General features: G+C 42.7%; 3 protein-coding genes across 9 annotated transcripts in view; 2 read left to right on the top strand and 1 right to left on the bottom strand.

Moving 5' to 3' along the window:
* The first annotated feature begins 38,163 nt into the window (after positions 1–38,163).
* On the top strand, positions 38,164–42,669 carry LOC307037153 (uncharacterized protein). The gene is made up of 6 exons (XM_079677933.1): positions 38,164–38,268; positions 39,193–39,252; positions 39,990–40,137; positions 40,320–40,475; positions 40,679–40,761; positions 41,316–42,669. Exons 3-6 carry the CDS (start codon positions 40,110–40,112, stop codon positions 41,496–41,498), a joined length of 450 nt encoding a protein of 149 aa, XP_079534059.1. The 5' UTR covers positions 38,164–38,268; positions 39,193–39,252; positions 39,990–40,109; the 3' UTR covers positions 41,499–42,669.
* A 1,260-nt stretch (positions 42,670–43,929) lies between these two features.
* On the top strand, positions 43,930–135,224 carry LOC307035346 (ephrin type-B receptor 2-like). Its single transcript, XM_079674536.1, has 9 exons — positions 43,930–44,153; positions 105,462–105,526; positions 106,643–107,327; positions 114,070–114,225; positions 114,528–114,863; positions 115,409–115,533; positions 115,726–115,888; positions 116,007–116,115; positions 132,052–135,224. The coding sequence occupies exons 1-9, from the start codon at positions 44,054–44,056 to the stop codon at positions 132,266–132,268; spliced, it is 1,956 nt and encodes a 651-aa protein (XP_079530662.1). The 5' UTR covers positions 43,930–44,053; the 3' UTR covers positions 132,269–135,224.
* A 5,608-nt stretch (positions 135,225–140,832) lies between these two features.
* LOC307035347 (zinc finger protein 862-like) overlaps positions 140,833–144,179 on the bottom strand; it is an 8,878-nt gene continuing 5,531 nt past the window's right edge. For 3 of the 7 annotated variants that reach the window (XM_079674540.1, XM_079674541.1, XM_079674537.1), the window contains exons 4-11: positions 143,719–144,155; positions 143,466–143,641; positions 143,191–143,360; positions 142,842–143,080; positions 142,503–142,754; positions 142,220–142,415; positions 141,913–142,143; positions 140,834–141,796 (exon numbers count right to left, since the gene is read on the bottom strand). In XM_079674540.1, coding sequence (XP_079530666.1) covers positions 142,623–142,754; positions 142,842–143,080; positions 143,191–143,360; positions 143,466–143,641; positions 143,719–144,155 — 1,154 coding nt within the window. In that variant the 3' untranslated portion in view covers positions 140,834–141,796; positions 141,913–142,143; positions 142,220–142,415; positions 142,503–142,622. Of the gene's footprint in view, positions 141,797–141,912; positions 142,144–142,176; positions 142,416–142,502; positions 142,755–142,841; positions 143,081–143,190; positions 143,361–143,465; positions 143,642–143,718; positions 144,156–144,179 lie in introns of those variants that run through there. The other 4 variants (XM_079674539.1, XM_079674542.1, XM_079674543.1 and 1 more) reach the window with 4 other exon arrangements.

Below are 144,179 nucleotides of genomic sequence, written 5' to 3'. Positions count from 1 at the left end.
GCCTGAAGAAAAAGAGAGTGAACCCCGGGAAAACACAGTGTTTCATACTAAAAACACAGGAGGGGGTGTGTGCGGGCTTTCCCCCCGAGGTCATCTTATTGGCAGAGACCAACACATGGCCTGTCGTACCCAATCAGTGCGACACAGCAGAAGAAACCCCGTTCACATCTTGTAGCCAGCCCCCACCCCTTTTATGGCCCTTTGTCCCTGGGTCCATCTTCCCCCCTTCAGGTTACCACACACAAGTTAAAAGTATGTTTTAAGATATAGTTGTTATAGTTGGCTAAATATACGTAATACATGTTAATTACTTTCATATCAATAATAACGAGGAACACGTTACCTATGCTCTTAAGCAGTATTAGTGATGCTTTTCAAATAGTCAAACTTCACACCGGCCCAATACAGAGAACACACTCATTTGTCTTACAGCCTTTCCATTTGTTTGAGCTATTGTTCACCTCTTTACTTCAAATAAAAGGTTTCACATTGTATATTTCCAGCTTCCTTTACACATACTGTTATTATTAATACAAAGTAACCAACCACACACCTCTTATTGAAAACAAGTCGATTCCCCTGACAATTGATATGCTGAAACTCCTCGGAATGCGCTCCCTCCCCCACCTCTCTCGTCCCTGTCATAAAAACTGCTTCCATTTCATATAGAGTAATAAAAGATGTTTAAGCTAATTTCTCCACAATGTTTGTAGCCATTTAGTACCCACACATGAAAGAATAAGAACAGAGGTATAGTTGACCAGTAATCATGTAGCACTTATATTTACTTCAATGAAAACACATACACATCTGCTACAAGATTGTGTCACGCACACCCTTCTTTTACGAGGAAAACATTCCAGCGTCCTGGCACTATTCCCAAATAAGGGTGTCCCCTTCTCACCTCTCTCTCCATACACAAGGACTTCACCTCAATATATTGGGGGAGGGAAAAGATACTTTGTCCTTTCTAATTTAACACACATGAATATATATAAGGTGGCATTAAAAGGAATATACCAGATTTAACTTTCCTGCCATACCACGTTACTTTAATACTTCAAATAATTCAAATAATCCTTCAATTTCCCCCTTTTGGTCTCGCATTAACGAGACCAACACACATAAGACATTTGAAAGAAAACTACTGTCCTTCTTTAATACTGTGTCTGTCCCTCTTTGGCCTTTGGGAACAGAAAACAACCTCCAATGACAGTTAAGAAAGACCAAACTATGTTAAAAAATTGTGTCCTTGTTTGCCGAATCATCATACTCGTTCTCTCCCTCCGCATATGCCAACAAGGGCATTTGGTACAGTGGGGGAGGAGCAGCTTTTCCTTCAATGGTGGAAATGATAAGTTTGACACACAAGGAGCGGATGCACGGCACACAACAACAACCACATGTTATTAAAATGGCCACAAAAGTAGCTACAGAAATAAAGAGAGACATTATTAAACCTTTCCATTGACCAAACATGTTAGCAAACCACTCCTCTAAGAAATGTTGTACCCCGGATTGTTCATGCATAGTTTTAGATAGGGTGCGAAGGCCTTCCAAAGCCCTTGTGACGGAACCGTCTGGAGCCGTGTTATTGGGAATAAATGTGCAGCACATCTCCCCAAACATTACACAAACTCCACCCTTCTCTGCAAGAAGCATATCCAACGCCATCCTATTTTGCACAGCCATAAGGGATGTTGGACCCAATTGTTCAGCCAGGCCCTCTACCGCGTCCCTAGTGAGATTGGCCAATCGGAGTATGTTGTAATGTACATAGTTGATCCTTTCTACATTTTTGATAGGGGTCACAGGGAAGAAGGCAGAGATAATTGGCAAACTTTCAAACCCTGCAGCTATTTGATCAGCTAGTTTGTACTCGTTAGGGACCCCTCGTGGGATTCCGATGGAATCGATGTAAGTGGGAGAGTCGACAGACAAATCGAAGGAGCCCGGGGCGTGGCGTTTGGACAGCGCGTGTCTCCTACGTCGAGTGATTAGGTTGGTATTAAGTGTGTCTTTAGGGTCCGTGAGCCCCAGTTTTTTGCCTAATAACATTAGGGGTGCCTGGAGGCGCACCATAGCACACAATCCTACAGATAGTTCGGGAATACGGGTGAACAGGCGGTGACCCCCACAATAATAGTAGAGCCCAGCTCTGGCCCAATGTCCTATATTAGTGCTAGACAGGGTGAGGTTACACCAATCCGGAGAGACATTTCCTAGGTCAAAACGTGGGGATTTCTGAACCATGGAAAAACATGTGTACCCACCGGCGCCTTTGTCAGGCGTAAATGGGCCTGTCCTAGTGTCATTATCAATTGGAGGGAAAACTTTGGCTAGGGTGGTACAGTTAGGAGGGCTGGCCATCCTAGTCAGTTGTAACATACAGTTGTACCCCCAGGTATCTGTGGGAAACAGGGGCGCAGGGTCAGTGGCTAATTGCGGGCGGGCCGTAGCACAGGCTAGACAATCCCCGGCCATTTGTTCTTGGGCTGTTTGGGCAACCCATTTTAACCATAGGTTGTCATCTGTGTATCCTGTGGCCATTTGGATGACGTCTAGAGGTTGAAGTTGGCTATAATCCCCCGTGCATTTATCCGTACATGTAATTTTAGACAGGTATTTAATATTAGATGCTGCCCGAGGAAGGTTTCGTTCCACCTTAGGTTTAACTTTAATTTCGAAGAGGCCTTGTGGCGAACCCCCCCCTGCATGTACCGCGAGGACATAAAGTCCAGCGTCGGAGAGCACTACATTTCTTATCGTTATGCGTACGGGATTACAAAACCTGACAACGCATGGGACGTTTGGGTTTCTCCTAATCACTTCCATTCTATGTTTGAGGGATCTAACGATTTCCGCCGATCGGTAAGGTGGCATGTATCCCCAGTCATCAGGACCCGAATTTGCTAGGACACCGGACCAGGACTCGCAGGTGCACCCGTATGTGTATTTGACGGACACAGCAGGGTCGCCTTTGGTCCTGTATGTACTGCCTCTGTAAATGTAAGGAGCACCTTTAACCGTATCTGTGACGGTTTTGTTACATACCGTGGGGGCTAAGCAGACATATTTGGCTAGATAGGAATAGGTACGGTCGAGGCTTCTGCAGGGGGCAATTTTGCAAAAGTCGAGTTGTATTATTCCATCACTACCTGCATGGAGAGTGAAGGTTTGTCTAGGAGACATTGGGGTAACTACTGTCTCATAATGGCTCCGTTTGACTCTAGTTACGGATTCATTTGGCGGAGGAGTGGAGTCTGGGTGGTCAATGGAATCACATAAGATTAAAATAATGGTAACAATCACAGTAGAAACCAGGGCTAATCCTGCCAACCATTTCCAGTTACCATACATAGTTATACTGTGAGCTCCAACCCTTCTAGTGTCAGTATACGTCTATTCTAACCCCCAAGTTATTAAAAAATGCTGTGAACCACTGGGTCACTCAACCATGATTTTAAAGGTTACAATGTACATACAGCAGGGCGAACAAGTAGGTTATTACTCCTAACACTAGTAGTGACCAACAGGTTATCAGGAAATTCAGGGCTCCTTCAGACATTTTCTATTGTTCTCTGAGAGGTTTTGGTCCCTGTGTCAGTATCACATGAGGTAAAAAGAAAGACAAATCCCTTATATATAGATTTTTTAGAAAACAACTCCCTAAATTTGGGTTTATAAATGGAGTCTTCTTATAGGTTAATAAATGACTTTAACCTGTGGATTAAGATACCACTTCCCTCAAAAATGAGTTATTAAAAGAACTTTACACTGTGGGTTAAGATACCACTTCCCTCAAAAAATGGGTTATTAAAAGAACTTTAAACTGTGGGTTAAGATACCACTTCCCTCAAAAAATGGGTTATTAAATGAGGTGCTATGTGTAGCTTATAGCAACCTGATCAGAGGGGAGCAGGTTCCTCTGTCTTCCCGTGAAGTCCTGTGTCTTCGTGCTCCGGCCCGCTGATGGCGACTTCTGGACTGTCGGTTGTAGGGATGTCCTTGTTGTCCTTCTCCTCCAGTCCGCTGATGCCTGCTTCCAAGTCGTCTGCTGTAGGGATGTCCGCGAGGTCCTTCTCCTCCAGTCCGCTGATGCCTGCTTCCAAGTCGTCTGCTGTAGGGATGTCCGCGTTGATGATAGCCAGGTCCGTCCGGATGTCGTCGAGGGTCCTTCCAGGTGATTTCCCCGCTGCACACTGGCTCCAGTGGTACCAGATGTCCCCCTTTCCTTCTAGGCGGACAGCATGGGATGTCCGCTGGGTCACTCTGTAGGGGCCGGTGAACCTGGGGTTGAGCCACTTGGGCCGGATGACCTTCAGCCAGACGAACTCCGCTGTGTTGGCCTCGTGTTTTTCGGGTCCCCCTTTGGCATCAGCAACCTGTGTGGAAAATCCTGACACCAATCCCTTAAGCTGCTGGAAATAAGGTTTCGGACTCAGGACCTCTACTTCCTTTCCTACACTCAAGGCTCCTGGGCCAGGAAACTGATGGCCATGTGTCAGCTCAAATGGGGAGAAGCCTGTCCCTTTGTTTATAGAGCTCCTAATTGACATGAGAGCCAGAGGCAAGGCCTCTAACCATTTCATGCCTGTCTCCTCACATGCTTTGCTGAGTTTCTGTTTGATGTTCTGGTTCATCCTTTCTACCTTTCCCTGAGATTGGGGGTGATAGACAGCTCCAAAACTGTGTCTTAGTCCTAAAGACTGTTCTACTGTGCGTAGGTCGTGGTTCTTGAAATGGCTGCCATTGTCTGACCTCACTTTCCTACGAAACCCATGTAGTGGAATGTAATGAGTGACTAAGAACTTGATCACTGAGTCTGCATCTTCTCTCCTGCATGGCATAGCTTCTGGCCAACCTGTGTATGCATCGACTACAACTAGTAAGTATCTGAACCCTCTTACTTTGTCAATCATGTCAGTGTAGTCAATTATGATTTCTTCTCCTGCCATCTTAGGTAAAGGAAACTTTCCCTGGTGCGGTTTTACAGTGGCTCTGATGTTATGGGTTAAGCAAATTACACATTCCTCTAGGTAATTAGCTATCATGTCAGGTAGGTAAGGGTGCCACCAGTGAGTCAGGTGTCTGTTCATTTGAGTTTTGCCGCAATGTGTTGGGCCGTGTGCTTCTTTAAGAATTGATCTTATCCATCCTGGGGGTATCACTGGTCTCCCATCTGGGGAGTACCATATCCCGTCTTTGTTGGTAGCTCCTCTGTCTAACCATACTGTCTTGTCTTGAGGAGACCCTGTTGCTTGAGCTTCTTTAAGAGTATCATCTGTTACTGCGGGCAGTAAGTCAGCAGATTTTAAGACCAGCATTTGAAACTGGGGCAAATACCCTGCTTTGGCTTTAGCTGCCTTGTCTGCTGCATTGTTACCCCAAGCCAAATAGTTGTCCACCGTGCTGTGATCTTTACATTTAAGTAAAGCTAGTTTGTTGGGTAACATTACTGCTTCTGCAAGCCTTTTGATCTGTTTCTCGTGTTTGATGGGAGTATTGGTGGATGTTACAAATCCTGCTCGCATCCATTGGCGCATCTCCACATGTATGACACCATGAACATATGCTGAATCTGTATAGATGTTTACATCTTTTCCCTTTGATAGCTCTAATGCTGCAATGACTCCCATTACTTCTGCCAACTGTGCTGAGACTTTCCCTGTTACTTCTCCTGTTGATCTTTCTTCAAACTTTCCCTCAGCTTTTTGACTCACGACTGCGTAGGCCGCTTGGAGCCCTTTGGTGGGGTGTCTAAAACAACAGCCGTCTGTGAACAGGTTTTCTGCATGTGGCATAGGCTCGTCTCTGAGATCTATTCTTAGCTTCACATCCTGGATGATTCTTTCCTCACACCTATGGGGTTCTCCGCTGCCAATGGTGTCTGCGCTGTTAACTCCTTCATGTGTGTAGGTGATGTGTGCTTGCGTCAGAGTTTTCTCTAACCTGGTCTGTCTTGTGGAAGTCATTGTGAATGCACTTGAGTTCACAAAAGAGACAATGCTATGTGTTGTCAGTACTGTCAAAGGGTGTCTCATCACAATGTGTGAAATTTTGTTTAAGATACGTGCTGTACCTACTGCATGTCTTGTGCATGGAGGTTCCCTGTTCTCCACTCTGTCCAGTGTGACACTAATGTACATCAGTATTGACCTACATCCCCCCTTTTTCTGAAATAGAACACCATTTACTGTGTTCTCATTTTCAGAAACATCAAGGAAAAATGGCAATGCATAGGATGCAGAGGCGAGAGAGGTGACCTGGGACATGGATTGTTTGAGAGAAATGAACGCAGCTTCTGCAGCTTGTGTCCAGTCCAGTGTGACAGTGAGATTGCGCATGCCTTTCTCATTGATCAGTGTCCTCAGTACAGCTGTTCTTGGGTTATACTCTGGGATATAGTGTCTGCTGTAGCCTGTGAGACCCAGAAAAGATAACATGTCTTTGACTGTCCTGGGTTTTGGGTGATGCAATATAACCTCCTGATGTGTTGCTGACATGCCCGTACCTGCTGGAGAGATAACTCTGCCCAAAAATGTCACCTCTTTACGGGTGCATTGTAGCTTTTTCTTGGAGACCTTGAACCCTGTTGCATGGAGGCGAACCAGTAGGTTCCTGGTGGCCTCTAAACAAGAGGCTGCGGAGGGTGCTGCAATGAGAAGGTCATCTACATACTGGATCAACACCACCCCCTCTGGTAATGAAACGCCATCTAGCTGTTCCCTGAGTATTTTGTTAAATATTCCTGGAGACAGACTGAAGCCTTGGGGCAGTCTCGTGTACTGTAGTTTCTCCCCTCCCATTGTAAATGAAAAAATAGGCCTCATCTTCTCCGCCAGGGGTATGCAGAAGAAAGCGTTGGCCAGATCAATACAGGTGAACCAGGTATGTTCAGGTGTGATATTACAAATAGCCGTGTATGGGTTAGGCACTGGTACCAGAGCTGTAGTTGTAATAGCATTAATGGTCCTTAAATCATGAGCCATTCTGTACTCCCCGCTAGGTTTTGATACCGGGAGTATTGGAGTGTTCCACTCGCTTTGTGAGGGTTCCAACACCCCTGCTCTCTTCAGACCCTCAACTGCCTTGCTGATTCCCCCTTTGGCCTGTGGTTTAACAGGGTACTGTGGTTGATATACAGGCATAGTGCTACTCACTTCAAATGTTATTGGTGCAGCCTTTGAGCAGAAACCTACGTCATGAGAGTCAGATGCCCACAGGTCAGGTGGGAGGTCACGCAACATGTCTTCAGTAAATGAATGGTCAGTCTTTTCTCTACCGTGATGTCTCTCCACTTCGTGTCTCTCCATGAAGATGCATTCTTGTGTGCAGATTTTTAGAGCATAAGCCTTGTGTGAGGGAGAGTATGTGAGTGCTGCTATTTGTGTTGGTTCCCAATCCTCGACTTCTAGCAGTGTCTTTACCATAGGACCAAGTTCCCTGGCTTCATAGCCCCTCCTGATAGCTAATGAAATGTGTGGTGTGGCCTCAGCTGACATACGGTACCAATAGAGTTGCTCATCAGTGAGTTCAACAGATGCAGCCACCCCCGCTTGACCCATAAATAAATTGGTTGTGGCTACGTCCCAGATGGACATAGCCACCTCTGCGTCATACGCATATGCATAACTTTGGTCGTCCATTCTATCATAATTCAGCGTCAGATGGGGAGGATCTGGAGGGGAACCATAAGGCCTGAGGAGGTTAATCCACGGCTTCCATTGTTGAAAAATGGAAAATAGTCCTGGTGTGTTGTCTTGGGGCCGGTCGAGCAACCCCCAGTATATAGTGGCCTGCTGAGTTGCTTCTGCTGCAGTGGATTGGGCCAACATCATTTGAGAAGCTGACTTTATGGTTGACAGTGAACAATTGAGGCGAGTGCCATTTGGGAATGATATTATTAGTCCGTCGGGGGAACAGAGGATCGAGGCGTTAGCTTTGATAAGAACATCCCGCCCCATGAGGTTAGCCGGACTTTGGGGTGCCAAAATGTACTGATGAAGAAATAGCTGGCCCGCTATTTTGGTGGGTAATGGCGTAGTGAGCGGCACCTGCTCTATTTCTCCCGAAAACCCTATGACTGAGACCGCATTACTGGACTTGGATGTGTTAAAAACGGGGGAGTTGATAGTTGAATATCGAGCTCCTGAATCAACAAGGAACGGTAATTTTGCGTGTTTTACAGTCATGTCCATGTAAGGGTCCGCCAGGCCCGTACATTCAGGGTTCCCTGGGCGACCTCATTGTGGTGGGTAATAGTCTTGTTCGTACTGGACAAACTGGCCATAGGGAGCAGCCATCAGATTTGGTGCAACGTGACCCTGGCCTTGGTGTTGGGCCTGTGGGGCTGCCTCATGGGGTTTCTGGACATACTGCATATCTGCTCTGTTCCCTTGTCCATGCCCTCTCTGTCCCCCTTGTCCCCGCCCTTCCTGTGGAGGGGTTCCCGTCGGGCACATCTTGTACCAGTGGCCGGTCTGTCCACAGATGAAACACCCCCTCTGTTGATATTGGTACATTCCTGGAGCTGTTTGAAACCCTCCTCTACCCCTAGGCCTGCCTCTGAACCCGCCCCTCTGTTGCTGAAAACCATTATTGTAGCCGTATTGGGGCTGGTTATAGAATGGACCTTGGTTGGGAAAACCCCCATTTGGGTTTTGCGGGCCCGGTGCCTGGTCTGCCGGCGCCACAGGATGAACAATCAGCTGTTTGGCACTTTTCTTCTCATTTTGAACTGTTTTACGGGCTATTTCTAGCTGAGCACGGAGTAGTTGCACTCTTAACTCTTCTTCCTCAGTTTTATTCTTTGTAAGTTGTTTGTTAAATTTTCCTACATGATGGCCCAGATGACGCTCCCATGTCTGCGTGTTTAGTAGATCAACTTCTGGGTTGTCCTCCATAAGAGCTTTAATCTCGGCAGGTACTGCTGCTAATATTGCTTTACGGAACATCTGCATATGTTGGTCACTATTTTCTGGACTACAGTCAGTAGCTACTATGTATTGTTGGCGTGACCTGAGCAACATGGTTGCTGCGGCCTCCCCAGGTGTGAACGTGAAAGATAGTGAGCCGTAACCTCCTCCCGTCTGTGGGAAATGTGCTCTCATTGCCAAGCTCAGCAAGCTGTGTATGTTGTTGGAAGAGATAGGCTGGTTATCGTTCATTGTTACTGTTCCTGATCTTTCCTCAACTCTCTTTACGTCATGGCTGGAAGTCTGTTGTGCTAATATCCTCCTGAAATCACCAAGGCAGATTGTTTGTCCTACTGACATATCAGCAAACTTTCTCATCCAATGTCTCCCTCCCTCAGTAGGTAGCGGCATTTTGTCAACCAGTGCATGCACATCTCCTAGTGAGAAAGGGTGGTAAGCGGTATTCCCATTGGGGAGTGCCACCAAAGGAGCCTGTAATACTGGACCCATAAAGGGAAGATGTGTGGGGTCTTCTGAGGTGTGTTGGGATCTCAAACTCATACGGGGAAGTGCAAGGACCTGTGTAGCAGTCAGTTCAGAGATTGTTCCTGTCATATTTATGTACTTAACCTTGCTCTTGCACACCCTGCCGTTGACATCTCCCTGTTTTGCTCCAGAGGAACACTCACCCCTCTCATCCCCCGATGCCCCTCCCTTGCTGGTGTAGTAATGGCCTGTTTGTGCCTGCCGTTCTTGGAACGGCAGGTCCCTCAAACTGCCCTCGCCCTCGGAAGAACTTTCACTGTACCCTTCCCCACCTGCTTGTTGTTGGCCACCGCCCTCCTGCTCTTTATTCATGCTGTCCTGGAGTACTTGTTCTATTTCTTCCTTCTCTCTTCTCAATGATTCTTCCGCTTCCTGACAATAGACCCCCTCCCTATCCTGATGGTCCGAACCACCATAAGCTCTTTCCCTGTCCTCATATTTTTCTACAATGGCGATCAATTCTTCCGGTGTGGGGCTGCTCTCGCCCTTTTTAATGGAGGTCTTCCTTAAAGGAGTTAGCGAAACATTACCCACTATTTTAAAGTTACCCCCCCTTACACCTGCTTTTTCTTGGGCTGACTCAGAGCCCACTCTTTCCAGTGGCATTTGTAGACTATACCTGGGGGGTGCGTTCGGGACAGGGGAAGGGTAAGGAGGCGGTTGTGTAGATACACTGGATAAATCCGGATAAATCAGGGGGGATTGAATTGAGACATCCTGATCCCCTACATTTCCTGTCTGAGACCCCTCTCCTGAACTAGCCGTTCTTGCAGTGCACCCGTTATTTACAGCACTGCTGAGATTTCGTCTCCTCCTGTCTGAGGCCGAGGTGTCCTTTTGAGTCATATCCCTATAAAATGCGATACGTTCTGCAACATATTGATGTATGTCGTCATCTGTGGGTGGTGGTGTCAGCACGCATGCGTCCCTACTGTCCTGGGGGAACAGGAGAGTGCCAACGTCACTAGAGCGTTGAAACTCCCGCCCCTGTGTTTGGGCTGCTACCATGACTGGGGGATTGTTGACTGGGGGGCGAACCACAATCATCCCCTTCCTGACAATTGCTGCGTTGTGGCAAATCCTCCTTAATTTATCAACCGCCTCTTTCTCTTCCTTTAGTTTCTGACGGGGCAAAAAATCCGGGCTTCTGCTCGTTTAGGTTACCCAGTTTCTTTACCAGCTGTCGCTCATACTGATTCAGAGCTGAGCCTAAATTTCCTAGAGTGTCATCCCCTCCCACTCTATCTTCTTTTATCATTTTATCATGGAGGAACCTAAGGTCGGCACAAGCCTTCTTCTTGTCTCCCTGTTTTGTTCCACTTAGAATCAATCCCTCAATCTGTCCCCATTGTTCTCGGAAACTCCCGGGAATTGGGACGTCTAAATCACTTTTGTTGAACTGCCCTTCCATATTGACTTCGCGTGTATTTATCTGACTAGGTTAATATGTGTTCACTAGTAATTTGTGATATACAGGACAATGCTCGTCGTCACTCCTAATGTAGTTATTGTATTTATTTAGCTTCCCTGCCTTTGTCTAGACGTGTAAATAGTTGGAGTGTACAAACACCTGTATTTGAACTCCACGTTGAGGGATAAATGTAATAACAGAAAAGTACCAATAAAGCGCTTCTATAGGAGCAGCGGACTGGCTTATTGAAAGCCAGTTGAGTAGCACTCGAAATGTTTTGGCACCTATAAACCCTGATCGTGATTTAATGATCCTGTCTTCTTTGATTGTATGTTCCTGGTGAAACGCAGTTATTGTGAGTTGTTTTGGATTAAAGCGTCTTCCAGGTGTAATGCAATATTGCAAGAGATACTACAAAATACGTCCAGCAGATGGAGCCAACAAACTATACCATTAAGCAATACTCGAACCGCTAGTCTGTCCTTTCTGTGCCACACCCTGTTTGCCACCAGATGGCGGCACCCGACCAGGAATGAGCTCCACCTCACTGAGGGGAGAAATGATTTTGGAAGCAGCAGGCTCAAACTTTGCCTCTTTATCTGACCAGTAAATATTCACAGAAAAATTCCCCGTACAGTCTATTCAGCCTTTATTGTCCGATGTTTATTTCAACAAGTTTAGCAAGCCTCTCAGCGCGCTTCAACACCGTCTTTCAACGATGTGACGCTGACATGGAGGAGTCCCCAGGCTTCACAGAACTCTTTATCGTGACGTTTGGCTTCATAGATTCAACTCTCACAGAACAAAGGATTAATGAGGTCCGGTCACTCCAAAATTGGTTTTTGAAGGTTGCGTTACTCTCCTTTGGATCACTTATAACATAAATAACTAGTCCCCCGCCCCGTCGAGCTGTGGATTCGTTATTTTGAGTCAGTCTTATATGGAGACTTAATACAACCTACTGACTACTCTAGACAGTTTAACTGTGGGGACTCAATACCGCCACTTCCAAGCCCGGGACTTCAATACCCTTCTGGCCTGTCGGAACTTGATATCCGATTTTAACTGTGGGGACTCTTATACCTCCACTTCCAAGCCAGGGACTTTAATACCCTTCTGGCCTGTCGGAACTTGATATCCGATTTTAACTACTAAAACACGCATTTGCATTGTTACTATAAAAAACACTGTAAACTTCGTCTGACAACCCTAAAATTTGGAATATGGTCAAATCACAGATTTCGAATTAAACTGGCATCTTTTTACCTGTTATTGTCAGAGCTCTGTTGTTAGTTGTCAGAAGAAGCCGAGATGTTTAGCCCTGGACTATTCCGTCCGCTTGCTGCTGGTGGTCTCTTCCCCGAAAACACCCGACTCAGAAACGTCGGGTCACCATTTGTTGGAGATTTGGAGGATGTTGAAAACCAACCTCGTCTCCGCGTGTCGTTTGATAAGCTGGGTGAATTCGGGAGAAGGAAAGGATTAAGAAACACCAGAATACAAGTTAAACAATAATCTTGCTTTAATGATATACAGTAACAACCCAAAATACACATACAAACACAAAGACAAAGGAAGTACTTCCTGCTCTACTCCTGTCCTACCCTCCTGGTCAGCCTGAAGAAAAAGAGAGTGAACCCCGGGAAAACACAGTGTTTCATACTAAAAACACAGGAGGGGGTGTGTGCGGGCTTTCCCCCCGAGGTCATCTTATTGGCAGAGACCAAGACATGGCCTGTCGTACCCAATCAGTGCGACACAGCAGAAGAAACCCCGTTCACATCTTGTAGCCAGCCCCCACCCCTTTTATGGCCCTTTGTCCCTGGGTCCATCTTCCCCCCTTCAGGTTACCACACACAAGTTAAAAGTATGTTTTAAGATATAGTTGTTATAGTTGGCTAAATATACGTAATACATGTTAATTACTTTCATATCAATAATAACGAGGAACACGTTACCTATGCTCTTAAGCAGTATTAGTGATGCTTTTCAAATAGTCAAACTTCACACCGGCCCAATACAGAGAACACACTCATTTGTCTTACAGCCTTTCCATTTGTTTGAGCTATTGTTCACCTCTTTACTTCAAATAAAAGGTTTCACATTGTATATTTCCAGCTTCCTTTACACATACTGTTATTATTAATACAAAGTAACCAACCACACACCTCTTATTGAAAACAAGTCGATTCCCCTGACAATTGATATGCTGAAACTCCTCGGAATGCGCTCCCTCCCCCACCTCTCTCGTCCCTGTCATAAAAACTGCTTCCATTTCATATAGAGTAATAAAAGATGTTTAAGCTAATTTCTCCACAATGTTTGTAGCCATTTAGTACCCACACATGAAAGAATAAGAACAGAGGTATAGTTGACCAGTAATCATGTAGCACTTATATTTACTTCAATGAAAACACATACACATCTGCTACAAGATTGTGTCACGCACACCCTTCTTTTACGAGGAAAACATTCCAGCGTCCTGGCACTATTCCCAAATAAGGGTGTCCCCTTCTCACCTCTCTCTCCATACACAAGGACTTCACCTCAATATATTGGGGGAGGGAAAAGATACTTTGTCCTTTCTAATTTAACACACATGAATATATATAAGGTGGCATTAAAAGGAATATACCAGATTTAACTTTCCTGCCATACCACGTTACTTTAATACTTCAAATAATTCAAATAATCCTTCAACAGACAGACAGACAGACAGACAGACAGACATGCAACAGCTGCTGTATGAGACAAACAGAGATAGAGAGACAGATTGTAAGATTGAGATGGATAGATGAAGAAATAGATAATGAATGATAGAAAAAGATAGAGACAATAACTATAAGATAGACAGGTAGATAGACAGAGAGATAGGTTGAGTTTGGCTCTTATAAGTGCCGTTGGTTTTATGATGGTGTAGATCAGTGTATGGATTTGTGGTGTGGGTACGGGAGCTGCAGGAGAGAACAGAAAAAGTGAATTATGTAGTGAAACTAGCTTTTTTAAATGCACATTGTGACGGTTTAACTACTTTAGACAGACTGAGTTCATTTACGTGTTTCCTGTTTCATACGCGTAACAAGCACATGGACGTGGACTATGCCCCTCCCCCCAAACATATATTAAAATGTCGGCCAGTGTTAGTACTGTCATGTGTAAAACAAAAGCGATTAAGATAACGTATAACTCACACTTTAACATCGACGTATGTAGCCGTAATTAAGACAAATATTTTTCACACACCACTTATGAGGTGATATCAATGTAGCTAAACTAGTTTAAGCTTATGTTGAACGTGAGCTAGCTAGCTAGCTGCCCGCAATAATAATTTCACATTAATGTTGCTTTGCTGATTATGGCGAAAGCATTTCTCAGACTTAGAACGGTTCAGTATGTATGATGAACCATGCGAGTAAAGGCTTAAAAAAAAGCCCCAATTATTAAATCTAAGCAAAACATGTATCAGACTTTAGTGACCCAACTTACTTTGTCAGAGGATGGATCGCAATGCCGGTCGCAGCGTCTTTGGCCAATAGGTGGTGCTCTGAATGATGTAATTTCCTGTACCGATTATACAATACAATATGAATACATTTCCTATATTTTGAGACGATAACTCTTAAATAACCTAAGTAGCCTACAGACAAAAACAAAAAAGTATATATTGCCTTATAAAATGCAGAAAAGTTTAAACATCTAACATGATATTAATAAATAAAAAATAATGATATCTTAAACCAAAATAAATAAAATGGAAAATTAACAGACAACAACAATTTAACATAAATAAAACAAGGATTAAAACAAGGATACATTTGACTCAATGTTGTGTAAAGTACCCGTTATGGTTAAAAAAAAATTTTTTTAATTGTATTTTTTGAAAATAATACAGCTTCCAGACACGAAGAGGAGACAAGAACAATTCTTCCACTTGAAATGCGTTTGAACTGTGTCAGAGAGATGTTTAATCGGTTCATTTTAATTGGTTAATAATTGGTGTTTAATACTGGCAACTTCTAATTGTTGGGGGGGGGGCGGCGTTCGATCCAGTTTCGATTCCGTAACCTTGGCGCACTGCCACTCCAACATCCAATACCGACTTGAAGTTTAATCACGGGGACTGTAGTCCTAAACGATAGCTGGGGATTATGGGTTGTGTAGTGTCTTCGGCCATCCTAAACTCGATGATGCTCGAAATGTCCCTTATTGGCCTACGTCTGTTTCCAGTTATTTTTATTTTGAAATTCAGTTCCTGAAGGATGGCAAAAAAGCCCGAGATTATAGAATTAAACAAATAAATAAAAACAAGGATAATTGTGTGTTATTGTTGACTAAATAACAGTGTGTTATTTTGAAAAGAATAACAAATTAGAAGGAAAAATGAGCCCCATTTATTTTCCTCACAGACAGCAACAAAAGTCCGAAATGATACGATTTTAAATAAAAGCAATAATCGTGGCTTGATATTGAGTAAAAACATGTTTTTATGAACCACACAGCTTCCGGTCTTCCTATAACACGTAATGCCGTGAGACTACCAACAGAAATACATTGCTTTTAAAATGGTGCTGTGCAACACGAAAAAAAAGGGGAAAGACTACCAATAGAAATACATTGCTTTTAAAATCGTGTTGTGCAACACGAAAAAAAGGGGAAAATCGTGTTGGTGAACACGAATAAATAGATTAAAAATCGTGTTGGTGAACACGAAATGCCGTGAGACTGGGTTGGGTATTTTCACTCCACTACATTTATTTTGGTTACTTTGCAGATGCTGATTAATGATGTGAAATATAAACAACCCTTAAATCAGACTTTAGTTACACCTGAGTAAAATTCAGGGAAAGGTGATTGTCAGGTGCCAACAATCAGGAGAGATATTTGATAGTTGGTGCTTGAGAAGACTAAACATTTATCTGCAGATCTCTATAAAGTATATTCATTACTCGTTATTATCTACTTATAGTTCATTAAAAACTGTATATAATTGCTATTTTGCACATCCCTTTCAAGATTTCAAGATTTTCTAAGGTTTATTGACATATCATATTCACAACTACGGTTTAGTTATGCAATGAATGAAAAACCTGGGTCGCAGGTCCCTCAACAGTGCATTATCAATATGTGTGTATACCTCCACCATTAAACTGTCATATTCTGCACATTTCTTATTCTATCTACATACATAAGAGCATCATTAATGTGTATAATATCAGTTAAAATAAGTGCTTCAACATAGTTAACATTGCAGGAAAGCAATATATTAGACGTTAAGTACTTTGTCAGGCTTAATATTTATCTGTAGATAGATACCCCCAAAGCTCATAGGCGGATTTTGCGGGGGGGCAGGGGGGGCAATGCCCCCCCTGGTGGCTGAAATATGTTATAGCATTACTAAGTCTAAAACTGTTCCAATACAAATATTTTGTATATATAAATATTTTAATAGATGTAATAAAATGATTGTTACAATACAAATCTGAATAATATCATGTTTGTTTGAAATAATTTCATTTTTGAGCAGTCGCATGTTGTGACCATAGACTGTATATATAAAGGGTTGTGACGCGTGTGTGTGTGTGTGACGTGTGAGGTTAAGGACAAAAGTTCCCTCCCTTTTTTTTTGTATCCAAGTGATTCAGCTATTGTATTAGCAGTAATGGATATTCGGCGATTTTTAAAACGTCCTATTTCGTCTTCAGCTTCAACAACAGAAGAGCCACCGACTGAGCCTAACTTTACCAACCAGCAGCCGTCACAATGTCAAGTGGCAGACACGCAAACGAGCAGCTCTGCATTAGCTAATGTTAGCCCCACAGCGGAGAGCTCTGGATTAGCAGGACCAGCTAACATTAACCCCACAGCAGGGAGACCACCGGCACCGGGGCCGTCAGTGGGTCATGATGATCTTGGGGAAAAGCACAGCTGTCCCAAGCAGCCTACTTTATCCGATTTCCCCTCAAAAATGTTTGGGAAAACGAAACGATCATTTTCCACGTACTATTACAAGAACTATCCCTGGCTGGAATATTCAGTACGAATTGATGCCGTCTTCTGTTTTTCATGCCGCCACTTCCAGACTGACAGCGGTGTGGAGGATTCCTTTAGAAAGGGCCTGAGTGACTGGAAAAAACTAAGCAGCAAACTGGAGAAACATGCACAATCCCAGCCCCATCTGAACTGCATGGTTAAATGGGATAACTATAAAGTGACTGCATCTTCTGGATCTATTGCAGCGAAACTTTCCCGAAGCCACAAAGATTCTGTTGAGAAGAACAGATCTTATTTGTGCAAAATTGTTGATATTGTGAGGCTGTTGTCCAAACTCGGATTGCCTTTTCGTGGGCATCGGGAGGGAAGCGAGTCAGAGTCGCGTGGAAATTTTCTTGAGGTTTGTGGATTTTTCTCCAAGTATGATTCTGCTTTTAAAAACATGCAGTCCAACTATTTCAATGCTACTAGCCCGGATTTCCAGAACGAAGTCATTGACATATGCGCTAACTTAGTTCGTGCAGAAATTGAAGAGAAAGTGCAGGATACTGGATTTTTTTCTATAATTGCAGATGAGGCCAGGTCTTGCAAAACGGAACAATTATCAGTATGTATCAGATATGCAGAGCAGCTTGAAATCAAGGAGCGTTTTTTGTGTTTTATTGATTGCTCAGCATCTCGCAACGCGGCTGGGATTGTGGAAGCAATAAACAAAGGACTTGAGATGTGTGGACTGAAACATATCCCTGTTGTTGCCCAGAGTTACGATGGTGCCTCCGTCATGTCTGGTCACGTTTCTGGTGTGCAGCAGCGCATCAAAGAGACCCACCCATACGCAATGTACGTGCACTGCATGGCACACAAACTAAATCTGGTGCTTATGGAGTGTTGTGCTGTCAACCGCAGCGTGAAAACATTCCTGAACGTCATTGACAAACTCTACTCTGTATTTGCAGAGCCGTCAAACCATCATCGATTCATTGAAATGCAGAAATCACTGAATCTGAAACAAACTGAAATAATACAGCCAAGTGAGACAAGATGGGCGTACAAGTGGCGATCTGTGAATTCCGTTAAAACTCACTACTCTGCAATTATAGGGTGCCTGAGAGAAATGAGTGACGAGGGAGACAAGTGGTCTGTGGAGGCCAGTGGCCTTTATGCCCACATGACCAGAATGTCTTTCATTACATGTGTTATTGTATTGGAAGACATACTGCGTGTGATTCATGTTACGCACAAGGCCCTACAGTCCTCCAGCTGCACACTCTCCGAAGCTGCAGCGCTTGCCGACAACCTGAAGGCGCACTTCAAATCTCAGAGACAAGCAGATACGTGGAGCAATATGTGGGGATCAGTGAAACAGTTCTGCCGGGACAACAACGTGCCAGTACCTGGGGATGCAGATGTTGAGTGTCAGACTCCGGGTCCCCTTGCACCCAAAAGAAAACGGGTTACAAAACCCCCGACCTCCCTCGACAGTTTCCTGGTTACAACTACTTTGGGCCAAAGAGAAACTGATGAAAGTGGCGCACAAATGTCACAGAGTGATATAGCTGGATATCAGCAGCACCTCTATCTCCCTGTGCTGGACACCCTCATCAACGAACTAGACAGACGATTCACGGGAGAGTCCATAGAGCTGGCACGAGCATGTGGAGCAGTGTTTAAATGTCAGAAAAAAGGAATTGAACCTCTCGTACAAAAATACGCACAGCTGCTCAAAATTCACCCTCTCCTTCTTGGAGCAGAGATGGACCTTGTTAAAGCCTCTGCTGTCGCACCTGTTGCACTTGAGCATCTCCGAAAGACTGTTAAAAAGGAGAGCTATCCAAATCTATACAAGATGCTCCAGTTGGCACTGACTCTGCCTATCGGATCTGCCACCTCTGAGAGAAGTTTTTCTGCAATGAGGAGAATTCGGAACTGGCTGCGGTCAACGATGGGAGGAACAAGATTTTCCTCACTTGCGGTTCTTCACATTGAGGACGACATAACCGCACAGCTGTCACCTGAGGGGATAGTGGACGTATATGCGGAACGTAAAAAACGGCGTCTACTTCTGAACTAAGGTAGGACACCAAGGGATATAGTAGTTATCAAATAAGTATAAGATAAGCACAGTTTTGATACGTTTTTTACAGTTATGTAATGCACTGTTGTTGGGGGGAGTGACCGCCCCTTCCATATGAGTGTGTGTGTACGGCGGGCATGAGGCGTGCATGACGGGACGAGTTGTGTTCGTATGTGGAAAAGTCATACTCAGTGCGGTGAGCACGAAATAGTTGGGACTGTGTACTGAGTGACGTCAGTAAAAAAGGTTTGCCCCCCCAAGCGCAAATGTCAAACTCCGCCTATGCCAAAGCTCTTTTCTTATTTGAAAGAAGACAATCAGTAATATCTTTAAAAACTCATTTTCTATCAGCTGTGCACCGTTATGGTGTAAATATCTACCAATCGAATCAAATATAAAAGTCAGACGAATTACTATTGATACTGCAAGGAGACATATTTTGTGAAAAGAAATGTAAGATGTTGTTTAATTGTTGATATATTTATGATCCAGTATTTTGAGGCTCTAAGCCCCATTTATTTTCCTCACAGACAGCAAAAGAAGTCCGACATTATACGATTTAAAATAGAAACTGTTGAGCATATTTGTATAATAACAAAGTCATGTTTCAGTTAATGTGTATGACATAATCAGAATGTGCCTGAAACGTGGTGATGCTAATAAGCATGCGCAGATACAATAAACGGTTTGTACTCCAGGCCAAACTCTGAGCGATGTGGTCATGTGTTTTTTCTGCCCATTAGCATACTTACAAGCTACTTTGGTTGACTGCAAACGTGGAGACTTCTGCTGAATATAATGTCTCACGCAACAGGTTATGGGCCCATTCAAGAAGGCCAAGGGTGGTTTAAGTTGTTATTCAACGGTGGCAAGAAAGACTTTGAGTTATGGGAGACGAGGTTTTTGGCGCACATGGAACTGCACGGCCTCAGTGAAGTTATCCTGGAAGAGCCAACGATAGACTACAACGACGAACAAGTACTTGAAGAAGACGCAACAAAGAATGCAGAAGCATATGCTGAATTAGTGCAGTGTCTAGATAATAAGACTTTATCACTCATAATGAGAGACGCAAAACGAGATGGAAGAAAAGCGTTGGCAATACTCCGAGAGCACTATGCAGGAAAGGACAAACCACGAGTTGTGAGCCTGTACTGTGAACTCTCTTCTCTCCACAAAGCAAGCAACGAGACTGTTACTGATTATATTATTCGAGCGGAGACTATGTTCACGTCTTTGAGAAGGGCCGAAGAAAATATCAGTGATGGGTTGCAGATTGCCATGGTAGTGAAGGTGTTACCGGACTCATTCAACCCGTTTGTCGTGCACGTCACTCAAACCAACGACCGTCTATCGTTCGATGAGTTCAAAGCTAAACTGCGGAGCTATGAGAGGACTGACAAATATAGGACGAGTGACATGAATGCGGACGAGGACGGCGTTATGAGGACTAGCGGGGCGAGGACACGAGGACGTGGAAGAGGGAAGAAGCCGACACTGAATGCTACACATGCAGAAAGATGGGGCATATGGCTAGGACATGCCCTAACGAGATCCAAGCGAGGCGAGAGGAGCGACGGTGGGACATGCCACACCGAGGCCGAGGCAGAGGGCTGGGCCCTGATCAGGTGAAGAAGGTAGACGGAGACACGGAGGATGATACCGGTGCATCATTCTTTTTCGAAATAACTGACTGTCAAAATCAAGTAGGAAATAAGAAAGGTCTTATGGTTGACTGTGGTGCCACGACAAAGATGATAAATGACCCGGCAAAGTTTAAGACAATCGATAAGAGCTTTAGACCCGAGGACCATGTGATAGAGCTGGCAGATGGAACGAAAAAGACCGGGATAGCGAAGATGAGAGGAGAAGCCGAAGTTGTTCTGCTCGACAGCGAGGGACGTTAAGTGAAAACGAGGCTCAAACGAGCGCTTTCCATCCCATCTTTTCCACAGGATATTTTCTCTGTGAAAGCAGCGACAGCCAGCGGAGCTGAGGTCCGCTTCAAGGACGGTGATGATTGGCTGATTCACCAAAATGGTACGAAGTTTAAAATTGATGTGTATGGTAGGCTATATTACCTTAGCACAGTAGAGGATGAAAATACTGATGATGTTTGTAATGGTTGTCATGACATCCAGACATGGCATAGAATACTTGGTCATTGCAATTTTGAGGATGTGTCTAAACTTGAGAAAGTGGTTAAAGGTATGTCGATCAAAGGGAAACATGACATGTGTAACCATAACTGTGAAATACGTACGCAGGGAAAATGTACTCAAAGCAGAAACAGGCAGGCAGATGCAAAGGCTAAGACAGTACTAGAGCTAATATATACAGACCTATGTGGCCCAATAGAACCAGCAGATAAAGACGGGTACAGATATGCAATAGCATTTACTGATGATTATAGTGGGATGATTTTTCCCTACTTTATCAAAGTAAAGAGTGATACAGCAAAAGCTACTGAAAAATTCATAGCGGATACTGCTCCATATGGACACATTAAGTACATAAGATCTGACAACGGTACTGAATTCACAGGGCATGAGTTTCAAACTTTACCTAGGACGAAAGGGATAAGGCGAGACAAGTGCCCCATACTCACCTCATCAGAACGGTACTGCTGAGAGAGGGTGGAGGACCTTATTTGAGATGTCACGATGCATGCTATTAGAGAGTAACCTCCCAAAGCAGTTATGGACATATGCTGTACAAACAGCAGCACAGATACATAACAGGTGTTACTGTAAGCGTCTAGAGCAGACACCATACCGTGTTTTTACTGGCAAAACACCCAACTTGTCCAACAAGAAAATATTTGGCTCTGAATGCTACGTGTATAAGCAGGATAAAAAGAAGCTAGATTCTAGATGTGCAAAGGGTATTTTTGTAGAATACGACAAATATAGCCCAGCATTCCAAGTATTTTATCCTGAGACAGGGAAAGTCCTAAAACATAGGCTGGTAAAATGTATCACAAAGAGTAGCGCAGATAGTCAGACTCAGACAAATCATAATATGGATGATGACACTTATGGAGAAACTATTCCCACAACACCAGCAGGGACAAAAATGGTGAACCAGAATCAGAGAGAGCCTAATGTGGGTGTACAGTCCTATAGTGAGGAGAATATTGAGGCTAGTCAGATCCAGACAGATGGTACTCAAAGAGAACAGGGAGAGAGTGCACAACGCTATCCCACTAGAGAAAGACACGCTCCAGAATATTTAATGGAGTATCAGTGTAAGGCTGATTGTAATGATGAAGGTGAAAATGTAGATTATTTCTACAGGGTTGCTTGTGACGTACCCAAAACATACATGCAGGCTGTAGGCTCTAAGAAATCCAAAAAGTGGGCTGATGCAATTGTGACCGGAGGTCTTCTCCCTCTGTGCCGCTGCTTGGCACCGGGCCAGCGCACCAATTGTGCGCACCGGCTATTTAAGCTGAGGTGCCAAACTGGGTCCCTCCCATTTCCGCTTCTCCTGTGGTGGCTGCAGCTTGGCGTAGTAACGCAAATTGTTTGGCGGGGCAGCATTCAAGTCCTACTCTCTACCGGACAGTTAAAGCACGGTGCAGTCTGTCATTTATTCATGGTCACAAGCTACACACTGCTGACACTTTCTCATCTTAGCACAGCTGACGTCCAGGGCGTTAGGGGAGGCATTGCTCTGCCAGAGGCTCCGTGATAGCGGCGTTGCACACTGTTGGTGAGTGCCGTTGTCTGCTCTTTTTAAATCTGCTGCTCCTGCCTTATTAATTCTTTATGTCACAGCGGGATTTGGCCGTGGGATTTGCGGGTCTCATTCCCTCCCTTGTCGGCTCTGTGGCCGCGCCTGGCTGCACAGGGTGGTACGTATGAGCCCTGAAGGATTATTTGAATTATTTGAAGTATTAAAGTAACGTGTTATGGCAGGAAAGTTAAATCTGGTATATTCATTTTATTGTCACCTTATATATATTCATGTGTGTTACATTTGAAGGGACAAAATATATTTTCCCTCCCCAATATATTGAGGTGAAGTCTTTGTGTTAAGAGAGGGATGCAAGCAGGGGACATCCTAATTTGGGGATAGCTCCAACACTCTGGAATGTTTCCCTCATAAAAGAAGAGGGTGCGTTACACATGCTTAGGGCAAATGTGTGTGTTTTCATTGCAGTAAATATATGTGCTGCATGATTACTGTTCAACTATACCTCTGTTTTTATTCTTTCATGAGTGGGTACTAAATGGCTACAAACATTGTGGAGAAATTAGCTTAAACATGTTTTATTACTCTATATGAAATGGAAGCAGCTTTTATGATAGGGACGAGAGAGCATTTTCAGCATGTCAATTATCAGGGAAATCTACTTGTTTTCAATAGATGTGTGTGGTTAATTACTTTGTATTAATAATAACAGTATGTGTAAAGGAAGCTGGAAATATGCAATGTGAAACCTTTTATTTGAAGTAAAGATGTGAACAATAGCTCAAACAAATGGAAAGGCGGTAGGACAAATGAGTGTGTTCTCTATATTAGGCCTGTGTGAAGTTTGACTATTTGAAAAGCATCTCTAATACTGCTTAAGAGCATAGGTAATGTGTTCCTCGTTATTATTGATATGAAAGTGATTTACATGTATTACGTATATTTAGCCAACTATAACAACTATATCTTAAAACATACTTTTAACTTGTGTGTGGTAACCTGAAGGGGGGAGGATGGACTCAGGGACAAAGGGCCATAAAAGGGGATGTGTGTGTGCTGGCTGCAAGATGTGAAATAAGATAAGGAAACTTGTTGTTTAGAGCAGGTTCGTACCAGACACCAAAAGGTTTCTGGTCTTCGTCAAACTGAAAGAGACTTTTTGTTTCCGGGTTTCTTCTGCTGTGTCGCACTGATTGGGTACGACAGGCCATGTGTTGGTCTCTCCCAATAAGATGACCTCTGGGGGAAAGCACGTACACACCTCCTCCTGTGTTTTAGTATGAAAGCCTGTGTTTTCCTTTGGTTCGCGCTCTTGTTTTTGACCGGCCGTTCCTGAGACCTGTCTCACACGTGGTAGAACCTGAGCCCGGAGTACTCTGCAGAGTGCTTCGTGATTCCTTTGTATTTGTATTGTTACCTTGTATCATTAAAACAAGATTATTGTTTCACTTGCATTCTGGTGTTTCTTAATCCCTTCCTTTTTACGAATTTACCCAGCTTATCAAACGACAAGCGGAGACGAGGTTGGTTTTAAACATCCTCCAAATCTCCAACAAGTGGTGACCCGACGTGTCTGAGTGGGGTGTTTTCGGGGAAGAGACCACCAGCAGCAAGCGGACGGAATAGTCCAGGGCTAAACATCTCGGCCTCTTCTGACAACTAAAAACAGAGCTCTGTACAATAGGCTACCAGGTGAGCAGACACGATTTAATTTGAAACCTGTGATTTGACCATATTCCACATTTTAGGGTTGTCAGACGAAGTTTACAGTGTTTTTTATAGTAACAATGCAAATGCGTGTTTTAGTTGTAAAATAGGATATTGAGTTCCTGCAGGCCAGAAGGGTATTGAAGTCCCGGGCTTGAAAAGTGGAGGTATTGATTCCCCACAGTTAAATCGGATATTGAGTTCTGACAGGCCAGAAGGGTATTGAAGTCCCGGGCTTGAAAAGTGGAGGTATTGATTCCCCACAGTTAAATCGGATATTGAGTTCCGACAGGCCAGAAGGGTATTGAAGTCCCGGGCTTGAAAAGTGGAGGTATTGATTCCCCACAGTTAAATCGGATATTGAGTTCCGACAGGCCAGAAGGGTATTGAAGTCCCGGGCTTGAAAAGTGGAGGTATTGAGTCCCCACAGTTAAAATCGGATATTGAGTTCCGACAGGCCAGAAGGGTATTGAAGTCCCGGGCTTGAAAAGTGGAGGTATAAGAGTCCCCACAGTTAAAATCGGATATTGAGTTCCGACAGGCCAGAAGGGTATTAAAGTCCCTGGCTTGAAAAGTGGAGGTATTGAGTCCCCACAGTTAGACTGTCTGGAGTAGTCAGTTGGTAGTATTAAGTCTCCATATCAGACTGACTCAAAATAACGAATCCACAGCTCGACGGGGCTGGAGATGAGTTATTTATGTTATAAGTGATCCAAAGGAGAGTAACGCAAACTTCAAAAACAAATTTTGAAGTGACCGGACCTCATTAATCCTTTGTTCTGTGGGGTTGAATCTATAAAGCCAAACGTCACGATAAAGAGTTCTGTAAGCCTGGGTTACGGCTCCATGTCAGCGTCACATCGTTGAAAGACGGTGTTGAAGCGCGCTGAGAGGCTTGCTAAACTTGTTGAAATAAACATCGGACAATAAAAGCTGAATAGACTGTACGGGGAATTTTTTCTGTGAATATTTACTGGTAACAAGGACAGTAAGTCAGATCAATAGATATGAAGTCTGTGAATATTTACTGGTAACAAAGACAGTAAGTCAGATCAATAGATACGAAGTCATAATGAAGGGAGAATTTTAACGAGAGGAGCGTGAGTTAAGAGCTTACGAGGACAGTGGGTTCAAGCAGAAAAATTGAATAAAAGGATAGCAGAAGTGTTAATTGTTGAAAGAAGCCCCCCTTTTCCAAAGGAGGCTGAGAGCTACAGCAGGGGAAAGAGAAGGGGGTGTCAGTATTTGTCTGTGAGAGTTCCCCCCACCCTTTTTCCTCTCGAGAGCAGCAGCAGCAGCCCGGAGTGTGTCTGCTTGCTTTTGTCTCTAGTGATCTGAAGTTCGACTGAAATACATTGAAAATTAACAGATCAATGTGTGATTTGTGTGATATATTGAAATAAATAAACAATGATTTGCTGTTATTTAAATATTGTCTTTGAGAACTGATTGATACCGTTGCATTGCGTTGTGAATTTCATGGTATTTGTCTTAACTATAATGTACACACATGCATGTGGTTTCTTTGTCCCAGTTCATTTTAAAGTCAGCCGCCTCATGGCTAAATCTATTTGACCCCATGAGGTCAAGAGTCATTCTGTTAGACCACCATCTTGTGAAAGACAAATCATTGTTCTTTAGTCACATTTTGAATTAGAAAAGAGTTCATTTTGCTAGATCAATTTATCTATAAATGTTGTAGTGGGAGTTTTGTGTTTGCTAAAATGTTTAGGAACAACAACACCAGGAGATGAGTAAACTCAAGAATCCGTGGAGTGTAAATACATTGAGAAAAACACATTTTTATACTCTAACTTTTTGCACATCATAGACAAGGAATTTAGACAATATAAATAAATATTCACCAAAAGTAATAAGTAAAATGAAAAGTAGACATAGGCCTACACTTGAGTCAAATTATATTACTGTGATCTGATCAGTGTGCTCTGCAGGTTTACTATTGTTCTAAGTAACAGTGGGATTTAAAATATTGGAGAAAGTATGGAGATGTTCTTTCGTAGTGTGTGAAATATGTGATGCTTGAAACAGGTATTTCAATTTATGGAAGAAAATGGTTTCCTGAAAGAGTCAGGCTGGGTATATATGTAACAATGGATGAAACAATTTATAGAGGGAGTTTTTGTAATATCATTAGTAGACATTAATGGTGTTGTTTAGATGGCATTTAGCAACTAAGACAGATAGTATGATTAGAAAGAGACAGAGTGGAAAGGGTTGGATTGATTTAATCTCAGTGTGCTAGATTTCTTATGGATAATGCGTCCCGGGACCTGGACTCGCCCTCTGAGTTAGAAAGGCTACGACCCCGACCCTCCAAGCAGACAAAAGACCTAACCCAACAGGAGGCTCCTCCTTCTCCATCAAACAGACAGAGAACCAGAGCTGAACCGTCTCCACCTGAGGCATCCAGAACCAAACCGCTTGCTGACATACAGAAATACTCTCATCAGTCCCTCAGACAGGGCATGAAGCTGAGCCACGAGATTTGGCACAGGAGCAGAGTGGGGGACATGAGAGCAGAATCCGCCCTCCATGAAGCAGCAGAGAGACTGTAAAGGAGGAGATGAAATGCAATGCAGTGCAAAGAACAGTGGCATGATGTGGGCTGCCGATGTGACTGGGCCAACGGCTGTCTAAAACAGTTAAAGCGGATGGATTCAAGAGCTGATGGACTGAAGAGAAGACAGAAGCAGAGGAGTTGGCATAGTCGATTTGAAGTGAGGAGGTCGGGGTCACGGCTTGAGACAACCAGGGGAGGAGAAAAGGAGAACGGGAATGAGTGAGTTTACACATAAACACACTTATTCACAAAACGCACATAGAAGACACCACATTTACAGAACTTGAATTGACTTGATAAATAAGTAAAGATAAAAAGAGGTATTAACCATGAATTAATCGATTGGTAAATTCAAAATAGCAGTAAAGAGGAAACTATTAATGTAAAATGAGAAAATCATCCTAAAAACACACTGAGGGTTAAAGGGGGAGACATGAGGGAAATATGCACTACACTTTAAGCAGAGGGTGTTTTGGAGTAGCACAGTGTAGAACCATATTCTTCAATCTTTCCATCATATTAATAAATCATTCTTCAAGTGATTTTTATTCATGTGTGAATAAAGCAGTGATCTCATTTGTTACAATATTGATTTCACCATTGTGGCATAGTTATTACCATAGGAGGGCTTTAGGATGGAAACTGTTTTTAATCCTTGGTAAAGTAAAGGGTGATGGTTGCATGTTCGGACACCCAAGGTTCCACACACTGTTAAAGAGTTTAACATTGTTTTTAAGTAGACCAGAATTGAAGATAAATGAGTATAATGAGCTATGAAATGCAGAGCTACACAGATCCTAGTAATGTTTTGACTTAAGATAATAGTTATGTACACAAGTTTCTGAATTAGATTTATTAGACATTTTAATACTACTTAGTTGTAAATAAATTGCAGTAGTAGTAGTACTATTATGAAGTGAGTTTTGTACCAAGTTGCAGGAAATGTGGGAAGCAGCCGTCCCGATGACAAGTTAGAGATATCTGACTTAAGGTGGTAATCGTGAATTGATAAATGATGGCGCTCTATATATGACTGATTTTTGTAGACAGAGGATACTGGCCTTTGCTGAAATATCAAAGTCTCTGCAGAACACGACACATGGCCAATGAAACTGAGACCAAATGACCTTTGACCCTGACTGACAGTGTGACTTGAGAACAGCACTATCAATGACTGACTCTGGGGCTGACCAAACTTGACTTTACAACCTGACAGTGTGGGTGTGAATGAATTTCTGCATGTGATCAGTGTAACTGCATGATTCTAAAACAATAACTAACCGAGCATGTCTTTGGACTAATACATTATTTTGGAGCTCCATGGGAAACACAGGTTTCCTACAATTCCACACATTTGGAAAAATGCACATGTGACCCGTTTCTAATTCCCACAGGAGTTGGCGGTTTGCAAATGTAAAACTCAAACTAAAATCTAAAGATTCTGTTTCTTTTAGGACTGCCAGCTGGAAATGAACACTTATTTTCCCTGGAGTGTTTACTGTGAAAGATGATGGATGTACTTTTGTGAATGATGTTTGGTATTTTCTTATAAACACTGGTTACCTGAAGATTTTCTTCCCATACAGAAGTTTGTTACACATGTGTACATGTGTAAAAAGGGGGAGTGTGGGATATTTTCATTTAGGGACTGGAAGAAACCTGCCGCCCCAACTCAGATGTTCAATCTGACCATTGATTGACAGTTTTAGATTTAACCTGCTCCATATCTGGGGATAAGATACTGTTTGATTAATGTTGACATGTTTCTAATATTGATTGGGTTATAACAGGTAACACAGATGCAGAATCAGTGGCCAAGGGGCTACTGAGAGAGGTAATTCCAGAATGAGAATGAAAAGGTGAACTGTGATAATGAAAACAATTTTGTAATATTTCAACAGGTATTAAAGTAAATGAGGTTTGAAATGTAGAAAGAACATATTACAGCTAAGTTAAAACATAGTAATGTAATGAGATAGAATTTAATTTAGACAACATCTTGTAACTAGCCTGGTAAAGAAGTAAAAGCCATAGACTGTTTAGATCATTATGGGGATGTACATTTAATTTAAAGTCATAATAGAAAGACATTTGATGACAGTATGTTGGATTTCTGTATTCATTTTTCAGCTTGATAATATCCAAGCAGTGACAGGTAGAAGCAGTCTCGCCTGGAAATTATTCACTTTGTCAGTATCATGATTTTAGTTGTTTTTAATCCATAACATTAGTGTGTTCCATTACCAGAGACATTAGCAGTTCATATTATATTTAGATTTGAAATGGGATCTCAAGGATTTCATTTATAATAACACAGATGCTTGTCAGAAATTCAGAGCTATTGAGATATGTTATTTAGTTCACCTGAAGATGTTGGGGTTTATTTTGTTGACACAGGCCAAGTATTAGAATTCTGAAGCGGCCTACCAGTGGTGGGTCAAACACCTGAGGGCCCAGAAGCCCTGAGCGTAGACTTGAGGGGTGGGTATCAGATTTCTCCACACAGGTTGCTGACGCCAAAAGGGGGACCCGAGGAGCAGGAGGCCGACACAGCGGAGTTCGTCTGGCTGAAGGTAGTCAGGCCTACGTGGCTCAACCCCAGGTTCTCCGGCCTCTACAGAGTGACCCAGAGGACATCTCATGCCGTCCGCCGAGGAGCAAAGGGGGACATCTGGTACTACTGGAGCCAGTGTGCAGCGGGGAAATCACCTGGAAGGACCCTCGACGACATCCGGACGGACCTGGCTATCGTCAACGAGGACATCCCTACAGCAGACGACTTGGAAGCTGGCGTCAGCGGGCTGGGGGACTTCTCGAGGCAGCAGAGGAGTCTACTTCTCTCTGATCAGATTCATCAGTTCCGCCTTTGAAGGAAAGGCCGCATCTCCCCCTCCCTATCAGCTGCCCTTGTTGGCGTATTCCGCTGAAGGGGGGGGGGGGGGGGGCCAAACTGGGTCCCTCCCATTTCCGCTTCTCCTGTGGTGGCTGCAGCTTGGCGTAGTAACGCAAATTGTTTGGCGGGGCAGCATTCAAGTCCTACTCTCTACCGGACAGTTAAAGCACGGTGCAGTCTGTCATTTATTCATGGTCACAAGCTACACACTGCTGACACTTTCCCATCTTAGCACAGCTGACGTCCAGGGCGTTAGGGGAGGCATTGCTCTGCCAGAGGCTCCGTGATAGCGGCGTTGCACACTGTTGGTGAGTGCCGTTGTCTGCTCTTTTTAAATCTGCTGCTCCTGCCTTATTAATTCTTTATGTCACAGCGGGATTTGGCCGTGGGATTTGCGGGTCTCATTCCCTCCCTTGTCGGCTCTGTGGCTGCGCCTGGCTGCACAGGGTGGTACGTATGAGCCCTGAAGGATTATTTGAATTATTTGAAGTATTAAAGTAACGTGTTATGGCAGGAAAGTTAAATCTGGTATATTCATTTTATTGTCACCTTATATATATTCATGTGTGTTACATTTGAAGGGACAAAGTATATTTTCCCTCCCCAATATATTGAGGTGAAGTCTTTGTGTTTAGAGAGGGATGCAAGCAGGGGACATCCTAATTTGGGGATAGCTCCAAAACTCTGGAATGTTTCCCTCATAAAAGAAGAGGGTGCGTTACACATGCTTAGGGCAAATGTGTGTGTTTTCATTGCAGTAAATATATGTGCTGCATGATTACTGTTCAACTATACCTCTGTTTTTATTCTTTCATGAGTGGGTACTAAATGGCTACAAACATTGTGGAGAAATTAGCTTAAACATGTTTTATTACTCTATATGAAATGGAAGCAGCTTTTATGATAGGGACGAGAGAGCCTTTTCAGCATGTCAATTATCAGGGAAATCTACTTGTTTTCAATAGATGTGTGTGGTTAATTACTTTGTATTAATAATAACAGTATGTGTAAAGGAAGCTGGAAATATGCAATGTGAAACCTTTTATTTGGAGTAAAGATGTGAACAATAGCTCAAACAAATGAAAAGGCGGTAGGACAAATGAGTGTGTTCTCTATATTAGGCTTGTGTGAAGTTTGACTATTTGAAAAGCATCTCTAATACTGCTTAAGAGCATAGGTAATGTGTTCCTCGTTATTATTGATATGAAAGTGATTTACATGTATTACGTATATTTAGCCAACTATAACAACTATATCTTAAAACATACTTTTAACTTGTGTGTGGTAACCTGAAGGGGGGAGGATGGACTCAGGGACAAAGGGCCATAAAAGGGGATGTGTGTGTGCTGGCTGCAAGATGTGAAATAAGATAAGGAAACTTCTTGTTTAGAGCAGGTTCGTACCAGACACCAAAAGGTGTCTGGTCTTCGTCAAACTGAAAGAGACTTTTTGTTTCCGGGTTTCTTCTGCTGTGTCGCACTGATTGGGTGCGACAGGCCATGTGTTGGTCTCTCCCAATAAGATGACCTCTGGGGGAAAGCACGCACACACCTCCTCCTGTGTTTTAGTATGAAAGCCTGTGTTTTCCTTTGGTTCGCGCTCTTGTTTTTGACCGGCCGTTCCTGAGACCTGTCTCACACGTGGTAGAACCTGAGCCCGGAGTACTCTGCAGAGTGCTTCGTGATTCCTTTGTATTTGTATTGTTACCTTGTATCATTAAAGCAAGATTATTGTTTCACTTGCATTTCGGTGTTTCTTAATCCCTTCCTTTTTACGAATTTACCCAGCTTATCAAACGACACGCGGAGACGAGGTTGGTTTTAAACATCCTCCAAATATCCAACAGCCCCTCCCCCATATTATAAATTAAACCGTCACTTTCATACATATTTTATAGTAATTCTAATCCCCTTTCCAGTGGTGTTCTAACCATTCTCGCTCCCCACCTTTGGCCATCATTCCAATCCCGTGCTGCTGTTTTGGCTCTGTGTGTTTTGGGCTCTCTGTGAGCTTCGCCCATCGCTGTGGACAGGCTCAGACTGCTCGCTCTGGCCTGTTGCAGGAGCCGTTCTTGGCGTCAGGGAATGGTCCTAATACACGCCATAAGGACATTTATTATTTAATTTGTTTATTCATTGCAGTCCTTTACATTTGATTTAATTTGTTTATTCCTTCCAGTCCTTTACATTTGATTGTTTTTGTTTATTCATTGCAGTCCTTTACTTTTGCTTTAATTTGTTTATTCATTTGTTGTTTACATTTATTCAGATTTTGTGTATTTTGTTGTTTTCTTTTGTTTATCCTTTGGTCAGAATCATAACCTTTTTATCCTGTGCCGGACAGGTGCTGTGGGCCTGAGGCGGCAGACTCCCTGGTGGTGGCAGTGGTTTTCTTCACATATCCGTTTTGAGTGGTTTGCAGTGTCACGGATGATTTATTTTGGACCCCTTACTCCCCTTTTCGTTAACTGCCGCCGTGGTAAACCCAGCCCTGTCCGTTTCCCCCAAAGTGGGTATGTTATTCAAATGTATTGTGTGTGGTGTTTTTAGATATTTTGTATTTTATAAATAAAACTGTATTCTGACCCTTAAAACTGTCTCTGCCCGTGGTGTAAAACGAACCTGATTGTCCTTGTGTTAGACCTAGTTGTTATAATTTTCTGGGGGCGAAACTCCCCCAGGTGGCGTTGTCCACTAAACGAGCATTTTACACTCCTACCCTCACCACACCGCCACACAATGAAAGAGGAGATAAACTCTTTAACAGAGAATGAGACCTTCAGTCTGACCACACTGCCAAAGGGCAAGCAAGCAGTGCGAGGTCGTTGGATATATTTAGTAAAGGAAAGCCCAGATGGATCTGAGATTTTTAAAGCCAGATATGTAGCGACTGTATTCGCCATGACACAGGCAGTCTGTGGTTTGTACTTGTTTAACTTTTGTCTAGTTTCTGAACAGATATGAAGAGCTGTGAGCTCTGAGTGCTAAGAGCTAACGGCTATGTTGTTTTTCTGGGGGCGCTCATTGAAGATGACGTCACGGCTCCGCCTACACTGCGTTACTATAGATACTACCCCAGTTCCTAAACTGTAATGTGAGCGCAGCATTAAAGTGAGCCGGGCCTAATAAGGCCTAACCAAACCGAGCGAGGCTGAGCGAGGCCTGCAGTGTAAATGCGCCATTAGTGTGCAAACTCAACAAGTCATTGTATGGTTTAAAGCAATCCGGGCGAAACTGGAACACGTTACTGCATGATCATCTTACAGAGAATGGGTTTGTGCAAAATGATCATTGTGTCTACAGAAAAGAGTCTGAGAAAGAAAGAGTTATTCTGTTGATATGGGTAGATGACCTACTTATAGCGGCCAATAACAACGGCTCACTTAGTGATGTCAAAGAGATGTTGAAGAGGAAGTTTAAAATGAAAGATTTGGCTGAACTTAAACACTTCCTCGGTATCGACTTTACACAGAGTGAGGGGGAGATCAAAATGAGCCAAAAGAGACACATAGCAAAGATGCTAGAGAGGTTTGGCATGTCAGAGTGCAAACCAAGGTCAACTCCATGCGAGCCAAAGTTACATTTTGACACTGAGGGTGAAGTTATCGATTCAACAGGATACAGAGAGATATGGTAGCTGATGTCCTAACCAAGCCGTTGACAAAGGCAAAATTTGACAAGTTCAGAGGGTATTTGTTTGGAGAGTAATTGTCACGATTCTTGTGTTGTGTCACGTTTTTAGTTTTGTGTGTCTGGTAGTGGGTGTTTTGCTTTTCTCCTTGTCATGTTTTCCTCCCTGTGTATTGTCTGGTCTTTTTTCCCTGTGTTTTCCTGTCTGTCGTTAGTTTCCCTAGTGTGTCTAATTTCCTGATTGTTTTCACACGTCAGCCCTTCTGTGTCTCCTGTGCTAATCAGCGTCAGTCCCGCCCCTGATTATTCCCACCTGTATCTTGTTACCCTGTGTTTAAATTCCCCTGTCTCCCAGTGTTCAGTGTCAGTTCGTTTTTGCCTTTTGCCATGGTCAGTGCTTTGCGCTTTTCTCTTCCCACAGTCAGGTCTATGCTCTTTTAAGTTCTTGATAAGTTTGATCCTCACTATGTGAGCGTTTTCATTTTTCTTCTCCATTTTTTGTCATCTCAGCTAGAGAGTGATAGAGACCGTTTTTTGTTGTTCATTTTTGCTGTTCATGAAAAAATAAAGTATCTTACAAATACTTTACCTATTTCTCCCGGGTCGTGCAATTGGGTCCTACCTCCTAAGTGTCTGAGTTCGTAACAGAAGGAACTGACCATTATGGACCCGGCCGACCCAAGAACACTTCACGCCGCTCTGTCAGCACACGGCGTGAAAGTGTTTCACCACGAGGAACAGCTGGGTATGGGCATCCAGAGAATACAAGAGCTGAGAGAACGCCAGACAGAGATCAGGAAGACATCTCTACAGAGCTGCAACAGCTGGCTGAGAAGATTAATCGTTTCATCCCTCACCTGCGGACTGCTCCAGTGCCGGCCCCAGCAGCCATGGTTCCGGCTTCCCTACCGGCCCCAGTAGCCATGGTCCCGACTCCAGTTTCGGCTCCAGTACTGGCTCTTCGGACTATGCCAGCTTCCTGTGTCCTGTCGGCTTACCGACCGTCTCAATTCTCCTCTCGAGTCCCCTGTCAAGTTCCTTTTCAAGTTCCCTCTCGAGTCCCCCTCGGGTCCTGCCAATCCTATGTTCCGTTGGAGATCCCGCCGACTACTGTTCTGCCGGGGGTCCTGCCAGCTCCATGTCCTGTTCCGTTTAGGGTCCCGCCAAGACTTGCTCCGCCGAGTTTCCTGCCAACACCGTGTTACATTGCATTACATTGCATTTAGCTGACGCTTTTTTCCAAAGCGACTTACAATACAGTAAGTACATTCCACCAGGAAGATACAACCTTGAAGAAAACAGAATCATATAAGTACATCAGGTTTCATAGAGCCAAACATTTCAAGTGCTACTCAACTGGCTTTAGATAAGCCAGTCCTTTATTAGTATATAAATGCTTTGTTAGTAATTCTATCGCTCGAAGTGGAGTCGAAAGAGATGTTTTCAGTCTGCGCCGGAAGATGTGCAAGCTATCTGCTGTCCTGATTTCAATGGGGAGCTCATTCCACCATTTTGGAGCCAGGATATTAAACCCACGTGTTTTTGCTGATGGGAACTTGGGTCCCCCTCGCAGTGCCGGTGCAGCGAGCTGTTTGGCTGATGCAGAGCGGAGTGCACGTGCTGGGGTGTACGGTTTAACCATGCCCTGGATGTAGGAAGGGCCAGATCAATTCGCAGCATGGTACGCAAGTACCAGTGTCTTGAAGTGGATTCTAGCAGTTACTGGAAGCCAGTGAAGGGAGCGGAGGAGCGGCTTGGTGTGGGAGAATTTTGGAGGGTTGAAGACCAGACGAGCCGCTGCATTCTGGATGAGCTGCAGAGGTCGGATGGCACATGCAGGTAGACCAGCCAGGAGGGAGTTGCAGTAGTCTAGGCGTGAGATGAAGAGAGCCTGGACCAGAACCTGCGCCGTGTTCTGTCCTGTTTCGGGTCCCATCGACACCAGCCCTTGCTCCGTCGTGGGTCCCACTGACACCAGCCCAGGTTCCGTCCAGGGTCTCGTCTACGCCTGACCCGCCAGAGATTCCACCAGCTCCTGCCCGTGAGCCCAGTCTCCTGAGTTCCCCAGGACTTCACCATGAACTCTGCCTTGCCTCCGGGCCATCCGCTCGAGAACTCCATCATGGGCTCTGCCTTGACCCTGGGCCGTCCGCCCGAGGACTCCATTATGAACTCTGCCTTGCCCCCGGGCCGTCCGCCCGAGAGCTCCATCATGGACTCTGCTCCTGGGTCGTCCGCCCGAGACACCCATCATGGACTCTGCCTTGCCCCTGGGTCGTCCGCCCGAGACAAACATCATGGACTCTGACTTGCCCCTGGGTCGTCCGCCCGAGACACCCATCATGGACTGTGCTTCGCCTCTGGGTTGTCGTCCCGGACCCCCTCCACCCACCCTTTTTTTTTTTTTTACGTCTGGAATCCATCCCTTGAGGGGAGGGTTCTGTCACGATTCTTGTGTTGTCACGTTTTTAGTTTTGTGTGTCTGGTAGTGGGTGTTTTGCTTTTCTCCTTGTCATGTTTTCCTCCCTGTGTATTGTCTGGTCTTTTTTCCCTGTGTTTTCCTGTCTGTCGTTAGTTTCCCTGGTGTGTCTAATTTCCTGATTGTTTTCACCTGTCATCCCTTCTGTGTCTCCTGTGCTAATCAGCGTCAGTCTCGCCCCTGATCATTCCCACCTGTGTCTTGCAGAGGTGGGGATTCGAGTCACATCACTTGACTCGAGTCGCATATTTTTTTACTTGAGACTTGCTTGACTAACATTGATAAAAAGACTTGACTTGACTTTGACTTGGTATTCATGACTTGAGACTTGACTTAAGCTTGAGATAGATGACTTGAAAGGACTTGACTGTTTAAAATTAAATATTTGCGTTTGTTTTTGTAGTGAGATATTACGTTTAGTTTTTTCGAAAAACGTGATTATTGCGCCATGCACGAAAACCTGGCAACCCACTAGAAGGCAGGAGTCTCAGTTAACATGGCAGCGGCTAGCTTTACTCCAAAAATAGTGAAGTTTGGTTTCAAGGATTATTTTGTCGATGACGGTAATAAGAAGAGAACAGCGGTATGCAGGGTCAGCATAAAGATCAGTGACAGGACCACCACCACAACATCCAACTTCATTCGTCACTACAAAAAAAAACAGAGAAAGGTGCGTGTGTTGTGTTAGCTAGAAAGTTAAGTTTAAGCTACGTTAGCCTTGGTTTCAAATCGATTGAGCATTGCAAAGAGAAGACAAAACGGTAAATGAACACTAGAGCCGCCAAGGGATTCATTGTTGAGTAACCCTGATACTGACGGGCTGTCGGGAGAGAGAGAGAGAGAGGAAAAGAGATGCCTCGTTTATTTTCCCTGTGTTATTATCAGAAGTTATTGTAAACTTTTGAATAATGTAGTTCATCTACTTTTAGTAGTTTGTTTAAATGTTTTAATTATGTTGTTTTTGTTTGTAGAAGTACATCATTCCTTGATTTATTGTAAAATGAATCTGAACTTTTTGATCTGTTATGATGATAAACTGAAGCAATTTCTAAATTAACCCAATTAACTGAGTTTTAAATCGTCCTACTTAGTTTATAAGGAAATTATGAAGAGGAAAAATTAAATGATTTGAAAATTATATCTATGTAGGTGCTGACGCTGTTGGCGGTTCTAGTGTTAACAGAAATTTAAATTAAATATGTGTAATGGCAAATGCCATGTATGATTTTCTTACCTGGAATTCTGCCTTTTTGAACAGACTTTTTGATTGAGTCCTAGCTATATTGTCTGCAGTTCAAGGGTTAATATGAATCTAATATGATTGTCATCGGTCTAAATTAGATTTCAAATGATTAACTGTGTATGTAATGAAGATCATAGTGTGGGTTGAATCCATTTTCATAACCACTGTCTTTTAACTGATTTAAATGCAGAAACTGGGCTTATTCATCAGAATTTCGTATGACTTGACTTGTCTTGCTTGACCTGAGCAATGACTTGACTTGACTTGCTCGACTCTCACCACAGTGAATTGGGACTTGCTTGATACTCGTAGGTCAAGGCTTGAGACTTGCTAATGACTTGCACATAGACTTACTCCCATCTCTTGTGTCTTGTTACCCTGTGTTTAAATTCCCCTGTCTCCCAGTGTTCAGTGTCAGTTCGTTTTTGTCTTTTGCCATGGTCAGTGCTTTGCTCTTATCTCTTGCCACAGTCAGGTCTATGCTCTTTTGAGTTCTTGATAAGTTTGATCCTCACTACGTGAGCATTTTCATTTTTCTTCTCTATTTTTTGTCATTTCAGCTAGAGAGTGATAGAGACCGTTTTTTGTTGTTCATTTTTGCTGTTCATGAAAAAATAAAGTATCTTACAAATACTTTAACTCTGTCTCCCAGGTCGTGCAATTGGGTCCTACCTCCTAAGTGTCTGAGTTCGTAACAGTAATGTGAATTGCAGGTATAAAAATTGAACACTGCTAGAGAAGCTTTTGTTTTGTTTATTTGGATTCTGTGTACCACACTCTAAGAAATGAAATATGAATGTTGTTTGCATTAATTGCTTTTTTTATATTGAAACTACTAAGTAAATGCACTTTTTACAATTAAATCTAGAGACTTTAATTGCATTTATGTAAAAGTTCAACATTTTGGGATTACATTACCATGTTGTGTTGTATTTAAATGGTAAATGTATTTAAAACGCACTGATTGAAGTGCTTGCCGTACTTTCTCAGCACATGCGCTGTAAGACCGGGGACATGCATCATTTGGATCCTGTGACTTTGAGATGTGGATGACAGAACCGCGTATTTTTCCCTTTCCTGTGCCATCCTGCGATTTTATGGTAAGTTTCTTCAATATTAACATATATTAAACACAAACGGTCCCTGAAACACAAAAGTTGATGTGTATTTTTGATTTCCCTGCTACCAAATGTATACTTTGATGATAGATTTGAAAAGCGGTGCAGCCTAGCTAACAGCTAGCTTAACGGTATCTTTTTAATGATGTTCCCTTGCACTTAAAAGTGTTAGAATATGTCACAAAAGAGGTGAAATTTCAAGCTTTGTCTGTAGAAGTCTCAATCGTTATGTATTTAATGATTTTAGCTTGATGTGGTTATAATTAGTAATGTCAGCTTAATTTTTAGCTCTGACCAAGTGGAAACGTTTTTTCCCTCCTTTTTAAAAAAAAAGTGTTTTTAAATGTGCTTGATTTAAAGATTTGAGAGCCTGGTTGCAAATGCCAAAAAGGTCATAGTCGGTTAAGGTCTTCTAAGTCTGTTAAAAATAACTTCATCAAGTGTAACGCCCTGAGGGAGTTTTTTTTGTTAAATTGTAAAGCTTATTTGGAAGAAAAGTTTTTCCCATCTGCACTGTACTGTTGCGTCAGCCGGAGCCGTGCTTGGTCGTTACGTTAATTATGTCGGTGAGGAATATCAAAGTGTGAATTATTTAAAGCATGTAAAGGAACGCACTCAACAAGCACATCTTCACTTAAGACAGCTCTTAAATAGACACGGAATTCACCCGACATAATCAGAGAGAGAGAGAGCAAGATTAAATCGTGGTAGTGGCAGGTACTTCCGCCGCAGATGCCACTATTTGCTGAGACTACTGCGGCTGCTGAAGGGGTGTTACTCTGGGTGCCGAGCCAAGCGAATGTTTGTGGCAGTTGCAACATTTTTATTTTTAATGAAAGTATACAGGATTAATTCTTTTTGGCATGAAGTTCATTGTGTGACTAATTCTCCAACTTTGAATTTCAGATTTCCAAGTTGTTGGGAGTAGCCAAATGTATCGATGAAAGCCGGTCGCTCAAAAGTACAGTAAGTATCCTTCACGTCTCCAAATAAGTTGAAGGCTAAATGAGTAGGATTTGTCAGTTAAAACAAACAATGTTCTAAGTTGGCTTCAGCTCGAAGCACATGCCGTGTTTAAGATCAGTGGTGGAATGTAACCAACTACATTTACATTACTGCACAAAGTACAAGTACCACAGAAATATACTTGAGTATTTCCATTTTCTGCTACTCTGTACTTCTACTCAATTATATTTCAGTGGGAAATATTGTACTTTTACTACACTACATTTATTTGACACTTGTAGTTACCTTTTTAGATAATGTTTATATTCACATACATTTACTACTAATTTACTCAGTTCTTTCCAAAATGTTCTCTATATTAACAAATCACAACATTAACACATCTTGTATATATGTAGATTTTTTATTATAAGAACATTGATTTTTATTCTATAATGATGCAACCCTTTTACAAAAGGCATTCTGCACAAACTACTTTTTCTTTTGATACTTGATTATATTTGGCTAATAACACTTTGGTGCTTTACCTTAAGTATTATTTTGAATTTGGGACTATTGCAAGTAATGGAGTATTTATACTCTTACTTTAGTACAGAGTACTTTTTCCACCACTGCTTAAGATCCAGTAATGGGTTGCTATATCCTGCACCTCACACCCTGAATTATGTTAATGTGTGCAATAACAGTTGTTATTTACAGTACATTTTGATCATTAATACATTTATCTTTTTCTGTAGGTTTTGAATCTGGAGATGCAAACAGTGTACTGAGACTCAATCTACAAGGTACCAATTACTGAAGCACTATAAATTAAAAATCCTTCAGGACAAGCCCTTCATAACTGAGTTCGGAGAGCGATGGCCAGCTCTGTGTTCAGAGAGCGAGGTGATTTTTTAAATATTTTAATAGATGCACATGTATAAGAAAATAACCTCAGCTGAACTTCTTTGTTTTGTTTACACGAGTAGATTAACTCCTGTCCTTTCTGCTATGACACTTGATGGATATTATTATAGATGCAACAGCTTTAAACAAAACATTTAAAACTGTATCACAATGTGTTGCAGGTCAACGCAGAATTCACCCGCATCACCACCGTTCCGCTGCTGCCTACCTTCATGTCTCAACTGGATCGCCATTCGTCTCAGTTGATGAAGGTTTTCAAAAAGAAGGGAGGAACAGCAGGATGCAATTTGGGCCTGATCATGGCAGCCATGGACAAGGTATGTAGTTGTATTAAATTGTGTAGTTTTGGCACTGCAACACCATATTCTCTTTATCTCTCTCTCTTGTTGTCCCTCTCATATAAATATATTTTAACCTCTCTGACCCCCTTCCTTTGACTTGCCAAAAATCAGCACACAAGCATAATCAGTATTCTTGTGTGAAGATTTTGAAAATGTGTTTGTCCCTCTGGATCCCACAGTTGAAACACGATGGGACTGTGTCCTTAAAGCGCTCTGCGTCTACATGAATGAAAGTTCAGAGAGCTTCATAAAGGAATATTTGGTAAGTTGAAACATAGCCAAACACATATATATATAAACTTTAAAGTAGAGACACTACATACTGATATACACCTGAACATCAGCAGGAGAGGACTCTTTAAAGTAGAGACACTGCATACTGATATACACCTGAACATCAGCAGGAGAGGACTCTTTAAAGTAGAGAAACTACATACTGATATACACCTGAACATCAGCAGGAGAGGACTCTTTAAACTAAAGACACTACATACTGATATACACCTGAACATCAGCAGGAGAGGACTCTTTAAAGTAGAGACACTACATACTGATATACACCTGAACATTTGCATAATATGTCCTCTTTAAATTAAAAGCAAAAATAACTACTTAAATAATTGAATTTGTTTTTTATTCAAAGTATTTGCTGCTACTTTGGTTATATTGTTCATGTACATTCACAACTACATGTATTTATTTACAATGGAAAATAATAAAAGGATTTGCTCATTTGTTTCATATTATAAAATGATGTGTGTCAGGGCTAGTTCTCATACTGATAATCATGAATACTATGTTCTAATCCCACTTTAGGAGGTTGAACTTCCAACAACACAAATGGAGCCAATGGTATTGGAACTCTATCTCGTGAAACACGAAGGAGCAGAGCCCGGGGAACCACTTGTGGATGTTGGTGTCATCATCGAGGGTGTTGGAATGCTGCGAGAGCTGGAATACTTGGCAAATGGATGGGCAGTACTGCTTGGACTGATTTAAAGCCTCAATCTGAGCTACCCCAAGGAGCTGAAACATACATTTGAATTCAATCAAAAAGTATTGATGGGGTTGGATGGCAACAGACTGTGTCAACCAAGGTGGAGGTTCTGAAAAACAGATTACAAGAGTAATCCCAAGGACAACATACTGTGACAGAGATAACGTCCAGTTAATTTCCATCTCAGTACACACACACACACACACACACACACACACACACACACACACACACACACACACACACACACACACACACACACACACACACACACACACACACACACACACACACACACACACACACACACACACACACACACACACACACACACACACACACACACACTCTTCTGCTTTTGAAAGTTCAAGGCATATGTTCATGTATAACAGAGGCTAAGATTTACTGTAAGACATTATGTGCTTGATCAATATTATGTGATGCGTTAATAAGTGTTTGGAAAGACATTAAAAACATCATACTTTGTAGTAAAGTTTTCTTTTATAAAATATTCATATAATAAGTCATTGTTGTAGCTTTTCAGCCCACGTGTTAACTTCTTGAGTCACTCGTGTTTCTCGTCACTGTCAAATTCAGCAGCTGTGGGTTTATTAAGCAAAGACCTTTACAATTCTAATATGTGCACCTACCACCATTGGGCTGTCGGAGTTAAGAGTTTTTTTGTTCTTGAATTGTTGTCACAATTCAGATGGTTGTTTGCAAAATGCAATGTTATAAGTGTACACTACTGCACTTTGTCTAAAATGAACATTTTAAATAAAGTGAGGGGAAAACAAATTACTGAGTTGTAGTCATTTAAATTACTTATATTGATAGAGCAATTTGGATTAAAGTATATTGAGTGCAAATAACACAATCCTACAACATTCATGGAACTAATTTGTGTTAAGTAATTACAACCTAACTGTGTTAGGTAAATCAGTGCACACTTTAAGTAAATACAACATAATTGGGTTAAGTAAAAACAACAATTTAAGTCAATTCAACATAACTGTGTTAAGCAAATACAACATAACTGTATGATGTAGAATTTAATTAAGATGCTTAGGTAAGATTTACTTAAATGCTACTTACTTAAAAGTAAATATTAGTTTACTAGTCTGAATCCTATTTACTTAGCCTTGTTACGTGCAACCGGTTGACATAACTGGATTAAGTAAATCTAACATTTCATTTCTTTGAGTGCACTGTAGAGAGTTAACATGTCTTTGAATGGGAGTGTTGAGCATATCTGTATAATAACAAAGTCATGTTTCAGTTCATGTGTATGACATCATAAGAATGTGCCTTAAACGTGGTGATGCTAATGAGCATGCGCAGATACAATAAACGGTTCGTACTCCAGGCCAAAATCTGAGCGATGTGGTCGTGTGTTTTTTCTGTCCGTTAGCATACTTACAAGCTACTTTGGTTGAATGCAAACGTCGAGACTTCTGCTGAATATATGTCTCACGCAACAAAAACAAATAAATAAAAAGATAAAACACTGGCATGTAATTTACGTTAGAATAAATAGAATGGTTTTGAATAATAGATGAGAGTAACATCTACTACAGCCCCGCCCACTTTTGGGGGAAACCAACGCTGTCAACTAAACGTAATTGAGAATGCAGTTTAGTTCTGTGGGAAGTAATTTTTAGGCGACAGGGTTGCGCGGCGGGTAGAATTAGCTCGCGATCTCAAGTCGTCTACAACATACGTTTAGGGAGCTAAATAGAAGCCTATGGACATCCCGGAAAGTTGAAAATGTACGCTAAGGGCCACCCTCCTTGTGTTGGAAAAAGCCGACACAGGGGACCTTGACATAACGTCAACATAGGCCGACCTGGGAGTGAGGATCTGTTGACTCATGCACTGCTGTAACTCTCTTAACAAATACAAGAAACATACCAACACAAGAAAATCTGCTACAAAACATCTTTAGGTCTAAATACTCTTTATGAAGAATATATTGGAATACTATTAATAGACCAAACATATACAACTAAAATGTAAAATGAGAAAACCATACAGATCTTTTGTTTGGAATGTTGCATCTATAAAATAATGATATCAACATATTTCTCAAGCTATCCTAAAGTGCAGTATTTCGCAGACATGAGTTGAAATACTTTTAAGGTCACACAAACACACACTCCCACACCTATTACATTCACACACACACAAACTTTTTTTATTATCATTATCTTTTATGTAATTAACTATTATTATTACTATTATAATTTATTTATTATTACTATTACAAATATTTCTAATATAATTTAAACGTCAATAATAACTTTTTCTGATAAGATGCATTTATAATAACCCTCTCTGTGGTGCATCAGACCCTTAGACACCGCGTGCAGCGGGATGCCGGTTTCGGTGTTTTTCCGCCCCCTTTCTTTTGGTTTCGCCCACTGGCCGGGCAGCAGCTCCTCAGCCATTATCCCTCCGCTCCTGCTGCTGCTGCTGCTGCTGGGGATTCGGATTCGGATGAGGCTCTGCAGCTCTGAATGAATCCAATGTCTGTGGCCCGCTGCTGGACGGCTGCGCTATGAACGCGTTATCATCCCACAGTCCAGTGCCTGGAACCACTCTCATTATGGATATCTTGTATTTTCTGTGGATACTGCCAACGGTGTGGGCTGTCGAAGGTAAACCGGAGTTAACTGTTGTTTGAAGGATGAATGTGTGGGGTATGCCCGGCGCCCGGACACGGACTGAGAGTCCGGCATTATTGCAACACACACACTACTGTGTGTTTAACGTCGCCTCAAAGCAGAGGCTCTGGAAACTCTAGATCTAAACAATGCACATCCAGCTCTTATATCTGTCCTGTGGAAGAATCAGGCTGGAAACACTTCTGTAGTCTGGAATTAATCTGCTTCTGTGGCTTTACTCTTTATTTGGTCGATTCGTTTCAATATTATTATTATTATTAATATTATTATTATTATTATTCTGTGAAGTCGCTCGGTTATTGGATACCGTTTGTCATTGGCCAATGGCAGGGACCAACAGTTGTGTGTATCTGCGATTAGGTGTGTGTGATTCAGAGGCTCCAGGACCCAGCACAGTGCAGAGACCCTGCAGAGTGAAAGAGACGGAGAACTGATGCATGATATTTAACATAATAGCCTAGTTCCCTATCTTCCCATGCACCACCTCATTAAAGTATTATTGTTTTTGCATTACCTAAACCTTTTTAAAAAACGACAGACCAACTGTGAAGCTATTCTGTACCTTACTGGCCTGCACTGATGAGTCAGCCATCGAGGAAAGAAAAAAGAGATTATGTTGGTTGTGGGGTTCCCGCGGTTTAAAAATAGGGTTTGATGTCCAGACTGGGGTTGATTAAGCAATCAGGAGCAATACTTATTAACAAATACCATGGTGTGATGTTCACAAAAAGAAACAAAAAAAAGTCCACACGATAAAACATTTTAGGGATCCACATGTTGGTGATTGTGATTCATGCAGTCAATGGATTTAAAGGTTAAGACCAGCTCCAGGTTCTATGAACTGTTTCAGTTCCGTCAGAGGAAGTAGTAGGCTACTCAGATTTTGTACTTAAGTAAAAGCACCAATGCTAAACTATAAAGGTACTCTTATAATTAAAAGTCCTGCATTGAAAATATTACAAAGGCATTAAAGAGGACCTATAATGCAAAAATGCACTTTGTGATATATTTTATACATGAATATGTGTCCCCGGTGTGTCAGGGAACTCACAAAGTGTCAGAAAACTAAACCGACTCTCTTTTCCTCCGTACCCAAATCTCTAAAAACGGGGGTACAACAGAGCTGATCCAGATTTGCGTCCGATATGAGGTACATTTCGGAAATGCGGACCCACGGCCCTATCAGAAACAATCCCCTCGTGTTTTGGACGTAATATGGTCTTTGTTTACATTAGCAAGCATCGCTAACACTCAGAGCTTACCTGTACTGGAGAGAGCACATGTGAAGAAGCAGGAAATAAAAAAAGGAACTCACCAGCGGTATTGCGCTAAAGGGAAATTATTTTGACCGGACATTTTGACCGAAGAGATTTAGATTTGCCGGCTAACAGGAACCCTGACGTCGCCATTTTGTGTGCTTCGCGGATGCGCTCGGCTCCTCTCGACTGCTGCTCGGGTCTGCTCGGTCAGCTTCCGGATGAGGAGGCATTTGTTCGACCAACTTACAGTAACATTACAAACATTTTTAACAGGGGCCATAATAGTGTAAATAATGTTTGTTTTGGCAGTTATAACTGAATGTAATGTTTTCTACTTTTTTACATCTGGGAAGGCATTTGCCTTCATCAGATGGAAAGTGTCTTGACCAACAACTTAAGTATTTCTTATAGCTATGCAGGGCATGCAAGCGAGCAAACACAAACAAGAACAGACAAACAAGTGAATACAATTGAAATTGTACAATATAATATTGTGGTGGTTCATCTTATAATTCAGTCTCACACACACACACACAATACATATTTTAATCGACTGACAGCCCTAATTTTTATATATCTGAGACTAGCCTCGACTAAAGATTTTTTTTTTCTAGTCGACCAATAGTCGTCAATTAAGGCGATTATTCGACTAATTGTCGCACGTTTATGATACATTATGATTATAAATATATATATATATTTTGTATTCTTTTTTTTCCTCCCAAAATGGTTTCAGTTTCAAAGGCTGATAAAGAGTGTTATTATAACAGCATGGTACGTTGTGCTTCACATAAAATATAAAATAAAATTGTAATAATGAACCTTTTGAATATAAATGAAATGTAGAGAACTCACGGACGCAGCGGTATAAACAGCAGAATCTCCGCTAACGATTCTTATTGTGTGTGTGTGTGTGTGTGTGTGTGTGTGTGTGTGTATGAACAGGCAGCGAGGACACACACGGAACAGTTGGTTTAAGTTTCTATTATTCATATCTGAATTCAACAACCCAATAAATACTACAGAGGAAACGGAAACACTGAAAATACGAGCGTCGGCAAAAATCCATCCGCATTACGCCCTCATCATGAAATGAAAGCTTTATCGTTTTCTGAGGTCAGAATGATTATATATTATAGGTCTATATATGTTGATACAAAGCTAGACTACTGCCTGACTCACTGCTGCTGTTCCTCTGAGTCTGAGAAAGACACACGTTGTCGGGATAATTAAGTTCCGTGTTTTGATATGAAGCCGGTGTCAGTACCATATGTGTTCGCCCTACCATATGTATTCGGGGTCCGGCGCTTACCTATGACGTCACGCGTTGTAATTGGCTGTACAGTAATCGCACGCTGATTGGTGTAACTAGGGGCGCTGACTAGCGTATACCAGGGGTCTGATCAAAGACGAATGAGTGTAGGTAGAGAGAGAGAGAGAGGAGAAGAATAAGAGAAATCGGGGTTGTTAAAATGGTGACCGAGGCTTCTGCTAAGTACTTCTCACAGGAAAAGAGGGATGGAGGAATGGAGGAGGGATCAGAGCTCAGGAGACCAGCAGGAGACGGATGTCCAAGAATGAGTCAAAGCAGGACTTGTGCAACCTGGCAAAGTTCAAGAAGTCCGAAGATTGCTCTTTGTAATCTTATCCAGTTATATATATATATGCAGTTCACCTGTTAATACATATTTTAAAAGGATTTGGCTTTGTTATTATAAATGATATCCCTTATATCTTTTACTATCTTTTATAGAGGTTCGAAAGGGTAAAATTGCCAATTTAGAAATACAAAACGATGTAGGTTAGAGTTATCCTAAATATAAGCTCATATTTGAATTCTCCATAAAAAAACACATAAATTAGACACCCCCATGTTAGGATTTCCTTCAGATTCATGTTAGCATCTGAGTATGACCCGCCCTATTGGTGTATGATCAAATTTGATTTCTAATTTTAAATAAAAAGGAAAGAAATTCACAGTTATTGTCAAACAGGAGTTACATCAATTTCTCGCTTATTGTAAGAATGTATTTCACCATATTCATATTTAAATGATCGGGAAATTACGTTGTAATGATAATAAACCACCTCCCTCATTCAGATTAATGTCGATTGTTATTTCTTGTGTTTGAATGTTAAAAAAGAACAATTGACAGTGTTGTAGAGCCGATGAATGGGAGTCGGAGGTGGCGTGTTTAGTATGGAACACCACACTTTATTTTCCATCACATTACAGCAAAGCAGGATGATCTTGTATACACGGTGACGCTACACAAGCTAGAATGACAACACAACACAGGTGCACTCACTAACAACACACACTATATAACCCAGTGAATTGTGTCCCGTAAATGTCACCACAGTGTAAACATCATTATGTAAATAACCCAATTTGTGTTCTGTGAAACGGAAAAGGATATTACATTGTTTTTGTTACTTTCGTTGCAGTGTCTTAAATGTAATGTAGGTTAACTTCCTGTTTTATTTAGAATTATTATTATTACCTCTTGGTTTGCCGTACAGCCAATGCGTGACGTTATTGGTAAGCGTAACGGACCCCGAACACATCTGGTAGGCCGAACACATATGGTACCTACACCGGCGTTCAGGAAGCTGCGCTCTGATGGTGTGGATAGGGAGGAGACTTTTTGCCGTCGTAGTTTGCTCGTCCTTTACTCGCTCAGAAGGATCCACACTTTGCATTTCATGCCCGACCAAATTAACTTAATGACCAGGCTCCGCTCTGAATTAAGTCTGAGGGGGTTTCCGGCTGACGCGTCATTGCACATGCAAAGCCCGGATGGAGCTTTTATTTAGTTATTTTTTATATAATTGTTTTTGTGTTCAACTAATCGAATAATGAAAAATTGCTCGATTAACATTGATATTACATTACATATAATTTGTTAGACGCTTTTATCCAAAGCGACTTACATACATTCAGTACTGTGGGCAATCCCCGCAGGAGCAATTTGTGGTGAAGTGTCTCAGGGACACAACGACATGCTGACTGCTGTGGGACTCAAACTTGGTAACCCCTGATTCAAAGTCCAGCACTCTATCCACAGCCGCCCATTTTAATTAAGATCAAGACTTTATTAGTCGACTAGTGATTAGCCGACTAATAGGGGGCAGCCCTATCTGAGACCCATAAAATATGCCTACAAATTGTATAATAGGAGACCTTTAAAATATACTTAACTATACTTATAAAAGTACTCGATATGCTTAATGGCTCATTTAATAATCATATATTAAATTACTGTATTATTATTATGTATGCATTAATATGTATATAACAGCTACAGGTATTTGTATACTACTGCTGGATATCTTAACCTATAATTATATGTAATGTATATTTAATAATATATTTATTTCATATTAGCTAATAATCTGAATCTGTAAAGTAATTTAAGCTGTCAGATAAATGTGGTGGAGTAAAAGTAAAAGATTGGCTTCTGAGTAGAAGTATAAAGTAGCATAACATGGAAATACTCAAGTAAAGTACAAGTACCTACAATTGTAATTAAGTACAGTACTTGAGTAGACATACTTAGTTTCTTCCCAGCTCTGAGTTCCGTTCAGCCTCCCTGGTCTTCAGTACCTTCACCAAACTGAGAGCAGGTTCTCCACACGGGCTTGGAGAAGTTTGTTCTGACTGATGGATTTGTTGATGCCTTCATCTGAAGCCAGCAGCTAAGAGTTCCTACCACTCGTGTTTCTTCTTTTGAAAAGGAAAACTCCTAAAAGAAAAGGGGCATGGGCCGTCCAAAACTAAAGGAATAATATAATGCTGACCAATTAAGATATGTTGTACACTCTAAAACAAATGCTTTGGCTCAACAAAGAAAATCAACGCAACAGTTTGCATCAATGTTTATTGAGTTATGACAACTTCTATGAAATTGTGTTAAACAAACAAACTTATTTGAGTTAGGGGAGAAGGCTTTTCCTCTACAATCAGAGGTGTTTTTAATTACCACTTACTTAATAATTGGTAGCATATACACATATTTTTAAGTTGATTACTCCAAAACTGAAGTTGTTCCAACTAGTTTTACTACACTATTAAAAGTAATTTTAAGTTGTATGTACTTAATTACCATCATTGTGAACACACGTTTTTAAGTTGACAACCATTTACAAATTAAATTGCTCCAAATATATTGTAAATATTAGGCAATTCACTTTTTATTTTGAACTGCAGTTGTTTATTTCAACACATGATGTTTCAATCAGGAGAGAATTCATTTAGTTTGAACATGTATTGACACATGCCATATGATAAAGTGCATGAACACCTGAAATCACAGCTGACTGCAGGAGAGAAGAGAACCATTTTATAGTTTGGCTGCAGCATGCTGATTGGCTGCTGGAGAATGAGGTGAAATGTAATAGGTTAAAGAGAACGCCTGTGATGAGCTGATTATATGCAGCCGCAGAGTGAATGTATATACACCCAGTCTTCCTGGAAGGACTTGCGCTGAGCTTCATTTAAATCTTGAAAAAAAAAAAAAAGAACACAAATTTAAATTGTCCCACAAATAATTAGGGATGCACCGAATATTCGGCCGCCGAAAATTATCGGCCGAAAATGGTTGAAAAAGGCCCTTTCGGCCAAACGTGTTGTTGTGATGACGTAATCAAAACGCGGCTACAAGCACGGCGCGCAACCATGCTCGCGGCTGGCTCACAGCCAACATGTCTGCCGCTTGGAGATATTTCAAAATATCAGAGAAAGAGGCGGGGATTGCGATTTGTAAAACGTGTTCAGCTGACATTTCTCGAGGGGGTGTAACTTCAAAGACTTTCACCACTTCGGGATTACTCCACCACTTGAAATCAAAACATCCGGACAAATATGTGGAGTAAGATCCAATCACAAGCACTGACAGCGAGAGACTGTTCAGCGCTGCCTCTCATATGCTTGATGAGAAGAGGAACAGACTTATGGCTGATAAAGCAGAGAAGCTACTGTTCATTAAAAAGAACCTCCCACTTTTCCTTATTAAGCAGACAAGGCTGGCTTATCATAAGCTTATCTATTTCTACATGTCTACTCTATACCCACTTTCCTGAACAATTTTCATTGTGAGTTATAATTCACCATCTCAGGTTATCATTAGTGGGAAATGACAGCAGCACAGTGTTCAATATATTGTACTTTCGGTATCTAAATTATACAATGTTGTTTACATTGCTCATGAGGACAGACCACCTTATTTGCAGATTCTTGAAATTGTAATTTAATTTGTAATTGATTGTGGATTTTGTATCCAGTTTTCACTTTATGTATCTTTATACAATGTTTACTACTTTGATTATGAGGACAGACAGCCTTATTTACAGATTCTTGAAATTCAATTGTAATTTCATTTGTAAATATTTACATTCATGTGGATTTATCCAGTTTGCACATTTGTATGCATGCACTTACAGGTGCATTTGTTGTTGTTGAAGGCCTGGCTGTTACAGTCTTTATTTACACTATTTTGTTGTAGGCCTACTGGCCTAGATGTTTATGCAGTTGTAAAGCACCTTGGCTTTGTTCTGAATGCACTTTGTTGTAGTTATCCTACAGAGAAAATAAAATGCACTTGACTTGGAATTAATGTACTGTATGCATTCAAAAGGGCTGAATGAATGTTTTATGGACCCATTATAGTGATTATTATTTAAGTTAAGTTTTGCCATAATCATGTCTTTTTCCATAATCAGGTAGCTGAACAACATTGGTAAAAAATGTATACATTATGTATACATATATTTCTATTAATCATTTTCGGCCTTTCGGCATTCGGTTTTCGGCCAACTGTTTCCTATTTTCGGTGTCGGTTTCGGCCAAGAATTTCCCATTCGGTGCACCCCTACAAATAATAAATAAACACATTAGCCATATTACCATGGGAAATGGGGACACAGCAAGTACATGCTGCCATCACAACGAACTTAGAGGCCTTTGCATATTTAAAACCAGTGCCAAATATGTAAAATCTGTAAAAAAATGTTTTTAAATCTACAGTAACAAACTCAATGGCCACCAATCTGCAGATCACACACATCAATTTTACAAAAGATGTAACAAAGATGTTTACACTGCCGACAGTCATTATTTCAAACAGTATGAACAAATTTAATGCAGAATGCTTGCTCATTCATTTGTTTCCCTCGACCACGATGGTTGCCATCATATGGACCGGTCACTTATTAAGCATTATTGATTGGTGTGTGGCCAAAAGTGCAATATGCTTCAAAATGTAACTGACAGAGAGCAGTGCTTTTGTCCTGTGTTTTTACACTGTGCCCATGGATTTTATTTTATTTCAAGATTTTTTAATTACGTCGCTAAACTCCTTGAAAAGTTCCTCTTCCTTTTCTCCAAGGTACATGACAAGGCAGTGGATGGCTATAGTTCTCTGCGTACTTCAATTGTATTGTGCTATTTTTGAAAAAGGAAAAAAAGAGAAATTACCTAAATTAATATATTCTGACTGCCAACAACTTGCATTTCAATGACAACTCTAAATAACGATCCTACCTCAAGAAGCATGTCCTTGATCTGCTTTACCAAGATCTTTTTTAATATAAAAGTTATATCACAATAGTAACCAAAGTATTTTTACTCTCACAGTAGCCTCTACTACTTTGTATCCTCTCACAGAATTATTCACAGTTCAAAGGCTGATAATTTTGGTCAAACAGCAATTTGCCTATACAGTGCAACAACAAGGCTATCAACTGTGTTTGAATGATAAAAGATGACACTCACCTTAAAATGTCCTTTGTATATTTCTATTTGTCTTAACTGTCGGAACTTGTCCAGGCATGTTAAGTGGGAGTGGACTTGAAATCCTTAACTCAAGGTGTAGAACAATTAAGTTATCAAGCCAATTGCATTACTTAATACAACTTGAATTTAGTTTTAAGTCAATTAACGCAGAAATCAGAGTTCAAATTACACACAATATTAAGTTGATGTAATTACCAACATTATGACGTCGACACAACTTGTAAATTAATGTTTGCAACTTAAAATGTTTATCTAAATCAATTAACTCACATTTTTATCTTGCAACCATGCATTTCATTAAGTGGAGGTGAAAGGTCCCCTGAATGACTTTTTAGAGTGTATGCTGGTGAAAACCAGGTTACACATCAAAGTGGAAGGAAATAGAAAAATAATGTGTTGAATATCCAATCCAGATTATTATTGGCGATAAAGAAATGTACAAGATAATACAGAACCAACTAGATTTAATTACATCCTTCAGTCTGAAATTATGGTTTCAAATCATTAAAAAGCACGAGATAGGAAAATATACATTTACTAAAATGGGTAGCATTTGATAATAGTTTTAAACCGGCTGGATACGATAAGGGATTCAAACTATGGGTAACCAAGGGGATTACAGCATGGTGCACTTTAGGGAAGGATGGGGAGCTGGAGAGTTTCCAGAATTTGAAGGATAAATATGATCTGGATAAACATGACTTCTACAGGTACTTACAATAAGGGAATAAGACTACTACAAAAAGCTAATTAAAAGAGATCCCTCTGCTGAAGTGAATGGTGTGATTCAAATCACAACTAATTCATACAAAGAAACCAACATCAGAATAATAACTGCTCTATTCAAAGTATTGTCCTCAAATAAACATTCAACTAGGGACTACTACAAAAAGCAAATTAAAAGAGATCCCTCTGCTGAAGTGAATGGTGTGATTCAAATCACAACTAATTCATACAAAGAAACCAAAATCAGAATAATAACTGCTCTATTCAAAGTATTGTCCTCAAATAAACATTCAACTAAATACATAAAAGGGAAATGGAAAACAGAATTGAACACAACCATTTCAGATGATGATTGGCAAAACATGTGGAAGATACATCGATCATCCACCAATTCACGGATATGGAGGGAATACAGATTTTTTTATCACACCTAAGATTCAGAGTAAATACTTAAATACAAATCCTCTGTGCTGGAGAGAATGTGGAGAATCAGAGGCCAACCATTGACACGTATTTTGGAAATGCCAAAACATACTTAAAGGTGACCTATCATGCAAAATGCACTTTTGTACGTCTTTTATACATGAATATGTGTCCCCGGTGTTCCAGGTAACTCACCAAGTGTCAGAAAACACAACCCTCTCTATTTTCCTCCATGACGTCACAGAAGTGGCGCTACGGCTATTGGGCCAACTCCACCAATCAGGAGGAGACAGCCACGGACATTGCTGTTCGAAAGCGCTGGAGACGCTGTAGTACATATGCCAGGCCTGTAGATGGTGATGTTCTCACAGAATCAGCCCATGCAAAGACAGTGTTAAATCGAGCGAAATGAGGAATGGCTAAAATGCATGATCTGTTTGGTATTTTGAAAAATAAAAAGTATAAATATGCCTTATATAGGTATGGTCCTACACTATATTATTAAAATATAGCATGATAGGTCCACCTTAAGTTCTGGGAATCCGTACACCAGGTTTTGCAAAAGATACTGAGACATGAGGTTCCTATGGGCCACTACATGGTACTCTATCTGGGCAATTTTACAGAGGCAAATGTTCACTACATAGATAGATATCTTTTAAAAATACTGTTGATTGCTGGCAAGAAAGCCATAACTAGGAAATGGTGCAAGGTGGAGCCTCCTACTGTGGAACAGTGGATGGAGATTGTGGAGGAAATTCATATAATGGAAAAAATGACATATCGACTGAGACTGCAAGAAACACAATATGAAGAGAAATGGGAGAAATTGTCAATGTTAGAGATTAAAACCAGCGACAAGGAATACTGACTGATTGAGAAAGAGGAACTGTTCGGAAAAATGGTCAAATGAGAATGTGACTCCAGACTGTGGAAGCCGTAGTACTGTAAAAAGCACGACCAATCATTTTAGCCGGCCCGGCTAAAATAACTGGATGGCCTACCTGCCTGTCAGCCTTCCATCTGTGCACAAACTTATCTCGTGCCCTCATTGGTCATGTGCGCGTTTGTGTGTGTTAGAGGAGGGGCTCTGTAAGGAAGTGGCAGATTTGTTCCGGCTGTGTATTTTCAAATTCTAGCGCACTCAAGCTTGTTTCTCCAAAATTACCTACCCCACCTTTAAGAACTTGAGAGCAGGTGTTGAGCCCCAGATAGCAAAGTAGCCCATACAAGTCAAATATAAATTAAAATATCATTATTAGTCACAAGCCTCTTTACTATTCTCTCTATCTCCACGAAGTCCCCTGATTTCCAATTCTTCTGGGGATTCCAAAGCTCAAAGATATCACATGTCTGAATGAGTTTGGCAAGATGCTTATATAACGATACACTGTATCTCTGCTATATTTATATACATGTGATTCATTGTAAAAGTAACATAGCTTCAATGAACAAATTGTTCAATGCGGGACAAATAAGTCTGTTACTGTTGGACAGTGAATTGAAATGTTCTAAACAGCCCTGAAGCTTGTTTAAACGGTTAAAGAAATACTGCTTGTTAAGGGGCTAGGGATGAGATGCCTGAGAACGGCAAGCATAACTACAACAATTCTGCATTTATTGGCTAACTGAAATAATTATATATTGTCCTTTATTCACATTGTACATGTCAAAGTAAAAGCAGGATTGTCCTCCGTGCTCAAAAGTGTTTCACATGGAGATTTGTTCATTCAGAATGAGTATCAGAAGTACTAAGTACATTACATACATGAAGTGGGTGATTATCTACAGCAGGGGTCGGCAACCCCTGGCACGCGTGCCAGCATTGGCACGCGGCACCGTAACCAATGGCACACTAGGAATAAGTGGAATAAGTGTGCAAAATATTTCAATTGTATTTCCGGATCCTGAACGAGACCGCCGCCAGAGCGCGTCTCCCCGTTACCTGCAGAAGGAAGCCATGCACGCAACGCAGCCCCGCTCTCTTGTGACTTTCTGCCGCTTTCCTCCGTGGTGCAGTGCTGATCGTTTCACCCATAGACTGTATATGTAAAGGTTTCACCACGGAGGAAAGCACTTCACTAATTGCAGTACCCATAAGGAGCTGTACAAATGCTGCGGTTTTTGCGTGGCTGTGTCTTTAGTTGAAAGCCCATTGGCGAGCAACAAGCTTCAGGTTCAATAACCCACTTTAGCTTAAATGACTGGAGAGAGGTGAGCTCTTCTTGGGAGGCCGTTGCATTTATTTAGCTGTTCTTCGTTTCACAAAATACATCACAGATCTCTGTTTTTCTGCTTCCTCGTTTCACTTCCAGAAACATACACACGTTCCCTCACTGTCGCTCTACCATCCACTAACACATGCCACACTCCTCTCTCTCTCTCTCTCTCTCTCTCTCTCTCTCTCTCTCTCTCTCTCTCTCTCTCTCTCTCTCTCTTAAAGGGACAGCGATCTCATCTCACTCTGCATGACCCTAATATCATAACGTGTGTTTTGGAGTCATAGAACGGATGAGCGTTCTTATTATTATGCCGTTTAAACCAATTATTGAAATGGATTTGTTAAATTCGGCATCATGTAAGTTGCGCTGACAGGTCCACACACTGCTTCCCCGCAGCGAGGCTCCCCCGCCCTCCTGCTGATAGTTCACAAGCCTCAAGCTCCTTAACCCCCCGCCCCCCGTTGATAATTCTCGATCGTTGGCACGCTGATAACAATTTTTTTTTTAAATAGCACTTCATATCAAAAAGGTTGCCGACCCCTGGTCTACAGTGTAGGCATATACTTATGGTGGCCCTAAAGTGCAATTCAAAACAACATTTCAGAAAACACTACAGCATTTCACAAAACACTACAGCATTTCACAAAACACTGCAGCATTTCAAAAATTACGGAAAGGGTATTCCTTTAGGGCAGGGGTTCTCAAACTTTTTGTTAATGCGGACCACTATTTATTATCAAGGATTTTGGCGGACCACCTCATATGCAAACCGTAAAAATAAGTACATGTATAAACGTAGTCAAAAGACCTCATGAAAGAACAGCAAAGAAGTGAGGATACCTGGCCCGGAGGAAGCCCGGGGTCCCCTTCTGGAGCCAGGCCCAGAAGGAGGACTCGTCGGCGAGCATCTGATGGCTTGCCACGGAGCCCGGCCGGGCACAGCCTGAAAAGGCAACGTGTGCAAAACCTCCCCTTCTCCGTCCCGAGGGCCCACCACCTACAGGAAACAGCGATGGGGTCGGGTGCGCTGCCAGAAGGGTGGCAGTGAAAGCAGAGGGTCTCGACTGACCAGACCCGGGCGACAGAAGCTGGCTTTGGGGACGTGGAATGTCACCTCTCTGGGGGGGAAGGAGCCGGAGCTTGTGCGGGAGGTGGAGCGTTACCAGTTGGATCTGGTTGGGCTCACCTCTACGCACAGCGTCGGCTCTGGAACCTTACTTCTGGATAGGGGTTGGACTCTATTCTTCTCCGGAGTTGCTCAAGGTGTGAGGCGCCGGGCGGGTGTGGGGATACTCACAAGTCCCCGGTTGGGTGCTTCGTTGTTGGAGTTTACCCCAGTGGACGAGAGGGTCGCCTCCCTACGCCAGCGGGTTATGGGGGGGAAAACTCTGACTGTTTTGTGTGCTTATGCACCAAACAGCAGTTAAGAGTATACAGCGTTCTTGGAGACCCTGGAAAGAGTCCTGTATGGGGCTCCTGAAGGGGACTCTTTCATCTTGCTGGGAGACTTCAACACACATGTGGGCAATGATGGAGACACTTGGAGGGGCGTGATTGGGAGGAACGGCCCCCCTGATTTGAACCGGAGTGGTGGTTTGTTACTGGACTTCTGTGCTAGTCATGGATTGGCCATAACAAACACCATGTTCGAACATAAGGATGCTCATAAGTGTACGTGGTACCAGAGCACCCTAGGCAGAAGGTCCATGATGGATTTTGTTATTGTATCATCGGACCTGAGGCTGTATGTTTTGGACACTCGGGTAAAGAGAGGGGCGGAGTTGTCAACTGATCACCATCTGGTGGTGAGTTGGGTCGAGTGGCAGGGGAAGCTCTGGATAGACCTGGTAAGCCCAAACGTGTAGTTCGGGGAAACTGGGAACATCTAGAGGAGGCCCAAGTTCGGGAGGCCTTCAACTCACACCTCCGGCTGAGCTTTTCGGGCATTCCTGTGGAGGTTGGGGACATTGAACCAGAGTGGTCGGTGTTCAAAGCCTCTATTGTCGAAGCCGCGGCGGGGAGTTGTGGTCTCAAGGTCTTAGGTGCCTCAAGGGGCGATAACCCTCGAACCTCCTGGTGGACACCGGTTGTCAGGGAAGCCGTCCGACTGAAGAAGGAGGCCTTCAGGGATTTGTTATCCCGGGGGACTCCCGAGGCAGTTGCAAGGTACCGACAGGCCCGAAGGGCAGCAGCTAGGCCTGTCGCGATAATCGATAAATTAACTTATCGTACGATAAATAAAAATGGACTCGATAACTTTTCTGAGCTCGATAAATTGTCGTTTACATAAAGATGTGATCAGCATTTTAGCCTGGAGCGCTGTGGCTGCCAGGCACGCTGTGAGGGGCGGGGCTGACACACAGCCAGGTCAGGACAGCAGCCAAATTAATAATATAGCGACAAGCGGGAGACAACGTGTGACTTACTCGCGGGGAATTTAAAGTGAAATGGAATTGGTTACAACACCTAACTACACATCTCGATTCTCCAGTGTGGCAGTATTTTGGATTCAAACCAAATCAACGAGGCGAACCTACGGACTTGAATGAGCCGGGCGGTGTGTCGCATTGGTTTAAAAAAGGTAGCGACAAAAGCAGGCCATACCAGGCATTTTAAACCACCTAAAACTCAACCACCCCATTCCGTTTTTCCAGCTGGGAGCAAACACGGCAGCTGGAGATGGAGAGCCCCCGCCCGACAATGCAAACATGTTGGTGTTCCTTAATCGAAAACTTAGAAAAACAGATTTGGATATGGCCTGTTGAGGCATCTGGGTCTTTGATAGTGGACTGTACACTTGACTGTTGTTTTAAGGAGTTTTTTTTTGCTTGTGAGATAATGTGTGCTCATATTTATTTATTTATTTATTTATTTATTTATTTATTTATTTATTTATTTATTTATTTATTTATTTATTTATATATATATATATATATATATATATGAGAGAGAGAGCTCTGTTTTCCAGCCTGACTCTATTTAATTTATTGTTTTGGTTCTGTGTGATTTAATTAATTTATTATAATTTAATTAATTTGTTTTATTTATTATATATAATTTATATATTTTAATATTATTTCACATTTCATTTGCAATGTTGAATGTTCAATAAAAAGTTATGTTTGAAAGGATGTACTTGAATTATTATTATATATTATCATTATGTCTAAAATGGTCTTAAAATGGTGCCGACAATATTATCGTTTATCGCAATAATTTCCAGAAAAATGTATCGTCCAACACAATTAATTATCGTGACAGGCCTAGCAGCAGCCTCTGCCGTGGCCGAGGCAAAGCAGCGGGTGTGGGATAAGTTCGGAGAAGACATGGAAAAGGACTTTCGGGCGGCACCAAAGTTGTTCTGGAAAACTGTCCGACACCTCAGGAGGGGGAAGCAGGGAACCATCCAAGCTGTGTACAGTAAGGATGGGACGTTGTTGACCTCAACTGATGGAGTGTTATGGCGTTGGAAGGAACACTTTGAGGAACTCCTGAACCCGACAACTCCACCCTCTACAGATGTAGCGCTTCATTTCATACGCCTACCCGTGCGGGTCCGTGATCTGCACGGGGTGTGCCCCTGCTGAAAAGGAAAACCCCCCCGCAGGACTTGATACGCCCCCCTGATAAATAAATGTAATTTTAATGAAACCAGCTGCAATGGATCATGGATCCACCAGGGGGAGCCGTGAAAAGCTGCCACACTGGAACTCATGTGAAATAAACAGCTGATAGATCTACAGGTATCTGATATCGCGGATATTTGTTAAAGTCCATGAAATGTCCAAAATAAACGTTATTCTGTGTTGATAAATCGCTTCATCACTTTCCACTGTTTCATTTGACATATCAACATCAATGATTCTTTCCATAAATACCCCCCAAATAACATGAAATGTGTGCCAATTTCCCGTGTTATTCCGCTCCGGTAGCGAAAAGCTTGCCAGCCATTAACCCAGCTGTGTGACGTCACACGTGGCAAACAACAGCCTCGTCTGGATTGTTTGTTTTGTATCCTTCCGCTATTTTCGCTCAACATATGTGTAACCGGACCTCGCTAAACTTTTTTTATCTAACAATTCATGATGGGGAAGCGATGTGTAGTTGTGAGCTGTTAATGTTTCCTGATTGCTATAAACATTGATCATGGGTGCTGGAAGATTGTGCACAAAACTCGGGTCAGAATTAAGTTACTACAGGTGTTATGCCAGCTTGAGCTAAATGTCACCAGAGTACAGTGAACTTGCCTAGTGACTGAAATATATAAAAGTTGAAGTGAAATAAGTAAGGCCAAAAATGAATTACGTCTGAATATATTTATTATTTTTACCACTTTTAATTATTTGTGGGCTCGCACATATACCAAAATAGACTAATGTACACTGCAATAAAGATCAAATGTTGCAAGTGAAAAATTAACAAAAGAGCCCTTTTTTATTTATCAAACAGTAAATTAATACAATCTTACAAACTTGTGATTTGGAAAATGTTGTTATATTTACATGTTTCTTTGGAAAAAAAATATTGTAAATGATGTACTTTGTAAATTATTTACATCATGCGAAACCATTTTTAACCAGTTCAGCTGCATGACTTATGTCAAATTACAGATTTGGCCATTGAAATCCTTGATAGCGGCCTCCCGGTTCAGGGTAAGTCTTCCGTATCTCGGTTACAGCACATGCAGGCAGCGGGACTCTGATTTTTGGGCCGAGTACACCCCAGCACCAACGTACAAACTGTCGATAAGCTGTATATCGATACTTCCTAATGAAAAAAAAGTATACAGATTATAAATATATTTGGAGAAAAATAAAATATGATGTAGTACTATTATGTAGCAATGGTTACAAATTGGCTTATAACATGATATTTGTATTTTACTTGTACAAAATAAATATGAGGTTGACTGCTGACTGCTTGATAGAATCATAGACCTCTTATATATTTCCTCACATGTGTAGTTGTTTCTTTTCCCAAGCATACATTGAACTTGCATACACAGAAAAAATAAAAGCCAAGCTGTTTTTGACTGCTTGAAAGAGTTTAATGGTATCTTTAAAAGTGTACCATATCTGTAGCGACTAAAAGTATTATATGAAAGCAAAGCTGCAATAGGCAGTTGGGTCAATCAATATTTACTTACTGGTGTAGTGGGCCATCAACTGCTCTGTGTTGTTGTTTGTATTGAAGATACGCTATTTTCAGTGTCCAAACACTGAGACAGCCTTCTCTAAAGCCTGGGAGGCTAATAATGCACCTTGGTTCAGAGTCCTGCATCGGGTCGGGTACCCGACGGGTGACCCGCAAAAAAGGTGATTCGCGGGTGGTATTTTTTCAAACACTTTTTTCCGGGTTCGGTTCTGGGCAAAACAAAGATGATGCGGGTCGGGTCGCGGGTGTTGCATAATAAATATATTAAAATAATAATAATTTAGTTTAATGTTTAAATCCTCAGACCTCTCCCCCGCGGGACCGTGTATAATCATAACCTCTGCAGCGCATCAATCTGCTTCTGAGCGCTGTACATTCTGAATGGCTGAGGTGAAGCTCTCTCTAGCGGAGAATACAGCATTTTCCAACGCTTCCTCAAGAGCGAAATCCAACGTCTGGGAGGCTTTTGGTGTCCTCCTAGATGGAGAAAATAACCAACATCCCACGCTTTTTGAGACAAATATGCAACTACGTGTGTTAATAATTGCACGTTTTCACTGCTCAGTGCTCATATATGCGGGTTCGGGTCGGGTTGCGGATCCTGTGCCGACGGGTCGGGTCGGGTTGCGGAACTAATTGGTAATATGTGCGGGTAGCGGGGCGGGTTCGGTATTGCACGTTGCGGGTGCGGGGTGGGAGCGGGTCTTGAAAATCAGACCCGTGCAGGACTCTGCCTTGGTTTCTCGTCGGTGTCTTCTATCTGGTCAGTAGGTTGCAAACTGTCTATTTGTTCCATCACCTGCCAGATCTCTCTGCAGCATACACATTCATCTGCAGTGGGCATGCATTGACATGCATTGACATGTACACCTGAATATTGTACATAACATAAAAAAAAAACAATATCTGCCGGACGTGTGAGGAACAGATGACAAATTAAGATCGACATTTAGTGCAGGTCAAATTAAATAAAACAGAATTTACCATTCAGTATTGCCGACTCGAGTCTCGCCGGCTGCGGAATCCGCTTCTCTTTCACAAGTTTCTGCCTTGTTGTTCGATTGCCGGGCAGGAGGCTCGTACTGATAAGGCAAGATGCCTTGAAGTGAAAGGCTAGCTGGTTCACTCTCTACTTCTGTAACTGAATCCAGATAACCCACCGAATCTGAGCTTGAATGATCGCTGTCGCTGTCGCTGTCTGAAGTTGTCGCGTTGCTTGCCATTTGGACTGATTTGATCAAATGGCAATATTTGCCACGTGTGACGTCACCGCTCGTTCGGGAGTGATCGGGGGAGTACTCTGCAAACTTCGGAACCAACATCGGTTTTTAACGTATATGTCATTTAATTATGACCAAACTTTAAACATTTGTATTTATTTTTATTCTGGTGATATCTAAACTACATGTTAAAAAACACCTGTGTTAGATGCATTACATGGCCTTTAAGATCCATATGTCACGGATAGGATCATATTCTGTGCTAAATAAGAGACATGTACATTTACAAAACATCACCATGTTCTTATTTAACAAAATAATGTTGTTTAATTCACGTTGGCGTAAGTACAAAACCATCGCTATGTTTTTTCATCAGGAAATGCAGCCCGGCTCAAACAAACGATTTTCAATCATCATCCTCACGATCATTTAATGTATACATATGTTCGCGAATTGAAATGAATGCACTAATACATGTAGTTTAACGCGTTACTGTAACGCAACTACCTTTTGCGGTAACTAATAACGTTACTAGTTACCTATTCCCATTCAGTAACGCCGTTATAGTTACTGTGATTTAAATAGGTGCGTTACTGCGTTACATTATGTGATCCAACTGAACCGAATCTCCCTGCGGATGTAATTTAAAGGCGAATACAGCGACCCACGACTCACAGTACCATGGAAAAGTGAAAGTGACCAGAGAGGAGTGACGATTGGTTAACGCGGGGTAACATTTCAGGGTAAGCCAATCAGAGACAGAGTTGGGCGGGTCTTGCCTTATGGGGAAAATACACAGACACACAAACACTTGCTAACACACACACATACACGGCAACGCCCACCACCAGCACACACACTATGGCAGATGCAAGTATCAGTGAGAGCAGCAGCGCATTTACAACTTGGAAATATAACCACTATATTACATTTATGGGGATAAAGGACGTACAAAATAATACGGTCAAATGTAAACTGTGTGCAGGACAGAAAGCATTGTCCACATCGAATGACAGCAATACCAACCTCCTGAAGCACCTAACTAATGTACATGGGTCTATACAATTAGTCGCCAAAGACCCCACCGTCTCAACCACCGGCAGTGACCCAGATGGAGCAACACCATCTAAACAGCCAAAAAAAGATTTTTTAAAATTGCCACATGTCACCCAGAGTCAACTAAACAGATTGATTGCTGAAAATAGTTTGTTTGTCTTCAGTGCCAGTCTGACAGTTTATTATTTATCTAATTGTTACTGCCAAAAGAGTGTAGTTCTTGTTGAACTTTTACACTGCCAAAATAGTGTAGTTGTTATTAATGTGTACACTGTGGTGATTAACATTATTCACCAACGGATCTATGGGTTGGGGTATTGTTCTGCACAGACATTTTAGTGAACCGGACTTCCTGTTTCCGCCGGTCTTAGCTTCCCGGGCATGAAGTTGTTTACAATGGTTTTCAGATGCTAAATAAAAGTCTAGCTTGTACCTTTGATACCCCGCCTCCGCCTCCCATCTCTCGGCACCACAACACTGCCAAAAGGGTGTAGTTGTTTTTATTTCATATTGCACTACTTAGAACTTGATTGTTGAGGCTACAATAAAGATGCCTGCTTTATTGTTATTGCACAGATTACAGGTACTGAGACAACGAAATGCAGTTTAGCTTCTAACTGTGCAGTAAAGTGAAAAGTAATGTACACAAAGTGAAAAGAAAAGTGAAAAGCAGTAAAGTGAAAAGTAATGTACACAATCTAAAGAATAAAATATAGAATTGATTGAATGATGAATAAACAGTAAGGGGTATGAATACACTAGATATACACAGCAGCCTGTTAGCAGTATTAACAGTGTGTATGAATATGCTAAGATATATAAAGTATGAAAACGGTAAGCAGTGCAAGTATAGTATAAAATATATGGATATTAATTTCATGATAAACATTGTGGAACAATGATGAAAAATGTGAATGGAAGTGGCAACGTAAAACTGACACAAAACAACAACAAACTTTTGCCGAGCCAATGGAGAGTTTCATCAGCAGCACGGGGTACAAACCACCAATGAGCGCTCAGCTCGAGATACCAGCGAGTCGAGAGAGTGAATTATATCTGCATTTTCTCTTTTGAGAAGCCCCCACCCCCCATGTTGCCTGTGCTGTATGTTGCAAACTCTTTGTTTAAAACTAATTGGCCATCGGAATGTGTGGAGTAAGTCTCCCAAGGGGGATGGTCACATTCCACAGCTCTCCCCCCTCCTGTTATCTCCCAACCCCCAGTCTGTAGGTTTGTGTTCGCATATTTCAGTGTTAATTTTGGCAGCTGTTTTTGATTTAGTCTTTAGACGAAAATGGTTATTAGTTTTAGTCACATTTTAGTCATTCCTATCCTTCGTAGTTTTAGTCTAGTTTTAGTCGACGAAAACTCAACGTGTTAGTCTAGTTTTAGTCGACGAAAACTCAAAACGTTTTAGTCAACTTATAGTCGATGAAAAATTACATTTTAGTCAACTTTTAGTCAAAATGTGTCTCTCTACTTTCTGAACGCTCCGTCCCCGGCAGATCTCTGTGTCCGCTGCCGCTGCAGCATGTCTGTTAGGCCCCGCCCCCCGCACACAGAGAGACACAGGGAGATCGCTCTTCTGGAGTGAAGAGAGCGGAAATAATGATATTGCAAGTTAGAAACGTAAGATGCATTTTGACAGACAAGATGGACACTTTGGGGAAAATATGCTGCATTTTGAATGTCCGATAGTGCACCATTAACGCCTTAGTCCTTCCTCGTCTTGTCAACGAAAACTAAATATACATTTCGTCATAGTTTTCGTAATCAAGAAACTTTTTTTAGCTCGTCATCGTCTCGTCTTAGTCATGTAAAAAAGGTTGTTGAGGAACATTTTTCGTCATAGTTTTCGTTGACAAAATTAACACTGGCATATTTAAACTGTCGCACTTTCTGTTGTTTCTATCGCGCATTGCCGGTATGAAAGGGTCTGTGCCGGAGATATAAAACATTTAATAAAAGTGAAAAACAATGAACAAGACTTAACGTATTAATAATAATTAATTATATTTATTCCGTTTGGATGTAGGATTTTTGAATTTGTTTAGAGCAGTGATCTTCTCTGCAGCAGAGAGCTAAGCGCTGTCAGACCGGACCTAACCCTGAAAAGTATTATCATCTGAAATTAATCATTATGTTATTCATATGAAATACATATAAGTATTTTTACAACTTCTATTTAGAAATACTCAGTTGTAATTATTGATGCGTACATGTGTTCATCCATTCAATGTGGCATCTGCTATAATGGGGTTAATGTATGATATTACTTAATACAATACATTATAATATATGATAATTATATTTGAGTTTTATTCATTTCTTATTTCATAGTTTCTCATTATTATTATTATTATTATTATTATTATTATTATTATTATTATAATAATCTTTTTAATTTATTATATTTATTGGGTTTTTCAACATAGAAAGAACATACAGTCATACATACATACATTGACACATGGAAAAATAACCCTTCCCTCCCCCCAGCCTCAACATCGGACATTCAGGGAAACCTCACAGATTGAAATAAAACAGGAGTAAATACAATCAGATATAAGTAAATGATGTGAAACAATAATACAAAACATTTATATGAAAGAATAATTAGTTTCTATATTTAGATATAATCATTATCGTTATTATTATAAGCAGCATTGTTATTATTCCTTATTATCTATCAGTGTTTGATAGCGATATCCATCAATTTCACTCATCAATTTCAGTTTGATCACTTTCAAGGAAGTGCATGAATGTGTCCCATATTTCCTTAAACTTATTTACTTTCTTTTTGATCACATAGGTTACTTTTTCCAAAGCGAGGCAGGAAGCCATTTCCCGCAGCCACAATGCAGGTGTAGGATCATCCGTATTTTTCCACCTCAGTGCAATTACTCTCCTAGCCTGAAGTAGGCAAATATTAATCAAGGGCACTGCTTTACGGCTTGGTACAAATTGGTCAGGATATATACCTAATATACAGAGCTTTGCGTCGAGAGGAATCTGTATAGCTGTTACACGTACAATCAGGTTAACTATATCTTTCCAGAATGATTGGATTTTTTGGCATTCCCACATACAGTGCAGCAGAGTACCAACATTATCGTCACATTTGGAACAGTTATCAGGAATGTTAGGATTATACAGATTCAGTCTAACAGGTGTAACATAGGTTCTGAACAGCCATTTATATTGTATCAGTTTCAGTGCAGAGTATAGTCTGGGTTTGTGCCTTTAAACAAGCATTTTCCAACTCAGTCTCTGTAATGTCTACTTTCAAATTCAAAGCATTGAGTCTTGAGTGTGAGTTGTCCTTTGATTTGGACCGCAGCAGAACATAAATGACTGATAGTTGGCCTCGAGCATCCATATCATTTAGAGTGGCTCTCTCCACAACTGACAAGGGTGGCTCATCTAAGCATTTAGTCTGCGCTGATATGAAGCTCCTTAACTGCAGGAATTTAAAGAAGTGACTTCTAGGGATGGCATATCTATGAACCAACTGATCAAAGGACATAAGTTTTCCTTCTGTATACAAGTCTTTTATTCTACTCAGACCCTTGGCAGCTCATTGTTTGAATCCCCCATCCGCTCTTCCGGGGACAAAGTTGTCATTACCCCATATTGGGGAGAACTGGAATAGTTTGGGAGCATCTCCTATATAGACATGTGCTTCATGCCAAACAGAAACAGTATTTTTAACAAATGGGTTTTTTGTCTGTTGTTTTAGTTTTTTAGCATGAGCAGAATAGATATATGACTAGAGGGATAGGCCCGGTGCTGTATTGCGTTTAATGTCTAGCCATGCTGGAGGGTCAGAGGAGGAGAAGTAAAACATGGCTGTGCGCAGCTGCGCTGCCCAATAATACAATTGTAGATTAGGTACTTGAAGTCCGCCTCTATCATAAGGCAGATGTAAAAGGGAGAGCCGTAATCTTGCACGCCTGTTGTTCCATATGAATTTTGAGAAGAGCTGCCTGAGCTTACAAAAAAATGATTTTGAAAGAGGGAGAGGAATAGACTGAAACAGGTAAAGACATTTTGGAAGAATAGACATTTTAAGAATATTAATACGGCCTAACATGGAGATGGGCATTGGCATCCATCTATTCAGAGATTATGTTACTGATTGTATTATGGGGTCATAATTGGAGGGGAAAATATTCTCAATTTCCGGGACGATCTTTATTCCGAGGTATATAAAACCCTCACGAGTAGCTGAAAAGGGGGTGGGTATCCCTGGGTTTTGTCTCTCATTTTTATTTAAAAACAATATAGTGGATTTAGAATTATTGACCTTATATCCAGAGAACTCCCCAAATGAATTGATTAGGCTAACAAGTGTTGGGATAGATGTTCTCAACTTGGACAGAAAAATAATAATATCATCCGAAAATAAGGAAATCATATGCTCAGATTCACCTATCCTCACACCCGAAATGCTCTGATGTTGCCGGATAGCCAAAGCTAGTGGTTCAATAGCAAACAGAAATAAAAGAGGGGATAGGGGCCATCCTTGTCTTGTGCCTCTGTGTAGACTAAACGGTTTGGATATCATGTTATTTGTTAATACCTCAGCTGTTGGATCTGAATACAGAAGTCTCAACCATTTGAGATATTTTCCACCCATCCCAAATCTCCTCAAGACTTCCATCAGATATTTCCATTCAATCCTGTCAAAGGCTTTTTCAGCATCCAACGACAGGATTGCGGTGTCTTTAGCATCACTCCTTTCATGAAGTATATTACGCACTCTGCGAATATTATGAAAAGCTTGATGCCCTTGAACGAAGCCATTGGAGATTAAAGATGGTACATATGATTCTAGCCTTCTTGCCAAAGTTTTACACAGAATTTTTGTGTCACAACACATTAAGGATATGGGACGATAGGACTGTTGGTGGTTTACCAGGCTTTGGGACCAAGGTGATAATTGCAGACCGTAAAGATGGTGGCAGAGTACCCAACTCATATGCCTCTTCAAACATATCTAATAGAGGGGGGAGTAGTTTGTCTGGAAACAATTTATACATCTCTATAGGGATCCCATCTGGTCCTGGTGTCTTCCCGCTTCTCATATTCCGCAAGGCTTCCGACATTTCCTTAACAGTTAAATATGTATCCAATTCAGTCTTATCTTGCTCTGTCATAGTTGGGATTTCTAACTGATCTAGGAATTCAGATTGTAACTGAGTATTATCTGGGTATTCAGAACTTTAAAGGGATTCGTAGAATATTCTAAAGGAGGAGTTTATTTCAGCTGGATCTACTGTATTGTTTCCGTTATCTAATTTGATTGAGTTTATAGCTCTATCCGATTGCATTTTCTTTATTCTCCATGCAAGAAGCTTGCCAGCTTTGTCACCTTGGTCATAGTAAGATTGCTTTAACCAAAGGAGGTTTGCTGCAATTTTACTAGCAGATAGCTCTTTATACTTAGCTCTCAACAGAAGGAGCGCTTTATGTTTCTCTGGTATATCATTTTGGTATAGGTCAAGTTCCAGGGTTTTAATTTGAGCCTCAAGGTTGGTTAACTCTTTATAGTGAGCTTTTGATTTAAAGCTTGTATAGCTAATCATCACGCCCCTAATGAAGGCTTTAAATGCTTCCCATCTTATGCCTACACTAGTCTGATCGGTGTTCATACAAAAATAATTATCAATATTATTACCAAGAAATTCTACAAATGTTGGGTCTTGTAACCATTTGGTTTGGAGGCGCCACCTAGAAGGACACCAAACAAGCCTCGGTATATGGAGGGTTAATGAGATGGGTGCATGATCGGACAATACTATGCTGTCATAACTGCATTCATTCACATGTGATAATAAGGCCATGGAGATCAGAAAGTAGTCAATACGTGATGACTTCTTATAAGTACCTGAATAACATGAGAAATGTTTTTTTGTAGGATGTAGCTTTCTCCAGACTTCAATTAAATTAAGGGTTAGGGTTAGCTAACCCTAACCCTATCGTTTATGGATTGAAGCAGCACCTTTCTAGCTTGCGGATGAGAAACATCAATGCCTGAGGAGCGATCCTTCTCTGGGTCCAGCACACAGTTATAGTCTCCGCCTATTATATATTGTCCAGGAGTAGAGGATACAGTAAGAAATAAATTCTTAAAAAATGCATGCTTATCCTCGTTAGGTCCGTAAACATTGACCAGTGTAATTTGAGTCTCTAATATTTTTCCTTGCAAAATAATGTATCTTCCTGCCGGGTCAATTATTTAATGGCTAAGTCTGAACGGGATTGACTTGTGGACCAAAATAATAACCTCCCTGGCCTGTGAGTTAAATGGGGCTGCAAAGACTTGTCCAGGCCATCTTCTTTTAACTTTAGTAATATCAGTTAAATGGGACTCTTGAATAAAAACGATCTGTGATTTTAGAAGTCTAATTCTGCCTAATACCTGTTTTAGCTTAACAAGCTTATTCAATCCTCTCACGTTCCAGGATGTGATCTTTATGTCTGTTTTACCTGCCATTTAGTGTGGAGTGAATTGTATAGTGTAACACCACAGGGATATCTCTATTAGCTACTGCTCTTTTTATCAAAATAGAGAAGCAAAAAGGAAAAGAAAGTAATACCAACAACAGTAGAATAATTATACCATATATACAATAAGCAAGACACCATGAAAATCCCCCCTGAACTTCCCTAAAACCCCCTAGGTAACTAACGACTTTGGTTACTCTACATGCTTGATCCTCATAGCGAGGAGCAGCGTAGCGCAGAGACGTGGAGACTCCCATACTTCCGTAGGCTCCAGCTTAAACATTTAGACCACTTGCCAATCTTTCAGAACAAGAGAGCAGAGGAATACAAATAAAATAGCCTCTTATTGGATAGAACCATGAACATTCATTTTTTTTTTTGTAATTAATAATAATAGTATACATATATATATCCATACATACATATATATATATATACATATAGACATCCATACACAAGATCATCTGTAGTTAGAGAATTAACCGAACAACTATGATCCCGTCACAAACAGACAAACCTCGTTGTAGCAAGTCCATGGTGTCAAAGCCTCTGTTTAGCTAAATGTTCTAGTTTGTTACTAGCGTGGGCCTGGCGTCCTTCTGTAGCTTTTGGACAAACTTCTCTGCGTCGGGGACCGTGTTTAAGGAGTGTCGCTGTCCGTTGTGTGTTACTCCCAAGATAGCCGGGTAGAACATCCCGTAGCGGAGCCCCATGGATTGAAGCTGCTTTTTCACTGCCTCGAAGAGTTTCTGTTGCCGGTGAGTCTCCGCTGAGTGGTCTGGATATAATCTGACGTTGTGATTCTCAAAACGCACTGTTCCTTGTCTCCGGGCTGCTCGCATAGCGTTTTCCTTGTCTCTGTAGTTAAGGAACCTCAAAATTACCGCTCTTGGTTTCGGGTCCTGGCCAGCAGCGATTAGACGTCCTATTCGGTGTGCTCTCTCAATAACGGGCGGTGTGGAAAAAGTGTCGGTGCCCAGGACTCTAGGTAGCCATTGCTCCAAAAACGCACACACGTCTTGACCCTCAGCTTTTTCAGGCAAGCCGATGAGCCTCAGGTTGTTGCGGCGGTCCCTATTTTCATGGTCTTCCACCTTGATTTCCAATGTGGCGCATTTATTCTGTAGGTTTTTGATAGCGCTGTGCATGGAATTTAAGTCGTCCTCGGTCTTTCCAATTCTTTCCTCTGCTTCTGTGATCCTGTTCGCTTGGTGTTGCAGCTCACCCTTGAGTCCGCCTATTCCCTCAAGCACATCGTCAAGTTTCTTTGAAAATTCGCTTTGCATAGCATGTATGGCGCAGAGGATTTCCACCTTCTCGGCCATTGCCTCTGTGTTTTGGCTAGCGTTAGCTTGCAACGTTGACGTTTTCGATGCTGCAGGGGTCTGTGGACCTGTTTTCTGAGGTCTTCCTGGCATAATGTTGACAGGTAATCTATTGTTTAAGATAATGTGTATTTAAAGGGAGTTGTGGTCTTCTGAATAATTAATTCAATATATTAGCTTCGGAGCCTCATGGAGATGCGTCTCACCAGCACTGCGCCATAACCGGAAGTCCATTATTATTATTTTTATTTTTATCGCTCATCTTATTTTTGATTTTATTAATCTGTGTGAATCTGTGCTATCGTGTTTTTCACTCTTACCCTGTTGCTGTTTGAACTACTGAATTTCCCCACAGGGATTAATAAAGGTCCATCTAATCTTATCTTAATGTATAAATTGATTTACTTCAATCTACTGTACTGTGTAAAAACACCCCAACAATATTACAAAAAATATACTGCATAAAGCTAACTATATACTTTATTTGATCTAAAATATTTATGTTTTTTCATTATAGTAGCCTGTGAAAACCATAACAAATAAGTGACTAAATGCTACAGTATTCAACAAACACAACTGCAGAGCTGCAAACATTGCCAACAGACTAAGTTCTACAACACCCAGTTGTCTTTGCAGTGCATGACATTAAGGATTTTGGGAGATTGCCCTGTGGGCCATCTAAGCTAATTTACAGATGGCCCTGAGCCCAATAGAGATTGCCCTGAAAAATGCGCGCGGACGAAATGGCACGAAGGGTTTGGGGGGCCTCCCCCTAGAACATTTAGATTTTTCCAGGTCTTACTGTAGATGTCTGGTGCATTCTCTAGACTAAATTATAAGATGAACCACCACAATATTATATTGTACAATTTCAATTTTCTTCTTTATTTCACTTGTTTGTTTATTCTTGTTTGCTCGCTTGCATGCCCTGCAGAGCTATAAGAAATACTTAAGTTGTTGGTCAAGACACTTTCCATCTGATGAAGGCAAATGCCTTCCCAGATGTAAAAAAGTAGAAAACATTACATTCAGTTATAACTGCCAAAACAAACATTATTTACACTATTATGGCTCCTGTTAAAAAATGTTGTAGTGTTATCTACTGTAAGTTGGTCGAATGAATGCTTCCTCATCCGGAAGCTGACCGAGCAGACCCGAGCAGCAGTCGAGAGGAGCCGAGCGCATCCGCGAAGCACACAAAATGGTGACGTCGGAGTTCCCGTTAGCCGGCAAATCTAAATCTCTTCGGTCAAAATAATTTCCCTTTAGCGCAATACCACTTCAGTTGCGCCACTTATGTGACAGAGAAGAAGAGTATGTGACAGACAATAATCGTCAATTCTAATGTCTAACACTTAATGTGGAGAAAGAGATGTCCTGTCTGGGTTGATTGTGCGTTGATCTGTTGTTAATGCCTCGGGGTTCTGGTGGGCATGTAAACAAATGCATAATCCTGCGCTATACTTTGTGGCCTCACCCGGTTGCATAGCGACACTTATTGTTTAGGTGTCTTTTAATAAGCAGGTATTCATATCATTAGCTAGAACTAGCTGGATTTGATCGATATGGACATAAACGCGAGTGAAGTCTAATCTGACGGGAGAGAGAGATCAGCTGCTGCTGACGAGTCGACACGCAGCTCTGCATGATCACATGCAGCGGTGAGCGGAACAAAACACACACTTCAGGTTAGAATATCACTCATAGCTATTTTAATTACCTCTCAAACTACGGTAACTAGTTATAGATATGTTTAGTTTTACTGTCGGGTCACTCATTACTGGATCCGCGAGCTGCATGATACTGGCATAATAGATTGCCCGATCGGGCAACCAGCAGGTGAGGCTACATTGCCCGAGCTAAATAGTAGATAGCCCCGGGCCATCGGGCAGTCCTTAATGTCGAGCCCTGCTTTGTGTATTTGTGAATGAAGTGCCATCTCATGGTTAAATCCTGTAATTGAACAAATGGGGAAATTTGGCAACGCCCTCTAGCAATTTGGCCACACCCCCAGCCACTGGGATCCGCTGGGCTTTTGACTGGGACATGTGAGTCCTATCTGGAGTGCTACATCTGTATGTTAGAGGCAGAGCTGGAGTATGACGGGGGATCAACACCAATCTCCCGGGAGGAGGTCACTGAGGTCGTCAAACAACTCCACAGTGGCAAAACCCCGGGGGTGGATGAGATCCGCCCAGAAATGCTGAAGGCTCTGGGTGTTGAGGGACTGTCATGGTTGACACGTCTCATCAACGTTGCGTGGAAGTCGGACACATTATTGAAGGAGTGGCAGACTGGGGTGGTGGTTCCCCTTTTCAAAAAGGGGGGTCAGAGGGTGTGTGCCAATTACAGAGGCATCACACCACTCAGCCTCCCCGGGAAAGTTTACTCTAAGGTACTCGAAAGGAGGGCCAGGCCGATTGTCGAACCTCAGATTGAGGAGGAACAATGCGGATTCCGTCCTGGTCGTGGAACGACGGATCAGCTTTTTACTCTCGCAAGGATCCTGGAGGGGGCCTGGGAGTACGCTTATCCAGTCTACATGTGTTTTGTAGACTTGGAGAAGGCATATGACTGAGTTCCCAGGGAGTTACTGTGGGAGGTGCTGCGGGAGTATGGGGTGAGGGGGTCTCTACTCAGGGCCATCCAATCTCTGTACTCCCAAAGCCAGAGCTGTGTCCGGGTCCTCGGCAGTAAGTCGGACCCATTTCCGGTGAGGGTTGGCCTCCGCCAGGGCTGCGCTTTGTCACCAATCCTGTTTGTAATATACATGGATCAGATTTTGAGGTGTAGTCTTGGGGGAGGGGGTCTGCAGTTCGGTGAACTAAGGATTGCACCACTGCTTTTTGCAGATGACGTGGTTCTAATGGCTTCATCGGTCTGCGACCTTCAGCACTCACTGGATCGGTTCGCAACCGAGTGTGAAGCGGCTGGCATGAGGATCAGCACTGCCAAATCTGAGGCCATGGTTCTCAACAGGAAACCAATCCACTGTCCACTCCAAGTAGGGAATGAGTCCTTACCCCAAGTGAAGGAGTTCAAGTATCTCGGTGTCTTGTTCTCGAGTGAGGGAACAATGGAGCGTGAGATTGGCCGGAGAATTGGAGCAGCGTGAGCTGTACTGCAGTCGCTTTACCGCACCGTTGTGACGAAAAGGGAGATGAGCCAGAAGGCAAAGCTCTCTGTCTACCGCGCCATTTTCGTTCCTACCCTCACCTATGGTCATGAAAGATGGGTCATGACCGAAAAGACGAGATTGCGGATACAAGCGGCCGAGATGGGTTTTCTCCGCAGGGTGGCTGGTGTCTCCCTTAGGGATAAGGTGAGAAGTTCGGTCATTCGGGAGGTACTCGGAGTTGAACCGCTCCTCCTTCGTGTCGAAAGGAGCCAGTTGAGGTGGTTCGGGCACCTAGTTAGGATGCCACCTGGGCGCCTCCCTAGGGAGGTGTTCCAGGCACGTCCAGCTGGGAAGAGACCAAGGGGTAGACCTAGGACCAGGTGGAGGGATTATATCTCTGTATAGGCCTAAGTTGCATAAAGGCTTGAGCTACAGTATTGAAACTAAGCAGACAGCGCTGCTTCTCTCTCTCTCTCTCTCTATCTCCACTTTCAAAATATATTTAAACCTCAAAACAAACAAACAAAATTCCCAAAGTTGTCCTGAAATGAACTTATTTTCCTTTTTTATTTTTTATTATTATTACTATTATTATTATTATTTTTTAACAGACATTGCACCAGATAACAAACCGTACATCAAAACATGTAACAACAAACAACTAAACAAAACGTAACGGGGGAGGGGGGGGGGGGGGGGTGGATGCAAGGATGACTTCCTAAGACAGCTGATTGTGACATACACAGGACATTACATACACAATACATTATACATTACACAGGAGATGCCATATTGACAGGGTTAGATAGGAGAGCTGCGGACAGTGAACCGCAATCCTCCTGTCTCCCCTCAAAATCCCCCAGCAGAGAAGCTGCACGCTCCATGTTCAGTAGGTCCAGATACTCCCTCAGCCATGAGTCCCTAGTAAAGCAGGCTGGTTTGCGTTCCTTCCAGTTTAATAGGATGAGTCTTTTTGTGGCTAAACAGCCCAATGTCCAGAGCCGATCGGTAGTCCTTGCAGGATTGCCATCTGGCTTGAGACCCAGTAGACATGCAATGGGACATGTAGGGAAATTAACGTTTAAAGATTCAGACAATAAGGATATTACTTCTGACCAAAGTTTTTTTACCGCTGGGCATTCCCAGAGTAGGTGCAACAATCTACCTTGCTTGCCACATTCATGCCAGCATAAATCTCTGTGTTTATTGTCCATCTTGGATTTTGTAACAGGGGTGATGTAAGCTCTATTTAGAATTTTGAACTGTATGATCCTGAATCTTACACATTTAGAAGAGAACATAGCTGACTGCCAAAAGGAGTTCCATTGCAAAGCAGACAGAGAGATATTCAAGGTATGCTCCCAGGACAGTTGGACAGGAGAATAGGTATTCAGGGCAGCCCTAGATAATAATGTATAAATGTTAGAGACCACACCTGATGATATGATTGCTTTCTTGAGGCGCTGGTCCTCTTCCATACATGAAGCAGGCCTGGCTCCCTCCTTACATTTTGTACTAATAATAGATGCTAGTTGTGCATATGATAGAAAAGACGAGCCTGAGAGACCATACTGATTTTTGAGTTGTTGAAATGGAAGGGTTTGGTCTCTATATATCTGTCCAATTGTAGTAATACCAGCCTTCTGCCAGATATTATTACTTAAAGTGCCTCCTCCTGCAGAAATACAGGGGTTACTCCAAATGGGGCAAGATGGTAAAGAGAGCCCCTCTATGTTGAGTCTCCTGTGCAGTTGCTTTACAATAGAGCATGAAAAGCGGATGATGGTATTATCCATTGAGGGTGGTGGTTTTGGGCAGTACTTGAGGGTGGTGGTTTTGGGCAGTACCTGAAATGAACTTATTAAATAAACGTAACGAACAATATAGCCTACTCAGGGGTGGATCTGGAAAAATATTCATGGGGTGGCAAGAGGGTGGCAGGAGACTTTGAGGGGTGGCATCCCCTGGCAGAAGTAAATGCTGATTTAATCGCAGTCATATCAATCAATGTTAACTTGGAATGCCACAATATTGATATTTTAACTCAATAACATTAGGTGACATTATTGTGGCACATCAGTAAAGCCTTAAATATAAATATATAAGATGGCAGACATAATTGAATGCATTTTAACTGAACAATAACTGAATTAGTTTGTTTCACTCTTAGATCAGCAGACTGCAGCAATAAGTACATTAATTAACTGTCTCATCGATGTTTGTCTGAATTAATATGTAATATTAACAATCACATTATTCCCATCAGCTGTCAATCACTGTTATGATGTGGCGATTACCATGTTGTTCAGCAAAACGCCTCACAAACTGATTAAGATCCAAAGCTTTAGTGCGTTTTGATTCAATGCTGAGTACAGACAAACTTGACAGTCTCTTCTCTGTCATTGTAGCCTGCAAATACCTCAATCCTTCCGTCTACAGTAAGTCCGGATGCTTCTCGTTTTGCTCCGTCCCGTTCAAATGGAGGAGGGGTTACAAGGCTCGTGTCTTGTGGTGCATTCACTTGCACTCGGACATTAGAGATGTTCTCTCATAAATGTCCGATGAACCCAACGACCACTACCCCACTGCCTGATATCATTAGAAAGCTAGGAATCTCCTCTCTCCAACAGTGTATACAACTCAAAATGTGTCTTCGGGTCAATGCGACTGATTTTGATAGAGCAAGTCACATATGAGGTGGTCCCCGAAAATCCTTGATAATAAAACATCACACAGACAGAAATAAAGCAGCGACTGTATTCGCCATGACACAGACGGTCTGTGGTTTGTACATGTTTAGCTTCTGTCCAATTTCTGAACAGATATGAGGAGCTGTGAGTTCTGTGTGCTAACAGCTAACGGCTGATGTTTTGGGACATGTTGATGTGGTGATGGGTTGACAGCATGTCGAGGATAACATCATATGTATATCCGCTGTTAAAATATTCCCTTAAAGGTCCCATGTCATGGCCATTTCTACTGATCATGATTCCATTGTTGAGGTCTACTAAAATAGATTTATATTGTGCAATTTTCCAAACTCACATTGGTTTCTCATACAGCATCTCTGCATAGTATGTGTATTCACTCTCTGTCCTACACGGCTTGTTGGGGCTCCTGCCCCCCCCTCCCTGTGAGCCCAGTGTGCTCTGATTGGTCATCTCGCCCACTCTGTTCTGATGAGTCCACCACCGTTACAGCGGAACATCAGTGTTTATTTGTTACAATGGCGTTTGCAACCAGAAAATGACACCAGCTGCGTGGGGTCTGGGTGCCGTGTTGGCGGGACGTTGCGGGGCTTGCTGCTGGAGCGGACAGTGTGAGCTGGATTGCTGCGGGGGTTCTGTGAGACAGCGAGACACAGCGAAACCCAGCCTGAACCAAGCCCGAGCACACACACACCTGCAGCCTGGCTGTGAGCCTGCGTGTGTGCTCACAACGAGCCCAGGCCGAGCCCAGCCGCATCTCGCCGTCTCAGGCTGAGAAATCCGTGGAGCTGCAGCTGAGAAAAGATTGAGTGTGTGTGTGTCTGTGTGTATGTGTGAGGAAGTCTGCGGAGACGTTACGTCACTATACCCAATAGGTCACTGCACTTACTACACTATAGATGAGAGTAACAAATGCGTCACTTCTGGGCAAAAATAACGGCTCCGCCCACTTTTGGGGGAAAACAATGCTGTCAGTTGAACGGCGGTCAATACAAATTCTGAAGTTTTTGCCAATCCGATCAGAAATGTAAGAAAACTGGAGATTTTTGGATCTTCAAAGAGCCCGATTCCAATGGCCAGACAGGCAAACAATTTCATTAAGCCATTAGAAATAGACGATCGGGCTCGATATATGGTTAAATATAGCAGTAGGCTATCGATTTTCATAGATGAGAGTAACACCTACGTCACTTTACGGCCCCGCCCACTTTTGGGGGAAACAACGGCTGTCATTTGAATGTCGATCGAGCCTGAACACAGAGATCTTCTGTTACTGTCCTTTCTTCTTAGAGGAAGTACAGAAACACGTAACTCTGGATTTGTTTTAATGTTTGAGGTGCAATAAACGACAGCAGCTTTTTGGCATGATAAAAATATTATATTCCGCCTCACTCATGAGAGTAACAACTGGAGAAATTACAGCCTCGCCTACTGATTTTAATTTAACCATATATCAAGACCGATTGTCGATTACCAATGATCGAATGTAATTGTTTGCCTGACTGGCCATCGTAATTGAGCTCTTTGAAGATCCAAAAATCCACGGTTTTCAAAAAAAATTGATCGGATGGGCAAAAACTTCAGAATTTGTATTGACCGCCATTCAAATGACAGCGTTGTTTTCCCCCAAAAGTGGGCGGGGCCATCATTTTTGCCCGGAAGTGACGTAGGTGTTACTCTCATCTATAAGAAGAAAACCATGGAAAAAGAGAAATGTCCAACGAGGCATTCTGTGGCAGCATAGACAGGTCTTTTCTGTGTTAGAGTTGTACTCGCTACAGGGTGTACTTTGAGGGTTTGTGACTTTGTAGATCGTTTACATGCAGAAAAACCTTCACAACACACAAGGGGACGGGTAATAACCGGAAAAGCATGACATGGGACCTTTAGGATTTCCATCTCTTCTTCCATTCTTTCCAATCCAACTCAGTTTAAAATTGGTGCAGAAACAGCTGAATAGTGCCAAACAGGAAATATGTGGCGCTGTCGGGTGCTGACCAATCGCGAAGCGTCATTTCTTGACTGGCAGCAAAACAACCAATCACAGCATTGTTTCTCCGGCTGGCTCTGTCTAATCACAAACAAGAAGTGTTCTCCCCAGCGCCCTATAGATAGAAGAGTTACGACAACGGAAGTCCAAAAACGGTTATCGTCACGTGGTTCATGTAGACGAGGATCGTTCCCCGGAAGTTCATGGCGGGCAATGTGAATGCATTGATAACAGGAGATAGAACTACGATTTTTGGTAATTATTAGTGAATAAAGGTTTTGATTTGCAATATTTATACAACAAATTGATATGTGTATGTATTTACATCAATATGTTTTAAAAAAAAAAATAGAATTTGCTAATATAAAGTGATAATATTAGGATTAGTGTGAACAACTAGTTTACATGTTAGGCTAACAGTGCCTTGGTTAAAGAGCCTGTTGCTGTTTATTTATAGCTTTGAATTCTTTCAAACTAATATTATCTTCTTAAACTTGTATGGTAGTCAGGAGCATCACTTTCTAATGTTTATTGATATATTTAGAGGGAGGGGATCTAAAGGAATGCTTCAAAATTCTGATTAGATTCATTTCTACAATTTTCTTAAATTCATGGTAGTTTCAGTAATCCCATGGTAATTGAGGACACAAGTTATCTAAATGACTATTGTCATCTTTATGGCTTTCAGAAAGGACATGAGACCGACAGGTGACTATCAAAGGACTAGCAGCAGCAGCAGCAGCAGCAGCATGATGATGATGATGTTAAATGTTGTTGTTTTAGGAACATCCATTGCAAATACATGGAATTTAATAAACATTGAATAGCATATCATGCAGTTTAGTTTGTCTGTGCCTTTTCCTCCGTGTTGTCCTGGTTCGCTGTGCTGCCTCCTAGTCGCCACCATGGTTTGCTGTGCTGCCTGGGGATGCTCAAATCGCTCCGAGAAAGGAGTACGAATGTACAGCTTCCCCACTGACACACAGCGGAGGAAAAAATGGCTGGCTCAAGTCAGCAGGAGCAATTTCATGACCAACAGCAAAAAAATATGAGGATATTATATACAAACACTGCATTTGCACTTTTTCACAAAACGAAAACCACACCATTGGGAAAGCTTAATGTTTGGTTTAATACAACAAAACCGGGAAAGGCTTGAAAAACACTGAGAGTTGAGACTCAGGGTGCAGGGTGAGGGTCTCAGTGCAGGTATTCAGGCTCCATTGAATCCCCCTCTGGTTCTTGTGCTGAAAGAGGGAGTAACAGATAGGAGAAAGGGTTATACACACATATATAGCACTCCTATTGGATGGGAAATTGCCTTGGGGAGATAAGGTGTGGTCTTTGTTCCCAACTGAAGTTATGGAACTTTATTATTTGTGAGTTTAACAAAGTATGACAAATGGCATCAGTAACAGATGTGATATTAATTTCTATAAAGTTGTCTCACATTCTTGGTCATATTTTATATACAGTATGTAATGAGTATAACATGTCCAGTAAGTATAAAGTGTTTCCTAATACTGTGTATTCAACCACTATGGAATATGTATGTGGGCAGACATAACTGAGTTGTTCTGTGTGTGAAGTAACCTCAGGTCACTGCGCAGGCACATTTTGATGCAGACCAGTTTGTCAAGACAAAAAAGGGCAAATATAGGCTGAGAGCAGAGGCTATACCCACCATCTTCGTGCCTCGCCCTGTGGTCAAAAAGAGAAGGGCCCCTGCACCACGATTCACCCCGGGACCTGTATCTACAAAGCCCATAGCTCATGATCACAGCTATAGTGTGAAAGGTGACACAGGTATAATAAGTATGAACTCTTAGTAACAAAAGTAATATTTCTTATTTGTAAGTGGTTTCATATTTTGAATGTTCGAACATTTACAGTGCCATGTTTTCTACTTACATTAGTCTCAAAGATTGAGGGAAGAAGGGATGAGGAGACTGAGAGAAAGGAAAGTGAGGGTGAAGAAAGAGAGGACATGGCTAGTGAGGAGAGACAGGGAGGGCGGACACCACCCTCTCAGCCAGCATACGAGGGAACCAGCAGCCAGTCAAACAGATCTATTAAAAGAATGAAAGAGAAAATTAAAGAGCCAAGAAGGAATCACCAAAAAAGCAAAGGCTGCACTAAGAAAAATCAGGAAGGAAAATGCAGCTCTCAAGAAAACAATGAAAATTAGGGACAAGAACTATAAGAAAACATTTTCAAAAGACCAACTTAAGGCATTAGGCAGACTCACCACAAAGGGGATGAAATGGAGCAATGAGACAATTAAGAAGGCTTTAAAAATTCGCTTTGCGTGCGTACCAACGGGTTACAAAACTCTGCAAGAATTGCAGATTCCCCTTCCAGGAATAAGGACACTGCAAAGAAGGATGCAATGTGTTAAGTTTGAGCCTGGTGTGTTGACAGAGGTCTTTGATTTCCTAAAATTGAAGGCAGATAGATTGACAGACCTTGAAAGGGAGTGTGTGTTGACCTTGGATGAAATGGCAATCACACCAAGTGTGGAGTTGGACATGATTACAGGCAAACTGTACGGTGATGTGACTTTACCAGGTCAAACTGGAGTGGCAACACATGCTTGTGTGTTTATGTTGGCTGGAAACACAACACGGTGGAATTAAGTAATGGCATATCATTACACTGGCAATTCTACCAATGGAGCAGAGTACAGGCCAATGATTATTGATATAATACAGAGGGCAGCATCCATAGGGCTACATGTGCTTGATGTCACCACCGACATGGGTAGCCCTAACCGAGCCATGTGGAAATCCTTTGGGGTGGACCAAAATAAAACATTGGTGCCACATCCAGCAAAACCAGACAGGCAGCTTTATTTCATGCCCGATGTCCCACATCTGGTAAAAAATCTAAAAAGTGCCCTTGTCCGTGGGCAGGTCCTCATAATTCCTGAGGATGTTGTTAACAGAGAGAACCTCCCCTCTAACGAGGTTTCTGTGGTCCCCATTAAGGACTTATTGACCTTTCAGGAAGGGATGGCATTAAAAATAGCTCCCCATCTTTCAGCTGCAGCCATCGAGCCAAGTCACTTTGATAAGATGAAGGTTGGTCTTGCTCTAAATGTGTTCAGTAAGGCTACAAGTGCTGGGCTGAAATACATGGTGCAGCAAGAAAACCGCCCTCTGTCCTACCTGAGACAGCGTGGTTCCTGGAGCAGGTTGATCGTTGGTTTGATCTCATGTCATCTCGCCATCCAATTACAGCCCTGAGCAGGCTCAAGATGGAGGAGTACCAAAAGGCCATCACCGTCCTCCAGAACATCGTCCATCTGTTTCGTGGGATAAAGATAGGTCAAAAGGGAGGTTGGAAGCCTGTTCAAACAGGGGTGATAATGGCAACAACATCAATTTTGGCCATACAAGAGGAGATGCTTACACAAGGACACAGGTTTGTGTTAACGTCAAGGTTCACACAAGAAAATACATTCAGCTGTGTGAGGTCTAAAAATCCTGTCCCAACTCCAGTGGAATTCCATCATGCACTGAGAATCATATCTGTGGGGCAGTTTCTCACCACCATCAGCTCTGGGAGCTATCAGGAAGACCACAGTAGCTTTTTGGCAGACTTCCTGGACACAGGGGAGCCAAAAATCACTCCATCAGTCAGAGTGGAACAGCTGATGGCGGTGAACAGAGCAGCTGCACCTGACCTCACAAAAACTGAGAAATGTATTGTCTTCCATCTTGCAGGCTACATCGTCCACAAAATCATCAAGTTTGCCAGCATCTGTGAAAAATGCAAAATTGCAACAGAGCACCATGATGAGAGTCCTTCTGGTGACAACAGCTTGTTTGTGGACTTAAAAGACTTCAAGGCAGGTGCTCTTTGTCGTCCCTCCCAAGAAGCCTTTGACTTCATTCACCAGATTGAGGAACTATTTAGGACCAAGACTGGTTCCTCCCTCATGCAGCTCCCCAACGCAGTGGGTATCTTGGAGAAAGAAGCTCAGGCCCTCTCCAGCAGGCTTCCATCATGCTGTGGAGTACAACAAAAACTCGTAAAAAGATTCATATGGCTGAAGCTGAGAATTGAGGCCAAACAAATCAGAAATGACAGAATTTTTTTTTTTTTTAAAGATGGCCATTTTGGAAGCAAGAGCCAATCCAAAAAGGTGAAAAGGAACAACAGCAGCCAAGCTAACACATCCAGCAACCCCCAAACAGATCCACAGCTGCAATCATTTCCATTAGTTGTTGCAATGGAAATATTTGGACTAAACATTGCTCTTCCACCTGCCAGCACCCAGCTAACATCACTGCCCCTCCACCCGTAACATCACTGCCCCTCCACCTGCCAACATCACTGCCCTCCATCTGCCAGCACCCAGCCAGAGGAGCGCAGACAACAAAAACAAGCAAGGTGTCTCGTCATGTACCTGGAAGTTTGGGTTGGCAAAATGGAGTAAGAGAGGGACTTGAAAAACCTTGCTGGCTCTCTACTCATGTTGTTACAGTTGTCTTGGTTACAGCTCTCAAGTTTTTTTTTTTGCCATTTCCATATCTTTAGAAAATATGAAATAAAAAATTGAAGTGAAATCAACCTCTTCTCTGGAGAACAAACTTTGATTTCTCTGTCTTGTGAGTTTGCAGTCTTGCAGTTTTGCTCCTCCACCTGTAACATCACTGCCCCTCCACCTGCCATACAGTAGGTTACTAACAAGATTACTTAATACAGTGATAGAATACATGTTTAGTATGCTTACGTATATAAAACAGTAGTATTAAACTTACCTTGTGTTTTCACTCTCACTTAAGTCCCTCTCCGTTTGCCATCAATCTAAAATCAGCTGAGCTGCAACATAATACAGACAGGTAATAATCAACATAATCACAAGGACACAATATGGCTCTGCTAAAAACACTCACTCTTACACGCACCAAAGTTATATTTATCTAATATTTAACTCCCTCCACCCCCGCATACAATCCCGTTTAGAAGCCCCTCTTCTCTAATTCAACAACGTTGGACGAAATGACATTAAGAGAACGGAATTTACAATTAAAAGGCTGTTCAATGTGTGTTGCTAACTTGATCCGGTATCCTAGCTTTATCTGTTATCTGTAAACGTTCCCTAAATCTACTAATTTAGGGATAATCCACTGACATCCTTTAATACACATGTTAATTTGAATCAGATGTACTAATAATATCCGCAATATAAATCTTTAAACTTCTTCTTACCTTTAAAAGTCCGTCACGAACGGTCTATTATGCTGCAACTCTACAGCTCTGCTAGCCTTGGCGCTAACTTCCGGGGAACGATTGAGAGGCTCCACGATCCGCCATTGCTGTAAAAAAGTGGTCCATTGGAGTGAACGGAGATGACGTAACTCTCAGTCTATATGGCGCTGGTTCTCCCTAAAGGAATACCCTTTCCGTAATTTTTGAAATGCTGTAGTGTTTTGTGAAATGCTGTAGTGTTTTGTGAAATGCTGTAGCGTTTTGTGAAATCTTGTTTTGACTTGCACTTCAGGGCCACCCTATATACTGTATACAGTAGGCCTCACAATGAAGCTAATAATAATCACAATTTGGTCTTAACACAATTAAATAAACATGATCAACAGGGTTAACATTTAAAATGCATGCTCCCTTCGGACATGCAGAGAGCAAGAGTAAGGAAGGCTAAAAACTAATGCAATACATCAGAAGCGCAAACTGGTTTAAAGTGTTTTTTGGTGCAAAAGTGTTTTATATTACCAGGAGTTTAGTACAACATGGAAAAGCAATCCCTAGTACGAAAATGCAATAATATATTACATATTACCATAAAAAGTTTTGCAATAAAATCAATGAATAATATTTAACTCCTTTTGACCAGAATAATGGGTTCAACTATGTTGGTATTGTCACACAGCCCTTATATACAGTATATCAAAGTCTGCTTGGATTTATGTTTGACTAAAACACATTTTGAATATTATAAATGATTATTTTGTCCTGACAATGATCTCTCTGTAGTCAGTGACCTGTCTCACTGATGTCATCGGAGCATAGCAACATGGGATCTTTAGTCTTGAAACATGTAACAGAAACATTGTGTCATTTGGATTTGCATTAAGGGAGATGTAGGACAAAGAGCTTTTTTAATAATTGACCCACTATCAAATTATGTCAACAATCTCTGCATGCTCTGCTGTTAACATTTCTTCCTTTATTCTTGCCTATAAAAAAGTAATGCTGCATTGTTATTTAGTAATAAATAAATTACTCTATTAGGACTTAGGTCTTAAGTAACATGGAGTAGTGATCCACTGTATATCCAATACAAAACAAAACACAACTCCTGGTAGTGCTGGTTTTATATTGAACTCAACTTAATGTATTCACCTTTTCTTAAAAATAAAAACAGCTTATTAAAATAAATGTCTATGACTGCGCTCGAGACATTGGCGGACTTGAATCAGCCGTCAGGGCTTTGATGTGATAATGTGAGGCTTCACAGCTTCTCTCAGGCTGGGAGCCAAATTGTTTGTTTGCCATCACGCGAGGACAGGCTGCTCCAGTGATGATGAACCGCTGCGGGGCTGGAACGTTTTCTCAATCTTTCACAGCCAATGAGTGTTATTTCGTATTGATGCTAATAGTGTAGCAGCAGTTTAATGTGCTCATATGCTTCTAAGCTCTTGTAGCATCTCATCAGCCTCACACTTGATCTCCATTCTCTGCCACGAGCCAGTTCTCTGGAAGCATCCTACACTTTAGAGCTGGGTCTAGTTTGAATTTAGCAAAATCATAATCTTACAGCATACACGGATATTTTGAATACAAGTGTTCTTTAAAGTATAATGGAACAACAACTGAAGGCCCAGCAGCCAGATTATATCTGGTGGCATTAGTCAGGGCCAACATGACTTTGCCTTAAAGAGGCGGTGTCAGACGGCGCCTGATGGAACATATCTTCTGCACTCTATCCTTCAGGAGCAAAGTGGAGGTACTCCAAGGAAGTGTTGGTCTTCAGAAGTGCTTCAAAGGCTGCATGGCTCACTGAAGGCAGCAGGACATGGGCCTGTTTATTTAGGGTTTTATATATTATTGCAGCTTCTTTTGGTTTGGAATCAAACGCTGGCGTAATGATAAAAGCTCAGGGTGGCAAGGTACGTTTTTATGTCAACAAACGATACACAAGCTCTGTAACTGTCAGAAAACTCCTTTGCACATTTGCACAACATTTCAAACAGTAATCGGTGTTGTTGCGTCTCTTATATCTGCCTGGCAAGTTTCCGCAACTTTTTATAATAGTGTACATCCACCTGTGGCAAATGTGGTCTCTACCACCAATACTATCTCTAAAGCAGTGCAACAACTCAGATATACCTGATGCAGGTACCAATTTGATATGGGATAAAATGAATGTCTCCCTCTCAAAGACACTTTCACCAATATGCCTCCTGCCCAGGTGGGATACAACAGTGTCTTTTGCTATGGTTCAGGGACGTCATTCCCACTGGGCTCTGTGGATCATAACCGTTTAATGACAGAGAAAGCACAGACAGAAGACTGGACAGAGGAGTCTCTGCTCCGTTTCAAGGAATAATATGACCGACAGGGACAAGCTTGAAACTAATTGGACAACCACTCGGATGGACTTGTTGAAGTCAGATGTCAGATGCTCCCTTTTATAGAGACATGATTATTCTTTGTAAGCAAGTTCAAATTGATTTGTGTCACGATTGGATACTTTGAGTTTTTACTTCAAACCAAATCTACTGGCAAACAAATATAATATTCTGAACCAAAAACAGTCCTTGAGTACCGTTTGAATGCTGTTTTGAAAGCTAAGTTTTAAAAGCCAACATGAGACATTAATAACAATAAGCCAAATGTTGATCTGGATTTTTTAAACCACTTGTAAACCAAACTGAAATATGGCTAATAAGAAACACTGTAGAACAGCTACAGTAAGAACAGTAGCTCACAGTTTAACCGCTTGCCTTCATTTCCTCTGCCAAATAAAGTTGGCAGAGGAATATGTCTGAGCGTTTGACTTCTTTTTGATGATATCACCATGCTTACAGTTATGAGTGACTAATATAAATGATGGACAAAACTATGAAAAAATCAATACAATTAAAAATCCTATACCCTGTGCATATATGCATGTTGTGGAGCACTAGTGACAGCCACTACAAGTCTACTGAAGAATAAATAAAATAACTAACAAACTGGACAATATAAATTGCCTTTATTCCAGTAGATACAAAAGCAGATTACAGTTCAGTCTGCTGACTGCTTACCTATAAAAACAGCAGGAAGTGTTGGACTCTGGCTCTGCTTTATGTAACCCTCAGAGTTGACAGCCACACCACACTCAGCCGGCCTTTGTACTCTGCCTTTCTCTGCTGTGCTTCACTCTGCTTCCATTCACACACTGGCTATTTTTACCTGGCAGGGCACATTTGCAGCAGCTCAGCACAGATGTTTCCCATGGTCCTCAGGCAGAGCTCGTCCTGCTAGCTGCCTCTTAGCAACTGCTGTATGCAGAGACCTGAAGCATCTTCATCTGTGCTGCCTTCGACAGACAGTCTCTCCCAACGATCTCAGAGCAGGTGCTGAGGCGGCACGATCATTTTTACCTTCCTCACAGAACGAGTTGTGATTCAATACAATACAAGGGGCTTAGAGAAAATAGTAACAATTTATAACACTATACAGTATTTTATATTCAGGGCTGCACATAACTGGTGCGCAAGTGCGCATGCGCACCTCTGCCAAAAAAAGAGCACCGGGTAATTTGAAAAAAGGCGCATTTGCTTACCAACATTGAGAGAGAGAGAGGGAGAGAGAGAAGGGAGAAGAGAAAAGAGGAGAGAGGAGAGAGAGAGAGAGAGAGAAAGATATTTACGAGTTGCATATGAACTCAGGGCCGGCACATAGCACTGGCGTTATAACTTTTCTCCCAGGGCGCCAGATCTGGGGAGGCGTTGCTGGCAGTTCTGGGAGGGAAAAACATTTTTTGACCGTTGGTGCTCATCCTAATTTTTGGCCTTGATGTAACAATATTCATAATTAAGTAAATGTAACACCCTTTTCACCCCGGTTACACATTTCATTTGCCCTGTACGATGGGCGCTGTAAGTGATAAAAATGGGGGATGTTGGCTTATCTGTCGCCCGCAGCTCACAGCCAAAATGCGAGGGAGCGTTGGAGTGAGCGAGGGAGAGAGGGAGGGTGCACCGGTACCAGCGCTGTTGTTATTAGCATCTGGTGCTAGCTGCTCTAACGGATATTAGAAGAAGATGTGTCTACAATAATGTGGAGGGAGAGTCCTCTCCAGTCAGACCGAGAGGCTGATAACTACAGCTCAGTGAGGTAAAGGACTCTGAGTGTTTAGATAGTTAACTTTAGTCTAAGTTCAAACGGTTTGGTCACAATTTATGTAAACACATATTTCCAAGGCAGTCCTTTATAATTATTGGGATAAACAGGTTTGAAATCATTCCAACGTATACTATAGGACAGTAACCAAAAATATCCTTTAAAACTGGAGAGATTCAAAAAAAAATGCATAAATAAATGTTAAGGTAAAATAAGATATGAACGAACAACAGAAATAAAATAAGTTACATTCATTTGTTATTTGCTATTGTAGGTTATTGGTTATGTTCACTGCATGTGTGTTCTGTGTTCACCTCTGCATGTGTGTTCAGTGCTGTGTGTCTGGAAAATAAAGTCAAGACCCCCTCAAAAGTTACGGTTTATTTCATTTTAAGGATGAGCACCAAGGAACATCTCCAGGTGCTCCTTTGAGAACCAGGGCAAAAAAGTTATGTGCACCCCTGTTTATATTATTCCACCAATCTTGATAAATAGTGTTTGATTTTGCTAAACACAATCTCCTTTGCATCTGTTCATTTCTGAGAATTGTTGTGATGATCTTAGCACTGTCAGTGTTGTCAGTACTCTAAAAGTTTGTTATCATTACCATGGTCTTGGGGAATATTTGATTCTGATTGGCTGGTCTGTTTCTGATAAAGGACAACTACTTAGAAGTGTCAGTGAGACTGTCTGTTCCTCGTTTAAATTAAATAGCTACATAAACCGCCTCTATGTAAAATGAGGAACCATATCTACAGTCAAAGCCTTCATTTACAATTGACTGCAAAACATTATCAAGATAACCTCTAAGTAAAACAACCACTGACAATGTTGCTGTTGAAAAAGGAAACATTAAAGGTCTCCTATTATGCTATTTCTAGGCATATATTATGGGTCTCAGATATATACATATAAAAAACATGTATATGATGTGTTTTGCTCAAAATACCAAACAGATCATGCATTTTAGACATCCCTCATATCCCTCTGTTTTAGCCCTGTAGAGAACTGCGGATTCGGGGTCCTTCGCTGGAAAAAAAAGAAAAGAGGAGGTGGAGCAAATGGCAGATTCAGCTCAATGCTGCGATGACTAAATGTCATATACTGTTCCAAACCACATCAAGGATTATCTCTGAAACAGCATGGACCTCAAATGCTTTTTCTCTTGCGGGTTTACCACAAGTTGAGTTCCTTTTTTTATTTCCTGCTGTTATACACATGTGCTCTCTCCAGTACTGCATTAGCTCTGAGTGTTAGCATGCTTGCTAATGTAAACAAAGACCATATTAGGTCCAAAACAGTCGAGCATTGTTTCTGATAGCAACTTTCTGATAGGGCTGTGGGTCCGCATTGCTGATATTGCGTCATATCGGACGCAAATCTGGATCAGCTCCGTTGTACCCCGGTTTTTAGAGATTTGGGTACGGAGGAAAAGAGAAAGGGTTTTATTTTCTGACGCTGCCGAGTGTGAGTTCCCTGACACACCGGGGACACATCTTTATGTATAAAAGACATAAAAAAGTGCATTTTGCATGATAGGTCCCCTTTAAAGAGCAAATTGGAGAAACGGGAAGTTCTAACACCTGGAATATTAAATCACAGAAGATAGGCAGTTAATACACTGGAGGTCAAATTGTCAATAAAGTTGCACAAATGAGACAAACGAGCAAAAGTGTGTAATACTCAAATACCTGCAAATGCAGCCCTAACAAGAAACAGAGGTGAGGAAAACCACACATTACATTACAGTAAATTACATGACATTACATTAGATTACAGCACAGTACAGTACAATACATTACATTGCAGTACATTATATTACACTACATTACATTATATTACAGTATATTTCAATTATATTATAGTACATTACATTATGTTACATAATAGTATATTACATAACAATATATTACAGTGCATTACATTTCATTACAGTATGTTACATTACATTACATGAAGCTTTTACCAAGCCACTTACAAAGTAACTTTACACCGTTAGCCAGGCCTACAGGGGCAATCTAGGACTCAGTGTCTTGCTCAAGGACACTTTGACATGTTAACTGCAGGTGCTGAGGCCTGAACCACCAACTCTCCAATTGATATGTTTAGCCCCCATATACACACACTTACACTAATGTTTTCCTCTTCATCTGATAATTCTAAAAAACAAATATAGGCCGTCTGGAGGAGATATTGGTGAGAGAGAGCACTGTGAACACGTTTGTGTGTGTGTGACTTATCAGCTTGTATATCAGTTCTAGGTTAGCTGTTTACATTTTTTGAAGGAAAAACAAACACCCCACCCATTCTCCGTGAAACATTAACGTTAACAAAGTGTCTACTAGCTACAGGTCCTCCTAGTTGTAAGTCATCTGATGTAATTCCCTATCAAAGGTTTAATGATTATTGATTTCATGTTGTTATAATGATATTTGCTTTCACAAAAGTGAAAAGACTCGAAATCTCAGTTGAACCTTAAGCCATATTCAACCAACATTTGTCCTGGTTCCTCAGAGCACTTCTGGTTGTTGAAGTTAGAGAAAAGCCAGCCTGGCCTCAGTGCCCTTTGCTGCCGTTCCTCAGTGGAAATCAGTTATCCAAGCCAATCAATAGTCGGTGTTAGGAGCAGCAACGTGCTCTTTCGCCTCTGGGAGCAGTGACAGAAAACATCGAAATATTAAAGCGACTCATGACCCATCTTCTTTGGCCCATTGACGCTTCACCAAACTATGGAACTTGAACTTGATAACGGTGACCATGATAGAGAGACACCACAGTGGGACATTACTGGCCAGACTGGGTCCACGGTTCAGGAATGTAACATTTAACATTTAACTTGGGTAGGTATCTAGGCTGTCATTTCTCCTCTGGTTAGCTTTCTGTTCAGTTCATACGCTAACAACCACATGCAATCTACTGTGCGAGGGATAATTGCCGGCTACCTACTAAATCAATCAATAATTTGACACAAAATATTATAGCATACAGTATGAAACTTTGATGAGTGTGGACATGTCCCTGTCCTGCTCTGTGTACTCGGCAGTGGAGAAGGATCTCTCCTAAACAGGATTTTGAGCAGATGCATTTAATGACCGCATCATTTGTCTGTCTTTCACCATCACTTGATACCATGTGCACATCTTAATAATATTCCAGTGATTTTCTTATTTGATTGCTGTAACAAATGAGGCCTTATATATCTTTATGCTAACGGTAAATAAACACATTTCATAAAGGTCCCATGTCATGGCCATTTCTACTGATCATATTTCCATTGTTGAGGTCTATTAGAATAGATTAAAATTGTGCAATTTTCCAAAATCCCATTGGTTTCTCATACAGCATTTCTGTATAGTATGTGTATTCACCAGGTATTCACTCTCTGTCCTAAACGGCTTGTTGGAGCTCCTGCCCCCCCCCCCCCCCCCCCCCTCCCTGTGAGCCCAGTGTGCTCTGATTGGTCGGGACGTTCCAAGGCTCGTTGCTGCGAGGAGTGGACAGGTTTCCGGGTCGACGATACAGCGAGAACAAGCTAAACTCATCCTGAGCACACACAAACACTCACAGCCGAAGTAAAAACAATAACTGTGGCTTGATATTGAGTAAGAAAAAGGTTTGTCTGCGGAGAGCACTTCTCCGCGATTCCAACTCGTCTATTACCAGCGTTCAGGGAGCTCTATGCAAGTCAATGGAAAAAGAGAAATCTCCAACGAGGCGTTCTGGGGCAGCACAGACAGGTCTTCTCTGTGTTAGAGTTTTACTCGCTACAGGGTGTACTTTGAGGGTTTGTGACTCTGCAGACCGTTTACATGCATAAAATGTATTTTTTTCATTTTCTGATTCTTTGTGAGTTCCCTAACACACCGGGGACACGTATTTATGTATAAAAGACATCAAAAAGTGCATGTTGCATGATAGGAGACCTTTAAGGTAGATTTTATCACTAATATAATCAAATCATATACAACCAGTTTGCAGTAAACCTGGTGCCCTGTTGGCATCTGCACACTTTGCCTAGATGGTATCATTCTGGATGGTATCAGTCTCGATGGTATTAGTCTGGATGGTATCAGTCCAGATCAGCGTTTCTCAAACTTTTTCATACCAAGGACAACTTAACAAATAAAAAAACACTCAAGGACCACCTAACTGCCCAAATATCCAAAAACAATAGGCCTGCTTACCACTACAACAGTATATAACAAAGTCCAGCCTAATAATAACAACAGCTTAAAGTCCTTATCTTACATTAAAAACTTTTTTTGGCAGTTGATTTCTGGGGGGTGTATGCAACAGATAGTCAATGTATGTTTCTTTATTTCATACTGAATAATATGTAAAAAAAGGAAAAATATTAGGTCCAATAAAAAAACTTTGCTTCTGGAAGCAGGCCATTTCGTGACGTCACGTGTGGTTCCCGGCTGCCGCTGTCTGGCTCCCTGCTGCCGTCCGGATCGCACAAATCGCTCCCATTTCTCCCGTAAAACCTTCTCTTTCGGGAACAAATGAACGGTAAAACCATCCCGATTGGTGTTGCTACACCCGCCAACGACACACCTCTTCACCATGATCCGGAAAAAACAAGACAAACTCGGAGATAAACACTGATACACAAAGTTGACATGCGGCTATACCAGCAATGCTACACTGTGTGATGCTGGGACGGGCTGAACTCACCAGGATTCGCGGAACCACACGTGACGTCACGACACAGCACCAAGCAGCGGCAAGTTTGAATCCAGACTTTTCTGGATACCTCTGAATTTGACCCATTTTCCCGATATTAACAAGTGATTTACAGCAAATAGGAAACGATATTCGATCTATATCACGTGTTACTGGAATAAGACCCAACAAGTTAATGCATTTTGAAACAGTTCTATGATCTTTCAGCTACAGTAAATTACGCAAGATAAGGACTTTAATGTGACCTCTCTATATCGCCTCGTTCACACATTAAATCAACAATACAAACTGCAACTACAGATTATATAAGCCTTTCGTTCAAATGCGATTTAAAATGCTCACAGGTTTTACACCTCTTATGAAATGTAGACTACATTTATTGCCGAGTTTATGTCCGAACCAACAGACTCACAGATCGTTGGCTACTGAGAAATATGCAAAATACACCGCATGTAGTACGACACAAACCTCCGCTGTGGATTTTCAGAACAAAATACAGTAAAACTATGGTTGCAGGCCCGAGTTTAACTCTCTGAGGTCTAAGCCCTTTTTTCACATGTTAGGCTCGTCTGTGCTTTTTTTGTAAAAATGTTATTAAAACATGAACCTTGGTGACCATCCGGCTGGCCTGCATGGTCTGCCTACAAAAACAAATATAAAAACGTTTATGCAGTCCCAAAAACAGCCTCTGGTTAATCAACAGACTTCATGCAATGCTTCATTGGATGCCTATATTAGATAATAATCTCTATCCAACTCTTAACACATCTAAATCTACTTTCAGCATGGATAAATGTTCATAAAATACATCCATTGTTTGTTTAATAGGCTTCTTGAAATAAAAATAAAAACACATAACAGAACAGATTAACATAACATTAACATTAACATAACAGATTACAAATAGCCTGAAAATGGTACAAACAAGTGGCAACATGTGTGACGAAGGTGTGGCCAACAGGTCGTCCTGTCCACCATAGTTAGGTGGTAGGTAAAAACCTGGAGGAGGATAATGGACCAACCAGACGTGGTCAAACCTCCTCTCAGGCACTAGAAATTGCTCCAGGGGGGCCTTCGTGTGGTGGTGCCCCTTAGCACGCTGGCAAGCTATGCACAGAGCGCCTCCAGCTGGTGGGAACGACTGGACGCGGCTGGCCCGTGGAGAAGTCACACTGGAGAGTAACGCCCGCGTCGCTGAAAACCACATCCTCCAGACGCAGCCCCACGTCAGCCCCCTTCAGGGTCTCGATGCTGGGGTCCGTGACCTGGTCCGCTGCTATACGCGTATAGTCGAGGCCCAACTGGACGGCCCCGATGACGACCCTGGAGAGGCAATCTGCGACCAGGTTTGACTTGCCATGTCCTTGGTGAACTCCGAGATGTAGGAAAGCTGTCGTTGCTGGCGAGCAGACCAAGGCTCCGCCACCTTGGACATGGCGAACGTGAGCGGCTTGTAGTCAACGAACGCCCTAAATTCACGGCGACGATCTTCAGTCATAATTCAATCAGTTAACTCTTTTTAGGGTGCAGCTATATGTGACCTGCTCTATCGAAATCAGTCGCATTGACCCGAAGACACATTTTGAGTTGTATAGACTGCTGGAAAGAGGATATTCCTAGCCTTCTAATGATATCAGGATTGTTTTTGTACTCCAAATATTAAGCGAAATATGTCACATTATATAATGACTGTCACCGAGTCATCATTTTGAGAAAAAGGCCTTCAAAGTTTCCTCTTCTCTGGAATCCATTGATCTGATTGATTATAAGCGACCAAATGATCAAAATACTACGGAGGGAAGATATTTTCGTTTGGATTACTGGTCTGGGGGAAGCTCGCGAGTGTGTGTGTATACATGTGTGTGTGTGTGTGTGTTTGTGTCTTTTTGCGTTAGTGTGTATTGCGTTTATTTCCCGGGGAAAACCCTCACGAGAAACACCGGCGGTTGTTATGCCTGCTGTGACATTACATTACTCCGTTCTCCGCTTGTAATTATGCCGTTACATGCTTCAAAGTTGTATTTATCATCTGAATTTACCGAAACAAGTTTAATATTCTGAAAGCCAAGACCTTGTTTAGTTGAAATCAGATGAAAACAAACTGTAACGGACCCTACCGTGTTATTTATGATTACTCCACGCTTACATTCATAATGTCAGCCGGAGGGAGGGGGGGCGGCGCTGCGAAAGAGCAGATTGCCTGTCATCTTCCCTTTACAAGCTTAAAGAATGTATTTATCGTGTGAGTTTGGAAATAAAAGTTGCATACTCTGAAAGCCAATACTTTGTTTGTTTAAAATCAACAAAACACTTGAACAAAAAGTTTTTTACGCAAATCCACGTTTATTTTGAAATGAACCGTTGCGACTTACGACTGATTTCGATAGAGCGGGTCACATATTACATTACATTGCATTTAGCTGACGCTTTTATCCAAAGCGACTTACAATAAGTGCATTAGACCAACAAGATACAAACTTGAAGAAAACAGAATCATATAAGTACATCAGGTTTCATAGAGCCAAAACATTTCAAGTGCTACTCAACTGGCTTTAGATAAGCCAGTCCTTTATTAGTATATAAGTGCTTTATTAGTAATTGTAATGCTTGAAGTGGAATCGAAAGAGATGAATTTTCAGTCTGCGCCGGAAGATGTGTAAGCTTTCTGCCGTCCTGATTTCAATGGGGAGCTCATTCCACCATTTTGGAGCCAGGATAGCAAACCCACGTGTTTTTGCTGATTGGAACTTGGGTCCCCCTCGCAGTTCGTGTGCAGCGAGCTGTTTGGCTGATGCAGAGCGGAGTGCACGTGCTGGGGTGTACGGTTTAACCATGTCCTGGATGTAGGAAGGGCCAGATCCATTCGCAGCATGGTACGCAAGTACCAGTGTCTTGAAGTGGATTCTAGTAGTTACTGGAAGCCAGTGAAGGGAGCGGAGGAGCGGCGTGGTGTGGGAACATTTTGGAGGGTTGAAGACCAGACGAGCCGCTGCATTCTGGATGAGAGGTCGGATGGCACATGCAGGTAGACCAGCCAAGAGGGAGTTGCAGTAGTCTAGGCGTGAGATGACGAGAGCCTGGACCAGAAATTTTAATTCTGCTTATAAGAGTTCTTTGTTTATTATTAGATGTAGGCCTAAACAGTTTTCTATCTATGTAATAAATAATAAATGCAAAACAACTGTGTTTTTTCTCATTGATGTAACAATATATATAACTTTATAATCTATCAAGCTATCAACTATGTTTTGCGGCTCCAGACAAAAGAAATTGGTGGAAAAGGGGGAAAAATTGCTTTTTTGGTCAAAAAGGTTGCAGACCCCTGAGGTAGACAAACACAAACGGAAAGTCCCGCAGCACTGAATCCATCAGGCACTGGAATATTTGAGTAGCGTTCTTGAGCCCAAAAGGCATCCGCAGGAACTCAAACAACCCAAATGGCATTATCACCGCCGTTTTGGGAATGTCCAGGGGATGCATGGGCACCTGGTGGTATCCACGAACTAGGTCCACCTACCCGCCAGGTGCCCCGAAAAGTCCTGAATGTGCGGAACAGGGTAGCGGTCGGGTGTGGTGGCGTCGTTGAGGCGGCAGTAGACCGGGCGCCAAACAACATTAGGCTTGGGAACGATGTGCAGAGGAGACGCCCAAGGACTATCAGACCGGCGGATGATACCCAGGCGTTCCATGGTTGAGAACTCCACCTTCTCTACTGTGAGTTTGGAAGGGTACAACCGCCGGACCCTGGCGTAGACTGGTGATCTCTCAGTGGTGACGTGGTGCTCCACCCCATGCTTGGTGCTGGGCGCAGAGAAGGTGCGCAGAGAAGGTGCGCAGCGTCAGGTCCGGGAACTCGGCCAACAGCCTGAGGTACTTGTCCACACCCGACAGTGAGCCCGACAGCCCGTTGTACGCCCTTTGAAGGCCTTTCTCTCAAAATGACTCAGTGACAGTCATTATATAATGTGACATATTTTGCTTAATATTTGGAGTACAACAACAATCCTGATATCATTAGAAAGCTAGGAATCTCCTCTTTCCAACAGTGTATACAACTCAAAATGTGTCTTCGGGTCAATGCGACTGATTTCGATAGAGCAGGTCACATATTTGCCCAGGCGTGGGGGATCTGCGATAAATCCGACTAACCTAGACGACGTGGAGCTCCCCAGCGCCGCCACCACGTGAAAATACTTCGGGTCCTCGTCACGGACCTGGCGGCAGGTAAAGTGTGCCTCCACTTGTGTGAACCACGCCATAGCGGCATGTTCCCAAAACCCCGGCAGTTTAATATAAACATCGCGATCAGCCATGTTCACTAAGTCTTCGGAAACTATCTAAAAAACGTAAGGGTCACCAGTGTAGAGCCGATGAATGGGAGTCGGAGGCGGCGTGTTCAGTATGGAACTCCACACTTTATTTTCCATTTGGTTTACAGAGGAAAGAGTAACTTGCTAGCTGCTACTGTCAAGCTAAAATGATAACAACAACAAGGTACACTCTCTAACAGGTCTGTGGTGCAACACAAAATATAAACCACAGTGAATTATGTCCCGTAATGTTGCAAATTAAGTTCCATGATGTGTGATACCTAGTTATAACCAAAAAACCCTCAGAATACCGTGTGTTTGAATATGAGTGCTGAGAGCAGCATGGCGGGCGCTGTGACATAGAACAAAGTGATTTTCGCTGATGTGTCCCTGTGGGTTTAATCCAGCGTGGCATACAGAGCGTGGCACAGCCTACGAGGATTATGCGTGCTGGTCTTGGCCCACTCTCTCCTCCTCTTTGCCCTACTTTCCATTGAATCCTGCAGAGAAAGGCAGAACAAGAGCTCTCTGCTTTCTCTCCATATATAAATATATATTTATATATATATAGTGCAGGAATGCAGGGACAGATGGAGCAGTGGGAAAGGGAGGGTGTCATTATTTAACAGAGAAAGAGACAGTGAGCTCACAGCTGATATATAATATAATAATATATAATAATACAAGTATTATGCCTTAATGACTGTGTTCATGTTCCTTGGTCTTTCTTTTCATAGTTGCTTCATGTCATTTACATTTTTAGCAGTCAGTTGTGATCAAACTGCAAAGAGCTGCCATGACAAATGTCTACTCACGAAAGGAGGGCAACGCCCTTGGCAGCCCGCAAGAGCGGTGAATGTCCCCATTCACCGCTCTTGCCAATGACAGCCCAGCTGCATTTTAAATGCTCAACTGCAGCACAGCGCTCCATTTTTAACAAATATAACTCCTCTCTCTCTGATCATGACGGATTTCAATCCCGCTGTTCTGAACACATGATGACGGATGTCTCAATGTGCATACATGCAGTCAGCTGGTCAATTCAGCAATTTACACTAGTTATTTTTGTGCACGTTAATATCAGTCAATTCATATTTCGTAAAGGATGTGGGTATTTTAGTATCAACATGTATTGGAAATATGCCCAAAGGGAAAAATAGAATCAGTAGGACCCACTCACGGGTTGGCTCAGAAGATTCTAGCGTGTATTTAAAAAAATAAATCAATGGAATCAATTCATACAAAATACAATAAAAGTGAAGCTCAACACCCCGATAAATAACTTTGCTGCTCTAGCAAATTGTCAATATAACTGAGTGATGAGTGTGTGACAGATGAGGCTGTTTCTCTGCACACACCCATTTATATATTCAGTCTCTGAGCCTCCTGCTGCCTTCCTGCTTGTGTCTGTGGGAATGGGTTTTGGGTCAGTGCTCATGGCCTCTTTATTCCTGTTTAGCGGTGGCTCTGACACCTGGCCCGCTCCCCCCCAGCTCCTAATTAATCGCTGCTGATACTAACAGGAAGCGAGCAGCCGGAAACATGGGCAATTTGGATGCAACAGTGGAGGCTGGCAATTCAGGCCCACTCTGAGAACCAACAAAATACTAAACACTCAATTCAATAATAAAACAAAAATACTATAATTGTTTTTGTATATTGTTATGTGTGATAAAACTCTAACTTAAAAAAGTTAAAACAATTTTAAATGTTCCCACTTTGATCGGAAAACATTTGTAAACATTTATGTTAATGAAGGAGCTGCTGTCGCCTGTCCACCAACCAGAACATTATGCACATGTTTTCCACTGACTCCTGTTTCACACCCCTGTGAAATGGTCTAGCCTGGTGAGTATAGGTGCTGACCAAACTCAAATTAAGGCATCCTTAGAAGCATCATGGGATGAGCCTTAATGATGCCGGTGACAGATGTAGTTGTGTGAACAATGAGAAAATGAGTGACACCTGGATGACCAGGGAGACAAGATGTTTCAGAATCTTATGAATCCAGCCAGCACTTTGTGTTGAATCAGACTGAGGTCTCTGCCTGGCTCAAAGCATCAAACTGAAAGATCTTTCTCTGTGGCAGTATGGGAAATGTAGGATCCACTGTTTTGGGGGTGTATCAGGGACTAAAATTGATGGTATATCCTTCTGAGTGACTGTGGCTGTGAGGGAGTGTGGTCGTCTTTCAACCAGAAGGTTGTGGGTTCGATCCCAGCCCATGCAGTCAACATGTCGATGTATCCTTGGGCAAGATACTTAACCCTGAGTTGCTCCCGATGGCATGGCCAACAGTGTGTGAATGTGTGTGAATGTTAGGTCCTAGAGTAAGGTACACTGCTCTGTATGAATGGGTGTGAAGGGGTGAATGACATTTAGTATGTAAAGCGCTTTGAGGGGTCTTAAAGACTGGATAAAGCGCTATATAAGTACAGTCCATTTACCATTCTGCTGCTTTAAATGTAACCAATCTGTTTTTGTCTCACTCTTACGAGTCCTAATTTTATAGAAGCAGAATAATAAATCAAGCTGTGCTCTGTCTGAAAATCCTGACAGTATTCCAATATTTACACATCATTTGGCTGCCTGCAATTAACCATGAACCGTCGATCATTCCCTTGGAGGTAAATCTGAGATTTTTTGTTTCTAAAATGATTATAGAAAATGGTCAATTTTTATATATTGTATCAACTTCTAGTAATTGCTGTTTGATGAACCGTGTGTTTTGTATTAGAGTAAAATGTGGGCTCACCTCTAGTGTCGCAGTGATCTCTGTGCTGCTCCTCTGCTGCTGAAGACACGTGAAGCTGAGAGCAGCATGTTTGAGGGCGTTCAGTGAATTACTTCCGCTCTGTTTGTAGGCTAATAGCTACTTTTATGCAAAGACTCATTGAAGTGGGCAACTTGTGTGTTAGTTTGTGCAGTTGTGTGTGTACTTATTAGATCATAAAGGCAGACAATAAAAGCACCAGAATTAAACAACTGTCACTTAAATGTATTTTGTGACGGAACATGAACAGGAAGTCCGGCTGTCATCCCTCGTCTCAAAGCCCCTGAAGGGAGAGGCTTTACTCAGCACCCGGACTCTCAGGGTGATGTAAATAATTGAGGATGTGTTGGATACCCAGAGCTAGCAGCATGGTTTCACCTGACATGTGGTGGGGGGATGGCACACAGATTATAGACCTCACTCAGAGGTTTATGGATGTAGAGTCAAAGAGAGCAGATGCCTGGGGCAGGAGAGGAGCTGTCAGGGAGCTGTGGCTGTGGATGTGTGTGGCTATTATTAGCACTGTGTTTAAATATACAAAGGGCAGTTTTGGTGTAAGCGTGTTGTTTCAACAACCTGTGAGATGATAAAAGGCTATTTAGGAAGTCAGTATTATTTTTGACAGATTCTTCATAAGTTAATCAGCATTGTTCACATTACAAAGTGATCTACCAGCAACTTGCACTTTCATGTACAAGTTTCCCAAAACAGTGTTGTTACACCTTGAGTTGAGGAACGCTTGACCTTTCCTCTTTTACTTCCATAGATCTCTGTGTTGGCATGTGTTGCAAAGAGGGATTTGAAATCCGTTTCTCATGTCTGTTTGAACACAGTCCTAGTTACTGTAGGAAACATAAAATATTCAGACACAGATGAAAATGATGAATTATGTGAGACTATAATTATTGTTATTTTGCTCCACCATTTACTGTACAATCATGCTCCTGACTGAAAGTGTCTCCTTTTTAAAAAAAATCATTTTTACTTTCTCATTGTCTGTCATACACATGCAGCTGCACACACTCCTCTGTTCCGAGTAACGGATACAAGATAAAAAAAAGAGTAACTGCATTCCCTTACAGTTACAGTAAGAAAAAACATAATCAGATTACCGTTACATTTTTTTATACTGAGGATTGCTTGCAAGATAACAATGTATCAATAAAGATGGATATATTAAAGGTAGACTTACTGCCTGGGTTTTCTTTTTGGTTTTTCTTTTCGCTACTTTCATTCTTTATTTAAATAGATTTTTTTAATGCAGTAGGTGGACACCTGATTCATTAAAATGAAAATAAAGTTTTATTTTAATTCATATATTAAACTAAAACACTTGTTGTAAGTGCTCCTATTCTGTAGGTCTAGCCTACATTTAATAATACACATTTATGATCCTGAATATCTTGGTTTCTTCTTTTCTATGGTCACATTGTTCTATTTTCTTACATAATACACTTAAAGGTCCCCTATTATACTGTTTTTCATCAATACGATATACTTTATTGTCCCCGTAAGGAAATGTGTTCTGGACTCCGTCCTGCAGTTGCACATACATGTACATATACAAACATAGTAAACAATAAGAAATACATACAAATATCATCACTCATACACCGTTTGCACATACACAATACACAGACGCACCTACTGATGCAGGCGACCTATTGCACAACCCTCATGGCCAACATGAGTATTACATCACAGTTGAGTGTTGAGCAGCGTAATGGACAGAGGCAGGAATGAGTGCTTCTAGAGCAGGGGTAGCCAACACGGTGCCCGCGGGCACTCAGTCGCCCGCAGGGGCAACGTGAGTCGCCCGCCGGGCATGTTCTAAAAATAGCTCATCAAGCAAATCCAAAACAAAAAAGGAAATGTAATTAAAATAATCTACTCTAGGCATAAACGAAACCTAAATCATAGCGAACTCTATCTACTTACTACAACTCTATATCTATCTAACACCCCACCCCCACAATGAATATCGACCACTCACGTTCTTGCTTGATTTGTGGGACCAGCGTTGCAGTCGGGAAGAAAAGCAACGTGGCACCTCTCCGCTGATTTTCCTTCTGGCAGAATCTACACAAAACATCAGCCCCATTGAACAGCCTATCATGCCAGCCTATACAACACATGAGGAGCAGAGTTTTACTCTGTGTGTGTTGTAACTTGTATACAGGACTGTCTCAGAAAATTAGAATATTGTGATAAAGTTCTTTATTTTCTGTAATGCAATTAAAAAAACAAAGATGTCATACATTCTGGATTCATTACAAATCAACTGAAATATTGCAAGCCTTTTATTATTTTAATATTGCTGATTATGGCATACAGCTTAAGAAAACTCAAAAATCCTATCTCAAAAAATTAGAATAGTTCCTCAGACCAAGTAAAAAAAAAAGATTTATAACAGCAAAACACAATCAAACATTTGAAAATGTCCATTAATGCACTCAGTACTTGGTTGGGAATCCTTTTGCACGGATTACTGCATCAATGCGGCGTGGCATGGAGGCAATCAGCCTGTGGCATTGCTGAGGTGTTATGGATGCCCAGGATGCTTCAATAGCGGCCTTTAGCTCATTAGCATTGTTGGGTCTGGTGTCTTTCAGCTTCTTCTTCACAATACCCCACATATTCTCTATGGGGTTCAGGTCAGGGGAATTTGCAGGCCAATCGAGGACAGTAATGCCATGGTCAGTACACCAGTTACTGGTGGTTTTGGCACTGTGGGCAGGTGCCAGATCATGCTGGAAAATGAATTCCTCATCTCCATAGAGCTTTTCAGCAGACGGAAGCATGTAGTGCTCTAAAATCTCTTGGTACACAGCTGCATTTAGTCTGGGCTTGATGAAACACAGTGGACCAACACCAGCAGCTGACATGGCTCCCCAAACCATCGCTGACTGTGGGAACTTCACACTGGATTTCAAGCAACTTGGATTTTGCTCCTCTCCAGCCTTTCTCCAGACTCTGGCGCCTTGACTTCCAAATGAAATACAAAACTTGCTTTCGTCTGAAAAGAGGACTTTGGACCACTGTGCAACTGTCCAGTGCTTCTTTTCCTTAGCCCAAGTCAGACGCCTCTTCCGTTGTCTTGAGTTCAGAAGTGGCTTGACCATGGGAATACGGCTATTGTAGCCCATTTCCCGGACACGTCTGTGAACAGTGACTTTTGATACCTGGACTCCAGCTTCAGTCCAATGTCTTTGAAGCTCCCCCAAATTCTGGAAGCGACTCTTCTTCACAATGCTGTTAAGGCTGCGGTCATCTCTCTTGGTTGTGCAGCGTTTCCTGCCACATTTTCCCCTTCCAACAGACTTTTTGTGGATGTGCTTTGAAACTGCACTCTGTGAACAGCTTGCTCTTTGAGAAATTTCTTTTTGTGTCTTACCCTCCTGATGGAGGGTGTCAATGACGGTCCTCTGGACAGCAGTCAGATCAGCAGTCTTCCCCATACTTGTGATTTAGTTTACTGAACCAAGCTGAGTGTTTTTCAAGGCTCAGGAAACCCTTGCAGGTGTTTCGAGTTAATTAGACGATTCAAGTGATTCGTTGAACACCCTACTAGTATACTTTTTCATGATATTCTAATATTTAGAGATAGGATATTTGAGTTTTCTTAAGCTGTATGCCATAATCAGCAATATTAAAATAATAAAAGGCTTGCAATATTTCAGTTGATTTGTAATGAATCCAGAATGTATGACATTTTTGTTTTTTTAATTGCATTACAGAAAATAAAGAACTTTATCACAATATTCTAATTTTCTGAGACAGTCCTGTATATATTTATTCCACTTGACGCACACACATGCATGGCGTAATCTCCCCTGGGGACAGGGGGGACATGTCCCCCGCACTTTTCGAAATCCCGTTTGTGTCCTCCCACTTTACAAATATGTTTATTATTATTTTTTAACGCAACCCGTCATCGCCAAGGAGGAGCACACAGCCTCTGTGAGCGAGCGAGAGAGCTAGGGAGAGCGAGAGAGAGAGAGAGAGAGAGAGAGAGAGAGAGAGAGAGAGAGAGAGAGAGAGAGCTAGGGAGAGCACACTTTTATCTATTTAATATAGATAAAGTAAGAAGTCATTCCAGTTTGTATAGGACAGTACAAAAAACAGTTTAAAAGGGGAGTAATTAGTAAAATATGCAAAAATAGAAAGAAAGAATGCTAATTAGGTAACATAAGATAAGAATAAACCAGTTTAAATGATTTGTTATTGGTTGTGATAATATTCTAAAGATGATTGGAGTATTGAAAAGTATACAGCTCCCTTTCATATGAGTGTTGAGAGCTGTATCCATAAATTCATTTTGTACTCAAAGTGCAGCAGATTGTTGCATTTCACTTCAACATTTAAAAAAACATATTTTAGAGGAGGTGAGGACCCCCCTAGACGATGTGAGATCCCCCCTGGAGGATGTGAGCCCCCCCCTAGAGGATGTGAGGTCCACCCCCAAATAAAGCAGGTTAAAATTATTAAATTGCATACATTTTCTTTGAGTAAACACTGAAAACGGGTCCCACAGACCCAAACAGCACACAAAGGTTAAAGGTAAGCATATAAAATATAAAATATATACACTGCAAAAAACTAAAAAAAGAGGAGTAAAAGTAGCCCCCGACTTGCTTTATATTTTGACAGTAGCACTCATCCTAAACAAGGTTGGTGACCCCTGTTCTAGAGGTTCAGCCTGCTCTTGGGAACCCTGCATCTTCTACCAGAAGGAAGGAGCTGGAATTCTGGGTGGAGAATGTGGGGGGGGGGATCAGACATGGTTTGTTGTGCCTGTCTAATAATGGACTGCTCATATATGTTAAGGAGAGATGGATGTTTTTCGACCCCCATAATTCTCATAGCAGTCTGTACCAGGTGAGCGATCTGTGACGATATTTGGTTGAAAAGAACACAATGGTGCTCGATTAGGAGATTCAAGTGATAAGGTGGGGGGGGGGGGTTACCTTGGTTGGTTATTGGCTAATGGTTACACAAGCCCAAAAAAATCGTTATGACATCATAAAGTGGCCAAAATCTGGCAGGTTTTTATATGGATCAGGACAAAAAGTGAGAGAATCTTTTTTCCTGAAACTTTCAGAATCTCTTTACACTTGTTTATGTAGAAAATACATGAAAAAGTGGATTTTGCATAATAGGTGACCTTCAAGTAAAAAACACCTGATATTTAATGTCTCCTAATTGCGTTTGATGATGAGGCCATCCATCGGAAAGTAATCAGGTTACTTTTATATTTTGATACTCAAGTTGGATGACTGATTAGAGGTAACCAGTAATTGTATAGGATTACATTTTTTTTTTAAAGTAATCCTCCCAACCCTGATGTCCACATAGTGATTTTATCCAGCTAGACACATGTTTCACAAACATCCCAATTGTTTAATGACCAATTACAGTAATTCGACACATATCTTAAATATAAACTCATTTCAAATAAATAAATTACATTCACCCTTATGCAAGTGGTCAGGATGAATGTGATCTAAAAATAAATTACAATTACAGAAATGAAGAAATGTCTGCCAGTGCAGTATGTAAAATGACTGAATTCAATTTCCTGTAATAAACTCAATATCTATGACTGAATATATAATATAATATTTGATTTTCATATTTGATTTTGTCACCTGCAGAAGTACTAATGGACTCAACCACAGCAACAGCAGAACTGGGCTGGACCATCTACCCAACACAGGGGGTGAGTGGAACAAACCAATACACAAGGAACCGCCTGCAGTATGCAGCTGACCTTCTGATGTTCTGTTGCAATGGGACAGTCGCCATAGTGATGCATTCACAGTAGCTTTTCAGGTTGAAATGCACCAATGAGAGGACTCCCTCAGTGTCAATAAAAAACATTTGTTTAAAGCTCTGGAATTAGGAAGAGCCTTGTTTCAGTGCTAACGGATGATGATGAAAGCCTCTATACATAACGTTTTAACATGTAAAGTAACCAACAATTTCATAGCCTTTATGTGCCTTTTATCTATTCTTATGTGTGCCTTTTATCTATTATTGTAATATTATATTTTATAATAATGTTATGTTTGCTGTGAAGCACTTCCGTAAACCCTCTGTTTTTAATATGTGCTATATAAATAAAGTGAATTGGATTGGATAAATGTAGGTAAGAAAAAATAACAATATTTTACTCTCAAATGTAGTGAAATCGATGTATAAAATAAATGCAATGAAATGTAAACACTTAAGTAAAGTACAAGTTGCTCATCATTTCAGAAAATTAAATCTACAGAGAGTAAATCTGATACATTTCATAACTGGTAGCTAATGCCTGTTGTTGACGTTCTAATCCAAATGTAACCCCATTACAGCTGGGTAAAGAATAACATAAGAAGGTAAACAAATATACTTTTTGACTGTTACAACTTTAAAAAAAAAAACAATTTCATTATGAATGTGTTGTCAAGCTATATTCAGTTTAAACCATAGCCTTCTTGTTGGAATACAGTGTTTACAACTATTTTATATTAACTGCCTAAAATAGTTCAAGAGTAGTGTAGCATGTTTAAATCTGTCTTTGTTTACACCCTCCTGACAAACAACCTTCTGGAAGTCATGAAAATGTTGACCCCGATAAATAAAGGTGGAACTAGTGACAATGTTAAAGCACTGCAAAACCTTCTAAGGTGTGTTCAGACTCAATGTGAAATGAGTGATGATGTGTGTGTATGACAAACCAAGTATTTCTTTTGGGCCGTACCACTTCATAAAACCTATAAGTGTACGTTTTTGTAGTTCTTGTTCATTAATTATGTGTCACTGAATAAACTGTTGTTGCTTGTGTGTTTTGTAGTGGGAAGAAGTGAGTGGCTATGATGAAAACATGAACACTATTCGAACATACCAAGTGTGCAACGTCTTCGATAGCAGCCAGAACAACTGGGTCCGCACCAAGTACATCCGGCGCCGCGGGGCTCAGCGCATCCACGTCCAGATGAAGTTCTCAGTGCGAGACTGCAGTTCTATACCCAACGTCCCTGGCTCCTGCAAGGAGACCTTCAATCTGTACTACTATGAGTCGGACTCTGACACAGCCACTAAATCGTCCCCCCCCTGGATGGAGAACCCCTGGGTGAAGGTGGACACTATAGCAGCCGATGAGAGTTTCTCTCAGGTGGATCTTGGTGGACGAATCATGAAGATTAACAGTGAAGTCCGGAGTTTTGGACCTGTTTCGCGCAGCGGCTTCTACCTTGCTTTTCAGGATTACGGTGCATGCATGTCAATCATCGCTGTTCGAGTCTTCTACAGGAAATGTCCCGGTGTGACCCAGAATGGTGCTATCTTCCCGGAAACTCTTTCTGGAGCAGAGAGCACGTCTCTGGTGGCGGCCAGAGGGGTGTGTGTTCCCAACGGGGAGGAGGTGGATGTTCCCATCAAGCTGTACTGCAACGGGGAGGGGGAGTGGATGGTCCCCATCGGGCACTGCATGTGCAAGGCCGGGTACGAGTCAGTGGAGAATGGAACGGTCTGCAGAGGTAAGACACCACAGGGTCTAGACTAGAAAGCATCTCAGCAAATATTGCATGTGACAGTAAAACATGAGTGTATATGTGTGGTCCCAACCACATTTACAAATAGGGTTGTTTTTTTCTTTAGTACCAGCGTTATGGGGAGATTAATCAAAGTTGCGAGTACAGTGTTATAAGAGCAGTGTACCGAGTGACAGGCACTGCTACACAACACCAGTCATTTTCCTCAACCTAATCATCTGTGTCTTCTCTAATAAGGAATGAATGTAATTCATTGTTTCAACTTGTGTGTTCTTTATAGAGACTAACGTGTCCTCTATGCAAGCCTCCCGTGTCTGTCCTCACATCCTCGGGACTGTGAGACAGACACGGGCTGAGCAGAGGGAAGTCAGTTTGGTGCTTGTGAAGCAGGCTGTTGAAATTATTATTTATTTACTTGCGAGCAGTGACACGATGGGGCAGCTGCTGCAGGGTGCAGTGTCACAGTTACAGTGGAGGAGGCCGGGGGAAAATGGAAAATAATTTACAGATTTCTTCGAATTGTATGATTGAATAACAGAAACCAATTGAAACTGTTTGCATTTATAACGTTTGATAAACCATATGACTTGAACCGTTAGTATAAATATGAGTAAAGGTTTTCATAAGTACAGTTTTTTGTGAAAGAAGCATGCGGACTGTTTTAACTCTCTCAAAAAAGAATCGGAATCAATAAGCAGACCTGGAAATGAAACTGGAACCTCCAAATCCAAACAATAGCCAACCCTATTTACTAAGGAAAAAAGGTGAGAAATTAAAGCTAGATTGACGTGCATTTTGATGAAAAATAACTGTAGCTAGTTAAGTAAGTTTAGAGTTATTAGTTCAGCCTATATGTAAATATTAACATTGTTGACTGAAAGGATATGCAAATAAGTGAGTGGCGTAATGAAGTGATGTCAAGCAACCTTTTCGAGCAGACGTCAGCTACTTTCCAGTTAATAATCTTAAACAGGTCCTTCCCTGTATCTTGGCTGAGTGAAGACTAACATGTGATGCAATATTTAACATCTTTAAACAAACAGATAGAGGTCAGAGGATTCTTCCTGCATTGCCTCCTGGGATCAAGCATTTTGGCTGGCTCCTGTGATGGTGGCCCAGGACGGGGTCCACAGTAGAGCTCCATCTCCTTAACAAGTGTGTCATAGACTTTGGCAAGACTCATCCTTTCATGATGCATTTGTAACAGACCAATAGTTCACATGTGAGTTATATCTCAAACAGGCTCCGCCCTCTACTGGACTCTATGGGTACTACTCTCAACCATGCTATGCGAGCATTCACATACCGAGTTGCAAAAACCTAGCCGGCCAATCGGGGCGAGCCTACCTGAATGTGTGCGCAGGCCCACTGTATATAAGGCGGCTAGGCCTCCTGTCTGTCATCCTTTTTCTCTTCAGCGAGCAGGACAAACAACTGACATAAATAAATGTGAGAAAAGGAAAGAATAAGAAGGAAAAAGTTACCGTTACGTTCGCCATTCACGTTCGCCATTCCAGCGGGGCGGATGGCTCCGGGGAGGAGGATGACGAGGACTTCTCGTTGTAGGGCACTTCCCGGTCCGGCGTCCATGGAAGTCCACCACCCAGGTCTGTACTTCCCCCTGGTGATGACCATGGCGGCGGAGCCTGGCAGCCCATCTGATCCCACAGGCAGCAGGCTGGGCAGAGAACCTCTGCCCCGCTGCCGCGTGACAGGGCGGCTGCAAATAAACACAGGTGTTGGGCGTCTCGCTGATTGCTCTTCCGAAAGATGCCCCCACCTCACCGGAACGGAGCGATTATTTGGCCGCAGCATCGGCCAAATGAATATCCTGGTCCACGGTGTGGCCGCCGCTGCTTGTCGTGTGATATCCCTGGCCACAGTGGGATCACGCCGCATGGCACTTTCCAAAAAGTAAAAAAGCTGTGGACTGACAGAATGGATGGACACTGAAGCAGGGGTACTCACTCCAGTTTTGTCCCTCCTCCATTCAGGGGCATAAGAGAGGCAAATCTATCATCCCAGGAGGAGATGAGAGGAGTTTCCTTTCAACAGAGATTCAGGACCTGTTGCAAAAACAGGCTGTGTCTGTTGTGCATTCTCAGGACAGAGAAAAGGGGCTTTACTCCATGTACTTCCTGGTTCCCAAGAAGACTTCCTGGATCTTCGCAGCCTGAATCAGGACATTGCCTGCGAAAAGTTCCATATGTAAAACAATTACTGGAACTAGGGCAGCCGGGCGATTGGTTCACAACCATCGACCTGAAGGACGCTTACTTTCATGCAAAAAATTGCTCCAAAGCACAGAATGTATTTGCGTTTTGCCTTCCAGGGAGTAGCCTACGAGTACAACATACTACCGTTTGGTTACTCCCTATCGCCACGCACGTTCAGCAAATGTGTGGCCACAGCGCTTCAACCGCTTCGCGACCATGGCATGAGGGTTTTTCTAATACGACCTCATAGTCCAGGGAAGGGGCAAACATCGCCCAATTGATCCAATTGGATTGCGGTCAGAAGAAGAGCAGTCCCATACCTCACCAGCAGGTGGTGTATCTGGGGATTTTGCTCGATGCAGGCAGACTACGTGCCACCTTGTCAGAGAGCAGACAGGCATCCCTTCTTCAGGCAGTTTGCAGACTGCGACAGGGGGCAACGGTGACAGCTTTGACCATTATGCAGACTCTGGGTCTCATGGCGGCTGCTCACCTCGTGGTACCGCTGAGGTTACTGCATATGCGTCGCCAACCTCCGATACTGGGGGTCCTCAAAGCATCTGCGGAGGGGAACTCCACTGGTCCGGGTGACCTCCTACATCACGGCATCCGTGACAGGATGGGGGGGGGGACCTGCCTAGAGAGAGCTATAGGTGGTGGCTGGCCTCTGACAGAGACTCAGCACATCAACCTTCTACGGCTGCGGGCAGTAGTGTTGGTCCTACAGCACTTCAAACCCTTACTACAGGGCAAACATGTGCTGGTGAGGGCGACAAACGCACCACAGTTGCTTTACCCGGAGGTGGTGAAGCAGATCTGGACCCAGTTCGGGAAAGCGGTTATGGACCTGTTCGCCAACCAGCGCAACAGCCACAGTACCCTATGGTTTTCCCTGGCTCGGCAGGGCAATCCACACTTGGGGTGGACGTGTTTGCACACGAGCCATGGCCAAGAAAGCTTCTCTACTCCTTTCCACCGCTGCGTCTCATTCTCCCCCTCCTGGAGAGGAAAATTATATTATATAGATAAAGCTTCTCAAATATATTCACCAAGACCTGATGGTGTTTTTTTGATAAATTATATAATTTAAATTATCATAAAACATTACATTTACTGTATTAAAGTTTCGTATGGATGCTCATGAATATATGCTGAAAACCCATTATGAGTACAAATGCTCACCTCACTACAAATAACTGTAGTGGAACTCATATTATAAAACAATAAATAAGGATCAATAAAAAAGAATCACTGTTTTCCAAAATGAATATCTTGAGCTATGATCAGATTTAGTAACGTTTGGCTATCAAAACACTTCATGAACCAATTAACCACCTTCATTTTCTCTGTGTAGAACAATAAGCATCTACCATCATACATACACTGATGAATTAATGCAGCCTTTTGAGCTCTCCTTCTTGTCTTTTGTAATCACAGTGTCCTCACAGTGTCCTCAGCTCCAAATGTTGGGACATGTTTCTGACCCAGTGAGCAGCTGAACTGACAGCTTCTGAGAGAGTCCTAGAATATGTCACCTCGATGATATGACCTTTATAAGATGCAGATGTCCAGGCATGACTCATATATGCTCTGCTGAACTGTAGTAGCCTCCCTCTCTTCTGTCATCATCCTTCTGGACCTGTCTGCTGCATTCGACACGGTGAATCATCAGATCCTCCTTTGCACTCTCCAAGAACTTGGAGTTTCAGGCTCTGCACTTTCCCTCCTCACCTCATACCTCAAAGACCGCACCTACAGGGCAACTTGGAGAGGGTCCGAGTCCGACCCTCATCAATTAACTACAGGGGCCCCTCAGAGCTCTGTCCTTGGTCCCCTCCTCTTCTCTCTGTACACAAACTTGCTCGGATCGGTCATTAGCCCGCATGGTTTTTCATACCACTGCTACACTGACGACACCCAATTAATTCTGTCTTTTCCCCGCTCAGAGACCCAGGTCGTCGCACACATCTCTGCTTGTCTAGCAGACATCTCTCAGTGAATGTCTGCTCACCACCTCAAGCTCAACCTTGACAAGACTAAACTGCTTCCAGGAAAAGATTGTCCCACTCTTGACCTAACAATCAACATTGGCCCCTCTGTTGTTTCCGCGACTCAGACTGCAAGGAATATGGGTGTGACCCTAGATAACAAACTGTCCTTCACTGCAAACATCGCTGCTACAACCTGCTGCTGCAGATACACACTTTACAACATCAGGAGGATACGTCCCCTCCTGACCCAGAAAGTGACGCAACTTCTGGTCCAGGCTCTCGTCATCTCACGCCTAGACTACTGCAACTCCCTCCTGGCTAGTCTACCTGCATGTGCCATCCGACCTCTGCAGCTCATCCAGAATGCAGCAAATCGTCTGGTCTTCAACCTTCCTAAATTCTCCCACTTCACGCCGCTCCTCCGCTCCCTTCACTGGCATCCAGTAACTGATAGAATCCACTTCAAGGCACTTGTACTTGCGTACCATGCTGTGAATGGATCTGGCCCTTTCTACATCCAGGACACAGTGTTGGGTATAACGCGTTACAAAAGTAACGGAGTTACAGTAATGTATTACTAATTAAATCTGGGTAATATACTACCCATTACAATTCGCAGTAACGCAGTTACAACTAATTTTAACCCGAAATGAAATGGTGTTTTTTTTAAGAATTCACTAACATTGCGCGACATTCTGACACCAGAGAAAGATTGTGCCGGTAGATTAGCAAGCCTGGTGTCAGGATTCTCATGTTATGTCACGTTTGTAGTTTTGTATGTCTGGTTATGGGTGTTTTCCTCCTTGTATATTTTCTGGTCCTTCTTCCTGTGTTTTTCCCCTGTCGTTAGTTTCCCTGGTGTGTCTAATTGTCTGATTGTGTTCACCTGTCGCCCTTGTGTTTCTCCTCCCCTGCCCGGCTGTTTCTCGTCTTGTGATTACCCTTCCCTGTATTTAGTCTTGTCTCTTCCTGTGTTCAGTGTTGGTTCGTCTTTTGTTGGTGACTGTGTTCACCGGGGAGTGTTCCGTTTGTCTATATTATCCTTGAAATAAAGGCATTTTCAGCGTTATCTGCATTTGGGTCCTGCTTGCTTCACTCACCGTAACACCTGGTGCTTACGTAATCAGTCAGGCTGATCTTGATGAGCCTGAAGGGTGTTCTTTTCCCCATAATGTCACTGCACATTATGTCGCTGCACATTATCCCTCTTATTACACGGTCAGATACTAAACAAACTAAGGAATCGACTCCCAATATTAATTGAAATGATTTTATTGACATAAAATGATCATATTTCTTCCGCTTAGAAAAAAAACAACTCCGTTCCACGGCGCACCAACGGCTGGAAATGCGAGAACAACAACTTTTCGGCAGCACTGTCCAACTCTGTTCACAGTTTCTGATCCACTAACAAGTCCTTAAACACTGTATAGCCCATACCGTGTTCCTGTTAGTGTTTACTTCTTGTTTGTCTTCTTCTGTTCATTTATCTGACGTCCAGCGCTGCGTCTTTAACCCTTTTTTACTTTCTCTTTCTTGATCCTCCTTAGCAACAGAATTTACCAATCAGAATCGAGTATTCAACTAAGCCTTGTAATAAAAGTTGTTAGTAGCCTTAAGGGCCTACACAGTTGCTGCACTAAACTACATTTTAGCATTTAAAATACCTAGCCATTATTTTGCGTTTATTTTGGTGAAAGTAACTCAAAAGTAATATAAAAGTAGTGTAACTCATTACATTTCAGAGACAGTAATATTGTAATGTAACTTATTACTTTAAAAAGACAGTAATAAGTAATATGTAATGTATTACATTTTGGAAGTAACCTTCCCAACACTGCCAGGACATAGTTAAACCATACACCCCAGCACGTGCACTCCGCTCTGCATCTGCCAAACAGCTCGCTGCACCCGCACTGCGAGGGGGACCCAAGTTCCCATCAGCAAAAACACGTGGGTTTGCTATCCTGGCAACAAAATGGTGGAATGAGCTCCCCATTGACATCAGGACAGCAGAAAGCTTACACATCTTCCGGCGCAGACTGAAAACTCATCTCTTTCGACTCCACTTCGAGCGATAGAATTGCTAACAAAGCACTTATATACTAATAAAGGACTGGCTCATCTAAAGCCAGTTGAGTAGCACTTGAAATGTTTTGGCTCTATGAAACCTGATGTACTTATATGATTCTGTTTTCTTCAAGTTTGTATCTTGTTGGTCGAACGCACTTATTGTAAGTCGCTTTGGATAAAAGCGTCAGCTAAATGCAATGTAATGTAGTAGAGTTATGTATGCAGGGGATACAATGCTCAGACATATTATTGTTGGACCTGACTAAAACTAATACTAGGGTTCTGATACTAAGCAGCAAGTCGATGTGATAAAGAATCAACAATGTAGTCCACTTTTTTTTCTCTCTTGTGCGTTTGACCATGCAAATTGTTCTGAACCTTCTGTTCTCATTTCATTTTTTTCTGTCCATTCTATTTGTCTTTAACAGCTATATATTTCCCTTACAGCTTGTATGTCAGGCTTCTTCAAGGCTGCACAGGGAGACCTCTCATGTCTGCAGTGCCCCATCAACAGCCGGACCACCAGCGAAGGAGCAACTAACTGTGTGTGTCGAAGGGGATACTACCGCACCGACTCCGACCCTCAACAGATGCCCTGCACAAGTACGAACTGTCATGACAGAGCATTCATAGCAGTGTTGCACCCAGCAGCTCAAATCGCTGAATGTAATTTAAAAACAGGGAAGCAACAATAATACACATTAGGCTGCTAGTCTAAGTTAGCTCTTAGGGAAAGGCCTAGTCCACTCTTTCAATGTTCTGCAGGAACATTGGCATGATAATCTCTCTGGTCTATACTGTAATAGCAACATGCAGAAACTTTAACTATTTTTTAGAAGTTACTAAAAAACATTTTTCAAGTTCAGTTGTATTATTATATTCTCTGCTCTCCCATTCTCTTTCAGCTGTTCCATCAGCTCCACAAAACGTGATCTCCATAGTGAATGAGACCTCTTTGAGGCTGGAGTGGAGCCCCCCCCAGGAGGGCGGTGGCCGAGAAGATGTTGTCTACAACATAATATGTAAGAGTTGTGGCAGTGGGCGGGGGGGCTGCACCCGCTGTGGAGACAATGTGCAGTTTGTCCCACGTCAGCTGGGTCTGACGGACAGCCGCGTCCACATCAGCGACCTCCTGGCCCACACCCAGTACACCTTCGAAATACAGACAGTTAATGGCGTGTCGGACCAGAGCCTGTACTCCCCCCAGCACACGGCCGTCAACATCACCACCAACCAGGCTGGTGAGCCAAACGGGGTTACATGACGACATTTTCCACCACTACAGTGGTGGAAGAAGTTTTCAGAAGTATCATCAGCAAAATATAATTAAAGTAAACAAAGTAAAAATAATCATTGGGCAGAAAATTCCTTTATGTGTGTTTATAATTACATCTATACATGTGAAATTTCTAGATAATACATTTTTACTATTGTAGACAAACACAGTTCAGATTGGCATTTATATTTTAATAATTTGACTCTTTTGTGGCTTCAAGAGTTAATCCACTAGTTTAGACGTTTTTGGAGATGCAATTTAAGTATCTAAAGCTGTTAAATAAATGTAGTGGAGTACAATTACTTGATTTCCCTCTGAAATATAGTGGAGTAGAAGTATAAAGTAGCATCAAATGGTAATACTCAATTAAAGTACAGGTAGCCCAACATTTTACTAGTAAATGTACTTAGTTACTTCCCCCTTCTGGCGTTCATGAATCGGTCAGCAGTCTCTGTAGACTTTCTGTTTCATTACAGCCTCTTTCTTAAGCTAACGTTGTTCCTGTCTCAGCCCCATCGGCAGTGTCCATCATCCACCAGGTCAGCAGAGCACCGGACAGCATCACCCTGTCCTGGTCCCAGCCGGACCAGCCCAACGGAGTGATCCTGGACTATGAATTGCAATACTATGAGAAGGTGCATCAATGCTGCTGATGATGAGTTAGTTACAAAATAAAACAGACAGTCTAGATCAGTCTTTCCCAAAATAGCTCATTCAGACATCATGACAGAGACAATCTTACTGCTGTAGTAATTTAATCATAGTAATTAAACAGCATATTTCTGTTTTATAATCTACATTTTTGAATTTCTGATGATGTGTTTCAGAACCAGGCAGAGTTGAACTCCTCTCTGACGAGGAGTCAGACCAACACTGCAGTCGTACGGAGCTTGAAAGCTGGAACTATCTATGTGTTTCAGGTTAGGGCCCGGACTGTCGCTGGATTTGGTAGTTTTAGTGGCAAAATGTACTTCCAAACCATGACTGAAGGTAGGAATGACAGTTAGATCCACTGAATAACTAGATTCTGTAAATACTGTATGAATACATCTTGTTCGTCCAAATAGGTAATCCAGTCATGGATAACATCCATATTTTTAACCTGTAGAGGAATATAACACCAGTATCCAGGAGAAGCTCCCCCTCATCCTCGGTTCTGCTGCTGCAGGGGTCATCTTCATCATTGCCATCACTGTCTTCATAATTGTCTGCCGCAGGTAAGCCAATAATGTTACAGACCATTATAACAGTATAAAAATAATATTATTTTCATTTGTGTAACCAAACACCATGTAGTGTAAAAGGAGTATCCCCTAATGCAGTGGTTCTCAAACTTTTTCTGTCATTCCCCACTTTGAACAGGTGGGCCTTTTCAAGCCCCACCTGTTCCTCATCGCTCCAATAAAATGGTAGGCCAAGCTTAAAATTGTCAAATGTATAGTTCTACAACAGGGGTCGCCAACCTTTTTTAGGATGAGAGCTACTTTCAAAAGATCAGTGGGGGCGTGCCCCACACTTTGAGAAACGCTGCCCTAATGGATGCATCTGTTAGATAAGTGTCCTCAAACCAAAACAATTAGCTAAAATATAGTAAAATCTCTGAAAACTGAAAAAAATGTGAATATTCTCTGTTGGTTCCTGACTGGCAGCAACCCTTGTCACATTACATCTAGTCAGTAAGTTATTGCTATATGAGCCACCTCAGGAAGATAATGCTGAAAAACTGAAGCCTGCAAGGTGACTAACATCTGGTCTTAAAACAAAATATTATCAAAATCGAGGGGCTACGTATGGTAACCCTTGTTATTTAAGCACAGTCTCTACTGGACTCTATGGGTACTACCTCTCAACCATACTGAGATATCTATAACCGTAGTCGGCCCCCGGGGCCTGCCTACCTGAATGCGTGCACAAGCCCACCGTATATAAGGTGGCCACGCCTACCGTTCCCGTCATCCTACACTTCTCTTCAGCGAGCAGCATAGGACAGACAGGGCCCCGAGTAGAGGGCTCCGCCCTTTGCTTATATAACATGAGTTACCATACGTAACCCCTCTTTATATCTCTCACAGGCGATGTATACAAGCGCTGTCGTCCAACAACATCGTTCCACTCCACTGCCCCTGACCGGCTTTCTGGATAGCAGCCACACCCTCCTCTACCTCGGTTGTGACCGTGGAGAAGACTGGGCCAAGGCTGACAGAGCACACTCTGACGCGCTTACCTCGCCTCCCCCCGTATGGGCTCACTGTGCACCACCTCTCCCGAGTCCCTAAGGAGCACGGGGAGAGCGCAAGTGCCCCATGTCCCCCACACTCAGACACGCTCACCCTTTGAAGAGCAGAGTTGGGTGTAACGCGTTATTCGGTAATCACACTACAGTTACTAACATTGCCCCGACACGCGTTACTTTGTTACTTTTATCAAATCAGTCATAATCACACTGACAGACAAGAGGGGTTTCCGCCGCAGGTTTATATGTACATAATCTGCGCGACTTGCGCGTCCACATCTCCACGTGCAGTGCTGCATAAACATGGCTGAATCAGCGATAACTTTCGAGGGGTGGAGGTATGCCCATTATTTTGAGTTTGTCCAAAGAATAGACAGGAATGTGACGGTGAGGTGCAAACTGTCTCCAGGCCAGAAGCTGTTATCCACTGCTGTAAACACCACGTCAAACCTCAACAGACGCAAAGAACACATGCTAAAGTGAAGCTAATAGCTATGGACCCCCGAACCCAGAGTGAGGATGTTGTGAGTACGCCGTCGCCGACTCCGAAGCAAGAAAAATTAGAATTTGGAGGACCGGTAACCAAAGCAGAGATGGACAAGCTTGTAGCATCCTTCATAGTAGAGGAAATGTTGCCCATTTGCACAGTGGAATCACCATCGTTCAGAGATATACTGCGCAAAATACAGATAGCAGGACACAGAGGACAGCCATGGTCAGATAGGAAAACATTCAGGAGCTACCTGGATCAGTCTTATGCGACAATGGAAACTGAACTAAAGAGAACCTTTCAAACTTTAGCAGTCTGCGTGATCTGTAGGGAAGGGCGGGCCGGCCCTGCGATTAAAGTAACGAGTAAAGTAACAAGTTACTTTATGTAGAGAGTAACGAAGTAGTGTAATATATTACTTTTTTTTAAAAGTAATATGTAATATGTAATATATTACTTTTTTTCAGTGGCGAACTGTGTCTATCACAACTGGACCTTCTGTAGACACGCCGCCCCGCCCCGCCCTCTCCCTCCGCGGCATTATAATGTCCGTCTTTTCACTGAATTGTGGTTTTGAAAAGGGTACTAACAACAATTCCGCTACAACTTCATCTTCACCTGTTGCACTTGTAATTTCAACGTTAAAAACAATAAAACAGCATGAATTGCCTCGTTGCATTCATCTATATCCTCTGTCTCAAGCCAGTTAACTAGCGGGCTTTCTAGAGTACCCCGGAACCGAGGGAAACTCTGAAAGAATACGCCCATTGGCTACAAATCAATATATGATTGGTTGATCAAACTGTCAGTCCAAACGTACGCTCTCATTCAGTGCAACGGCCAGGGCATTCTATCAAGGATGTAGAATACCTTAGTTGAAGGATATTCTACCCACAGACCCAGAACAAGATCTGATTGGTTGCTTTCTTTTCTAACACAAAACCACTGAAATGCGTAGTGCATGGTCCGAGAAGGACAAACAAATCAACGTAACTCTGTAATATTACAGATCAACAACACAGATGCGATTCTCATTTATTCATTTTATATACCTTTTATTTATATAATTAAATCGATTTTGTGTTTGTTTTATCTGAATGTTCCAGGGTATTCTCTGAATATCTTAAAGGCCCTGACGGTTCGCCGCTGCTTTTTTTAGTAACGACCCCATCACTGGTGAAGAGTGTGTATGGACTATAATGTGGAGGGCTCTCCCCTCCTGCCCTAAGCAGGGGGAAAGAGTCCTCCAGCCCCGTATGGGCCCAGTGCGCACCACGTCCCCCGGCGCCCGGGAAAAATGTAAGCGCATTACGTCCGGGGAGGGGGTCAGATGCCCACTGACCCACAGCCCCCCTCCCTCCTCACCAGTCCTGTGTTGCCCCAGCAAGCACAGACGATGAAAAGGAGCCAGACATGTCCAAGAAATAAAACTTAATGAAGGGACCTGGCGTTGACCAAGAAGCCGCCGTGCATACAGTATGTCCTCCACACTCACGCCGTTAAATAAGGCTGTTGACACAGCCACAGCCCGTGTCGAGTGTCCACGGACCCCGTGGGGAAGGCTCTCCCCACCTGTCCGTAGGCATGTGAGATGCACTCGCAGAGCCATCCTGCCAGGCGCTTCTTGGACAGCGCTTTCCCGGCCACGCCGCCCCCGAAGCACACAAACAGCTGTTCTGTGTGTCTAAGGGCAGCCGTGCGCTCCACATAACATGCTAGCGCACGAACCGGGCAGAAGAGGTGCAATTTAGCCTCCCTGGCCCCACTATGGGATGGAAGACTAAAGCCCCCCAACTGAATAGCCCTCGACCTGAACGCACTCCTTAGGCTCTTGGGCACAAAGGAGGAGTTCGGTCTGAGTGTCGCCCTGCTCTGGTCACCCCGGATCAACAAGCAACTTGGGTGCACCGATAGAGCGGTTAACTCGGACACTCTCTTGGCTGACGTTAAGGCAAGTAGCAATGCTGTTTTCCATGACAGTGCTTTCAGGGAGGAGAGCTCCAGAGGCTCAAATGGCTCTGTGACCAAAGCCTCGAGCACCAGCGGCAGGTCCCACTGCGGGGGGGTGCACTACTGGGCGCAGCCTGCTGACCCCCTGTAAAAACCGCGACATTAGTGGCTGACTAAAGGCTGACCTGCCACCAAATCCCACATGACAGGACGAGATGGCTGCTGCATACACTTTCATTAATATTAACCCTTTCAAGCTGACCCAACACAATATACTTTTGTAGTGCAGTGAATTCTGCAAAGACAATGAAAACAACTTCTCTGTTTTGCTCACGCAACTGTGTGGCGTTTATTACCAACAACAAAAAGGAAAGGCAAGCAGATTGCTGGATACAATGTTGCTCATTAGCATATAGAAATGACACATTACAAATATCGCTGATGATCATCTAGTGTTATGATCTTGAGCATCCCACCCCGAAACATGCACAGAACATTGTGCATGGCAAACCATGCACTTTACAACTGCACTTCTTGGAGTTGCAAGGGGTCTCACCCTTGCAGCGACACCTGATCATCTCCAAAATGTAATCTCGGACACGTTTGGCATCTTCTGGTAGATGGGTTGGGATCAGTGACCTGTTACACATATCTTTTTTCCATCCAAATTCCTCTGGGTTCAGTGCTGGCAGCAGGTTTACATTGAGATTTCAGCACAACATTGCCTGAAAGTGGGCCCTCTTGACATTCTCAATAAAGGCTTCATTTGTTGGTGGTAGAGCAGCAAGGTTTGGAGCAGTCTTATGTCCTTTTCCATTATTTCCCCCCAAGACAAGTAGCCTTGTGTGTGACATGTCTGTGCTCTCCTTTATGCCATAACAGGCTAAGATTAAGGCAGTGGCTTGGACGAGGACTTGCTGGAATGGTGCATCCATGTTGCCAATGGCTGATAGTTCGTACCCAGCTTTCAGGACGTGGATGACAGAGCCTTTTCCCAACCCATAGTAAGACAGTTAAGCTACAGTGTCACATCTCGATATGGCATGGGCTGGTAATAGGTTCTCGACAATTTCTGAATGGTACATCCAGAATGGTAATGGTGAAGGAGTAGGATGAACACATCTGTGTCAGCAGAAACCACAGAGGTTTGATGGGCTTCTCCAGCACACCCCAGGACTTGTTGGACAATGATGGTGTCAGCCTCTTCCTGCTGATTTTCTAGCTCATATCGGCTCCTTCTTTCTTCCATCCTGATCTCGATGGGGCATGAGTCCTCCCCTGTCACCACCAACTTGTGTTTGTTTGTGCCCATAGCTGGAAAAGCCTGTCTTCGGTCAGTTCCTTAACCTGTTAGTACCCATCCGCCAAAAAACGCATCATATGCAGAAAACAGCGTCTGAGGGCTTCTTAATATTTAATAAACTATAAGTGTTTCATATCCATGTAACGGGAAGAAACTCAGCTAACAATTTTTAGCAAAAACACACAAGGCTAACGCTGAGCCTCTGAATTAGAACTGAGCGAAAAAATGCTAATGCCGTTAGCACAGAAATCATGGTATAATACCCTTATTACTTATCGTAACTGCACATCCAACATATCGAATAGCATCGTGAGAAAACACAGGATCGATAGGTACCTACCTAGAAGAAATCAGTTACCTTACCAACGAGCTAGCAAGCCAACCAAGGACAAGGGAGGCTGGCAGTCAATTATATTTTGAAGAGAAATTGACTCTCAAGCCGGCTCTCTCACAAACTCCGGCTCTGTGTGCAAGCAGACCGCTGCACACGCTCTGTCTCTCTCTCTCCCTTTCTCTCCATCGCTCAACCTCACTCCACCCTGTGTGTGCTCCTCAAGTTTGCCTGCGTGCTTGCCCAAGTTGGCACAGCGTTACAAATGTGCCACAACACCAACCAATGGATGTAGCCTATAATAAGACCGTCAACAGCCTTATGGCAACCTAAAACCCCTCTGTTTCCGTAACAACAACTCACGAGCGCCTCCCTCACCCCTCACAGCTAACAACAATCCCCGCCGGTACCGGTGCACCCCCTCTTTCTATCTCTCTCACTTTGGCTGTGAACTGCGGGCGCCTGATAAGCCAACATCCCCCACTTTCATCACTACAGCGCCCATCGCACGGGGCAAATGAAAAATGTAACCGGGGTGAAAAGGGTGTTATCTTTACTTAATTATGAATTTTGTTACATCAAGGCTGAAAATTCGTTTTTTGTGTATTATATTTGTATTATATCTTGTGGAAGTGCATATCCCCTGTCCTCCACCAGGGGGTGCTGCAGCACCCTCAGCACCCCTACTTCCCACAGCCCTGCCTGGAAACTTCAACCTGGAGTGACTTCTTCAGTTTGGACTTGGCTCTACAAATTCGCGTTCCATCCTCTGTGAACATGGCAAGGACATCCTTCACGTCAAAATCGCGGTCACTAGAGAACAGTGCAATGGTCCTCGAATAAATCACAATTAGGTCATACATTTTGGAGCCGCCAATTTCGATGGATTTGGTTGTTGTTGCCATGGTCTTCACTTTGCTTGAGATAGTGTTGTAAAATCCCTCTGGCCAGGTCTTTTCAAATTGTTCTAACTTTGCCTCCACTGTCTACACTGGCAGTTGGAGGGGTTATATTGCCACTGGTGATGTTCACAATGCTCTCTCTTGGATGTGTGTTGGGATCCAATGGATGGAGGCAGGTGTCTAGTTTCTGATGAAGTCCATCCCTGTCCTTGGTGTCTGCTCTAACCCTGGCTTTAGCCTCCTCCTTGTGATAGAGATGTACTCTTGTTGTATTTGTCTCCTCCTCTTCCATGTCCTTCATGTCCGATTCAATCTTGCAGCAGATGTGGCGGCTCAGGGCCCAGATCTTTAGTGCTTCTGGCTTCAAGGTTATCCCAATTATTCCTCCTGCACTGTGGCCGTACCTCATGAAGGTGGACTCTATGAACTGGGCTCAACAGGCCATTCCATCTTCCACGGATGTGTCAAGTCACATGTTGCCCTTGGAGGAAATAGCCTTGGACATGTGGAGGAAGTTTCTCCATGGAACGGAGGTAGTAGAGGCCATACCTGGCATAGTTGACATGGCCAGCTGCAAAGTAGTAGGGAAGCATCTTCCGGAATGTGGTCAGATGGAGAAGCCAGTCACTTGCACTGCAACCCGGTAGAGCTGCTGTTCACATGTCAGCATACTGAAATTCTGACCAGTTTCAGATGTAAGCTCTTGTACTCTGACCATGGCTGTCATCATTGTATCGGGATCAGATGGTTTCATGTCGATCAGGGGGAAGTAGAGTGCTTTTGTCTTGGCCTGGGGGAGAGTGCCCTGCTCCCTGCTATGTTTCGTGTTGTATCCATGGTATTCTGGGCAGTTGTCCTGAGTAAGAACTTCCTGTAGAAAACTAAGGTCAGCCTCTGAAGCTTTCGTAACCACAACTACTTGGTGAGCAAGTGACTTCAGGGAGCAGACAGCCTTTGTGTCTTCATCTGGTGGCATTGGAGGCTGTTTGGGTCCCTGGTGTCTGTGAATGTCTATATCGTATGGAATGTCTGGTGAATCTTTAGGGATCCTGTTGATCTTTGGATTGGTTTGCTCCTCACCCTCTTCAGAGCTCTGCGAGTACTGTGTTAGAAGGACAGTTAGTGAATGTGTGGACTGCTTAGCATTCTGAGAGGCTATATCAGCATCAAAATGATCCACAATAGCCTGAACTAGACCATTGTCAGCATTAAATATGCCAGACAACTTAAAATCTGCTACTGCTGCCTGAGATGCTGATTTGTTTAACCTGTGATACTCTGTGTTTGAACAACATACACCATATGAATACATGCTATTGATAAGCTTCTTGGACTCTACAATTTGTCCTGCTAGGTCTACTTGCAAGTTGCCTGAGACTTGAGAGTACTTGCGACAATTGAACCTATGAGCAGTGCAGGAAGGGTATTATCTAGCTTTGGAGAAACCTTTGCTAACAACATCAACAGAAAGTCACTTACTGACCCTTTGATCATGTCCTCCTTATTAATGCTGATGTTATAGTGTCCATTGTCCATTTCACTATTTTTCGCATCCTGAATGATTTGCTTGCTAGCTTTCACTGCAATGCTCTCCATGTCGTCCTCGTCATCATTCACAAGTCGAGGAGTCTGCGAGGCACAACTACTAAAAGCAATAATGTCAGCTATCCCAGGTGAGGATAGTACCAGAAGATCACTGCCAAATGTCTGCTGTAGTTGCTGGATGAGGGTCCTCCTAGAAAGCGTATCCCCATTAAGGTCTGTATAGAGTGAAAACAGTTCAACAGAATTCCACATTTTTGACTGGTCAGCTGTCATCTTCTCTACAACTGACGTAAAGGGAGGATCTTCGTCAGTGTCCTCTGAACTTCTACCGGCCTGCCCTGGGAGTGACATAAATTGGACAAATCTTTGTCGACAGTCAACATGGTACCGGGCATCTGCAGCATGCAGATCAGTAATTGTCCCCTGAAGACGATGTTTGACGCTTTTCGAAACAGCATCCTTTCGTTTTCCACAAACTTCTAAAAGAGACTTCTTGGTCTCCAATTCTTGGAATAAGAATGCAGCCCTCCATCTGGACGGGTTCTTATTGCCAATGTTAAGATTGCAAAATTCACCACAGAAAACACAATGCTTTTGAAGATTGAAAGGTTCATCTGAGTCCCCTGACTGTGGTCACCTTGCAAGGCACTTTTGAATCAGCTTCTCCAGCTCTCTGACGTTTGTGCCGTTCCCAGTGAGTTTTTGAGGTGTAACATGAAATACAACGTGTCCAATGTGTCCAAATCCAATGTTTCTTGAAGCTCAAAGTGTTTTTCATCACCATATATCTTGCTACACTGGATAATGTTTGCTAATCTGACTGCTCCTGCAGAGATCAACGGTTCTTTCTTCGCTTGGCAGTTAAACCTCCAACCAAAGTAGCCCTCATCAGGCACTGGATCCATAACCATGTAAACCCTTTAAAGAAAATAAATAATAAAAAAAAAAGTTAACCCTCCTGTTGTGTTCGGGTGAAATCTGACCGATTTACTACTTTCATCAATCCTAACTCTTTTTTTTTTACATTCGATTGAATTAAGGCTTTATGATATCCTTCACAGTAGACATTTGAACATGTACAATTGCTGATCAATTAATTGAATTTTTGATGATTTAGTCAACTTTGTAACCCCTAGATTCCACCGGGTCTGTCTGTGGCGCGTTACGGGCGCGTTACGGGCGCGTTACGGGCGCGTTATGGGCGCGTTACGGGCGCGTTACGGGCGCGTTACGGCTGCGCCGCGGTGCTCACGGCGATCGCGGCCACTCTAGTCAATGGGTGCTATTCCACCACACGCTGCGTGTTACGGCTCAGAAGCGTCCCAGAAGCGCCTCGGCGCAGGGCTCTTCTAAAATTAGGATGAATCCTATTTTTGATGCGGCGCAGCCGTAACGTAACGTCGGGCAGGCAGGAAGTGGAACGGTCAGAGCATATATAGCATATATATATACACACACACAAACTGATTTTGCAGACTCTATCCCTCCGTAGTCTTTCAAGTAGGAGGAGAAATGCCAGCGTTCTCCTCCGGTTTACTGTGTAAATTATATATATAAAATAATTATGATGATGAATGCATTTTTTTACCACTAAAATACAGAAACACATATTTGATTCATTTCGTTTATAACTGGAATATTATAATTATTATTAACTTTGTCTGTACAAAGTAGCCTGTCCAGGAAATATGCCCAAATCAACAAAAACTGCGAGCCGGCAGGCAAGACGCTCCGCTCCTGAAATGCTTCTGAAACGCGCCCGGTAGGGTTTGACGCAGGAGGAGGCTGAACCAAAACCGCGGCGCAGCCGTAACGCGCCGCAGACGGACCCGGTGGAATCTGGGGGTGACACCCATGGTGTTCCCGGTCAAAAATGACCGCCATAAAGAAATGGAATTAGCAACCATCCGGCTCAGATAACACACACACACACACACACACACACACACACACACACACACACACACACACACACACACACACACACACACACACACACACACACACAACCACACACACACACACACACACACACACACACACACACACACACACACACACACACACACACACATGCTTTGCTTATGGTTGTCCATCGAATCCGATGATGACGTCGACTTCTATCGGTGAGTTCTTTGGTGGCTGAATAGCCCTATCCTGGACCCACAAATCCTATTGCAGGTAGGACAAGTGTATGTGGTGGTAGTAGCAACGGCAACTGTAGGCGTGTTCCTCCTGAGTCTCCTTTCCTGTCTCCTGGCTGTCCTTTCCTCCTCCAGCATTTGGGTCCCATCCCGGCACAGCTGGTGCCAGGTGTTACGGTCAGCAGCAGCGTCCTCCAGGGCCTCAGGTCTGATTTTATATTTCTTTAACGCAGTCTTCAGCTGGTCTTTATAGCGCTTCTTCTGCCCTCCAGCAGAGCGTCGACCATGGTGGAGCTGGCCATATAGCACTCTGCGAGGCAGGCGGTTTGAGGGCATCCTTACTACATGGCCCAGCCATCGTAGCTGGTGCTGAGTAATTGTGGCCTCAATACTCCTGCAGTTGGTCTTCGAGAGTACTTCAGAGTGAGGCACACAATAAGTTACTGTAAGTTACCCAGGCTTCGCAGCTGTAAAGGAGGGTAGTGATGCAGATCGCTTGGTAGACACAGACCTTCGTGCGGAGATGGAGGTTCTTGTTTTGAAAGACCCTACGCCGGAGTCTCCCAAAAGCAGCTGATGCCTGCTTTATCCTGTTTTGGACCTCATTTTCGATGGTGTTGTCTTCAGAGAGAATGCTCCCCAGGTATCTGAAGGATGGTACAACAGACAGTTGTTCACCAGCAACAGTGAAGGTAGGTGGTGTAGATGGGATGTTGGCACTCCACTGGCAAACTACTTCCGTCTTGATGGTGTTGACGGTCAGTCCCATCCTGCTGTACACTCTCACCACAGCAGTAAGAACAGAATGGAGGTCTTGTGGACTGTGAGATACAAGAGCACAGTCGTCTGCATACTGTAGCTCAATGACTCTCTCACTTTGCAGTTTGGTGGTTGCCTGGAGCCTCCTTATGTTGAAGAGGTTGCCATCTAGACGAAAGTCCACTGCCACACCGCTACTGTCCTCAATCTCCTTGTGGAGGAGCTGGGTGACACATAGCAGGAAGATGTTAAAAAGTACTGGTGCTAATACACACCCCTGCCTTACACCTGTATGTACAGGGAAGGGGGAAGACTATTGTCCTCCTATAGTCACCCGAGCAGTCATTCCATCGTGAAATTGGCGGAGGATGTTGACAAACTTTTTGGGGCAGCCAAACCTGATAAGGACTTCCTATAAAAGTTCTCTGTGGACAGTGTCGAAGGCTTTGGAGAGATCGACAAAGGCCATGAACAGGTCCTGATGTTGATCTCTGCACTTTTCCTGCAGCTGTCGAGCTGTGAAAATCATGTCCACCGTGCTCCTGCTCTTCCTAAATCCACATTTTGATTCAGGCAGTATTGACTCGGTGGTGTTTTTAATCAGCCTCTGGAGCATAACCTTTGCCAGGACCTTACCAGCGACAGCAAGGAGCGAAATACCCCTGCTGTTGCCACAGACAGCCTTGTCACCCTTGTTCTTGTAAATGGTGACAATATTGGCGTCTTTCCATTGTTGTGGGACGTTCTCATCAGCCCAGACCTTGGTGATGTACTTGTGTAATGCTCTTGTACAGAGGTAGCCTCCTTGTTTCAATAGCTCAGCAGGGATGTTGTCATTACCAGGGGACTTGTTGTTTTTAAGGTAAGGATAGCTGATAGGACCTCCAGGAAGGTTGGGGCTGGTCTAGATTGTGCATAGGAGGAAGTGTAGGCAGGTCGTCAAGGACGGTGGGGTCTGCATCAGAGTCCTGATTTAGCAAGGTACCAAAATGTTCAGCCCATATCAGCAGAACGCTATGCTGGTCCTTCAGGACTGTCAGGCCATCTGCTGTTTTCAGGGAAGTGGTACAGCGGCTTATTGGGCCGTAGATCTTCTTGACAGCATTGTAAAAGTTGTGCATGTCATTTTTATCGGCAAAAGACTGGATTTTGTGTGCCTTTTTAGTCCACCACTCATTCTGCATGACCCGAGTAGCCCTTTGTACTTCCCGACGAATTCTCTGCCATTGCTGCCTGGTGTGCCTGGTGTGCCTGATGTGCCCGATGTGCTCTGTGCATGTCCTTCAGCAAGTCATGGATGGTTTCCGAGTTTTCATCAAACCAGTCTTGGTGGTTCTTGCTCTTATAGCCGATTGTTTGGGCTGCTGCCTCATATAGAGCCGAGCTGATAGAGTTACACTTCTGATCCATGGTGTTCTCAGATGAGCTCAAGGACAACTCTATCCCCCCTAGTTTCTCAGCCAGGGAGCAACAAAATTCATTCCTTGCATCAGGGTTTTCCAGGCGGGTGCAATGTAGTCGCCTCCTTCTGGGTCCTTGCAGCCGCAGTGGGGGGGGGCGCACTTGCATGTGGACCTTGGCCATGATCTTTCCAGCATTCTGCACCTCTCATGGCACGGGTGATGTGAACGTCTCTGATGTCACTTCGCCTCACAATGACATAGTCTATCAGGTGCCAGTGTTTGGAACGAGGGTGCATCCACAAAGTCTTGTATTTAGCCTTCTGCTGGAAGATAGTGTTGGTTATGGTCAGGTTATGCTCAGAGCAGAGAGTGAGTAATCTCAACCCATTTGCATTAACCTGGCCAACTCCATGCCTGCCAAGCACTCCACTCCATATGCTGCTGTTTTGTCTCACTCTGGCGTTAAAATCACCAAGCAAGAAATTCTTGTCATTCTTGGGGATCCGGCGAAGAGCCTCGTCCAGTGACTGGTAGAAAGAGTCCTTGGCCTCACTCACGGATGGCAGGGTCGGTGCATATGCACTGAGAAGTGTGGCGAAGCTCTTCTTAACCAGGGGGATACGGAGGGTCATTAGTCTCTCACTAATGCCAACAGGTGTTTCAGCGAGTCTTGGTAGTAGAGTGTTTTTGATGGCTAGTCCTACACCATGCAGATGTTGTCCTCCTGACGGGTAACCTTTCCAGAAGAACGTGTAGCCCATCCCTTCCTCTGTTAGAGAGCCTTCATTCAGGATTCTGGTCTCACTCAGAGCAGCAATGTTGATGTTGTAGCGACTCAGCTCAGCAGCAACCAATGCTGTTCTCCTATGAGGTCTGTCAGAGCTGCCATACGAGTCCAGGAGAGTCCTTACATTCCATGTTGCCAGTCTTAAGTTGCATGATTTCGGTGATTTCCGTCCGTAATTTTTATTTGTATTTCGACCGCGTTAATGGAATGGCCCGATAGGTGCGGTATCCTATCCAGGCGAGGTTGAGTGGGCAATTTTTAGGCCACCTTTTCTAGGCCCTTCCCCAATTGGGGTGAGCAGTGCGGCCCCTAAATAGGGCTGCTCAACGCACAGGGGTCTGCCGAAAACAGCTTCCACTCAGTCCGAGCTGTTAGCGACCTATACCCTGTGCTGCTGCCATGCAGGGTTCTTAGCTAAGAGCTTCCAGTTCATTCGCACCTGCTCCCGTCGCCAGAACCCCATCGCCGCCAGAATTCAACACGTTGTAAGGTCCAGGTACTTCACCATGGTCAGAGGTGGATACCTGCGCAAGGAAGTTTTTAAGTGCCATAGGGGGTGCGCACTTCCCAGTAGCACTATCTTCACCACGATCAGATAAACCCGGTGGCGTGGGTGACCCATGACGACCAGTCTCCCATCCTGGCTGCAGGAGGCTGCCGGGTCCTTGGTTTTTTAAGGCCCGCCTATAGCACACCGCCAGCGCATTGCTTTTCTGTCAGGGTGTGCTCCCTTAGCCTTTGCCTAAATAGGCTTACCCACAAGGCAGCGGGGCTATTTACCCATAGTTGGGGCAGGGGTTGACGGGCGTCAGGGCAGGTCCACACGACGGTGGGCCTATACGCCGCGTCTCTAGGGCCCCCTGCTGCTCCGAGATCCCCTCCAGTTTAGCCTGGATCCGCAAGGACCCAGTTACCATGTGTGGCCACGGGGAGGCACTGCAGGAGTCTTGGTGGTGGAGAGGTTGCGTACCAGAAGGAGGAGACTTACACACTCGGCTCCTCTTTTCATCCCCCGAGGGGGGCTAGCTGCGCGGCGGCAGCTGTAAGCAGAGAGTAGCAAGCAGAAAGCGGCATGCAACATGCACTTAGGGCTGGGCGATATGGTCTCTAAATGATATCGCGATATTTACTGACTATATCGCGATAAACGATATATATCGCGATATTCTGAAATGTCCTCTAAAAAAAAATATATATATATATTTAACCCCTTGATGTTTATAGTCACGCCAGTATGATGATTCTAGTAGTCCCTGCAACATATGTCTGCATTAAAAAAATCGACTAATAATGAAGAAAATTAACACATTTGTTGCAATAGTAATTTATGCACTAACTACATTACTACTTGTACTACAACATTTGAATCATCAGTTCTTCCTCATTTTCCTCAATTGTTCATATTTGGTTTATTAAAATAATGATATTGTGGTCATTGTTCAAAAATGTCTGCTATTATTATGAGTAGTATTATTATTATTAGTATAATGCGCTTTCTGTCTTCCTGTCATTATCAGGAATTAGACATGTAGCCTAATGGCTATGTATTAGATTAGATTAGAACCTTCATTCTCCTAAACTGCTGGGACATTTCCCTATAGCCAATACCTTTTATATTTTCTAATCTTCACTTACTTGTCAGCATAGGTCGGCATTGATGTACAGAGCCGACAGAAGACCTTGTTTATATTGGCATCATATTGAGAGGTGCAGTGACGCGTCCTAAAACCAGGAAGTAAGCTGCTCGTTCCCTCGACAAAAAAGCAATGGGATTTCTCCATAGGGTTTTGGAAAATAACTGGAAATAAGGTCTGTGGAAAGCAAACCTGTTTGATAAATGCACGTTTTGTTCAGCCGGATAATATCCACATGTCTACCCTACTTTTATAATTTTCGAATCATAAATCTAATCGATAGATTATAAAAGGGTTTTAGGACGCGTCACTGCACCACTAGAAAACAACTCCATCGATCAAGCTGGCTGAAACTTTCTCTCCCTCTTCTTCTCATGCTACCTGTCACTCTCCTTTAACTCCTCCGGTGACTTTCTTTTATTTGAAGATAGTTTTTTGCCCGGCGCTCACGGGCAAACGGGAGCCTGCTCGCGCTGGCTCCGCAGTAAACAGCTGTTTGCTTTTCACCCAACAACGACAACCGCCTCACGAAACACTATGTTGTAGCGTTAATAAACGAAACAATTTAACAACATTGCTTGTCAAAATACCTATACCACAGGACAATTTTTTTTTTTTTAAGCAATATTTTTTGTGGCCCGAGCGGGCAAGTGGAAAGTACGTTATGCTGGCCCGGGGTGTCTAAATAGTGCTTCCGAGTCAGCGGGCCATTTATAATGTCGAGCCCTGCTCTCTGTCACTCTGCATGTGTGTAATGTTTGTGTGCAAGTTAGACGGCGCCTGCGTGTGTGCCTGCGTGTGTGACTGTGTCTATGAGGGAGAAAGGAAAGCTCATTTTGGCCGCGGCGGGAAATTGATTTGACAACATAATACTCGATGTTCACGATGTGGTCATTTACGACATCGCATGTAGTGCAATACACGATGTATCGTGTAAGCTCTATATATCGCCCAGCCCTACATGCACTATCTACAAACATCTCTATTCTACTACGCTACTGCACTAGACGCGTCACACGCACCCTGTGCAAATTGCACACACACACACACACACACACACACACACACACACACACACACACACACACACACTCACACACACACACACAACTTCCTCTTGACTGCCTTTTTATTTTACTATACTTACTTGTTTGCCTGTCCTTGTTTGTCTACCCTCCCTCATACTGTAAAGCGTCTTTGAGTTGTGAAAAGTGCTATATAAATAAAATGCATTATTATTATATGTGTTTCCCCCTTATGTGCCCATCCCCCCAGGTGAATCACACCTGGCACACACAAACACACACACACACACACACACACACACACACACACACACACACACACACACACACACACACACAGAACAATTTGACACATTTCCGCCCTTATGTGCCCATCCCCCCACATGGATCACATCTGGCACACGCAATACATGTTCAGTGTCTGTTCTTTGTTTATTTACTGCAGTTTTTCATGTATGCCAGTAGTCTGATACAATATGTACAGTTTGAAAGGGTGTTAAATTAAATTTGGTGATGATTAATGGTTTTTGTGTTAATGTAATAGCAGTTAAAACAGGACCGGTCAAATTTGACGTGAACACCAAAGTAAGGGGGGGGAAACGAAAACAACAGGAGGGTTAATACACTTACATGTCCATCTATGCCAGCGTCTATGTGGTGGCGGATGCGGCGGCGGATGCGGTACCGGCGCAGCGGCGCTGTGAAAGTCCATGTCCCACCTATGCCAGAGCCAGCGGACCACCGATGGCAGCAGCCCACCAACGTCAGCAGCCCACCGGGAAAAGTCCCGAATCTCCCGATGGCCAATCCGAGCCTGCTCACACACACACAACTGAAACCAAAATAATTTACAGACATATGTAAAAATCTCTCATACACACACGTGAATGTTCTCACACACACACACACACACACACACACACACACACACACACACACACACACACACACACACACACACACACACACACACACACACACACACACACACACACACACATCCGGAGCGGCAGCTCACCACTTCATAAGGAGTTTAACAGTGACACTTTTCGAAATCCCGTTTGTGTCCCCCCACTTTACAAATAGGCCTATCTTTCTTAAAAAAAAAATACGCAAGCCGTCATCACCACGGAGGAGTACACAGCCTCTGTCAGCGAGCAAGACAGAGTAAAGAGAGAGAGAGAGCGAGAGAGCTAGAGAGAGCACACCTTTATCAATTTAATATAGTTGTACAAAATAAAGTAAGAAATCATTCCAATGTGTACTATAGGACAGTAAAAAAAAAAAAGTTTAAAAGGGGAGTGATTAGTAAAATATGCATACATAAAAAGAAAGATTGCTAACTAGGTAACATAAGATAAGAATAAACAAGTTTAAATGATTTGTTATTGGTTGTGATCATATTCTAAAGATGTTTGGATTAATGAAAAGTATACAGCTCTCTTTCATCTGAGTGTTGAGAGCTGTATCCCCGAGAGGATGTGAGGTCCACCCCCAAATAAAGTAGGTTAAAATAATTAAATAGCATAATTTATTTTAGTAAACACTGAAAACGGGTCCCACAGACCCAAACAGCACACACAGGTTAAAGGTAAGCATATAATAATGTTAAAATGTGCTAAATACTGTATATACACTGCATAAAAAAAAGGAGTTAAAGTAGCTCACGATTTGTTTTATTTTTTGAAAGTAGCTCTCATACTAAAAATGGTTGTTGTAGAACGATACATTTGACAATTTTAAGCTTGGCCTACCATTTTATTGGAGCGATGAGGAACAGGTGGGGCTAGCATCATGAGAAAGAAAAACAAATGTATAATAATGTGAAATAATAGTCATAAGATATAATAGTGTCCACAATAATCTTAGAAATAAAATACTTACAGATTATGCTTCATCAAGGTTATAAAAGAAGTGGATGGATGATCCAAAGAGTTGCATTCCCCAGTGTGTTTTTGTCTTGATTAGCAAACTCAAATAGCTAGGAATAATACAGGAACTGCACCATACCAAATACAATCTGGAGGCAGAATACGTATGACAACAAAATGTTGCAATTATCGTTTGATTGCATAATCACAGGGTATATTACACTTTAGATGAAATGGTTACAACATGTGTTAGACATGAAAAGCATATTTACATTTTTTTTTTAAATCCATTGTTCTGGACCTCAAAAGCTCAATGGGTGTATGAAGGTTCATCCAGCGACCTGTTTTGCTGGCTTTAAATAAAAGGGTTAATATTCATTCATGTGTGGACACATGACCTCCTTTATGAATAAAGATTGGAGAAAGCAAATTTGGTGCATTTCATTTGAGAATTTTGCTTGAAATCTCATAAATCCTTATTTTTCAGGGATTTGGGAATTTTGGGCATAAAGGGGTTAATATCCAACAATGCTCAAGGGATATCACCGGGCACCCTCTTGGATTTTGAAGAGGTACCCCCAAGATACAAGAAACAGCAGAGAAAAAAACTTTATCAGATGAAACAAGGTTCAACCCCACGGCTCCCGGACTAGTACATGTCTCCCCTGAATTAGGGGCTTGAAATGCTGGAGGACCAACACTACTGCTCGTAACTCTAGGGCAGGGGTATTAAACTAAAATTCAACGAGGTCCAGTTAGAGAAAATCTCCCCATGCAAAGGTCCGGAACATCAAAATGTCTAACTTGCTTTATGAATTAGTGTGACATACATTGAAGTAGCCTGTAGCTTTATCAACGTCTGCATGTAATCAACAACTGACTGCCAATCAAATAAAGAAAGTACAATTCAAAAACAACAATATTTATTGTCAATTAACATTGAACTATACAGATATACAGTACATACTGTGGATATGTGTAATGTTCCTCTCGGGCTGCATTTAAAAATAAAATAGAGAAAATAAATAAAATAGCTTTTGAAAATATATTTTTAAAAGTGTTTAATTTTAGATAAATAAAATAAAGTGTAGCAGCAGCTTGAGTTCCCCTTTTTCTTTGTTAACCGTTTCACATCATGATTTAAAAGTTTCAGACGATTATAGAACAATATCAGTCTTCACACATCATAACAATTGAACAGTTTTAAAGTTTCTCTTTCTTTCCCTCTTATATTGCAGTCCCTCACTCACTTTTTTTTAATTCAGTGTGAGAATTGAGCTGGAGCTTGTCCTGCCAGGAGTTTAAATCTGGGCTGAAATGGTGTCAGGGCCATTCTCATACACATGCAGGTGCTCATTGGTTAGCCTCGGTTAGCCTGCCCTCGAACGATATTTAGTTTTAATTTTGATCCTGTTGGACTGATCATATTGGGACTGCTTATCTTTTGTGACCTCAGTTCCGACTTGAGAGAGAATGTTTGGTCAAACACTTTGTGTTTTGTCTCATAGTGGCGTTTTGGCACATTTAATGAGCACCACGGTCTCTGAACAAATGAGACACACTGGTTCTGTGCTCCCAGTGGGCAGGATGAACATGAATGAGTCCGTCCACTCAGGGTTAAAAGCTCTGCTCTCACTGTCCACTTTCCTCTTCTTGGAGAGCGCCATGTGTAATTATTTGTCTCTCCCTGTCTGCCACTAACACGCCTGTTCACTCTCCTCTCCGCTTCTCTCCCTGTGCTCTCATCTCTTCTTCTCTCCCTGTATCTCTCACTTGTCTCTTTCGCCCCTGTCGGCGGCGGTTAAAATACAATCGCCCCGTCGAAATTGAAATCCCCTAATAATGTATTGATTATAGTTCCGGGTCCGTATAAGTCAGCGTCCGGGTCCGGATCCGGACCGCGGTCCGCCTGTTGCCGACCCCTGCTCTGGGGGTTGCTGTGTCGAGTTTCTGTTACGGACCCTACACACTGGGGTGATGTCATGCTTCGCCGAACTGCATTGTGGGAGCAAAGCGTAGCGCGTTGCTCGCTTCAAAAGTAGAGCAATGTTCTACTGTTGAAGCTTCGACGGAAGCGTCAGCCAATCTAATCATATGCCAGTACAAGCTCTAGCCCAATGACCATCAACTGGCGACCCGCAGGCCACAACTGGCCCGCCAGACCTTCTCATCCGGCCCGGGGGTGAGTGGTTAGTGCGTTCGCCCCCCACTTTTATAACGTCTCGTGAGTAATGTGCAGTACCGGAGTCCAACAGAGAGGCAGTAGCTGCGGGACAGTAGACTGTGTACTGCGTAGCCTTCACTGCCCTGAAGAAGAAGTGATCCTTCGTTAGCGTGAAGAGTCTGCTAAGCTGTATGCGCTTCGCAGTACCTGAGCGTGCTCCACAAGCAGCCCCCCCCGGTCAACAACTTCAAAATTCTGGGCTATATATAAAAGTTGCTGGCCCGCGAAAGAGTCTATACATTTTGGCCCTTGGACAAATGTAGTTGGTGATCCCTGCTGCTTGTGTGTCCAGGTGATTGGTCGTTGGTCTAGCTTCAGACATGCCCGCCGGCAAGCATCAACGCACGCCGCCGTGTGTAGGGGCCGTTAGAGACCAGCGCCCACCTATAGCCCTCTTCAGGCAGGTCCTTCCCCACCCTGTTCTCCGTGAACACTGTGATGTAGGAGGTCACCGGTCCTAGTGGAGATCCCCTCCGGAGGTGACCCGGGGACCCCCAGAACCAGAGATTTCCTTCCACTGAGGGGTGGGGGGGAGGGTCGTTTGTGCCTCTTGGGATCTAAACGCAGGCTGGAGAACCACCTCTGCAGGTGGTGCATATGCAGTAACCCGAGCAGGACCACAACGTGAGCAGCCGCCATGAGACCCATAGTCTGCATGACAGTCAAAGCTGTCACTGTTGCCCCCTGTCGCAGCCCGCGAAGCAGGGACGCACGTCTGCTCTCCGCAGCGCGCCTGCATCGAGCACCACTCCCAAATACAACGCCTGTTGGTGAGGTATGGAGGTGCTCTTTCTCCAATTGATCACATCGGATTGCCTGTTCCCTGGACCTGGTCATGAGTATGAGGTCGTCCAGGTAAAAGAAACTCTCATGCCATGGACACGCAGTGGCTGGAGCGCAGTGGCCACACATTTGCTGAACGTGCGTTGGGACAGGGAGTAGCCGAACGGTAATCTGTTTTACTCGTAGGCTACACCCCGGAAGGCAAAACGCAAATACTTTCTGTGCTTTGGAGCAATTTTGAAATGAAAGTAAGCGTCCTTCAGTTTGATGGTTGTGAACCAATCGCCTGGCTGCACCAGTCCCAGCAACTGTGTTACAGTTAACATCTGACATTTTCTGCGTGCAATGAGGAGATTCAGGCTGCGAAGATCCAGAATGGGCTTGAATTCTCCTGTCGTCTTGGGAACCAGGAAGTACAGGCAATAGGGCCCTTCCTCTTTGTCTTGAGAACAGACACTGCCTGTTTTTGTAACAGGGCCTGAATCTCTGCCGAGAGGAAACCTATCTCCCCTCGGGATGATCGATTTGCGCGCCCCGTCATAATGCCGTCTTCACACAGATGGTGAAATGTATCAATTGGAGGTATTACACTAGGCAAGGTGTGTTTTCTGACAACAACCCGTCGGCCATAATGTCCCTGCACCCACACAGCACTTTGACAGCACTCCCTGCTGTTAATCACACTCACATGCGCGCGCCCACTGGCTGCCTCCTATACTGGAGTTACAACTGGGGCGGCGAGTGGAGAATTGTGTCTCATAATGGGTGCCCAATTAACATCGTATGAAACAGATCTTGCCGATCTCAACGAGACATTATGGGGAAATGTGGCATTCTGGAGAGAGATGACCCTTACTCTGGGATAAATGCAATCGTTTTTACTGAATGCATTTTTCACACACATCACACTAAAACTAGGTTACAACACGTAACCCACCGTTCTTCTGCGGAGGTCCCTGAACGCACCGCGGCCACTCTCACGGGGGGTCGCGCGCCCTCGTATTAACGCTGTATTTCACCCACGGTGAAACGCATTAATCGGAGCTATTATACCAGGCAAGGTGTGTTTTCTGAAAACAGCCGTGTAGACATTGGATGAAAAGCTTGGTTTCGGCCGGGCTAGTGTTGGGGCAGAACCTCTGCTCCGTGCGTTCCTCTATGAGTTTGTTTTAAAAGAAGGACAAGTCAAAGCACCAGGATAAGGGTTAAACAATAATCTGTTTTAATGGTAAAAACATACAATACATCACCCAATCACCTAATCATCTAATCACGAAGCACTCTGCAGAGTACTCCGGGCTCAGGTTCTACCACCGTGTGAGACACGTCTCAGGAACGGCAAGTCAAAAACAAGAGCGCCGATCTTCAAAATGATCACAACATTTATACACAGGTGGGGAGGAGTTTTATCGCTTGCTCTTCCCTAGCTATTTGTTATTGGCGAGTTCACTTCTCAGCGAGCTAGCCAGTCAGTTGGCATTGTTCCATTGGTCGGTTTCCCTTCTGGGCGTCCCCAGGTAGTGAGTCCACAGTTGTTGATTTCATCTGTTGCTTCACAGTGTATGTGTGTGTGTGTTTGTGTGTGTTTCTGTCCCTCTGCCCTTAGGAAGATCCCCCAATCAATGATTTTAAGTCATGACAGAGGACTCTTTGACAGGACACATACTCATTCCCCCTAAACATCTTCAACACACACACATCCTATCATGTATCTTATCACACAAGTCACATGTTTTTCTTTATGAAAGCCATATTTGTAAATATCCAAACGTCATCGTCTCATGACATCTTTAGGATTAGGTAAATAACAAAGTTTAACTGTTCCCATGGCCTAAGGCCTTCCCTGAACTTCCCTTCACCCCAAAGTCAGCTTACTTTAGAATCAGAAGGACCATTGTCTCTCTAACTTGTGTGTGACCCAATCATCTCCTGATCTGATAAGAGTCTTGCAGGAAACGCACATTTCAACACCCCAACATCCTTATCGTTTCTTAACTAATGCATGCTGGACATGAATCACTAATTAACAGGGCTTTAACTGCATTATATTTTAGGAAAACCCCCTTTGGCTTAATCAATAATAGTTTTAGCACTTAACAGAGGAAGCCAGAGACTCAGGGCCTCTTCAGAGGTCTGGGAACTGCAAAGCAGATGTCAAAGGTCATTTGTATAATGCCTAACCACAGATAGCCAAAAAAACACACTTTTGATTACACATAAAAGTGGAAGAAAAGACTATTGCGCTATATTTAAAAGAGGAAAAATGTACTTTGTCCCTTCAAATTTAACACACACGAGTATATGAGGTGACATTAAAATGAATATACCAGAATTACACCTTCTTGAACTTTCTGCTATAAACACGTTACTTTAATCCTTCAAATAATTCAAATAATACTTCACTAGTCAGACAGAAACAATTAAGACCTAAAAGCCTGTTAGTTGGAGCAGATCGGCCAGGTGGACACCTGATGTTTCTGCCGGTGTGTGACTTTTATCGTCCTCGTATCTCAGCCTGAGCAGTGACATTCTCATTCATACAAAGTGTGAGAGCAAGAATCTTCTGGTTTGGGCTTATAGTCAAAACAATTATAGTAGCACAAACAGATGATAAAATCCATGCTAGGTCATCATACAGCGGTGCTAGTACGTTGTTGACTTATCTATGTCGTAGAAATAGTAAAAGAGCGCTGGTAGCGTTTTTTTAGTATGCTTTCACTTTCTGTCAGAGAAAGGCGCTATGTGGAAACGGGCCCCATTTTTCTTGTGGAGAACAATCATGCTATATAAAAAACACAGAAAACAAACATCAGAATATTTCACGTTGTGTCACCTGTGAATAACCTGAAAGAAATATAAACTAACACAAACACTTTGGAGCCAAACAGACATGCTAATAAATTAGCTTCTGGCTAATGCAATGGTTAACACTACCACGTAGCATTGTTCTCTCCCAGCAAAATGAACAGGGACATGTGAAGAACAGTATATCCAACCCAGTCTCATGGCATTTCGTGTTCACCAACACGATTTTTAATCTATTGATTCGTGTTCACCAACACGATTTCCCCCTTTTTTTCGTGTTGCACAGCACGATTTTAAAAGCAATGTATTTCTACTGGTAATGTGTTTCGTGCCTGCAGCACGTATTTTTCTCCGGTCGGGTCGTGGAAGACCGGAAGCTGTGTGGTTCATAAAAACATGTTCTTACTCAATATCAAGCCACAATTATTGCTTTTATTTTAAATCGTATAATTTCGGACTTTTGTTTCCTTTTCTCTGAGGAAAATAAATGGGGCTCAGAGCCTCAGAACACTGAAATCTGTATTTTTAAAATCTTTTTTTCCTTCTAATTTGTTATTCTTTTCAAAATAACACACTGTTATTTACTCACCAATAACACACAATTATCCTTGCTTTTATTTATTGGTTTGATTCCATAATCTCGGGCTTTGTTGGCGTCCTTCAGGAACTGAATTTCAAAATAAAAATAACCGGAAACAGACGTAGGCATTTCGAGCGCTTACCCAAGATCCTCAGCTATGGTTTAAGCTCGCTGATTGGATGTTTTAGCCGCAATGCATGCTGGGATTTGGTGTTTATATGATATTAAATCCAGAAAACATTTTAAAAGAATAAAATAATACTTAATTCCGAGTGTTCTTGCTTTTCTCTTTGAAAGTCATCACATAACGGCATTGTAATACACGGTCCGGCTGCATTACATATTACAGATCTGCCGTAGTTCTTTATTCATAGAGCCCTGATGATAAGACCTTTGGAAAAACTGGAAGAAATGCCGCCAAAACTGAATACTTAATGTGGATCATAAATATATCAACAATTAAACAACATCTTCAATTTCTCTTCACACAATACGTCTCCTTGCAGTATCAACCTTAATTCGGCTGACTTTTATATTTGATCTAATTCGTAGATTATATTTACACCATAACGGAGCACAGCTGATATAAAAGGACTTTGATTTTCTTTGAATATAAGAATGTAAATACTGAGTCTGAAATAGTATAGCAATATGCTATACAATTATGTGAAAACATGTATAAAACTACACATCTTCAGATTTTGTATATACATAAGTGTCCTACACTGATAATACAAAGTTATTATAGCTGTGTGTACCTTGTGTGCACCGCCTAGTGGTTAAAGCACGTTATTGAATTATTGTTTTTATGTGTTATATTTGATAAAAAAAATATTAAGAGTACATACTTTCATAGGGGGAAAGTAGAAGGTCTGTGATAGAAATATAGACTATAAAAAATCAAGAAGATACTGTAAGTGATCTCTACAATAAACAGTTTAGTGCCAGATGTACAAAGATACTAATAGGAGGATGTGCAAAACAGAAAAACGAATTAACCTTTATTTAAACATTAAATAATACTTTAGATTAAGGTCCTCTTTTAAATAAGAAAAAAACTTTGGGGGTATCTACTGTTGGGGCAGAATCTCTGCTCCGCGCCGTTCTTATATGAGCGGGTTCTCAAAAGAAGGAAAAATTCAAAGCAGCCAGGATAAGGGTTAAACAATAATCTGCTTTAATGGCACAAACATACAAATACTTCACCTAATCACGAAGCACTCTGCAGAGTACTCCGGGCTCAGGTTCTACCACCGTGTAAGACATGTCTCAGGAACGGCCAGTCAAAAACAAGAGCGCGAACCAAAGGAAAACACAGGCTTTCATACTAAAAACACAGGAGGAGGTGTGTGGATGTTTTCCCCCAGAGGTCATCTTATTGGGAGAGACCAACACATGGCCTGTCGTGCCCAATCAGCGCGACACAACAGAAGAAACCCGGAAACAAAAAGTCTCTTTCAGTTTGACGAAAAACAGATACTTTTTGGTGTCTGGAACGAACCTGCTCTAAACAACAAGTTTCCTTATCTTATTTCACATCTTGCAGCCAGCACACACACATCCCAGTGTTTCCCACAGATCTGAAATATACTTGGGGGGGAAGGTGCCAGGGGGGGGGCTGCGAGCGGTGTGAGCGGACCGCGGGGCGGGCTTTGTGACGTGCAACACATGTGACAAACAACAAGTTTTAACAACAGGTTTATTCATTAACTTTACATTACTGTATGGCAATATTCATTTTGTACAAAGATGGCACTGTTTGTCAGAGCACTTAATCCGTCTAGGTTTGTTGAAGAACAGCTCCAACGTCTGTGTGTATGAGAACGCCTCATCCCATCCCGCTGGTCCACTGACTGCTATCCGCATACATGCAGCCAGGTGCTCCCCTTTCAGTCGGTTTCTCATGTCAGTTTTCATCTGTAAAACAGACAGTTTGTTTTAAATGAACTATACAGAATGACATGCAAGACACGTACCCTGTTCATCGTAGAAAAATCCCTCTCGCAGTTTACACTGGAGACAGGGATGACCAACCCCGCTGAAGAGAGAAGGCTGAGGTTTGGGTATATTTCTGCCCATTCGTCCTTCTCACTGGCCAGGAGCTGCATGATCTCAGCTTGTGTCTTGTCCTTCAGAGATTAGCCAAGGCAGGGCAAATGAGTATACAGTATAATTGAAACATTTACAGATGTCAAAATAAGCAATTCTAACCGTCAAGTTCATATTAATTTAGGTATTTACCAACCTTAAATGTTCCTTCAAGAACATGCTGCTTGTAGGAGGTCCACTCTTGGATAACTGTGGCATCCTGCCCTGGGATGAATTTGTTGGCAAGGGTCTGCAACATTGAAATGTTGGTTACATCATTGGAGGTAACTGCCTTTGGACCCAGGACACTGAAGGCCCCCAGCACTTCAATATGCTGGAACCTGCTCTCAATGTTGCTCTCCAGGCTGCAGATGTAAGGTTTGAGGACCTGGAATGATATTATACATTTTTCAGTTCAAGGAAAATAAATATTGGAATGTAAAAGTAAGAAGGGATGTATTTACATCTCTGACAAATCTGGCCCACATATCTTCCCGGGGGCGCTCCCCTCCTGATCCTCTCCTCCTCTCCGGCAATGCTAAACGCCCCAAGTCCACCTGGGTTGTCCAAGTCTTGGTGTAGGCGAGCAAGGAACGTTCCGGGGAGTGGGGTCTCGCCTGCCTCCAGAATTCTCCTCAGAGTAACAAGTGTGACTGGCACCTAAATGTGGAAAAAGACAACAATATAATAGGATGGATAATGCAAATAACTGGGAGCATCAAATGCATTTCTTTGTAATCTACCTACTCCTTTATGTGGAGAAAGTTCACATCAGCTCTCTGAAACACCTTAGACAGCATTGCAATGTGGGGCAGCACATCTGCCTGAAGGTAGAGGGCAGCCACAAAGCGGTATGTGGCACAGACATTATAGACCTTTGGCCACTGGGCACTTCCTTGTGGTTGCTTCTTCTGCCAGAGCAGCCAGCACAGCTGGAAGGTTCCTCTGGAGGTTTTGAACAGCTAGGTGCTGCGATAGCCACCTTGTATCTTTCACCTCCTAACAACAAGTAGAAACACTGGTAAGTAAAATATATGTAAATAATATGACACCACAATAGTATTATGAAAATAGGTAAAAACACACCTTGACTTTCAAGTCGTTCAGACCAAGAGTGGTAGCGGCAGCACTCAGTGTGGCTGACCTATTTGCACTATTTCGGAAGAATAGGTGCAGTCCCTGCAGGTGGTTCCTGAAGTTTGCCATATACCTGACAGCATTTGAGGCATCTTTGCATGCCAGTGCTAGTCTGTGAGCAGCACACGCTACAGAAACCAGCTTTGGAAAACTGTCTGTGAGCTGCTTTGCCACTCCATTCAGACGGCCTAAGTTTAAGAATTAAATGCAGTGTTGAGGGCGTCATTTTGTTTCCTTTAATAACAGCTGAAAATACACATTTCACACAATCCATTAGATTTAACCATAAACTCCATACCCGTCATCACTGCTGCACCGTCTGTCCCGAGTCCGTAGAGCCTGTCTACCGGGAGATCCTTCTTCTGTAGTACACTCTTGATGGCAGCAACAACGCTGTCAGCTTTCCCATCTTCCAGAGTTACCAGGTCAAGGAAGTGGTTGAAAACATAACCCTCTTTATCCAGGTGTCTAAAATAAAAATGTATAGGTTTTCACACATATTAATAAATATTAAGTTTAACTAGGCCTACATCTTTATTTAAATGCACATCATACCTTTAAAAAATACCCCACCTAACATGTAAATCCAGCTGGCGGTTTACAGATACATCTGTGGTTTCATCAACCTCTAGGCTGATTGCTTGAGATGACCTTATCTCTTCCAAAATAGGCGACTCTACTATCTCTGCAAGGATCTCCAGCATTTCATCCACTATTCTGTGTGATTGATAATTGTTTCTTTGATCCACCTGAGAAAAAGACATCATTTAACATTTAGCTGGTCAAAGTTCTTAGTTTCACAAGCATCATTTTGTACTAGGTTTACCTTCAGATTTTCAAAGTAATCACAACCCAAAAGCTGAGCTAAACTTAAGAGCTTAGGGTAGTTGGTGTGGTGAGCCATCTCATTCTTTACTAGCCAGTAAAGGCATTTGAATCCACCTATGACGGCCTCATGCTCCATAATAACTGTGGGCTCAAAAGCCTGCATCACTGAGTAGCCTAGACCAAGGGCAAAGACATAATTCATTATATGAGCCAAACATGGTTGATAGGTTGCAGAAATTAGCTTTACATAAAAAAATGATATACCTGATGCAAGTGAGACCTGATGCTTTACACTATATTGATGAGGCTCTGAGGAGATGTGGCGCTCGATATAATCCTTGCGGAAAACAAGAATCCCAACTTCTATGAAAGCCCATTTTAAGGGGCCTTTCTTTATTGGAGGCTTGTGTTGCCTGCAGATTCGGCATAACATTCCTTTTTAAAAAGAAAAAAGTGTTA

The sequence above is a fragment of the Notothenia rossii genome (genome assembly GCF_949606895.1).
Source record: "Notothenia rossii genome assembly, chromosome: 4".
Taxonomy (NCBI): domain Eukaryota; kingdom Metazoa; phylum Chordata; class Actinopteri; order Perciformes; family Nototheniidae; genus Notothenia; species Notothenia rossii.
Note: the sequence above shows the minus strand (reverse complement) of the source record. Positions and strands in the feature narration are given on the sequence as shown.

What these genes read in the sequence shown, in the direction of transcription:
- LOC307037153 (XM_079677933.1), top strand. Translation starts at nt 40,110, where the DNA reads ATGGCCAGCTCTGTGTTCAGAGAGCGAG. An exon ending in CTCTGTGTTCAGAGAGCGAG is followed by an intron (nt 40,138 to 40,319) that starts GTGATTTTTTAA and finishes AATGTGTTGCAG; the next exon opens with GTCAACGCAGAATTCACCCG. An exon ending in TCATGGCAGCCATGGACAAG is followed by an intron (nt 40,476 to 40,678) that starts GTATGTAGTTGT and finishes TGGATCCCACAG; the next exon opens with TTGAAACACGATGGGACTGT.
- LOC307035346 (XM_079674536.1), top strand. Translation starts at nt 44,054, where the DNA reads ATGAACGCGTTATCATCCCACAGTCCAGTGCCTGGAACCACTCTCATT. An exon ending in AACGGTGTGGGCTGTCGAAG is followed by an intron (nt 44,154 to 105,461) that starts GTAAACCGGAGT and finishes TGTCACCTGCAG; the next exon opens with AAGTACTAATGGACTCAACC. An exon ending in CATCACCACCAACCAGGCTG is followed by an intron (nt 114,864 to 115,408) that starts GTGAGCCAAACG and finishes TTCCTGTCTCAG; the next exon opens with CCCCATCGGCAGTGTCCATC.